At 43.8% G+C, this 140,750-nt stretch overlaps 26 protein-coding genes across 26 annotated transcripts; 12 read left to right on the forward strand and 14 right to left on the reverse strand.

Moving 5' to 3' along the window:
- Positions 1 to 2,614: 2,614 nt before the first annotated feature.
- On the reverse strand, positions 2,615 to 3,300 carry P153DRAFT_148928 (uncharacterized protein). The gene has a single exon (XM_033662188.1). The coding sequence runs from the start codon at positions 3,219 to 3,221 to the stop codon at positions 2,733 to 2,735; it is 489 nt and encodes a 162-aa protein (XP_033517962.1). The 5' UTR covers positions 3,222 to 3,300; the 3' UTR covers positions 2,615 to 2,732.
- A 1,248-nt stretch (positions 3,301 to 4,548) lies between these two features.
- On the forward strand, positions 4,549 to 5,835 carry P153DRAFT_391399 (uncharacterized protein; the record flags this gene model as incomplete). The annotated part of the gene is made up of 1 exon (XM_033671058.1): positions 4,549 to 5,835. One exon carries the CDS (start codon positions 4,549 to 4,551, stop codon positions 5,833 to 5,835), a length of 1,287 nt encoding a protein of 428 aa, XP_033517963.1.
- Positions 5,836 to 20,965: 15,130 nt separating this feature from the next.
- P153DRAFT_371550 (uncharacterized protein) lies at positions 20,966 to 22,505 on the forward strand. Its single transcript, XM_033669283.1, has one exon. It carries the CDS (start codon positions 21,067 to 21,069, stop codon positions 22,474 to 22,476), a length of 1,410 nt encoding a protein of 469 aa, XP_033517964.1. The 5' UTR covers positions 20,966 to 21,066; the 3' UTR covers positions 22,477 to 22,505.
- Positions 22,506 to 51,959: 29,454 nt separating this feature from the next.
- P153DRAFT_391406 (uncharacterized protein) lies at positions 51,960 to 52,439 on the reverse strand (the record flags this gene model as incomplete). The annotated part of the gene is made up of 1 exon (XM_033671059.1): positions 51,960 to 52,439. The coding sequence occupies one exon, from the start codon at positions 52,437 to 52,439 to the stop codon at positions 51,960 to 51,962; it is 480 nt and encodes a 159-aa protein (XP_033517965.1).
- A 3,901-nt stretch (positions 52,440 to 56,340) lies between these two features.
- On the reverse strand, positions 56,341 to 57,445 carry P153DRAFT_303612 (uncharacterized protein; the record flags this gene model as incomplete). Its single annotated transcript, XM_033664529.1, has 2 exons — positions 56,341 to 56,946; positions 57,005 to 57,445. The coding sequence occupies 2 exons, from the start codon at positions 57,443 to 57,445 to the stop codon at positions 56,341 to 56,343; spliced, it is 1,047 nt and encodes a 348-aa protein (XP_033517966.1).
- A 5,295-nt stretch (positions 57,446 to 62,740) lies between these two features.
- P153DRAFT_391410 (uncharacterized protein) lies at positions 62,741 to 65,360 on the reverse strand (the record flags this gene model as incomplete). Its single annotated transcript, XM_033671060.1, has 3 exons — positions 62,741 to 62,990; positions 64,327 to 65,146; positions 65,225 to 65,360. 3 exons carry the CDS (start codon positions 65,358 to 65,360, stop codon positions 62,741 to 62,743), a joined length of 1,206 nt encoding a protein of 401 aa, XP_033517967.1.
- A 2,618-nt stretch (positions 65,361 to 67,978) lies between these two features.
- Positions 67,979 to 69,486, forward strand: P153DRAFT_391411 (uncharacterized protein; the record flags this gene model as incomplete). Its single annotated transcript, XM_033671061.1, has 5 exons — positions 67,979 to 68,227; positions 68,283 to 68,504; positions 68,569 to 69,006; positions 69,054 to 69,183; positions 69,239 to 69,486. The coding sequence occupies 5 exons, from the start codon at positions 67,979 to 67,981 to the stop codon at positions 69,484 to 69,486; spliced, it is 1,287 nt and encodes a 428-aa protein (XP_033517968.1).
- A 1,901-nt stretch (positions 69,487 to 71,387) lies between these two features.
- P153DRAFT_412698 (uncharacterized protein) lies at positions 71,388 to 72,814 on the reverse strand (the record flags this gene model as incomplete). The annotated part of the gene is made up of 4 exons (XM_033672117.1): positions 72,420 to 72,814; positions 72,045 to 72,210; positions 71,773 to 71,888; positions 71,388 to 71,729 (listed from the first exon to the last, which is right to left on the reverse strand). The coding sequence occupies exons 1-4, from the start codon at positions 72,537 to 72,539 to the stop codon at positions 71,388 to 71,390; spliced, it is 744 nt and encodes a 247-aa protein (XP_033517969.1). The 5' UTR covers positions 72,540 to 72,814.
- Positions 72,815 to 74,916: 2,102 nt separating this feature from the next.
- P153DRAFT_391413 (uncharacterized protein) lies at positions 74,917 to 76,410 on the forward strand (the record flags this gene model as incomplete). Its single annotated transcript, XM_033671062.1, has 2 exons — positions 74,917 to 75,640; positions 75,710 to 76,410. 2 exons carry the CDS (start codon positions 74,917 to 74,919, stop codon positions 76,408 to 76,410), a joined length of 1,425 nt encoding a protein of 474 aa, XP_033517970.1.
- A 5,683-nt stretch (positions 76,411 to 82,093) lies between these two features.
- P153DRAFT_361906 (uncharacterized protein) lies at positions 82,094 to 83,519 on the reverse strand (the record flags this gene model as incomplete). The annotated part of the gene is made up of 2 exons (XM_033667037.1): positions 82,094 to 83,120; positions 83,170 to 83,519. The coding sequence occupies 2 exons, from the start codon at positions 83,517 to 83,519 to the stop codon at positions 82,094 to 82,096; spliced, it is 1,377 nt and encodes a 458-aa protein (XP_033517971.1).
- A 2,934-nt stretch (positions 83,520 to 86,453) lies between these two features.
- P153DRAFT_391415 (uncharacterized protein) lies at positions 86,454 to 89,221 on the reverse strand (the record flags this gene model as incomplete). The annotated part of the gene is made up of 2 exons (XM_033671063.1): positions 86,454 to 86,879; positions 89,126 to 89,221. 2 exons carry the CDS (start codon positions 89,219 to 89,221, stop codon positions 86,454 to 86,456), a joined length of 522 nt encoding a protein of 173 aa, XP_033517972.1.
- A 1,075-nt stretch (positions 89,222 to 90,296) lies between these two features.
- On the forward strand, positions 90,297 to 92,119 carry P153DRAFT_401825 (uncharacterized protein; the record flags this gene model as incomplete). The annotated part of the gene is made up of 3 exons (XM_033671944.1): positions 90,297 to 90,558; positions 90,681 to 91,391; positions 91,458 to 92,119. The coding sequence occupies 3 exons, from the start codon at positions 90,297 to 90,299 to the stop codon at positions 92,117 to 92,119; spliced, it is 1,635 nt and encodes a 544-aa protein (XP_033517973.1).
- Positions 92,120 to 92,644: 525 nt separating this feature from the next.
- P153DRAFT_391417 (uncharacterized protein) lies at positions 92,645 to 94,051 on the forward strand (the record flags this gene model as incomplete). The annotated part of the gene is made up of 1 exon (XM_033671064.1): positions 92,645 to 94,051. One exon carries the CDS (start codon positions 92,645 to 92,647, stop codon positions 94,049 to 94,051), a length of 1,407 nt encoding a protein of 468 aa, XP_033517974.1.
- A 237-nt stretch (positions 94,052 to 94,288) lies between these two features.
- Positions 94,289 to 95,104, reverse strand: P153DRAFT_371556 (uncharacterized protein). Its single transcript, XM_033669284.1, has one exon. It carries the CDS (start codon positions 94,968 to 94,970, stop codon positions 94,473 to 94,475), a length of 498 nt encoding a protein of 165 aa, XP_033517975.1. The 5' UTR covers positions 94,971 to 95,104; the 3' UTR covers positions 94,289 to 94,472.
- A 102-nt stretch (positions 95,105 to 95,206) lies between these two features.
- Positions 95,207 to 96,629, forward strand: P153DRAFT_401827 (uncharacterized protein). Its single transcript, XM_033671945.1, has 2 exons — positions 95,207 to 96,370; positions 96,434 to 96,629. Coding segments are annotated over exons 1-2 (1,032 nt in total). The 5' UTR covers positions 95,207 to 95,339; the 3' UTR covers positions 96,435 to 96,629.
- P153DRAFT_371558 (uncharacterized protein) lies at positions 96,435 to 97,518 on the reverse strand. Its single transcript, XM_033669285.1, has 3 exons — positions 97,497 to 97,518; positions 96,865 to 97,289; positions 96,435 to 96,773 (listed from the first exon to the last, which is right to left on the reverse strand). The coding sequence occupies exons 2-3, from the start codon at positions 97,106 to 97,108 to the stop codon at positions 96,499 to 96,501; spliced, it is 519 nt and encodes a 172-aa protein (XP_033517977.1). The 5' UTR covers positions 97,109 to 97,289; positions 97,497 to 97,518; the 3' UTR covers positions 96,435 to 96,498.
- Positions 97,519 to 99,069: 1,551 nt separating this feature from the next.
- P153DRAFT_361909 (uncharacterized protein) lies at positions 99,070 to 100,218 on the reverse strand (the record flags this gene model as incomplete). Its single annotated transcript, XM_033667038.1, has 1 exon — positions 99,070 to 100,218. The coding sequence occupies one exon, from the start codon at positions 100,216 to 100,218 to the stop codon at positions 99,070 to 99,072; it is 1,149 nt and encodes a 382-aa protein (XP_033517978.1).
- A 1,019-nt stretch (positions 100,219 to 101,237) lies between these two features.
- On the forward strand, positions 101,238 to 101,921 carry P153DRAFT_391422 (uncharacterized protein; the record flags this gene model as incomplete). The annotated part of the gene is made up of 2 exons (XM_033671065.1): positions 101,238 to 101,542; positions 101,597 to 101,921. 2 exons carry the CDS (start codon positions 101,238 to 101,240, stop codon positions 101,919 to 101,921), a joined length of 630 nt encoding a protein of 209 aa, XP_033517979.1.
- A 101-nt stretch (positions 101,922 to 102,022) lies between these two features.
- Positions 102,023 to 103,055, reverse strand: P153DRAFT_435829 (uncharacterized protein; the record flags this gene model as incomplete). Its single annotated transcript, XM_033673183.1, has 2 exons — positions 102,023 to 102,968; positions 103,003 to 103,055. The coding sequence occupies 2 exons, from the start codon at positions 103,053 to 103,055 to the stop codon at positions 102,023 to 102,025; spliced, it is 999 nt and encodes a 332-aa protein (XP_033517980.1).
- A 331-nt stretch (positions 103,056 to 103,386) lies between these two features.
- On the reverse strand, positions 103,387 to 104,782 carry P153DRAFT_371559 (uncharacterized protein). The gene is made up of 3 exons (XM_033669286.1): positions 104,567 to 104,782; positions 104,207 to 104,516; positions 103,387 to 104,164 (listed from the first exon to the last, which is right to left on the reverse strand). Exons 2-3 carry the CDS (start codon positions 104,514 to 104,516, stop codon positions 103,464 to 103,466), a joined length of 1,011 nt encoding a protein of 336 aa, XP_033517981.1. The 5' UTR covers positions 104,567 to 104,782; the 3' UTR covers positions 103,387 to 103,463.
- A 1,007-nt stretch (positions 104,783 to 105,789) lies between these two features.
- Positions 105,790 to 106,736, forward strand: P153DRAFT_391425 (uncharacterized protein; the record flags this gene model as incomplete). The annotated part of the gene is made up of 2 exons (XM_033671066.1): positions 105,790 to 105,798; positions 105,873 to 106,736. 2 exons carry the CDS (start codon positions 105,790 to 105,792, stop codon positions 106,734 to 106,736), a joined length of 873 nt encoding a protein of 290 aa, XP_033517982.1.
- Positions 106,737 to 107,322: 586 nt separating this feature from the next.
- On the forward strand, positions 107,323 to 108,721 carry P153DRAFT_361913 (P-loop containing nucleoside triphosphate hydrolase protein; the record flags this gene model as incomplete). Its single annotated transcript, XM_033667039.1, has 4 exons — positions 107,323 to 107,484; positions 107,536 to 107,833; positions 107,882 to 108,525; positions 108,578 to 108,721. 4 exons carry the CDS (start codon positions 107,323 to 107,325, stop codon positions 108,719 to 108,721), a joined length of 1,248 nt encoding a protein of 415 aa, XP_033517983.1.
- A 1,995-nt stretch (positions 108,722 to 110,716) lies between these two features.
- P153DRAFT_361914 (uncharacterized protein) lies at positions 110,717 to 111,961 on the reverse strand (the record flags this gene model as incomplete). Its single annotated transcript, XM_033667040.1, has 3 exons — positions 110,717 to 110,827; positions 111,257 to 111,729; positions 111,763 to 111,961. 3 exons carry the CDS (start codon positions 111,959 to 111,961, stop codon positions 110,717 to 110,719), a joined length of 783 nt encoding a protein of 260 aa, XP_033517984.1.
- A 2,159-nt stretch (positions 111,962 to 114,120) lies between these two features.
- P153DRAFT_361915 (uncharacterized protein) lies at positions 114,121 to 114,786 on the forward strand (the record flags this gene model as incomplete). The annotated part of the gene is made up of 2 exons (XM_033667041.1): positions 114,121 to 114,322; positions 114,494 to 114,786. The coding sequence occupies 2 exons, from the start codon at positions 114,121 to 114,123 to the stop codon at positions 114,784 to 114,786; spliced, it is 495 nt and encodes a 164-aa protein (XP_033517985.1).
- Positions 114,787 to 129,387: 14,601 nt separating this feature from the next.
- Positions 129,388 to 131,417, forward strand: P153DRAFT_371563 (uncharacterized protein). The gene is made up of 3 exons (XM_033669287.1): positions 129,388 to 129,886; positions 129,990 to 130,736; positions 130,792 to 131,417. The coding sequence occupies exons 1-3, from the start codon at positions 129,639 to 129,641 to the stop codon at positions 131,330 to 131,332; spliced, it is 1,536 nt and encodes a 511-aa protein (XP_033517986.1). The 5' UTR covers positions 129,388 to 129,638; the 3' UTR covers positions 131,333 to 131,417.
- Positions 131,418 to 132,919: 1,502 nt separating this feature from the next.
- Positions 132,920 to 135,631, reverse strand: P153DRAFT_401835 (uncharacterized protein; the record flags this gene model as incomplete). Its single annotated transcript, XM_033671946.1, has 3 exons — positions 132,920 to 133,067; positions 133,122 to 133,240; positions 134,228 to 135,631. 3 exons carry the CDS (start codon positions 135,629 to 135,631, stop codon positions 132,920 to 132,922), a joined length of 1,671 nt encoding a protein of 556 aa, XP_033517987.1.
- Positions 135,632 to 140,750: the final 5,119 nt, after the last annotated feature.

The following is a 140,750-nucleotide window of genomic DNA, read 5'->3' on the forward strand; positions in this document are numbered from 1 at the left end:
ATTGCCAACATTCCAGCAGTCGTGCCAGAACAAACTATGCATTCCTTGATATTCTCTTTGTTGGTATCATTGCTAGTCCGAAAAACAACGCTACAATCGAGCGTCAGTTATGGAAGCAATGAATAGCAGATGGGCGCATCTCAGGTGTGTTGGTAGGTGTGTTGGTAGGTGTATTGGTGGGTGTGTTAGTGAATAGTCTTGTTCGCCGCCACAGCTCAATTAACCAACTCGCGATGAACAAAGGGCAGATGAAATCCTCCAGGCGCAGGTAAGTTAGAAGCCAACTCGGCAGTCGGGCCGAACCAAGCCACGAGCCGACATGCAGATCGCGCAATGCATGATGGTTGAAATGACAGGGGAGCTGGTCCAAGTTCCTCGCTCTTGCAGCCCACTCAATAAGGTCGAGTCAATACGTCACAGTAAACGTTGGTGTCGGTTGCTATTTTCGAGGACAGCTTATAACAACAATTCGCAACAAAGTTGTGTTCCCTCCGAATCACACCTCCCGTTGCTGAAAAACCCGAGCACATCAACTGCATTTGTTCCATGAACCAGGTGTTTGGTTCGGGTTAGCGCATGGCGGGTGTGTGGGGTGGCTAGCGCGACCCTGAACTATGACGAAGCGCAACGGTCGCTCGACAAGACCGAGTATGCAACTCAGCAACCTTTAGTATCTCGGACTCGGACACGACGTAGAAAGCTTCGGAATGAGCTTGCACATCTATTGGTGCCTCGGCTTGACGCCTTGGCCCTCGTGGGTGTCGAGCGAGAGGTGTTCGCTGTAGGTCTCCTGTTGCGCACGTGTCCTTGCAGGTCCCAACTACCAAACCTGCTCACACAACACCAGCGCTGACCTTAGGCGCGGACAACACGCTATTCAAAAGCGAGGGTTGTGTTTACCTCTACGATAGTACAAATATACACATCTATGCATTGTCTAATGTCCTACGTCCACTACCCGCATTGACTGTATACTCCCCACTGCTCAACTATCATTTCGCATTGGATTCTCGTCTTGGAGAAAGAAAGAGGTCGCAGCAGGCTGACCGCTACAAGAGTCCTGTAGCCACTGGTCGTATCGCAAAACGTTGCAGTTCGAAAAGTAAGAATTAGCGAATATGACTGAAAGGAGATGCCCCAAATTGAAACCTTCGTTAAATGATAGCTAAGAGGAGGCCATATCAAAGGGGCAACTACGCATGATCTGCTCGTTCAATCTGCAATCTTTCCACGACCTGGCCCTATAGTCTAAGAGATAATGACTGAATTGATGGATGGTTCTTGCTTTTCCAGCCGAGGCTTACCCTCTTATATTGAATACTGGAGAGAGTATCTACTGGATCAAAATAGTCAAGACCACTACTTTGCACCCCTTGCCAGTATGCTACCTTGTGCCCAAGCCGGCCCTTCTCCCGCGCTTGCCATCGACGAAGCTCTGATAGTTTGGTAATCCTCGTGGGTAGATGGATATTCTCAATCTTGAACGACTTCTGGAACTACTTTACAACGCTTCTTCAGTAAACAGCGCTTTACAAGTCCAGTGTCATCAGTTGTCTGAGCCCCGATTCCGTCTTGGTCCAAGGTAATGAATGAAGCATTAACTTCTGCCGAGCTGCTTTAGACCGCCATCCTCAATCAGAATCTCGATGATAACTACCAGACCAACGCAAGAGAAATTTCAAGCTGCCATGGAGATGTTTACACAATGCGCAATCCTGAACTACCCAACTCCATGTTCCGATCTTTGATTGCGGACCCGAATCTACTCATGGAACTACTGCGCACAACACATCGCGCAAGTCATACGCAACATTGCTCAAGAAATGCTTCTAGAATCTCTGGGTCGGCTAGACTATAGTAGAAAGAATTTTCTTGTGTCGCAAATACTTGCCCTCGAGAAGTTCCTTTCTCGTTATTATTGTGATGAGCTCTGCTTAAGTTGCGGAAGTAATCAACTGTCAAATTTGTGCTTGTGAGCTCCGCGTATTTCAAAAGTGATTGCTCTCAACACACCGCCCGAAAATACCAGTTGTGCAGCAATGCTTATATGACAGACACGAGCGTTATAGCGTGGGAGGTTGGGTAAGGCCTCACAAGCAGCATGTCTAGGTAGCAGGAATACTCCCTTTTGATTCTCTCCTAAAGAATATAACTGTGGGCGGCTTACCAGGTCGTTCAATTGTAGATTCGATAGTATTTCGTATCTTTGGTTATTTGGAACAACTCATTTCTACACGCCTCTCAATGCGGTTCATCCACGTGAGCCTTTGCATTGTAACTAGACTTTGCATGGCCATCTACAACAAAGCTCCGTCTTCCAGTTGTGTAAGTGGTCAAGACTCTGCCTACACACATCGGTCCCGGAAGGCCATGTATCTCGACGATACACCTGAGATTGCGTGTAGAAAATCTGCAAGGATCTTCAGCCTCATCTGCAGCGGGTTATCATGTTTGGTCTTTTCAGGGGGTTGCGGATCACTTAGGCAATGTAATTTCCGCTTTGATTGCAACATAGTCATCCAAATACAGGTATTTGGATTAGAGCATCTTTTGGTTTTGGGTCGTTTCGTCATAATGACGGAAATCTGATATCAGTATTGCTCCGAGAATCATTGTTTGTCTTGATTTTGCTGAGACCTCGCACGTGTTTACTACATGCCATATCCTACTCTCTTCGCACAGATGCCTATGGCCAGCACATTGCCTGCCAGTGAAGATACGGAAGTCTTTGTCTAAGAACACAGTTGGTGAATTGAGCTACCTTGATATCGGTCCCCCCCTCGGCGGTTTCGCGAACACTTCGAACTATATCCCAATCCCACTCTTGAGTGCATACATTTGATGCGGTAAGTCTGTGTCGTCGTTATTCGGCACTCGAGAGCGGTCCGCGCGACTCCTATGATGACTTGCGTTCCCCCATGAATCTCGATCATCAAGTCAAGACGGCACTTGTAGCATAACGGACGGCGTCCGTTGATTGAAATATCGTGAACCAACTCAGGTGTAGCGAAAAGGTTGATCAAATCCTTGAGAAGTACCGTAGTACTGCTTCGTTCGATATCGCAAGCTGTTGACTCGAATCTATCCCAAAAGGGAGTGGGAAATTCCAGGGACCAGGTCGGAATGTAGAATGAACTACGTGGATATGCAAAGGCAGAGTGTATTTCCTCGAAGGCAGGAATACATCCAAACATCGAGCTCGGCACAAGTTCCGACAGCATGGTCCATCCAATTACACTCAAAGCCACGTAAATTCACAGGATAAAGTTGAAGTTGTCGAGGCTATGTACTCGAGCCAATGTATTAACGAAAGATTTTTGGACGTCGATGAGTACATGCCGGAGCAGGGGTTGCTTGGGATCTTCGTATGGGAAAGTTCGCGTAAGACATTGCCTAGCTGAGCGCCGATAACAGTGTAATCTCAAAGGGATGCGACGGCTCGAAAGGCGAGAAGGTCTTTTGCGGATGAGTGTTGGAACAGGAAGACGAGGAACGGGGTACCGCTTGGATTGGGGTTGAAGATGAAGTGATTGCGAATAGTCTGCGGTGGCAGCATACAATGTCAGGGCAGAGTAGTAGAAGCAAAGCCCTGATATCAAGCGATTCCGCATCGTGGATTCAGATACCATTTTAGTTTACACACAAATGTATCAACATATCTGCTTAAACCGCTATGACTATCACCGGGGTCAAGTGGTATATCTGAACTGGAGCGACTCGAATCATGCGAAAATGCTGTGTTGGGGGCATGTTCGGGAGCAATGGGCGCCCAGTTGGAAAGACCGAACGCAACAGAAGGTAGTATCCGATGTCCACTTCCTGATTTCCTTATCCCACCCTTATGTCTCGGATTCTGTACATCCTCATCCACGCCGGGTTCTGGACTAATCATTCCTCCGGAACTAGTCCTTCCTCAAAACTGTAATAACCATTGCGCCCTGGCAGCTCTGTACCGCATCCCACGCTTTCCATTCGTGATTGAGGTGTGGATGTGTGGGCATCTCAGACTTGGTTTGGTGGACTAGGTTCGAATGGATTGTGCGGTGGGATAGAGGCCAGAGTGAGCTCTTATTGTTGCGGCGGTCGAGAGTCTTGCGGTGCGACAACTTGAAAGGACTACATGTAGCCGTGGGTGTTAGTCACGATATCTGGGTCAGACATTGAGATGGAGTTGCGCGGTGTGCACGCGATGCGCAATGCGTGTGATAGGGAGGCAATTGACGTTCAGGTGTGTTGAACATGCAAAAGTAATTGACCTCTCCCCCAGCGCATTCATGAGATTGTATTCATTTCAATAACGTGAATCTGATAATAGATAACTATGGAGGATACATGGTTTTCGGTGAGGGCGCGTAGCGTTGATTTCCCGCTAGTAGCATCATGTGATCGCGTGGAACATCACGCTACTCCGATAACAATCGAATTTCCTCGCGCATGATTATTCATCAATCGCGCAATCCTATATACAGCTGCAACATCCGAAGTAATCCTGTCCTCTCTGGGCTCTCTACTCTTCCCTGGAAAATTACCTACACAAATCTGCTTGACATGGCTTCCCTTAGAAGCAAAACCACCGAGCACGGTACCGAGCAAGAGGTGAGAAACGCCGCCCTCAAAGGACACGGCACGACACGGGGCCAGTCATCAAATAGTCGTAAACGCGCCGCCCCCACCACACCAAACAATGGCAATGTTCATCCAGATGGACACATCCCAATTTCCAATTTGGACAAAGCATGGCGCGACTCAGAGGCTTGCTTCACAGACACCAGCCCAGAAGGATCGAAAATCACCGTACCGGAAACCGCGGGGCCTGACCGAGACTCACTTCTTCTCTTTCGACTTTTCGGACATGGTGTGGAAAAGGCTGATCTCACACTCGACCAATATCGGCTCCTCGTTGGCGCCCGCGCCGACTACCATGCAGGCATTTCCCTTCACGACATCAAAAGTCGTCGGATAGGCACCAAAGTTCGCGCCGTAGCCAGGCTTTCTACGAAAGACGACGTGGGAGGGGATCTGGCTGAGATCGATGCGGAGTGGGCAGCAGCCAATAGCGCTTTCTCGCCAATATTCCAGGAGCTCGAGAGCGTGCCGGTTTGGAACCAGACCCAGGAAGCGCGGCTGGCGGGGGAAGACAGACAGAATCTCCCATCTCTCCAACGAGTGCGCCGGGTCGTTCGCTGCGAATGTGTTGCCGACGAGTTGTGTGCAGATTGCGAGCAACGCACAGCTGAGTTTCACAATCGGTATCCAGATATTCCCAAATATTCAAATGATGACATCGGCGAGGTGTTGGATGAGGATGACTCGGGCCAGGATGACGAAAATTGCGATTTTGAGGAGGTTGTAAACCACAGCGAGGGAGAAGAGAGCGCCGCGATGTTCGAGGACGATACGGCAGAGGAGCCAGTAGTCAGCCTCGAAAGGATAATCGATCTTGAAGAGTCGTCATCTACAAACTCCGATATGGAAGAAAGAGCCCAACACCTCGATTCCGCACCAGCAATCATCAGCGATGGCACACTATCACGGAAGAGAGTACCCCGCCCAGAAGGCGCATATCATAACGTCAAGATCTGGTTGAGCGACGAGCAATGCGCAATATTAGTCACCGCCTTTTATCAAACCGGAGGAAAGGTGCCGGTACGTGTTCTGCAAGATACTGCTCTCACGGACATGCAAATGACTCGGTTTTGGTACCACCATCTGGCCGCCAACGGAGGCTGCAAATGTCATCAAAACAAGCGAGTAAGCGACAAGGCATACTGGGCAGAATATCTGGGCGGCGAAGAAGTTCTGCAGTTTCCGTCTTACGAAGAGAGTCTTGAGTAAGGTTGGAGGAAGTAAGGTAGAAAGAAGGTATCCAAGGATAGAGTCAAGATGAAAAATGAGTACCAGGAGATTTTGATCGATGCCTTTTGAATATCGCTGGGCACTTCCGTACCGATCAGGTTGCATTTGTTGTGGAAATTGTAGACGGAGCGTCAGTCAAGTCCGAGAGCGCGGCAAAGTTCTGTGACCTTTGGGAAAAGAGAAACCTAGGAAGACAGCGAGCAAGAGCGCTGAGTGTACAGGTTCGAGCAGAACCTGGACAGACACAACGTCCAGTTGAGACTCGGCGCTATCGGGAACGTTCATAATGAGCCTTCAAGTTGCACGTTGATTAATATCTCTGGTTCGTTTCCTTGAGCCGCTGCGCTCTCGCCTCCGTCTCCTGCCAATGCTCTGCTTCGGCCGACAGTCCTCCTTCCAACTCCTCTATGCCCTCGTTTAACCTGAGGCATATTTTCTGCAGCCAAATGATCCTCGCGCCGAAACTCATGTTCCTTCCAAGGGATTTGAACGGCATGAGGCACTCAACACCAACACCAACGCTGACATACGCTATCAACGTGCTCGCGTCCTCCTCGATCAGTACAACAGCCTCGAAGAATTTGCCGACGCCTTCAACTACCTGCATATCCTACTGGAACGATTGCGGGTGGTCTGTGAGAAGAGGTGCTCATCAGGCGGTACGCCCCTCCAGTGACAGAAAGAAGCAGCCTGGGTCTTTGAATTCTTTGAAGAAATCATCAACTGCAATGTGTAAAGACTCGCTAAGTTGGCAACTCTTTGCACGACTGGCATTGACCCAAATGGCTTTCCTTGCGAGGCGTCACTAGATGCACATCGACTAGCATCAAGAGAGCTAACAATATTATTAACATGTCAGATCGAATGTTGATACTGTTAAATTTTGAGTTGAAGAGAAATCGGGCATTCTTATAAGTAGTGGGACGGCTGTTTCTACGTTAAGCTTTATCTCGCTCGCAATGTGTATCACAGTGTGTTCAAACGCGAGTGCTGCTCCATGCATCAATTCGGCAGTCACGCTATGCAAAATTCAAGGCGTTGAACTGAATCACAACCCCTTGACATCATCTGTGCATCTTCGATAGAGTATGGTGCAGCGGCGCATGCGCCTTCAGAGCACAGTTTGCTGAAGGATGTGCCGATAGTACTTCGACTGACACAGCCACCTTAAAAGAGGCTTCTAGGTCCGGACGTATGCTATATAACACGATTTCACTGCTCTGATAAGCAACGTTGGCACCGCAGCTTGACCCAGCTCGAGGTTGCTTCCCAGAGAAAAGGAGTCCATTAAAATCTGCATCAGACATGTGGACCGGCATCTCCGGCTTGCCGCCGGGAAAGCCTGTCTTCATTTTCTTCTTCAGACGAATGATCACCGGCCTGATGAGTATCTCCATCGCGCCGCAAATTACATCGACTAAGCTCGAGGAAGGCTGTACGACAAAAAAGTGATGATCGAACGCCCCGAAACCCGGCTTTCGTTGAGTGAGCAGTGAGCAGTGTAGGGCAAAAAGGAGTGAGTTGAAAATTCAGACAATGGCTCTTTGACTACATCTCGAAGTCGTACGAACCGAAGCTAGGGTGACATGACAGGCTCGCCCGAACTGGAAACAGACGATGGGTCGGGATTCGGAAGGGCAGCATGGGCAGCTGGCCGCAGCCTTGCGCCCAGCGCAGAAGAACAATGACGCATTAGAGCAGCTTTGGCCGGAGATGTATGCTTGGAGAAACCAGCTTTTGAGTGTTTGTCAACGCTGCGAGGCTATGAGGGCTAGGCTGAGGAGCTTGAGATTCGAGGTGGACTCGTCGGAACAGCCAAGTGCCTAGAACGGACTGCTAAGAAGCGCAGTAGAAATGAGAAAAGCGAGTGGGTAGCGGTCGACAGGCTCGGCTTATAGATCTTTCCAATGCATCACATCTCCTTCCACCCGACGGTATTCGAAGGCTGGTAAAAACCACCTTCACAATAGCTTCTCCTCTGTCCGCCCATGCTCAAACCAGCTCCGCATGACACTATTTCGAGACCTTGCGCTAATGTGGCGCAAGGCATGCCCATTGTGTCTTCTTTCAGTTTCCCCACGTTAAATAATGACCCGGCCGACGATATCACCCGTCTCAACTCTCAGATTCAGTCTTGCCTCGTTGACCTTCCATTTTGCGCATCGAGTAATCAACTGGAACGTGCGCATCGCGATAACAATACAGTCGGTTTGGTGGTAGCACTTTCCGATTGCTTTATTCGTTTGATGCTTCTAGTAGTTGTGTGTGATCGTTCATCAAGTTCAACAATGCTCGATCTTCAGAGACAGCTAGTCTCATGGTAACATTATACATGCCATCTTTTGTCATCTGGTAATTTCAATGCATCCTGGCACTGCTATATAAGGAACCGTACATGCCACATCAGGTTCAAGAGTCTCAAGGAACACTGACGAAAGCAAGGGTAATCAAAACGCCGAATGGATCTGTGAATCCAAATACATTATGCACGCAGAAAGAGGCACAGTAGTAGCCAAGAGCTTACACTCGCTTGTACGTAAATATTTCTGCAAGTTGCTCGATAATGCGAGAGTTATAGGTGTTACAGTGACAAGAAGCCTTTAACGGAGGTAAATTCATAGGCATGTCTAACGTGATTTGCTGGATGGTCGCCCTGCACGTATTTGGATGTGGAGAGAGTTGTTGCTTCTTCTTGACCTCGGTGGCAATCAAAGGAGGTGGCGGAGGAGAGGGACTTGATGAGAATACAAAACAGGCGATACTATTGATTTATGAAATCCCTACGGCCTGCAATTCGCCCTTCTTGTTGGAACTGTAAACGCCTGCAGCCGTCAGAAGTGGACTAGGCAGTAGCCCTAGTTGGACAGGGTATTGCCGTTGACGAGGGAACTTGCTCTTGGAAGGGTGGAACTGAGGGCTTGGAGAGGGACAGCACACGCTTCCAATACGGGTCAATCATTTCCCATTCAGTGCGAGAGCTGAGGGGAGGTTAGACCTTTCGAGATAGTTCGACAGTGAGTGCGGAAAACGGCATGTCGAATATCGCAGGTCTTCTGTCATTTCAGCAATGGTTTATCATCAGGCGGCTTCGGCGCCATGTCTTCAGCATGAGCGTTCTCTGGACGCGCCTCGTTCATGGCAATACCAGCGCCCTCAATTCGATTGATTACCGCATCATCAACTGGTCTCGGCTTCTTCCGAGCTGGTGAGAAGTTGATGGCATTGCATGCTGCAATTGGATCTGCTGGTGCCCAGTCCTTGTACATAGACACTCCGAGGTCACGAGTCGTTGATCTCGGTCTCCGAGCCTGCTGCGTATTACGCAAGGTGATAACTACATTTTGATTAGGGATTTGATTTGCAGCTTTCGCTATGTCAGCAAGCGCGTCCACAACCTTGCGACGGGGGACTGTAGTTTTCTAGGCGCTTTGTTCAAGACGTAATCAGTCGCTACAGTTTCATCAGAGAGATGTATCTGAATAAAGAACAATCTTTGGTACACGATCAAAGATATGGTTCATTGCGGTGTAGGGCTAAACGGTCTGAAAGCCGCAATCCCATGCCTGACAAAATTGGTACGCCAGGTCCTCGAGCCATGCTGCGAGGCGCTCGAACTTATCAAGATTATCTTGAGATGAGGTGGTGATAATGTGGGATCTAGGTGCCATGTGCGAGAAGTGTAGTCTTATACACAGTCATGGTAGTTCATAACGGGCAATTGACGTGGTGGTGAGCGAATACTGAGGTGGATGATTGCAGATATGGCGGAAGCTATATGCTTGTCTGAGTTTACGCTGCAATGAATGCAAGATAAGGTAAAGACTTATGGCCCGAACAAACTGTGGTCGAGAGTTCAAGGAGAAGGTGCGTTGGCAAGATCCAAGCCGAACCTGCCAGAATGGGCTAGTGCCCAACACAACCAGGAACGTGATCGACGATTCCCCTATCAAGTTTCGCCGCCCAGCACTTCATTATTTCTGAGGCGGCTTCCAATGTAAGCGCATCTTCGCAGAATTTTACGCATAAACCCATCAGCTATCTCTATGTCTTCACTATATCCAATGCTGTATAGCTATGGTCATATCATTAGGTTGCCGAACTGCTCCAAGGAACACCATGACCTGACTACCCGCACTCGTCCATCTCCACCACACAACACGTCGCAAAGCTGCACATAAAATAAGCTGTCTCGCATGCCGGTCGCCAACCTCAATATTTGCCACACTTACCGTCGCGCCGTTCTCCATGGCGTTGTTGCACCTCGCGATATTCGCCACGATGAAGGGCTACAACAAAGATCCTCGAAGCCGCGACGCGTTGATGGAAAAGACACCTCGAGTTGGCGAGACTTCAAGAACTACGTGTTGCATAGTACAGCCTGGCTTGATACCAAGGGCATGCACGTCACTATTAGTCATTGTAAATTGCAGGAAACGAAGATCGTTGGTATCTACCAGAGCTGTGTTCTACAAGAACTTCCCCGTATTGTAAAAGGTAAGGGCACAGTACTCACAGCCGTTTTTGTTGATTGTTGGAAGACCGAAGACGCTATCAACGAAGGCTCATGTCCTTCCGAGAAGAAAAAGACCCCAAGTTCCTCGACGCACTCAATCCTGCTGCTATAGGGTAGACACCTCTTGCTATCGAGCCACCCGACCTTGCAATGTTATTGCCATTGCAACATTTCCGATCTACCGTATGTACCGCAGATCGAGGAGGACTAAGAACATCGCACGTGTTCGGAGCGGGAGGTCATACCAAAACCAAATGTACCGAGGAGTCTTTCATGTTAGAGAATGGAAGCAATCCTACTGAAACACTAGATGACAATCGTGTCATATGACTTGATAGCATCGTGAGGGGTTTACAGGTTCAGCTAGAAACTCGGGGGGAAAGCGAAATAGGATCCAAGAGGATGTACGTCTCCGAACGGCGAAGCAGAAGATATTGTATACTAAAACGCGTCTTGGTGGTGGTGGCTGCACAGATCCTCGTAAATATTCGAGGGCACAGTTGTCGCAATTCCACCCACTCCAACCGTCGCCGTGATCGTTACGAAAGGATGCTCAGAGAGCCTTCAAGAACCTTGTCTTAGGTCAAACAATTAGTCAAATATGCCATCAATTGAGGCCAGCCACGGTAGGACAGCAAGGTCTGTCCATCACTCCACCTCTTTGCAGTCCAAAGTCTTGAATTCTGGACGCGGACGATAGTCACACAGCCAAGTCCACCTCGCGTTGAGGTTTATAGAGCTTCGAACGTATCAGCGCTACTGGGCGCAGTCAAGGTAAAAGTCTACGCGCATACAGGTCTAGTGAACCCGTCAATGCTAATAACAGAGTTGAGGATATTCGCTGCCCTGCCGTTATAGTATACTACTCCAAGTGCGAGTTATGTTTCCACGCCGTAGAAGCAATGGTTCTCAATACGTGCAGACGTGGACGTCATTGAGACTGGTAGATGTCGGATCGCAGTGAAAATAAGTCAGTGAAGTATATCTCCATGGTAAATCTAGGGAGCGGCGCGTGTAGTCTAAAGTGTCTAAAATCAACCGAGGACGTGAGAGTTGGCATCATGAGATGTTTGTCGACCTATAAGGGCGCACATCCTGGGTGTGAGAGATCATTGGCCGAGGTTGATGAGAGCGGTGCTTGACACTGCCAGACTCATGCAGTGCAACGCCCAACGAGTCTTGGACGTTGGTGGGGATTCGTACAGACGAGCAACTGTCATTGGGTGCATGAGATGAGGCCAACGTACCATGTGGAGTATGTAAAATAGAGACAGAATCAGCACGCTCACACGAGACAGCTGTATGTGAAGGTTAAAAAGAATCTCATTAGCCCGATATTATGAGACCGTCTGACGATGAGAGGCGAGGGACCTCTTCGGGGACTTGAATACATGCATAGATAATGGCTATCCTCTCGGTAAAGGATACAGGCATTACGTGTTTCGGCTACTTCTAGTGCAATATCCCGTGTAGCTTGAAGGACTAGATATTTTGTATGCACTGATGTTTCCACGCGTACTTTTATAAACTCTTGGGCACTACAATAATATCAATGTTTTATCTTTATGTCCACCGATTGAAAGATTAACTCGGGGGATAGGCTGTGTATTTTCTTAGGGTGTTCCTGCATTAGATGACATTCTCTGTTGGTCTTAGACGCGGAGAACATCTTTATGCTTCTCTTGTGATCAAAGGTGATCCAATATAAAACGAGTAGGCTGAGATACTGGTGCTTAATTTCTATCCAGAAGTCAGGTTCCAGCATCTGGTTGTCTTAGACTTTCATGTTGAGAAAAGTACCGTGATCATCATGTAAGCTAAGTGCGTGTTATTGAGGTGCGACACCGTAGGCCTCTCCTCTGTCATACTTGACATGGAGAGATGGAGATTACACTACTAGTGCCGAAACCCTCTGAGTGCCCGGTGAAGATCGAGTTGCACTTGGAGGATTCCGTTCCCCTCAGCACCAAAGTCGAGCTCCAGAATTAGGGGAATAGGGAAGGTTAGTGTGATAGCATGAGTATGGATTGTAGTTTGAAAGCTTAAGGCAATCACTGAATTCGAAGTTGTAAACAGTCGTCATAACTGGACCACAAGGAGGTAATGCTATTTGATTCCTTCGTTGATCTCTTGACGATTGGTTGAAATACTTGAGTTGGTTTTCTGATCGAACAACAGTCTTCATCTTATTCCTGGTAGATATTAAGCTCGTACAAACATCGTACGCTTAATGATAAAGATAGGAGTCAGACATACCGCGAGGCTGACTCGCCAACGGAACTGCTAGCCGTTACTAAGTCCAGGATAGTGGCGATAACATTGTTATATAGCGTTGTTAAAGTGTGTTTCAGTTATTGAGTATTTCAATCATCCATCTAAGCAATGATATCGCAACAATTCGCGATTGGCTCGGTTGGGCATCGTGACCATTATAAGATACAGCCGGTCCATTGGCGTGGGACAGGGCATATCACATGCTTCCCGCTTCTCTGTTCTGAACCTAAATCATCCTGATCTCATTATCCATTCAACCGATCGCGAGCTGCTGTATTGAGCTTTTTGCCTCTTTCAACAAACTTGTGTACCTTTATCACCGTGTCACCAATGATGTGAGATAATTGCTTGTATCCTCCATTCTTTGCGTGCAATCGTGGTGTCGGCACACCAGACATAGCCAAAGACGTCGTTCTTGCACAACATATAGATACATTTCGTGAAGTGAGTACGGCTACATTTCATGGGATAGAAAACGTTGCCGGAAGTGTGGGTATAATGAAACGAGAAGCGACAAGGGCTAATCTTTGCACGTGTGCAACAAGCCGCGGGTTGCATATCAACACTATTAGACAGATGGAGGTCTCATTAGCGAAGACTTTAGAACGAAATACATATACATTGTGTAGGTGTCTTACTGGTCAAAAAATCTGTCCAAGCATTTATGGCTTACTCGAACTCATTGCTACCTAACGTTGGAAGGGAGTTCAAACAAGGTGGTCGTTGAAGATAAACTTTACAGGTGCCGAGAGTATGTAGTAAACTTATGCAAATACCAAACTAATCAGGAGACCTTTGTAACTTCGTAAGATCTATCACATTGGGAGTTACGTATTCTACTCATAACAAGCAATAGGGCTGAACCTCGATACTCATAGCTGATTTCGTAGCAGACGTGAGTCATGATAGGACGTCTCATTGTATTCGGGAAAGTACGCTACATAGGTCTTTATCAAGAGAGATGTCTTGCTTGGAATCCAGTCTGAATCTTCCCATACATACTGACCTCCAGCATAAGTCTTATCAACCGCCAAAATTCAAGCACAAGTTGAGGCCACTAAGAGTTTACGATCAGATGGGATTCCTATGGGTGAGGTGGGATGACTGTTAAACGGAATCTAGATGAGGTTTTATGTGTTAGCGTATGCTCCAAACGTACAGATTGAGAACGGTGTAGATGTGTAAGTATTAAATCAAGGGGCGATAAACTCAGACAAGGCTCATGTTTGTTGAGGTATAGTTTCGGACAATACTTGATTCGCAAAAGTCCAGTGCGAGTTACAGAAAACGTGGAATATCCAGGCAGTTATAAAAGCCCGGCAAACCGACTATGTAATGACCAGAGCATCTGAGATAATGCAATTGCACACTTTCTCAAAAGCTTAGTGGTTCTGTGGTTGAATGGCAATATCACATCAAGTTAGTCTGTTCGAACACTCAGGTCTTACTTTTCTTCACGTGTCTGAACTCCTTCCAATCCACCTTTTGGATCGCGATTGGCTTATGACGTGGTCAGTGTCCAACGATTGGTCACAAGACGCAACAGCTTAATTGCGTATCTACATATTAAATTTGAAGTGAGGGATATACTGTTATCCGTTCCGTCCCTTAATTGGACGTTGTTACCACCGCTCTCGCTGCTTCCAGAATCAGACGACTTTCAACGAGGCCATTGAAAACATCCATTACGAAAGGTTTCATCCTACTATCCTTTTCTTTACACGCCGAATCATCGTTCGCCGTCCGATATGGAGCGCACATGCAACGAACTGCTGGCGACACATGTAGCTTGATGAATCTCAATATCAGTTGCAAGGTTAAAAGTAATGATGTTTCTCACCCCGAAAAAGTGTGCAATATGCATTCAAATGGTTGGAGTATCGGCGACTTGTGTTGGACAGGATCGGCCGAACAGCATCAGCAAGTGGGGCATGGGGCTCACGTCTTAGAGCGACGATCCATTTCTTGCGCGTAATCAATGAATTCTTCTTCACCCTCGGTTGCTGCAGTTGGCACCTTGAATTCTCATTAGCTTTAACCTCCGACCTTTCAAAATCGATTACTACGGCGACATCGTGGTGTATGGCTTCCGCGAACGGATACTGTCTTCCTGTAAGGTCTATCCATCGTTTCACCCGTTTGAACGGCCTTTCTCATTTTCGCGATATGATGAAGTTGCAAGTACAGCGAAGTATGATATTGAGATAGAATGTGGCCAATCCCTGAAGGGCCCCTAACTGTGTCATTGTACACTTTGATACTGCTTTACCATGTCGATTTCACGTTGACGGGCGAGGGACACACTAGTAATGTAACGCTTATCTAAGTAGCCAACCTGAGCTTTGACGAGGCGCGGCTTGGACGGTGTTTTATTCAGCTGCTTGGCTTCTAATGCCTGTTACATTGTATTGGATTCTTGATTTCAGGTGCCTGTCAATTAAAACATCTCTAGTGCGGGCCGCTATTATATCACAGCAACAAACAAATCGTGTTATTCTACAAAAAAACAAGAGTAGTGTCGAAGTTGACATCGTAATAATGGTTGGACCGTAATCTGTATAGAAGGATAACATTGAGATGTGAGCACAAAGCTGCATGCCCAAGCCAAAGGCGAATTATAAATCCGACCTGAGACTATTATTGAAATACACAAAGTAAGAGTATGTTCTCCTAGACTCTTCAAAACTTTCAATGCTTCTGTCGGCAACTGAAAGATATATTTGGCTTTACATAGATCTCCTTTAAGGGCCGCGCGCTTGGAGAAACGTCATTCCAGTACGACAACATCATTGCAAACCGAGTACTCCAAGCCGACCAATAATACTTTCAGCCCACAGTCTCAGGTTCAATCATGCCAAATCCTGGTCCCGTGCCATGTCGGCGAATTGTTGTGTCTATACATGTGTTCGAAACTCGTGAGAGGCCTTGTGGCGCCGTTGGCAATGGGCTGCTTAAGTACTACACGTTACTTAGAGGTTATCCTATCGTTAAACCAGTTCTTTTGTAGCATTGCACTATTATACCAGTTCTTATATAGCAATGCAATCGTTGTTGTTTTCCATAATGACTTTAGGATAATAGCTTCCTGGATTTCATTTTTATAGTTGATCATTTTGCAGATTGGCGGCATTCATGCCACAAGTATCAGGAACTTTGGAAGGAATATGCATAATACTTCGAGGCTGTATTACTTTGATCAGCCAGTCCTGTGAAGGATTTGTCTCAACGTCCCCATTAGTTTCTAGTTCTTGTAAATAGTGTAACTCCGTTTCTGCACTCGAGGATACCAGCAATGTCGCCCTTCACATTGTCTATCAAAGTCAATATCAAGCCCTAACCAGATTAATTCCAAGAGCAATTAGAACAACGCACATTATCTGAAACTAACAGATAGCCGCTCAGAACGAACATTGACTTGTGCACATCTGTTATGTGTACTACCATGGATGCAACTAGTTTGAAAAGATAGAGCACGTTCTGTTTGGCTTGAACCTACCTGCCGAAGACTTTGGTTTGCATGACTACTTCTGAGAGGGTGAATGAACATCTAGGTGTGGACATGTCTACACGATAATCAATCACAACTTGCCTTTGTCTACCTTGGCTTGCGGGACAATTCAAGTTCGTGGTCTCACCAAATTTGCTGCAAGAATGTACTCAGTTGCCGCAGAGAGTGAGTGCGGAATATACTCATCATTTATTCGCCCTTAAGATCGAGACTGGAATCCCATACTTCCGCCAACATTCTATAGGTATATGCAATGTGGTCTGAACAACCTCTATAGTGAGCCCTCAACCCATGTTACTGGGAAGCGATCCTGGGACATATACAATTTGGTGGCGGCACACACAGGCCAAGCCCGGGTTCGCTACAGTGACGAAGCGAGACCGTTGAATATACCGTAGAACAGACCAAAGCATCCCGCGGGAGACAAGAGAATCATGTGTTAGTAGAAGCTGTGAGAGTTTACTGGTGGCCTTGGTGCAGCACTCCTCGGCAGTCTACTCGACTGACGCAATGCGAGAGGCGAGATTCTATGCATGTACTAGCACGTGAAAGTTATCAAAGACTAGTCAGTGCAAGTTCAACAAAGGGAGTATCTCGTTGATGCGAGGCAGAAAGGTCTTGGGAATAGTACTCGGGTGTAACAATCTCGAAGATCATTTAACTCCGCCAGAATTATGGAATCCGTTGCCTACAACCCGAGAACAATGAGAGTAAAGCGAAATGGTAGAGCTTTCACTAGATACTATAAGATGATATATGGCATGTTTAGGTGATATTCAAAACGCTACGAAGACAATGTAAACATTTGTTACCGCATGTCGGCCGGAGTTTAAAAGCCCTATTTCAGTTAAAAGAATTATTCTCAACTGACAGTTGAATTCGGGTCGTGAGTGGCGCTGTAAGTATTTCGTTACTACATAGCTCGAATCGCTGCTCTTTCAGCCACACTAGGGTCTTACAACAACGGGTTTGTTAAATACTAGTGGTAGAGAGCATTTACAGAATTGGTCCACGGCAATAGGCTCTACAGCACCGAGGACTTGAAACTCCGACCCTGGTAGAAAGTGGAGCGAGGAGATGATATGTCTGCGAGCTTATGACTGACCTGAAAACGGTCCAGAATAGACATAAATGAGAATCATTAGATGGAAGATGTGAGTAGGATTACTCAATAAGTCCAGGTCTATTTTCTTGATAGCGGTTTGTGTTTACGTATTGACACACTCGCGAGCCGATTGTAACATCAGATTGTTTCTGGTGGGAGTTCCACCCGATCTCACAATTTCATTAACGCTATAGTTGTCTTTTTTAGGCCACATTGCTTTGCAAGGCAGCTTACGGCTATGCTTCTGACGGCCTAGAGACCTGTTATTTTAATAGAAATAGAAGGAATCTCATTGATGGGCTGGTTGAACTTAGACACTGCTTCCCCAAACGTTCTCAGGTGAGGTGCCCGAAAGAATTTCTGGAAGATCTGATTATTCCTCGTATAGGTACATCTTGGGGGTTATCGAGAACTCTACTCTTTACAGGATTAAAGGCTTCCGGGTAATCTCAAGTTGATATAGTGTGTCAGGGATACATAATCACAGTCAGCTCAATTAGTCACAAATAGTACCTATAATAGGTATGCTTGATTTTCCGTGACTGAGCATGAAAATTTGAGAGCAACAAACTTTCGGTGCCAATATATCTATGTTTCGATTTCGATATAGAGCGCACCAACATCAACAAGATAATGTTTCGCATTATTAGATGTCCTATGTGAGAAAGGTTGTAAAACAAGCCCAACGTTTACAATAGTCGGCAGACCATGATACTATACACGCGCGCTTCTTGCGGCTAACTAAGTCGCTGATTCCGTTCTTCAAGAACGGCGCCGCGATAGTGTATCTTGAGACCACGACGTGGACGAAACGAAAGCACATGTCATTTGAGACCTGGCCAGATTTGAACAACTTGGCCTGGAAAAAGTCGCGGCAATGTTTGAGGTTTATGTCGATAAGTGGTAGAATCTAGCGTGCTCGTGGCGGCGCATTGCGGTTCGAGAAACCAACGGGCAAAAGAACTATACCCCTACCTTTACAAAACACAGAGAATAAATAACAATAGGCCCAACGACTTTTTTGTAAAGAATCTTATCAATCCGCACCTGTTACAACTGTATCTATCGACCATGCGACTCATTCAACCTCAAGCTTGTCCTCGCTTTGCCGGGAAGACCTTTCGCTAAGTGCGACTCTCCTGCACGATATCACCTATAATCAGAGCGATTACTACTGTTTGTGTTAGGAAGTTCCCGGCCAATGCTTCTCGATCTTTTGCCTACGCTTTCTGGATTTTGGATTTGCAATTATATACGTCTTGTCCAGAAGTACACATCCAACCCAAGCTTTGTTCTCCTTTTGACCAGCAAACCTTGTCAAAGCTGCCATCCTCCGCTCTATATGTCACCTCACATAGTCACCCTAGCATTCACGAGTCGTTGATGCTCTCCTCCCACGACCATCAGTCTTCCAGGGTCATGAAACCACGATGATTTGTTGTAGTCCATATCCGCGTCCATGCCCAGCGATATGGGCGGCAATCACAGCTTCAAACGAAAGCTTTGTGTATTGAGGCGCTCTTTCGTGAAGGCTCCCAAGGGATTTTGTTAGCTGAGTTGAGCGCCGTAAGAGACTTATGCTTACACTCAGCGAGGCCTTGGCAACGTGCGTCCTCTTGTGTAAGATTCTTCTTGCAATGATGAAGCGTCTGCTTGAGTAGGTCGCATGGCCCTAGGGAGTGTCTGGAGTGAGGTGGACAATTCTTGATGTGACCCTGATGCACAAGCGGTGCTATTATTATTCGTATGCCCCTTTCTCCTCACTGTATGATGGCAGGGATTACCATTGCTACATGCCTTCGACCGTCAATGAACTTCTGCCGAGAAAAGATCATGGAACGTGTTAGCCTACATCAGTGGATATTTATGATTTGTTCAGATCTCCGCTCGAGCTCCCGTGTGTTATGGCAGACAAGGCTAGACTGAGGTAGTTCTTGCGGTTGTATTACATGCATACTGCGCTGGTAAATATTCGTTATTAGTGTCAAAGCTTATGCATCGAGCGGTTCATAGGACAACTAGTCCATTTGGGATGCAAGATGGGCCAAGTATGAGCCTGGTGTATCCAAAGTGATCGTTATGCCTGTCGTCAGAACTACTAGAAACGGGAAGTCTTGGTAAAAGAAATATCCAATGGATATAAACTATATCTCACGACAGTTAAGCCAGATGATTCTTATCACTAGACTGGAAAGAAACAATGAAGAACTTCTGGGAACATCTACTAAGCCGGTAGACGCGGGGTTTGTGATGAGAGTAGTGTCCTGAACATGGGATACTTGTTAAACTGCTTCTATTCGTCAAGGTTTTGTAGCAAACCATCGTAGCAACCTATCCCGGCGACCCCTTTTTCTAAGGTTGTGTTCCGATGAAGTCTTGGCAGAAGATATCTTAACTCTATAATTCTTGAGCTTATCGTGCAATGGGATCGAGAAAAGGATGTCATTTGCAATATAGAAAAAGCTCATCATTAAAGTGCTTTGTGGACGCTTGGAATTCCCCTAAACCTCCATTGTTGTGTTTCATTATAGCGAATTTTGACTGGATTATCCAAGCTCGGGCAAAGACACCGGATCGGACTGAGCTTGAAAGAAGCGTGTTCACCTTTTATCAAAGGGACTGTCTGATCGAAGGAAAGACGACACAGCACTTCTTGAGCCTATGTTGATCTTCAACAACTGCGAGTGCACTGAGACTTTGATAATTGGGTTTCATGATTGCTCAGCCGCCGGTTTTACACAAGACCGAGGCACCTCAATGCCGACTCACTAAAGCGCAGTCGATGAAAATCGTTGCTCTCAGATCTCGGCGGTGTACTCAGCCGAGTAGTCATTGCCCAATCTATGTTCGAACTCAGCTGATCAACATATGGTTTGTAGATAGATCTCGTTAGTCGGACTTGCAAAACGGCCTTGACCACATCGCGATCATCGGCTCAACTGACAAGATTGATCTTTATGAACTGCCGTAAGCAGCCCACATACTGCCTTGCATTGAAGAACTTCATGTTTAAAAAGCATGGCTATTATTCACATCTCTATTCGATGTGACATGATTCTGTCGTGGATGGTTCTCGCCGCTTCCCACAGATTTTCTTACCTGAGCACGATACGAAAACCCAATGTTCTCTATCATCTTCATTTCGATATCTTTGTTATAGTTTAATAGCGACTCGGTATCCTGTGCTCAGCCTGTTACTTGCGCAAGAGCTAGAATTGAGGCTTCTCACAAGAACTCGTACTTGAAATTAAAGTTGGGCTCGAACATATGCTCAGACATTATCTCAGACTAGTCTTCGCAATTGACCCAAGACTTCAAGGCAAGCCATGCATTTTGGAGTGATATGAAAAGTTGTACATAATCGTGACTGACATTTCGGTGAACTCGACAATAGAGCTCATGAACGAACTTTCAGTGATTCACCTGCATTCGCCGCATCCGCAACAAGAGTTGCATTCCTACCATACAGGCTTGCATCAAAGTTTGATTCAGATAATAGTATTCATCTCTGATGGCAGTTCCGCTGCTGTGGATCTCTGTTCTATAAAAGATAGGATGGTCCTTCGTGACAGTGGCAGATGTTGCAGTTGTCATGCGATGACTGGTGGACAATGTGGTTCCTCACGTGATGAAATTGGAACAGGCTAGCGTGACAGGGAAAGGCTCCGAACCGCCCGCGTCATCCTTTCCCGCGCCTCGAACAATCATTCACGACGAAGCATTCACCCGTTATCCCACCACAGGTCCAAGCGCGCCCGTGCCCATATTTATGTCGCATTCTTCCCCACACCAGGCAATGACACGACAACCATGGCCTTCGTTCTACCGCCCCCGCCTCAACTAGAAGCCCCCGAACTGCCGCGGTCGCTTCCGATCATCTTCCGTCATCCTGGCTACGATGACACGGTCAATGTGCTCTTCATGCTCTACGCACCCGACGCCAAGGTGGACAGCGACGAGCAGAACAAAGACGCACCGCGGTGGCCAGCTCTCTACGCCCAAGTAGCGCTCGACGCCTGCGCCTTGGTGGCCGACAATCGCACGGGTGGCTGGTTGTCCCGCGTGCGCGACGCCGTTGCCGGCTCCGCTGCCCAGGTCGACCCCACCAGCATGCTGCACCAACGCGACTACTACTTCCATCTCAAGAGCAGCGACGGCAGCAGCGATCCATACCCCGTAGTCCCCAACTTCCGCGAGTGGAGCTTCCCGCATGACGCCGTGCCCGTCCATTGGCTGGCATCGACCAACAATAAAGCCCGCGTCGACAACAGCTACTCTTCCTCCAACCTCACCGTGGGCCTGAAGGTACGCGATGGCACGTGTCGCATGAGCGGGTGCCGAGAAGAGGCCCAAGTGTCTCACGTCGTGCCCGCGGCTGAGGAAGATTGGTGGAAGGGGAACTATATGGCTCAGTACGGCCTAGGCACATCGGCTGCCACGCCCCAGAACACGGCCAACGCCCTGCTCCTACGTGCCGACCTCCACCTCGCCTTCGACAAGCCTCGATTCGCCTTTGTGCCCAAGCCAGCGGGCGATAACAGCATGCGCATCGTCACCCATCTTCTCGAACCTTCGGCTGAGCTTCAACACTTGTACCATAATCGCGAGCTCCACCCATCGGCTGTTGGTGGCGAAATGCTGTTTGCGCGCTTTGCGTGGTCCATCTTTCCCCTGGTCAGCGAATTCCTCTGCCGGAACGTAGATCGACGCCTCGCCTTGCAGGCACGCCATGCCGACCTACTTGACGACCGTGGCTATGTCTCTGCCGCCAAATGCAAGACCTTCACTACTGCTGGAATTCGACAGGAAAAAGCCGATTCGAAGAAGCGTAAATCAAACCCAAACGTTGTGTCGGAGAGTGAGGACGCAGATCTCACCGAAGTGGAAGAGCAAGCTGAGCCACAAGACGGAGACGCCTTATGCTTGGCCCCGAAGCGTCGCCGGAGTGGGTCAGCAGCTTCGTTGTCTCCGTCTGGAACTCTCTCTCCCGAGTCATCACTTTCGACTGACGAACATCCTGTCCAAGTGGAGTCTACAGGTTCTACGCTGGCACAAGAGTGGCTGGACGTAGAACGCAAGCGCTCCGATCCATCTGGCTTATTTGAAAAAGAGCGCGAGTGGATTCAGGAAGTATGGAATGGCAAGAGTATGAGTGGGAATGAGGTTCTCCGGTTTCTGCAGGGTATTGGTCACGAGATAATAGATAATGAGGCGGACTGAGTAGACACTTGGGTAGAATACTAGCGCTCTAAAATACCCTTTCTATCGTCGCGTTATTATCTATCTGTTAGTGTAGATTACTAAATCTAAATGCTTGTAGAAGCTATTCTATAATTAGCTGCGAGATATCCTAAATCCTAGTCTAGAATTAAATAGAGATAATTAATTTTTTAAAAATTAAAGAACGCTTTTTAATAAATTAAAGTTGTATATTTTATAGAATTACATAAATTATTATAGTCTATAGTTATAAATAAGTAATAATTAATACTTTAACTTGTCTAATTATAAGGTAATATTGTGTAGTTTACATTATTATTTATTATAAAATTTAAGTTAAGATTTATATAATAATATATATTAATAGTATTAAGCTATAACATAAGTTTGTCTAGAGAAGCTATAACTAAGTATAAAAAGACTAATCTTCTAGAATAGACTAGGTTTTTTACTTAATTCTAAGTTACGTTTAAACTTTTAAAGTAAAGTAAGTAAATTAGTACTTTATCTTTATACTAGTAACAAATTAAATCTTATATATTATTAATACTTATATTCTTTACTTAAATACTAGAATAGTGCTTTATCTATAATAGTAAACTTAGATAAAGCTTAGACTTAGACCTAAGAAAGTTTTACTAGTAGTACTAATTTTAATCTATATTATAGTAGTTAAATTCTTACTATACTATTAGACTTAGTAATACTTCTATAAGTATAATATTATTTACTCTTACTTATTTAATATAGAAATACTATTTCTAAGTTTAGAAAGCTCTAGAAATATATATATAAAAAATAACACTTTTTACTTAATATAAGAAGTGTATAGGAAAGTAAAGAAAGAAGCTAAAGTAAGAACTTACTATACTTTAGTATAGTAAGTTCTTAATAATCTACTTTACTAGGAGTAATAATACAGTCTTTACAGTTAGTAGTAATAAGAAAAAAGAGCCTTAATAGAGAAATAGAAAGCTAGAAAAAGACTTAGTTATTAGAAAGATAATAAGTTATATTAGATATTAAGTATAGAGAAAAACTTTAATCTTAAAACTATTAAAAGTTTATTATAATATAAAAGAATACCTAAATAATATAGTTAATTATATTATAAGAAATCTTAAATACTAATTATTATAACCTAACTTTTTATTTATTCCTATTAGTTGGTATTAGTCCTTAGTAATATTAATAATAACTTATTTTAGTAATAAACCTATTCTTTAACTTACATAAGTACTTTTAATATTCCTAGATAGTAGAATAAGTCCTAGTTTAAATAGATAAATAGGTAATAGAGTTAATAACTTAGAAGCTTCTATAGTCTAGACTAGTGTAATTAAAAAAACCGTTTAAAGACCTCGTATCTATTACTATTATTACTTTATTAAGATAACCTTTTCTAGTAAGTTCTTACGTTATTTAAGTTCCTTTAGAAGAAGTATTCGTTTCTGATTTTAAATAATAAAATAAATCTAGATTACTAGAAGGTTTATTACTAATATTTTAGGTTAATATAAAGAGTTAGTCTAAGGAGTATAGCGTAATATCTAACTATTATAAATAAATATAATATTTAAATCTTTAATTAGCCTTTGTTTAGTAGATATAAAGTTTAAGCTTAAAGTATATAGTAGCTAAAACTTCTTATAGCTATATTTTAATAATTTATTCTAACCTCTATCTAAAAAGTAAATTATTAAATAACTTAGTTAAAAGTAATATATATCTTCTTTTTTAAAGAAGTTAGTTGTATAATCTTTTTTCTTTTATTTTAAATATAAATCTTAATATCTATAGAAAGTTATCTTTATACTTGTTATCAGCAAAGTAAATCTAAGGAATTACAATAAATTTTTTTTTCTAATACACTTATATTATAATAGATCTTTTAGTAGTTAATATTTTATAATTACTTCTTTACCTTATAGTCCTTATTACTCTAATAAATAGTTTTATTATAACTATAACTAAGCTTTGTATAGCTAGTTTAATATACTCTAAAGAAGCTCTATAATAAACCCTTGTACTGTTTTAAAAATTACTTTTTAGCTTAGCTTTTAATTAAAAATACTCTAAAATAATTAGTCTATTAGAGAATTAGTAAAAGTATTAAAAGCAAATCTATTCTATTACTCTAATTAAAGGTAATTTAGTTATAAAGTCTAAGTTCCTGAATTTATATTAATTTATAAAGACGTTATAAGAACAAAACTTTATTATAGAACTTTTAATCCTATAATCTTAGTTTCGACTATTAAAAAAGCTCTATATTATATGAACTAAGATTTCTATTAAATATAAAGGCAATTATAATTTTTTATACTTTAAATTTCTTTTCTGCTATATAACTCCTATTTTACAATTCTATTTTAATATCTAACACTACTATAATTATTATATAGATATATCTATTTAGTTATTTTAAGATTCTCTTAATTATATAAGTAGTAATAATTAAAGAATATTACTTAGAATCTAAGTATTATTTTAGGTTTATAGCGTATTTATGCTTGTAGTATAGGCAGATAGACGCAATACAGTAAGAATCTAATATAGTAACTTAGTATAAAAGCTAATACCTAGCCTCTTTTTACACAGTAAATATTAGTAGGAGTATATAGTAAAGGTAACAGAAAGCTAATTAGTATACTGTCTCTTAATAACTAGCTACTTAATATACTAATATAGATATATAGTTAAGAGCCTAGGTAGTAATTAAAGTTGAGTTTAGCTTTAGGTTATAAACTGTAGTTAAGTTAAAAAAACTCTTTAATTAACTAGTAATCTTAAATATATAACTAGGTACTAATAGTTTATATAGATAAGCTAGTACATAAATATCCTTTATACCTTAAGAGTTAAAATAAACCTTTATTTATCTATCTATCTATCTTATCTTATCTTTCTTTACTACTAAGATTATACCTAATTAATAATATAATTCTATTATTACAACCTAGGAGTTCCTACGCTATATCTTATAGTAAACTAATAATTAAAGAATTAACGTAAGTAATTACTAGTACTAGTATAGTACTTTAGATATCTCTAGTAAGATCTCTAAAGACCTAGTTAGGTAGTAGGAGGAAATAAAAAGTATTACTTAGTATAACAGTAATACCTTTTACCTAAAAGATAAAGATATCTTACAGCACTTTAAGGTTAATAAGAGACTTAGGGTATAGCTTTATAAAGTTAAAGTTTAGCTCTTTCTTATATAAGTTTATAAAACTAATAAGGCTTTCTTTAATATTTAGCTCTTTTAACTTAATAAGCTTGCTACTAAGTAGTGTAATAAAGCTACTCTAACTAAAAATAAAAGCTACTTTAAGTAAGCTTTTATAGATCCTAGGTACACTGCCTAGAAAAAGAGAATTATAGTAGTAATCTAAAAGGTATAATACCTTACTACAAAGCTATATAATTAATATAGAATAAGGACAAAGCTAGTTAATTTTAAAGTAGTAGTAATAGTAACAGTAACAGTAATAGTAATAGAAATAGAAAGTAGAGGGTTGCAACTAGGTTAAACTTTAGAATAAAAACTAATAAACAATTAAAATGCGTACACAAAAATACAATAATAAGATTACACATTAATCTCTGTCCTCTAGGGTAGAATCTAAGTATAAAAGCTATTATCTTACCTTAAAACCTAGTATAAGTATAAAGAAAGATAAACTTAGTAAGTTAGTACCTAGTTACTCTCACTATTTACTTTAAAGTTTTACTATAAGACTTTAAAATTCAAAATCTTTATATTTTAACTAAGCTTTAATTCTAATTTAACTTACGTTTTTGTTAGTAAGTTTAGAGCTAAAAAGATATTTTTTTTATAATTTAAACATCTATAGCTTATATAACTAGATTAATTTTAAAAGTAACTATAACTTTTTACTTTTAATTAGCTACGTTAGTTATATAGCTTTTTTAATTACTTAAGTATATTCTCTATTTACTACTAGTTTATATTAAACTTTAGCTAAAGAAGAAGTTTATTTATTCTAATACATTTAAGCAAGTATCTACAATAATAGACTAATAGGAAAAATAATTAATAACAGCTTCCTAGTATATTATAGCTTTCTTTTATTACTTTTAAAAGTTAATACTATATTTAGTTAGGCTAGAAATAAGCTTCTATACTTAAGCTCTATATAAAACTTATAAAAGATTAGATTAAATTTATCTTACTAAATACTTATAATTGCTAATACTAGAATATACTTATAACTTTTAAAGCTGTTATATATAGTTGTATAGTACGTTAAGAAATAATTAAATTGTAGATAAAGGTCTAGAGACTATATTTATATAAAAACTTAATTTTAGAAATTAATTATCTAGTAATAAAACTAATACTATACTTACTATACACTATAGAACTTAACAAAAAAGTAAATCCATATTAAATTATACTTATAGTCTATTAATATTATTATAGTAATTTATATACTAAATCTTTTTAGGTTTTACTCTCTTTGTAAGTTCTTACTCTAAGTTTTGTATCTTTATAGAGTCTAAATATCTATAATATTATATATTTAAGAAAAATAATTTTAAAGTTTTATAGAACTTTTTCTTATTTCTTATAGTTTAGTTTATTAATCTAAATCCCTATTAAGATTTAAGCTAAATTAGAAGAATATTAGTTAATAAAATTATTAAGGCAAGGTTTTTTACACTATTTAGATTAATTAACAAATAGTTTCAAGAATTTTAGGAACTATAGGAAACTTATATAATTTTTTCTCTAACATTATAAAAGATTAAGAGTTTTAAAATCCTAATTATTAAGATTTAAATTCTTAGGTTTAAAGTTTTGTATTACTTATAAAACAGAAGTTTAAAGTGTTTATTTACTTATTAAAGCTAAGTAAATACTATCTTAATATTAGGTTACCCTTACGAATCTTTACTATATTACGTCTATTCTCTATATTATAAGGTACTAAGACGTTATAAGTATAAATCAGGAAAATAGTCTCTATAAACTCTAGTAATATGCTATCTTAACTACTCAAAATCAATTATCTAGCTAATATTCTAGGGAAGTTAAATTTGCTTTTGTTCTAAAATCTTGCTCTAGTTTCTATATAATAGAAACTAATATAGATTATAATTTCCTTAACAGTTAGTTATTATAAGTATGTAATTTAAGGTTTTTAGGTATATCTTATAAAGAAACTACCTTAAACACATTAGTTGAATATAAACAAATAATATAATAAATTAAGTATTAATAACGTAATTATACTTGCTAATTATATAGATTTGCTTTGAGATATTTAAAAACTAGTAAATTCTAGAATAAAACTATTCTTAACAATTATAGTAATAGAAATAGTAAGAATAATAATAACTGTAAATATAACAAAGAAATTACAAGAAATAATATTATTTTACTACTTTAACTAGTAAAAAAATAAGTACTCACCTAAAAGTAAAATATCTATAATATTTAGTTTTAAAAGTACTTTAGTTTTATAAGATCTTATTTAAATAGCTTTAATAGTAATGGTAAAACTTTTATTATTATCTTCTACTATAAGTAAATTAGAACTATAACCTTACTTACGTATAGTCTCTAAACTAATATCTTATAAATCTAGTTAGTAAGACTAACTCTAAGTCTTATAAGAAGATCATTATTAAAGATGGTTTACTAGTAACTATTAATAAAAATATAATTTTTAGAAATCTATTATAAACTTACTATAGAGCAAAAGTTAAAAGTATAAATAGATAGAATTTTCAACGTAGCTACATTACTAATAGATAATCTATTATCCCTATAAACTTACTTAATAAAAATAGGTAACTTTTAATACTACAATTAAGTATCTTACTAAAAATCTAGAATTATATATAATACAAAACTGAACTAAAGTTAAGAGAAAGTTATTTATATTAGATATTTACTTAAGAATAATCTTACAAACTCTAGATTAGTTACTACTAGAGTAATAAAATTAAAATACACTGCATAAAGAGTACTAAAGGACTTAAAACTTAGTAAATAATAGAAATATGTTATTTTAACAAAGAATACTTAACTTAGTAGTTTTAATAGTTAAAGCAGTCTTAATAACTACTGTAGTACGAAGTTAATATTTAAAAAAAAACAGAGTCTATTATAACCCTAGTAGATAAAGACTATTCTTTATAGATAGTTTAAAACATAGGTAGTATTTTCAAGTTTTGAAAATTATAAAGTATATAATATATATATTAAAGTAAATTATTAATTATTTTTATTAAGTCTAGTAATAATGTAATAACTACTTTTTTCTTAAATTAGAAGTTGTTTTTGTTTAGCTCTAATACAAGCTATTGTAGTCTTTAATAAGCCTTTAGAATATAACGTATTCTAGGATTATAGCCTATTTATACTTGTCCTAAAAGCAGATAGACATAATATAGCAAGAATTTAATATTAAATATCTTTATAGTAGCTATTACTTGTCTAGCTTTAACATAGCCAAATTTTGCAAAAGTATATAGTAATAGAGGTAGAGAGCTAGTAGGCTTTCTTTAAAGAAATAGCTACTCTTTATACTAATACAGGTAGATCTTTTAAAACGTTAGTAGCTTTATAAATTAAAGAAGAGTTTAAATTTAGATTAAAATCTATAGTTAAGTTTTATAAAATCTTTAACACTAAATAAGTATAAGAAGATAGGTATTCTAGAGGTATATATTAATACTAACATATATATAATCTTGAACTATATACTTAAGGATCTTTAGAAGAAAGTAGGTAATAACAGATTAAATAAATAAGCAAGGAAGAAAGTATTACTAAGACGTAAGTAATTAAAATACAACTTACGTTTATAAATACATTGAACAATTATTATTTATATCGAAAACCTTTCCTACCCATAACTCTATTTAATTAGAACAGCTAAAAATAAAAATTAGTATTTAGTTTATAGAGTATGTAAACTTATAGTAAGAGTAGATAAGAGAAATATAGTAATAATAAAGTAAAGTAACTTACTATAAAGGCTAATATATTGCTTCTCTTTATATACTAAGAATAAACAAGTATATACTGTAATAGTAATATATTACTTATGTTTTGTGTTAAAAGAATTACCTACTTAATATACTAATTTAGGCACGTATTAAAGATCTTAGGTAGCTTTAAATATATATTAGCTTTGTATTATATTAGAAATAATTGTAAAAACACAAATCTTTTTAATAGATAAGTATTAATAAATACAGAACTGCTGTTAAGAAGTTTTAATACTACCTATTATTTAAGACTATTAAGAAGATTTTAAGTACAAGTCTTTACTACTGTTAGATTTAAATAATAAATAGTTATTAAAGATAATTGAAAATTTGTTAAGTAGAAAATATAAGAAAAAATTGTAATATTATATTAAAGTGCTAACTTTACGTATAAGATAAAGATATATAAAAATACTTAAAAGTAAATACAAGACTTAAAGAACAGCTTTATAAAGTTAAATTTTTAACTTTATATAAACTATACTTATAGAATTAATAAAGCTCTATTAAGTGCTTAGCTACTAATACTATATTAGCTTAGAATTAAGTAGTTTTAAAACACTACTTTAACTAAATATCAAAGTTGCCTAAAAGTAGGCTAATATAAGGTTTAAGTATATTACCTAGATTATTACTATTATAATAGTAACTTAATATAAAGAAAACTAAAATAAGAATTTATATAAATATTATAAAGTAAAGAAAACGCTAGTTTTACTTTAAGGTAGTAGTAACAGTAATAGTATTAGTAATATTAATAGTTATAGTAGTAGTAGTAATCATTATAACTGCGAAAGTAATAAGAAGTATAGAAGAATAAAAATTAGAATGTAAGTAAACTCTAACTATTAAAGCTAGTATAAATAAGTAAGAAAATAAAATTAGTACCAAGATACTAACAAAATTTTAGATATAATAGTAATATAGAATGTTTTGTTTATATCCTAGTAAGTTAATATAGAATATAAGATATAATTTAACCTAAGAGCAGCGTAATCTAACAAGATTTGAAAATTCCTAACTAATTAGTAAAGTTAAAATAATTATAAATTACTAAATACTAAATAATCCCTTTATTAAAACTACGCTCTATTACCTTCTTGAACTAGAGTACTTAAGGAAGTATATTATATTACTATTTTATTTAAGCTGCGTATGTATTAAAAAAGCTAAATAGATTTGTTTTTAGTAGGTTTATAATATTATTCTAGGGTTATAGCGTATTTATGCTTAAAATCTTGGCAGATCTATACAATATAGTAAGAATATAATATAGAAACTTAGTATAGAAGCTAATACTTAGCGATTTTTTATATAGTAAATATTAGTAAGAGTATAGAGTAATAGTAGTAAAGAACTAATTAGCTAATTCTTAATAACTAGCTACTTAATACACTAGTAGATATAAATATTTAAAGGTTTAGGTAGCTATTAGTTAAAGTATAGTTTAGTTATAAACCTTAGATTATATTACAAACTATAGCTATATTATAAGAAGCTTTTAATTAACTAGTAATTCTAAATATATAAGTAAACTAGTTATAGAGAGAGTTAATGTAATAATAGTTTTTATAAGTCAGCTAGTATATTAATATTTTGTATACCTTAAAAGTAAAAATGTTAATTTAACTATCTATTTATTTTTTTATCTTTATCTTATCTTATCTTTTTTTATAACTTATATTTATACTTAACTAATAGTATAATTTTATTAGCTTAGCTTAGAGGTCTTTGTACTATATCTTATAGTAGACTAATAATTAAAGGAATAAAGTAAGTAATTACTAGTTCTAGTATAATACTTAAGATATCTTTAGTAAGATCTTAAAGGACCTAGTAAAGTAGTAAAAGAAAATAAAGAAATTTACTTAGTTTAATAGTAACATATCTTACTTAGGTTATTTAGATATTAAGTAGTACTTTATACTTTTTAGAAGGCTAAGAGTAAAGCTTATTAAAGTTAGGGTTTAGCTCTTTCTTATATAAGTTTATAAAACTAAGAGGGCTTTGTATAATACTTAGCTTTTTTAACTTAACTAGCTTACTAATAAGTAGTAAAATAATACTGCTTTAACCCTAGATAATAGTAGCTTTAAGTAAGCTTTTATAGATTTTAAGTTATTTAATTCAAAGATAGGATTAGTAGAGGTAGTTAGGTAGGTACAGAACCTCTATACACTGCTAGCAGTATATAGACTTGTAAATGTTAGAGTAATAATAATTATAATAGTAATAGTATTAGTAATAGTAATTAAAGCAGAGAGCTAATAATATAGAAAGACTTTAAACAGGTTAAACTATAGATACTGTAGTTAGAGTAGATAAAAAGAACTAATAGGTAATTAAAACACGTAGAAAACTAATACAGAATAGTAATGTTATATATTATTACCTGTCTTTTAGAAAAGTTTTTAATTTATTTATTTATCTACTTAAGTTGTTAGGAAGACTAGTGAGTTTTTTAAAATATAGCTTTGTATAGAAGCTACTACTTTATATAATTTTAGAAGATAAGTTATTATATAATTTATTAGTTCTACTTATATAGAGTTTACTAGTATTTTATGTAAGCGTTTTTATTTCTATATTTATCTCTTTATTAGTATACTTTAAATACTAAGTAGTTATCTACTGTTTTAAGTTCTTTTAGGTATATAAAAAGCTTTAATATTTTTCCTTTTTTTTCCTTTATTACCTTAAATAGAAAATAATAGTAATCCTAGCTTTTAAATATACAACACTAGACTCTATAAATAAGAAAGATAGAATTAGACTTTTTACTTTAAAAAGCTTAACTTTAGTATATAAATTTCTTTTACATTACAACTAGTATAATATCTAACTACTTAGGCAACTCTTTTAGATTAAAAAATAGAGTCCTTTATTAGTTTTTCTTATAGGTAAATATCTCTATAGACAAATCTTAAATACTAGTTAAGAGAGATATATTTAATAATTTAGGTAAACTTTGCAGAATAAAGCAAAATTACAATATAAAACAATTAAGATAAGTTAGTTTATTAATTATATAGTAAGTATATCTACTAGTATTCTTAGCTCTTATAGCTAATAGTATCTAGTTTTTAAGAGTCTTAGTTCGCGATTCTGTGTAATGCTGAATAAATAATTATTAATCTTTAATTCCTTTGTCTAGGATAATTATTAAACTATAAAGAGAAAAGTAATATAGTATATTGAAACTAAAAAAAAAACTATCTTGAGTATAGTTAATTGCTTTAAACTAGAATCCTGTAAATAGCAGTAATAAGTAAGAACTTTAATAAGAACTAATAAATATTATATATTATTAAAAATAAGTTAGATTAAGTATATAGCTAGAGGTAGTAGTAACAAGAATTTAACAGAATGAGTTATTAGAATAAATTAAAAAAGGTTTAACTTTACTAGTTTTAGAGCCTCTTAACTAAGTTTTATAAGAAATACTAGTATATAAATAATTAACTGCCTTAGGATAAGGTAAATAAATTAATAAATTTTTATTCTCTTACTATTACCTAGAAGGCTGTAATAACTATAGCTTTTACTATAGTAGCTTAGGTTTTTAAAGGTTATAAACCTAAAATATCTAAAGTTTTTCTTTAATTCTTATAACTTAAAGTATTATAACGAAATCTAGTAAAACTAGTTAAAAATAAAAGTTTCTAAAATGTATTTTTCCAATTAATAATTACATCTATCTTCTTTTATTCGCGTTATAATCTAGATTGTTCAAAGACTACCTAATATAGCTACTAGTACAAAGAGATATAATATAATTATATTACTGTTTAAATTATAAGCTATATAGAATAGTGTAAGTCTTATAATAGCTTAACTATCTTTTTTTACCTTTTAAATAAATAAGCTAGCCTGTTTTACTATAGCTATTTACTTTTTAGTCTTAATAGGACAGAGGTTAATATCTTATAGTAGTACTTTACATCAGTTTTATATGCGCTTTAATTACTAATTAGTTCTTATGCTTTATAATAATTAGAGTAGCTAAAGTATTGCCTAGTTATAAGTTATTAAACCTCTGCTCTCTATTATTATAACTATAAATATTACTATTACGTCTACCTATAAGTTAGCTCTATTCTTATAATATATTTATTCCGTAGTCTACAGTAGAGTTTTATAAGTTTTAAATAACTTCTAGAAATTTTCTTTATTAGGTATAATACCTAAGGTCTCTAAAAGTTTACTTAATATACCTTTTTTTTATAGTTAAAACAATTCTATACGCTACTTAGTAGTAAAGCTATTTAGTTAGAAAACTCAGGTACTTAAGAAGCCTTATTAGTCTTAAAAACTTTTATAAAAAAGAACTAAAGTCTTACTTTAAAGAACTATACTTAAAATATATTATTAAACTTAAAGTACTATTAAGTATCTAAATTTGTATAAGTAAAAAGTATTACTATTATACTAAGTAGTACTCTCTATTTTCTTTTATTACTAAATAAAGTCTTAAAAATCTTATAAGAGATATTTAAAGGGTTATACTACTTCTAGTATTTTTTTAATTTATTTCTTTAATTATAAGTTTACTAATAGACACAGTTTAAAGACTTTTAGGCTATACTAATAAGATTACTTTATAAGCTTAGCAGATGCTTAGTAGTAAAGTAAATTAAAATAGATAGTTTAATAGGCAAAGATCTCTGCTATTAAAGTATAATAAATAGTCTTTTTTAGCCTTATCTATATAAACTACTATTACTTAAACAACCTCTAAAGCTAATATAGAGTATATATTTAAAATTACAAGTTAATTTAAAAGTTTTTATAACCTAGTAATAGTTAATAGTATAAATTAGATTTTTAAACTAAGCTAAACCTTAACTAAATACTAGCTAGGCTACTTAATATACGTCTTTATTAGTATACTATAGAAAGTTCTAGTAAAAGACTATTACCTTACTTTAAATAACTGTTATTATACAATTTTAATCATAATAACTATATATAAAGAGGCTAGGTAAAAGCTTCTATAGAATGTAATTAGACTAAAGATCTATAATATTATATAAATAGAATCGTAGAATAAGCCTAAATACACTATAACCCTAAAACTATCTACTTTTAATTTCTAAAGAACAAAGTTTAATATATCAGGTTATTATTATATTAATAGTAATATACGTGTCTTAAGTACTTAATACTTTTTATTAGAATTTATTTTAGGTTTATAGTATATTTATGCTTATAGTACAGGCAGATATAAATAATACAGTAAAAATCTAATATAGTAACTTAGTATAGAAGCTAATACCTAGCCCCTTTTTGTATAGTAAATATTAGTAAAACTATATAGTAAAGGTAATAAAGAGCTTATTAGCTATTTCTTAACAATTAGCTACTTAATATACTAATATAGATACGTATTTAAGAGCCTAAGTAGTAATTAAAGTTTAGTTTAGCTTTAGGGTATAAACTATAGTTAAGTTAAGAGAACTCTTTAATTAACTAGTAATTCTAAATATATAACTAAGTAATATTAGTTTATATAGATAAGCTAGTATATAGATATCCTTTATACGTTAGAAGTTTAATTCTAAATACTTTATCTATTTATATATATATGTTATTTTGTTTTTCTTTACTACTAAGATTATACTTAATTAATAATATAATTATATTAGTATAGCTTAGGAGTTCCTGTATTATATCTTATAATAAACTAATAATTAAAAGATTAATATAAGTAATTACTAGTACTTGTATAGTACTTTAGATATCTTTAGTAAGATCTCTAAAGACCTAGTTAGGTAATAAGAGAAATTAAAAAGAATTACTTACTATAATACTAATATATTTAACTAAAGTAATTTAAATTTTAAGTAGTACTTTATACTTACTAAAAGGCTTAAAGTAAAGTTTTATAAGATTAAAGTTTAGCTATTTTATAAATAAGTTTCTAAAGCTAATAAAGCTTTCTTTAATACTTAGCTTTTTTAACTTAATAGCTTTACTACTAAGTAGTATAATAATACTATTTTAACTAAAAGTAAAATGAAATTTAGATAAGCTTTTATAAGCCCTAAGTATATAACCTAAAAAAAAGACCTATAAAAGTAATTTAAAATTTACAAAACTTTACTATATAACTTTAAAATTAAAATAAAAAGAGGATAAAGTTAGCTAATCTTATTAAGAAGTAGTAGTAAAGGTAATAGTAATAGCAATAGTAAGAAGAAGTAGAAGGCTTATAACTTATAACTAGGTTTAACTTTAGCTACTATAGTTAGTATAAATATATAATAATAACTAATAAGTAATTAAAACGCGTGTGTAACTAAAATATAATAGTAATATAATATATTAGTCTCTGTCCTTTAGGGTAATATACTGGTATAAATATATTTCTTAAAGCCTATATAACTATTACTAAATATTTAGTTTAGTAAGAAACCCTAAATTATATAATAAACTTAAACTAAATAATAAAATCCCCTTAACTAAGTAGTAATTTTAAATATATAATTAGGGTAACTTTAGTAGAGTTATAGATAGTAGAAGTTTATATAAATAAGCTAGTATAGAAATATACTTTTTACTTAAGAAGTCTTTACTTATCTATCTTATCTTTCTCTCTAACTATAATTATAGCTTATTAAATATATAAATTTATTAGTATAGCCTACATATTTTTATACTATCTCTTATATTAATCTAATAAGTAAAGAATTAAGAAAAGTAATTTTGAGTACTAGAATATTACTATCAATATCTCTAAATATTATACTAGAAATTTAGTTATATAGTAGAAAGAAATAAGGAGTATTACTTAGTATAATAGTAATACCTTTTACTTAAAAAATAAAAACATCTTATAAAACCTTAAGCTTAGTAAAAAACTCTAAGTTTAGCTTTAAAAAATTAGAGTTTAGCTTTCTCTTATATAAGTTTATAAAACTACTAAGGCTTTTTATAATACTTAGCTTTTCTAACTTAATAAGCTTTCTACTAAGTAGTAAAATATTACTACTTTTACTATATATAAAAGCTACTATAAGTAAGCTTTTATAGATCCTAGGTATACTACCTAGAAAAAAAGAATTATAGAAGTAATCTAGGAAGGATAAAACCTTACTATAGAACTATAGTATTAATAAAAAATAAAAACGCAGCTAAAGGTAATAGTAATAGTAATAGTAATAGTAATAGTAATAGTAATAGTAATAGTAATAGTAATAGTAAAAGTAATAGTAATAGTAATAGTAATAAGAGGCAGAGGGTAATAATTGTATTACTAGGATAATCTTTAGCTAAAAAAAAACTAGTAAGTAATAAAAACACGTGCGTAACTAAAATATAATAATAATATAATATATTAATACCTGTCTTCTACAAAAAGATAGACTGTATAATAAAATGCTAGGTAGTACTATCTATATTTTAATACTAGATTAAGCCTTTGTTATATTATATAGATTTTAGTTAACAATTGCTAATAGGCTGTAAATAAAATATAAGAATTAATATTTAATAATTACGAAACTTAACTCTAATAATAAACTGCCTAGCTTCTTAAATATATATTTATACTAGTGTTTAAGGTAGATTAGTACTATAGTATAGCTATCTTACTTTCTACTACTATAATACTATATATTTACTAATTGCTTTAATATAAAACAGGCTAGGTATTAGCTTCTACCTTAAGGAACTATACTTTTATTTTACTATATTCTATATTTCTACTTATTATTTTTAGTTTATAGCGTAATTATACTTAAAGTATAAGTAGATAGACATAACATAGTATAAATCTAGTATAGTAACTTAGTATTATTTTAGGTTTATAGCGTATTTATGCTTATAGTATAGGCAGATAGATACAATATAGTAAGAATCTAATATAGTAACTTAGTATAGAAGCTAATACCTAGCCCTTTTTTATATAGTAAATATTAGTAGGAGTATATAGTAAAGGTAATAGAGAGCTAATAAGCTATTTCTTAATAACTAGCTACTTAATATACTAATACAGACGTATATTTAAGAGTCTAAGTAGCTATAAGTTAAAGTTTAGTTTAGTTATAAACCTTAGTTTATATTATAAACTATAGCTAAGTTATAAAGACTTTTTAATTAGCTAGTAATTTTAAATATATAATAAGCAGCTTAAGAGGAGGTCTAAGTAATAATAGTTTATATAAGTAAGCTAGTATATATAGATCTTTTATACCTTAAAGCCTTTTAACCTATTTTTTATTTTATCTTTAATCTTATTTTACTATAACTAAGATTATATACTTATAATATAATACTATTACTAAAGCCTAGACGTTTAAGTGCTGTATTTTATAGTACATTAGTAAGGTATAAATTACTATATATAATCTTTAATACTATTATAATACTTTAGATATCTATAGTAAGATTTCTAAAGACCTAACTAGATAGTAAGAAGAGATAGAGAGTATTACTTAGTATAATAGTAATATATTTTCTATAAAAGATCTAGATATCTAGTAGCACTTTTAAGTTAATAAAAGGCTTAGGGTAAAGCTTTATAAAGTTAGGGTTTAGCTCTTTCTTATATAAGTTTATAAGGCTAATAAGGCTTTTTTTAATACTTAGCTCTTTTAACTTAACTAGCTTACTACTAAGTAGTATAATAATACTACTCTAACTCTAGATAAGAGCTACTTTAAGTAAACTTTTATAAATTTTAAGTATTATAATTTAAAGATAAGATTAGTAGTAGTAATTAAGTAGGTATAGTACCTATATACACTGTTAGCAGCATAAGGACTAGTAACTATTAGGGCAATAGTAATAGTAACAGCAATAATAGTAATAGTAATAGCAATAGTAATAGCAATAGGAAGTAGAGGGCTAATAATATAGAAAGTTTGTAACTAGGTTAAACTTTAGCTGCTGTAGTTAGTGTAAATAATAAGAACTAATAAGTAATTAAAACGCGTGCGTAACTAAAATATAATAGTAACGTAACATATTAATCCCTGTCCTCTAGGGCTTAAGCCTTTTATTAAGTATAAAATACTACTTAATATCTAAATTACTTAAGTAAAATATATTACTATTATACTAAGTAATTCTTTTTTTTTTTTTACTACCTAATTAAGTGTTAAAGATCTTCCTAGAGATTTCTAATATATTATACTAGTACTAGTAATTACTTACTTTAACATTTTATTTATTAGCTTACTATAAAATATAATATAGAAACTTCTAGGCTGCGCTAATAAAATTATGTTATTAGTTAAATATAATCTTAATTATAAAGAAAGATAAGATAAATTAAATAAAATAATGAAATAAATAGATTAAGTATTTAAATCTTAACTTCTAAGGGGTATAGTATATTAATATACTAGCTTATTTATATAAACTAATATTACCTATACCTCCTCTAAAGCTGCTATAATAAAATATTTAAAATTACTAGTTAATTAAAGAGTTTTTCTAACCTAGCTATAGCTTATAATTTAATCTAAGGTTTATAAATAAACTTACCGTTTATTAATAGCTACTAGGCTTTTAAATATACGTCTGTACTAGTATATTAAGTAACTAGTTATAAAAGAAACAGTATTATAATCAGCTATTAATTCCTATTACTATATACTTTAACTAATATTTACTATTTAAAAAGGGGCTAGGTATTAGCTTCTATACTAAGTTACTATATTAGATTCCTACTATCTTATATCTATCTGCTTACACTAAAAGTATAAATACGCTATACACCTAAAATAATAAAGCTATACTAATAGAATTATATTTTTAGTAAAGTATAATCTTAGTTATAGAGAAGAATAAGATAAGATAGATAAGATAGATAAATAGATAGATAAAGTATTTAGTTCTTAACTTTTAAGGTATAAAGAATACTTATATATTAGCTTATCTAAATAAACTGTTATTCCCTATATCTTTTCTAGAGTTACCTTAGTTATATTATTAAGATTGCTAGTTTATTCAAAGGTTTTAATAACTTAGCTATAGTTTATAATATAATATAAAGTTTAATACTAAACTTAACTTTAACTTATAACTGCCTAAGCTCTTAAATATATTTCTATACTAGTATATTAAATAGCTAATTATTTACAGACAGCTAATTAGCTCTAAAAAACATTAGGTTTATAGTATATTTATACTTATAGTAAAAGTAGATAGATATAGTATTGAAATAATCTTCTAGTATAACTTAGAATAGAACCTAATATATAGCTCCTTATTACACAGTAAAAATTTGTAAGGGTATAGATTAATAGTAATAAAGAGCTAATTAGTAAACTATTTATATATAACTAACTAGTTAATAGACTAGTATAGATATATAATTAAGAACCTAGGTAGAAATTTGTTAAAGTATAGTCTAGTTATATACTCTATTTTATATTATAAATTATAGCTAAGTTAGATAAACTCTTTTTACCACTTAATAATTAATTTAGATAAAGAGTAGCTTTAGATAGCTATTATTAGAGAGTATAACCTAAGCTACTTTTACTAGGTCTTTTAACTTATTATTTAAGATCTTATAAGTTGCCTAAAAAACGAGATTCTTTATCTATAACTGTAATAATAGCTAGCTAGAGTATCGCTTATTATTAACGTTGCCTATAAAGTTAAACTTCTTGTGTAGGTGCTAGATTATATATATACTCTAGCTTAACACTTTAAAAACTATAGAGTACTGTATATTACTACTTATTTTTCTAAATACTTAATTTTTTTTATAGTATTTATATTATAGCTATAAGAGGATGTTTACTGTAGTTTTTATTAACTCTATAAAGCTACTACTAAAATTAAATAGAGTATAAAAAAAAGAAGGTATTTAGTAGAATAAAAATTAGTCCTTTACTTAAGAGAAACCTTTAATATATAATTAGATACTTAAATTTTAATTTTTCTATATTATTAAGTTTTTAAACCTCTTCTACTTTAGAAAATAGGTAATAATATATTAAAAGGTTTTTTAGTTTAGAAATCTAGATAATCTTAATACTTCTTAGATTATAAAATTATTACCTTAAATAATAGCTAATATTATTGTAGTTTTAGCGTTATTATTAGTCTTTTCTTTCTTAGTATATACTATTAATCTTACTATTGCTATTTCTAATTTAATAACTATTATACCTTCCTACCTTTAAGCTAGTATTAGAAAATTAAAAGTTCTAAATAAATTTAATACTAGAAAGTATTTTGATTTACTACGTAAAATAACCTTTTATAGGAAATACTAAGTTTTAGTAGCTATTACTTAAAGTTTTAGTAGTATAAGTTTACTACCTAGAGGCAAATAAGTAATTATTACTGCCTAGATATTAACTAAAGATTTATTATTTTAGTAACTTATAGAAAAAACTTAGAAGTTTTATTTTATTAGGCTTAACTTTAAGTAAGTAATTAATAATAAGATTTAAGATAATATTAACATTTTATATTAAGATTAAACTAGTATTTATCTAAGTTAAACTTTTTAATTTTTACTACTACCTTGGTACGTCCTAATAAATATTACTTAAAAAAATTTAAGAAATAGTTAGGTTAGAGTAGTATCTTATTTGATACGTTTACGTATTAATTTTCATTATTATTAAAAGTATAGATCCTTAAGATACACAAGTAGGATTATATTACTAGTAAGGAAAAGAAATAGTTAAAAGAAATATAAAATAAACAGAAATTTAAAAAAATCAAAACTCTTATAGTATTATATATTTATTAATCTTAGCTGATAAATATTAACTTAAATACATTATACTTAACTTAAACCTTGTCTAGTTAGCTCTTAAATTATAGCCTTCTATATAGAATTTTTCACTTTATAGCTAGAGTGTAACTTTATATTTAAAGGGTTAGAACTTCTAAAACACAATATAATTACTACTTAGAATGTTAACTAAATAGCTACAAGAGTATATTAGGGAATATACTACTATAATATTAGGTATCAAACTCTCGTCTAAATACTAAAAACTTATAATCTTATAAATATCTATTCTATACCTATAACGGTTAAGTTTTAGCTTAGATAGTAAAATTATATATAATACTCTTTTTAATGTCTATGTTTTTATTTTTACAATATATTTAAGAACACTATGGCCTTAATATAGGTAGTTAATCTAAACTTTTCTAGACAATACTAATAATAGTGTTAAAATTCTAAGTTTATTGAAATTTCTCTATATAGATTAGTTTAAAGTACTAAGGCTATTGTGCAAATGTATATTAATAGCTTGAATAATAGAATACGAAGATACGTTACTATACTAAGCTAAAAATAATAATTAAATTAATTTAACTAGAAAAGTTTAGATATACGTATTTATACAAAGCTAGTATTGCTAAGATATATACTGTTTTTACTAATCTACTATTTAGAACTACTTAAATAGAAGAGTAATAGATATAGTAAGTTTACTTAGTTTCCTTAGTTAAAATGTTCTCTTAAACTATTAGCTATACTAATATTCTATTTAGACTCTTAAGAGTTAATAAGAACTAGACTGTTTTAAAGATTAGTAGTTAGTAACTATAAACTAGCTATCTAGTCTTGTTACTATATCTTTCTACTATTAGTTAATTTATTTAATAAGTCTATGTAATACTTATTTAAATAAGATACAAAGTTAACACTTAACTATAAAACGCTTATATATAAGAATAAAATATAGAAGTATACTATAGACTTTAAGCTAAAGTTTTTTGTTTTTTTAAAAATAGCTATCTTTTAAATTATTTAATACTGCATAACATTATAAGTCTAAACTATTTAGAATATAAGTTTATTAGAAATTAGTTTTTCTTAATTACTATTATTTTTATAAACCATAGGTTAATTTTGCTTTAGTTAGTAAGACTAAACATTAAAATCTGTAGTGTTATAAGTATAAAGTTAGAAAGCATTAAGGTATTAGTTCCTTTACGCTTACTTTTGTAGTAGTCTTAATAGTAGAATATAACTAATATATCTTTTTTTTATACGCTTTTAGGTTTAATTAGAGTTTTTGATAAATCTAGTAGGTAGTAATAATGCAAAATTACTATCTTTACTAGTATAGTACTTTATGTATTTCTAGAAAGTCTTATAATTACAAAGTTATAGGATATTTCTTATTTTTCTACTAGCAGAGAAACAAAATATAACAAGAATAAAGTATAATAACTTAGTGTTAAAGCTAATAACTAGCTTTTTTAAGCACAGAAGGAAAAAGTAAGAATATATTAAATTAGCTTAGTAAGACATAGAAGAGCTTATAAAGTAGTTAAAAAGAATAAACTATAGATATTTAGAAAAAATAGTTGTCTAGTTTGTTAATATAATCTTTAATAAAGAATTACTTTTATGTTTTAAAGTAATAGCGTACTTGCACTTGTTTTATAAGTATAAAAACACAATATAGTAGGATTATAGTATAGTTACTTAGTAAAGAAGCTAATATATAGCTCTTTATTTCTTATAGATAACAAAGAAAGTATATAATTATAGTATTAAGAAGTAGAATAATTATCTGCTAGTTGTATATTACTTACTGTACTAATATAGACGTATATTTAAAAGCTTAGGTAGCTGTTAGTTTTAGGTAAATTTTATAACATAGCATAGTTTAGAATCCTAACTAAAACTAAAATATAAATGCTTAAAATAATCTTTTTTATTATAATTCTGTTATATATAGCTTTAAAGAGAGTATATGTATTAATAGTTTTACTACTTTTACTAGTTTCTTAGGGTTTATTATATAATAGGGACTAGATACTTTTAACTTTTCTTCTATTCTATTTTTTATATTATTCTACTATAAGTTTAAATATTTTCGTAAAAATTACGTTTTAACTAATACCTAGATAATTAGGAGTTATAGTTTATTCTACTTTATTAAAGTATAGATTACTAGATATAATCTTAACAACTATTTAGATACTATAGATATTTATAGTAAGATCTCTTAAGCTTAACAAGATAGTAAGAAAGATAGATAATAGGTTTTAGTAAAAAATAATATGCTTTATTTTAAAGATATAACTTTAAGCAGCGTTATAGAGTTATTAAAAGGCTTAAAGTAAAGCTTCTATAAAGATTAAGTTAATTATTTTTTAAGATTAGATTCTAAAGCTAACTTAACTATTTTTTATTCCTAGCTTCTGTAACTTAATTCGAATAGTACTAGTTTTATTAATAGAACTACTCTAACACTAAAGAAGAGCTACTTTAAGTAAGCTTTGTTAAGATTTAAGTATTTTGATTTAGGAGTATTAAAAGTAGAGGTAATTAGGGAGGTATAGAACGTATAAATACTATAAGTAGTATAAGAAGTAACTATTAGAGTAAGAGTAAGAGTTATAGTAATAGTAATAGCAGTAATACTAGGAAATTTAGAAAAATAAATAACTATATTAAACTTTAGCTCCTGTAGTAAGTATTAATATCAGGAACTAATAATAAACAAAATGTGTATAAAACTAAGATATATAAGTAATTAATTACATTATTTAATATTCTTTAGAAAAAGTAGCAGCTTATATTTTAGAGCTTTAATAGAGCTGTATATAGTAAAGATTAAGCTTCTATACCTACTACTAAATGTTAGGATTACTTTCCTTATTACATAATATTTATTATACTAAAATCTTTTTCTTACACTACGTAATAAGGAAAGGTATCCTATAACCTAGTATTATTATTTTAAGCTATACTAGCCTACTCTAATGCTGTATAATGTTATTTCCTAAAATTAAAATCAACGCTTCTCTATATAAGCTTTTACTTAGTTTTAGTAGTATTCTAAAAGAAATATTTAGTATTTGTAATCTAGTAAGGATAATATTAAAATAAAGTAGATATAGTAAAAGATCTAAGTATTATAATAGTAATAGTAATAGTAGTACAAGTAGTAATCAGAATAGCGTGTAACAAGGAGAAGGCAAAAAGAAGAAGATCTAATAGAGGTTAAGTAGTAAGATATTAGCTTTAATCGTTAGTGTAATATAGAAGATATAACTAGTAAATAGGTTATGTATAGAACTAAGATATAGTAGTAATACAAGTTATAGATCTCTATTCTTTTAAAAAAAAAATTTTCAAGTTAAATAACATCTTTCTATATATCTATTAAAAAGATAATAAGTAATAAGTACTACTTAAGAAGATATAAGTATTGTTAAAAATAAGTAGAAATACTAATATACAGGTAAATCTACTAGAAAATAGGTAGGTCTACTTAAATACAAGTAGATCTATCTAAATACAAGTAGATCTACTTAAATACAAGTAGATCTACTTAAATACAAGTAATTCTACTTAAATACAAGTAGGCCTACTTAAATATTAGTAGGTCTACTAGGATTTATATTACTTCTTTTAATTTTAAGAGATTAAATAAAATACAAGTAAGTTTACTATAATAGATGTAATATTGCTAATAGATAAGTAGGTTTAATATATTGCAAGTATAAAAACAAAATATACAGCATAAGGCCTACTTAGATAGATATAAATATACCTAATAATTAGTGATTAACTTGTTCTTAAAAAAGTCTACTTAAAAAAGAAAAGATTGGCTAAAATACTAGTAAGTAAACCAAGAATAAAATAATGTTTACTATTATATTAGTAAGCATAGTAGAATACACGTTAGTAAATTTATAGAAAATAAGATCTTCTACTAATTTAGATAATAAATAGGAATTAGACATATAATTAAGAACCAGAAAATTTAATTATTAATCTGTAGCAAAACTTATACATATAAGAAAACTTTCTAATTAAAACTTTATTTAAGGTTTCTAAAGTATTAAGAAGCCTATTTATATAAGCGTTATTATACTATACTTAATACCTATTATAGAGCAAATAATAGGTAATAAAACTAGATAGCAGATTTTAGTTACTACAGGCTTATTTATATTATTTTCGAATTCTGTGTATAAATAGCTATAAAGAAAGGAACTTGCTATACTATATTTAAATTTAAAAGTTAGACTTCCTTCGGTTATAACTAGGAGTTAGACCTACCTTCTAGTTTTAAATGTAATAATTAGTTTTACCTAACTATCTACGTTATGATAGATTAGCTTAGTAATAAATTTGTTAGGGAGACTCTAAAAGCAGAACAAGGGTTAATCCCTTATTAAGAAGAAGTGGATAAATATAGTTAATATATTAAAAAGATAGAAACAAGATAAATTAAGGTTTAGAAAGCGTAAAAGTATAAAGGGTATTTATTTAATAGTTAGCTATCTCTAACTTAAGTTTCTTATCCTATATTCAAGGTATTATTAGCTTAATAACTAAGAATATAGGCCTATTAGTAAGAGTTTCTTTATTAAGAATATATTTAATATAATTTAAGACCTATAATAGAACTACGCCTTGTTCTATAAGTTAGAAGTTTCTTTTTAGTCTATAATAGTGTTAGTTATAGGTTATTCTTTAGAAAGAGCTAATACTTATCTAGTTTCTTTTAATATAATCTTTATAGCTATTTACCTAAATTTAGTATATATATGATTTATTTTAAACTAGAAAACATTACTTAAGTTCTACTATATTAATTTTATACACTTAATTAATACCCTTAATTTAGCAATAATCTTATAGTATTTCCTTAAGAGATATAGCGTATTTATACTTATTATACAAGTATATAGATATAATATAATAGTACTATAGTATAGTAGTTTGTTATAGAAGCTAATACCTAGCTGTCTTATACAGAGTAGCAGTTAGTAATATTGTATAATTATAGTTATAAGAAGTAGATTTACGTTATAGAGCCTAAGTATCTATTTATTAATATTAAGTTAAGCTATTAACTCTAGTTAATATTGTAAACTATAGCTAAGTAATAGAAACTCTTAACTTAACTAGTATATCTAAATTTATAAAAGGTAGCTTAAGAATATATCTAAATATTTATTCTTATACGTAAGCTAGTATATAGAGTTTCTTAAGATTTTAAACCTTTCTTACTTATTTTTTATTCTATTTTTATTATAATCTTACAATTACTAAAATTATACACTAAGAATCTAACTTTAGTTGTAAAGCCTTACTACTTAAGTACTATATTTTATAGTACTTTACTAAAGTATAGCTTACTACACAAAACCTTAAATACAATTATAATATATTAGATATCTAATTTTAGATTACTAAAGACCTAACTAGATAGTAAGAAAAGATAGAAAGTATTACTTAGTATAATAGTAATTTATATCTTGTATAAAAGATTTAGAAATTAGGTAATACTCTAAAGTAAATATAAAGCTTAAAGTAGGGCTTTACAAATTAAAAATTTAGCTCTTGCTTATAGAAGTTTATATATATAGTAAGGCTTTCTTAATATATAGTAATTCTAACTAAATTAGCTTACTACTAAGTAGAATAATAGTCTAATTAAAGCTTTAATTAAGGATTACTTAAAGTTAGTATTTATAACTTTTTAAAATTACATATAACAAATAAGATAATTAAAAGTAATTTAGTAGGTATAGAACCTATATACTATTAGCAGTATTAGAACTAGTAACTATAAGAGTAATATAAGAGTAACAGTAATTAAAGTTTTAATAATATATAGTAGAGGGCTTAGAATATAGAAACTAAGTTATATATTTACTTTAGCTAATATTATAAGAACTTATATATACGCTAGTAAATAGGTTTAGGGTACCTAATAATAGGTTAGGGTTAGGTTAGAGTAGACTGTGTGTTAGGTTAAAGTTAGGTTAAAGTAGACTATATATTAGGTTAAGGTTAGGTAGGAGTTAGTAGGGGTATAGCTAGTTAGGTATATAATAATAAGCTGTAGTAAAGTTCTCTAACTAGCTAAAGCCTACCTAACCTTTACCTTAGGTCTGTGCAACTCTAACTCTACTCTAACCTAATACTAGTAGAAAAAACTTAGGTTAGGGTTAGGTTAGAGTAGACTGTGTATTAGGTATAGGTTAAGTTAGAGTTAGGTTATACTTATATTAGACCTAACCCCTACCTAACCTTAACCTATTTACTAGCGTACTTATATATAGTTAAGACGTGTATATAACTAGATTATTATAGTAACGTAATATCTTAATCTTAATCTCTTTAATTAGCAGATAGATATATCTAATAGTACTTAAAGTTTTATAAACATTTTAACGTATAGCTTTATAAACTATTAGTTTAGCTTTCTTTTTAATCGTTTCTAAAACTAATAAAGCTAAATTTTATACTTAGCATTTCTAGCTTAATATTACTACTACTAAGTTTTATAAAAAGACTATTCTAATTCTAAATATTCACTATTTAAGTAGGCTTTTTTAGACTCTCTGTATACTACTTATAAAGAAAGATCTATAAGAGTATTTTAGAAAGTACAAAAGCTAACTATAAGACTATAGGATTAATTTAGAACAGGGCTAAAACTAACTTATAGGTAGTTTTAGTTATTTATAGTTACTATAATAGTAATCAGAACTAGGCGGCTTAAACTAGATTAAACTTAAGAGAAATTATAACTAAAAAGTAATAAAACGCGTGTTTAACTAAATTATAACAGTAGTTTTATTTAATAATTTATCTTCGATAGGAACCTTATAGATAAAGACTTTTTTAAGTCTATAGCCTAAAGCTAAACTAAAACTTTAACTACTGTCTAGGCTAATAAATACGTATCTGTCTTAGTAAACTTAGTAGCTATTTGTAATTTAATATGTAATTAGCTCTTTAGATTTACTATTATATACTTTAACTAATTCTTTCTATGTATAAAGTAGCTAGGTATTAGCTATTTAAACTAAGTTACTATTTTAGATTCTTACTATAGAGTGTTTATCTCCTTGTATAACAAGTATAAACACGCTAAAAATATAGAATAATAAACTATTCTATATAGAAATAAGTATAAAGTTATATTAAAAAAACTTAAAAACTCTTAGTAGCTAAATATCTTATTACGTTTATATTTACCGTTGTTCTAAGTTACACTATTAGACTTATATATATATATATATAGTTCTTACTTAAATTTATATCTATCTATTAGTAGGCTTAGTAATAGTATTTCGTCTTATAGTATTTATTCTACTCTCTAGTAGTATAATTTTCGTTCTATATTAGTATAAGGGTCTATTTAAACTACTATACTACTCTATTTTAATATTCAGTCTATCTTACTACTTTATTAATAAGACTACTAGAAGCTTTACATAATTTAGAAATATTATTAGCTAGTAAATATTAAGATAATTAATTTAATATAAACTATCTTAATTTATAGTTTCTAGAGTTGAAATTTAATCTAGTTAAATCCTTAACTATATATAACCAGTACTATTTAATAAGGAAGTTATATTTTTTAGACATATAGTCTTTAAAATTAGATTAAAGTAACTTTAAAATATATTCTAAATAATTCTTACCCTAGAGGACAGGGATTATTATATTACGTTACTATTATGTCTTAGTTTTATTTATATTTTACTTGCTTATTAGTTCTTATTATATTAGATAAAGTTTAACCTAGTTATAATCCTCTACTTTCTATTACTATTACTATTATTATTGCTATTATTGCTATTACTATTACTTTAGCCCTAACAGTTATTAGTTTTCATACTACTTATAGTATATATAGGTTCTATACCTACTTAATTACTACTACTAATCTTACTTACTAATTATAATACTTAGAATTTATAAAAGCTTACTTAAAGTAGCTCTTATTCAAGGTAAAAGTAGTATTATTATACTACTTAGTATTTACCTTATTAAGTTAAAAAAGTAAGGTATTAAAAAAAGCTTTATTAGCTTTATAAATTTCTATAATAAAGAGCTAAACTTTAACTTTATAAAGCTTTACTTTAAGCCTTTTATTAACCTTAAGGTACTACTAGATATTTAAATCTTTTATATAGTATATATTACTATTATACTAAGTAATACTCTTTATCTTTTTTTATTTTCTAGTTAGGTCTTTAGAAATCTTACTTTAAATATTTAAAGTACTATAATAGTATTAGAAATTATATATAGTAATCTTTACCTTACTAAGGTACTATAAAATCTAGTACTTAAATATCTAGGCTATAGTAATAGTATTATATTATAAGTATATAATCTTAGTTATAGTAAAATAAGATTTAAGATAGAATAAAAGATAGGTTAAAAAGCCTTAAAGTATAAAGAATCTTTATATACTAGCTTACTTACATAAACTATTATTACTTAAACTCTGTTTAAAGCTACTTATTATATATTTAGAATTACTAGTTAATTAAAGGGTTTTTATAACTTAGCTATAGTTTATAATATAAACTAAAGTTTATAACTAAACTAAACTTTAACTAATAGCTACTTAAGCTCTTAAATATATATCTATATTAGTATACTAAGCTACTAGTTATTAAGAGATAGCTAATTAGCTCTTTATTACTTTAACTATATACTTTAACTAATATTTACTATATAAAAAGAGGCTAGGTATTAGCTTTTATATTAAGATACTATATTAGATTCTTACAGTATTATATTTATCTGCCTATACTATAAGTATAAATATGCTATAAACTTAAAATAATAAATAACTCTTAGTAACAATTATTTCTACTTTTGAATATATATATAGTTACTATAGTTTTTCTACCTCCTTTTTATAAGAGCTAAACTCTCTAGTAAATATTAAAAAAATTAATAAACTATCTTTACTAATAATAAAAAGTTTAAGAATTAAATACTGTAAACAAGAATTTTAAAAGACTTTCTAGTATATATCTAATTTTATTACTAGTTCTAATCTATCGTTTATTATATAAACCTAGATAATACATCTATATTTTAGATAAGAGAGTATATAGTCTTTATTTATTTTATATATATATGCATTACTTTATGCGTATATATTTTTATAAGTAAAATAGAACTAAAAGTCTATTTAAAGTTTAAATTTTTACTATTACTCTAATTAAAATACAAGATGTAATTTCTAGTTTTAGCTATTTTTTAACTATAACTTATATTATTATAAGTATTATTAATCTTATAGATATATTATAGACAAAAGTAATAAAACAATTTAATAATTTAGTATATTAAAACTTAGTCTATTAAGGTTTTTTTCTAGTTAATTCTTAATATTCTATATAGTATATATAATAAATTTTGTTTTTTAGCAGTTTAATAAGGCTTATAGTAATATGCGCTAGTAGCTTTATATATAACTCTTGGTTGTTTGTATTATTTACTTAGGCAAACTTAATTAAGACTACCCAGCTAGTTCTCTGCTAGTAGATGCTTTTATACTTTCTGTCTCGAATCTTAATAGAAGCATAGCTGCCAATCCAGAAATGCGAGGTTAGTACACGGCTGCGGAGCATAGAGATAGAAACCCTGTTCTAAGGGATCATAGCGATAATCAACGCACGAATCCCAACGTGAGGAAAGGTTGAACTAAAATGATAGGCACCGTAACCCTATTATCCTTCCTCCCAAGTTGCTCCTCTCTCCCAATCCGATCTATCAGTCTATCAAGGTGTATTTCTGCTAAACTAGCCATTCCTTATTCTCAAGCACCAGTAGTCATGTCAGTAAACCTATTTATCACGATCCCTAGCCTAGACAAGCTTCTAGACAATCGTTGTCTTCTTTGTGCCTAGCGCAACGCTGCTTTGCACTCAGTCTGAATTTACTATACTCGCCCGCCCACCTCATTTGCGTCCAATATGCTTGCGCAAAGATCAACGCTCAATACAGATCGGTCTTTACAGTTGAAGTTCAACGACAGGGATGCGGAGATGCATAGGACGTGGCAGAAGAGACATCATGGGGGAGTAAAGGAACGGAGAGCAGCATGGGATCGGACCAGCGGCAGTGGGAGCGGGACAGGATATGGGGCCAATACATCATGAGCAGTAGAAAAGGAGGTCGGAGGTACATATAGCCCATCTCGTCTAACAGCAATGGTAGCCCTTGGTCCTATGCACAGGGTGTGAGTGCTGATTGTACTGTACAGCTAGTCTGTCTACTGGGCTGCACACAGATTGTGAAATGCCGGCGGCTTCCTATCGAAATACTGCTGCTTCAAGTGCAGCGGTTTGTGTGCCGCGACATCATCACGCTGCGTGCCGATAGCTACATCCTGCTCAGCGCATACCCAACTCCCAGGCATAACCCCCATCTTCCCATCATTTTGAACATATCTCGCGCCGCCCGAACCATCAGTCTCGCTTCCTTGCCGCCGCACCAACAACATCGAATGGTAGGACAGGAAAGGGTTTTCATCATCGAGATACCGGACGTTGTACGACGTGCAAGATGACGGAAAAGTAGACTTCGACACCGTCGACAATTTTATGCAACAATCAGACCAATGCATGCTGCAGCGCGACAAAGGTGCTATGACAATCTTCGTCCACATTACGCGAAACTCGAAATCACTCCCCATGATCCGTACCTCGACACGGTACGCCTATTCTGGTACTCATTGCAGCAAAACTAGGAGTTTTGTATGGCCATAGATCAGCTTCACCGTGAGCGTGGGCGGTTCAGACGTGTATCGCGCGCGGAAGCGACTTTGAGGGCAAGTGATGAGGAAGTGTCGCGTCGGCGTTGGCGTGGACGCGAGAAGATCGGGAAGATGTATGTAGATGGCGTGATATTGCTGTCGCGGGGCTTCATGAGTGAGCGACGCCTCGGAGTCTCGATTTGAAACGATTCTGTTGACGTGAGTCGCGATTCTGAGATGGGTGATGGAAAGGGAAGGGAGAGAGGAAGTGGTTGGAGGGAGGGAGTAGCAGACTGAAAAGAGGCGCTGCTGCTGTTGTTGAATTATGGGGGGGAAGCGGCCATTCATTGCGTTGATTTGACATTTTGTTGCTGCGAAGAACGCGTGATAGATTGCGAGGTTGATTAAACGAGCGAAGAAGGTATCAAGCACAGCTTCCTGAAGAAATACGGCCATTACATTCCGTGTTTTCATGTCACGTTCATGTCACGTTCATGTCACGATCGCGACGTTACACAGCAGCGCCATGTCGACGCGCTTTGTCCCCCCTGTCTTGGAGTGGTGGGGTTCCGCCGCTCCTCAAAGTCATACGTCTCTCTTGCTTTCTTGAAGTCTTTTACAGCCGGATTCACAAGGTCTATCCCCACACTAACCTGCATTTCGGCCAGCTCTTTGACATCTGATATTGCTTTCAAATCTTCATTAGTCTCTCAGGTGCGCATTCGGCAATCCCGCAGTTCGCTTAGCTTCACGGAATCTCGCTCACCTTTCCCAACATTCCTGCACCTCCCGCATCTTTCCTGGGCCTAACCATCGCCTGCACTCTGAACTGCCAGGTATATCAGTCAGTTCTCCGTCCTATCGTTCAGAATTCGTTCTTTACCACACATCCAGCGGTCTGCCAACGCACCAGTTCACTTATCTACGAATTTCTACACCGGTGCATCTACCCACACCATGACGAGACCTTGCATCGACTTCGACCGCGATCCCCAATTTTCGCCCGTCTACTTCTGGGGACTCTCTACTCTCACACTTTCGATTCACGGGGTTGAGCTCGACCTGCAAGACTATTCTCAGCCTCGTCCTCGCCCTCCTTACCCCCATCCATCAGCGCCTACTTCGTCCTAATAATCCCATCTTCAAAAGTCCTTCGCATTTCCTTGGTCATTATCTAAGCACTTCTTCCCGGCTTCCTTCGAACAAATCAGACGCCCTGCTGCACTTCCAGTCTGTAACACCCAGTTAGCTTTCTATCTCCGCTCATAACCCTTCAGTGCTACATAACACCGCGCCGCAACACCTTCTCGTTCTCAGACTTCCTCCCGCACTGCTGCCTCTCCGCTCTAGTACCATGAACAGTCTCTACGTCAGGAGGGCTTTTGAGGACTGGCCCTTGTTGAGTTTGACCTGTACATGGTCTTGAGTAAGATGTATCTTCCGGGCGTCGCGGAAGTGAGGAGTTGGGAGGGAATGCAAGTTCACAGCAAGCCAGATAAAGAGGTAGTAATGCGTTGGTCAAGATAGGCCGCCAAATGGCTGCGGTGCGTGGCAAGGTGCTGCATGAAGCTGTTGGTGTTTGGGGAGTGTACTGGATACCGGGAAGTGATAGGGTTTTGGGTGAAACTGGTGCAAGTGGGTAATTGATGCTGACTATTTATGAGCAAAGGGGTGGATTGCCTCTGTGTGATTATAATGACGTGTTTCCCTTATGTGGATATAGACGCCGCTTGCAATGGGTCTTCTCTGCACAACCATGTTTCCGGTTTCCGTGTATCTTTTCCGGCCTTGGTTCAGAAACTTCGACATTACCATGGCTGCAAATCAGATCTGGGATTGTGTTGACCTCTCTCGTCTTTGTTATTTAGCCCACGAAATCTATGCTCCACACAAGATGATGTGAATCCCACAGCGGAGGCTCAAAGACCGCTCAACGATCCTAGGTGTACCTGATGCTATGTTGGTAGACTCCCCATCTTGTCTATATGATGATAGCCGTGAGATATCGTTGTTCAGACATGTATAACGCTTATGAGTCCATCACCGCAATTAATATCTCGCATTACATTCCATCTGCGTCAACACTGCTCGTTATGCATTCATCAAATGCACAACGGCTCTAGCGAGTCGACTCTCTGGTCTGGTCGCTCGCTATCGAGACATCCATCGCTTGTAGGTATCGAATACGAACAATGAAGAACGTGAAGGCACCGACAATTTTCTAGACAAGTATCGAATGGCCATATATTAGGTTTTTATATTCGGCCTGGCACTCTTTGTAACTTCCTGTCTTAGTACATAGTGTATGACCTCTGTTCCCAACCCAATATTCAAGCTGGGCAGTACAGAAGGTCTTGCGCATGGCCTTCACACGTCGGAAGAGACCACATCTGGAATGCAACCACAGTTCATGTGCAGGGCCCTTGGTTACAATGAAGAAGCAAAAGTGAAGTGTATTTCAAAATGTCAACGATATTGCGGATGTCGAGCTCTTGTTTGTCAGCAGGTTCCAAGCAGCCTGAATCCCCGAGACTCTGCGAAATGGTGAACCACCAATTGCGGCATGATTCTGTGCAGAGATCAGATCGCCAATCGTGCTGAGACCCTTTGTCTCGACCATTAAGAAAGTCAATTGAATAGCCGTAGGAGCGACGTGTAGAATACTTGATATTAACGCGGATGTCTGATGGTCGAGCACGCGCCCTTAATGGAATTTAGAAGACGCGTCATAAATAAGACCATCCATTTTGTTTGACTTCGGCGTCAAGATGTATTGTATTTACGGCCTCTACGCAGTTGGTTGGGATTATAATGGTGATGATGGAAAGGGCTTGGCAAATTCAGCGGCAGCGGCGTTTGAAAAGAAATCGGAGACGGCGGATTATATCGTTAAGAAGCGGGGATTAAATACTCTGCTAGCGATTCTGACGATCAGTTTCTTATGTGTTTATGTCCTGGGCTTGAGACGAGGTTCTAGCCTGAAGTTAGCAAAGCACGTTAAACTTACTTTGGTTAAACATTTGGTTTCTGAGTCGCTCCTGGTGGTGATCTTGAAAATTCCTAATGAGATGGTGCAGACCAACTTGCTAGCCACCCTTAAGAAAGCATTGGCGTGTGTCTTTACGACTGTTTCCGAAACGCTCATGTCTTCCACGAGACCTATATAGCTCTCCCAGGATGCTATATCTACTATCCGTTGTACATAGGCAACGACTTGGGAAAGAAGGCCGGCGAGCTCGTCGACGAATACTCCCGCTTGGTACATGTTGTGGATATACTATGTTTGCGGTGACGGTCGTTCGTCTGGGTTAGACGTGTGCGACATAGACGTGTGTCAAGGTATCAACGTGCTACATTATCCGCGAATGGTTGAGGTTGCGCTTTGAGGCTTCGGGGATGCTGCCATCATGTCCAAATCGCAAGCAGCTGGGAATGCCTCATGCCAGTCCTGGATCAATCAGTTAAGTTCGCTAAGCCGTTTTGAAGAAAAAGTCGTCTACTTTGGGGGGATTTTGTGGCCATACGCGTAAACTCCAACAAGCTTCTACCTCACATCAGCTCTTATACTCACTCTGTGCCCCATATATCGAGCCATAAAAGGTTTGATTCTCGATGCTCTCGCTCGTACCACGAAACACGAAGGTGAATTATCATCCAAAGCTGTTCTGACCGTTTCAAAGACCTATGCCGTCGAGGTGAATGTACCTATCAGACTCATCACGAACAAGACATACCGGGGAGTATAGTCCACACATTGAGACTGTGGCTTGAGTAGTCGATAGTTGCGGTCGTAAACCTGCCGATATTCGGAAGAAGAAAGCAGAGTACCCCAATCTGACTCCGTCCATTCTGTATGTTCTCGACCGGGCTAACACCCAAAGTCAGAGCAGCGACGAGAGGCGATATATCGAGTCGTTAGAAGGGACTGCCACTAGCGTGTCCATAGTTACTCTATCATAATATTGATATCGGTCAGAAATCCAAAACATCTGAATCAGAGGTCGTAAAAGTACGAATTTCAATGTTGTCGGGAGGCACTCAGACCATGATGTGACAACCTTAAGTCCTTTGATAGTGCCGTTTAGTTGACTTCTATGCCTCAAGATCATTTTATTTGCTGCTTTGGACGTCATGCACACGACTACGCATGAAAACAGCCAAGGAAAGCGCATAACATTTCTACAATGTAGTACACAAGAAGAAGATCGGAAATCAGTTATTTCGCATGCTAGGGTTCCCCGTGCTGTCATCTCGCATGTGGGAAAAGGAAAGGGAAGGGGTATTGAAAAATCAAAGTCGCTGATCATGACGCCATGGCCTGTTCTCCACCGCTAAATATCTGCAATTGTCATGCTCTTCAGTCGAGCTGCTGTTGGTTTGTTGATCCGATTTTCGGACGCTTCGAGCTTTGCGGTGACGACTCTTCGGACAATGCTCTCGAATTGCTGCCACGTCCCTGGTTTGACGTCTGCTGAGAAGCCTTACGCGCAGCTGCTGGAATGGCACGCTTCAGCTTCTTCGCCTCGTTGACCTCATATTGTGGGATAGCCGCCTTCAGATTGTGTAGGCGTTGACCGAGGGCCCAGTTGAGGATGTTACGTAGCTGACTTCGGAAGCCTTCCATAGCCTTGTTGTTCACATCTTTGGCGGAACGCAGGAACTGTTGATCGACCAACGTCATGTGATGCTCTACAATCTGTTCCTCCTTGTTGAAGTTGCGCCAGTGAACCCAAAGCATGGCCGAGTGCATGTCGCATGTTACAGACCAATGGCAGGTATCCACGGCAGAAGGTTCATGAGCGGCCCTGGTGTAGAAATCATGCAGGTAGTTTACTATAGCGGTGCCATCGCGAGCAGACTGATTCTGGGCATGAGACATGGTTCCGCCAGTGCCTGTCGCACTCTTCCATTGGCAGGTCAAAAAAGGAAAGTGAATCATCGACACCAGAGCGTCTGGCGTTATCTTGGGACGTGTAAGTCTATGGGGACCGGAACACAAATGAGCTGCAGATCTCACTTACCACTAATTCTTCTTTCCGGGTTAACGGTGCGACTGCACGGTCCTTGGAGTCTTTCGAAGATATATAGCCGATAGCCGTGTCCGCAATAGGCTGCGTTAAGACTTTGCCGTGCTGTTTCTCCACAAGAGCTGAAGGCGCCGTGGGAAGGTGTGCGGTTCGCAAGTAGGCTTCGGCAACGCGGCAAATGTGGTCTTCGCCACCATGGACCTCATCTCGGAAGAGGAGGTCATCTGCCAGGATGTCGATGCCGCTTCGCTCATTGGCATTTCGGGCGGATGGTTGATTGCGATACAAGTTCGTGGCGGCAGGTGACCAGACCTTTCGAGGAGCTTCGATCTCCTTCTGAATATACTCTCGGAGGTCCACCGGTAGTGTAGCCATGGAATTGACGTAGATGTTGAAAGCCTCGAGCTTATCCGTTTCATCGACGGGGTTACCCATGTCGCTTCCGGAGGCAAGAGATGCAGTCAATACAGAGGGAGTGCGTACAGATGTGGAGGCGGTAGACCGAGAGTCCTGTCCAGACTGCAGGTCCCAGAGCTCGAGGTTGTCGTGCGAAAGAGGAGATACCAAGGACTGTGAGGATGATTGCGCGGCTGACGGGGTGTGGTCCTTGAGCGGACGGGGAGACTCCGGGTCAGATGCTTCCGAAAGAGAGCGTTTATGCGGCATGGTGGGCAGGTAGACGCTGGGTGAGAGATAGCGGTGAGATGAGGTAACTTCGAGGTCGACGTGACGCTGAGTGCAAACGCGGGCGCAGGTCACGCTAGCGCGACTTTTGTGAACATTTATCGATAAGTCTATCTGTGATACACGCTGATTGGCCGAAGCGTCCGCAACCACAGAATCAAGAGCGAAGTTGAAAGTAGGCGAGACAAGCAACTGCGTGGTGCAGCAAGGAGATACGAACTTTTCTGTTGGTTGGGCATATATAATATACTTCAACAATCTCGACAGCCCCCAGAAGTCAAAGAAGGGATGTACGTCGCGCTCTCATGTGACTTGGCGTTTCGTTATGATAGGCTTACGGTATCGGAGCTCGCAGCAGTAGATGACGTCGAGCAACCAAATCGGGTTGTAGATTTAAAGACAGACTTGCTAAAGTCTTAGCGCAGGGTTGGATACTGATATGAGCAGCTAAAGAGCTAGATAGTGTCGATTCGCGCAGTAGGTCAACTTCCGCTGTTTACACTCAATACATCCAAAGCCGTATCGACTAAACTTTGCTCAGCAACCAAATCCAGCTGTACCCAGCTTATCTAGCATCATTCTCTCTTCTCAGATCAACATTGCTGCAGCAAAAAAATTGCCATGAAGCTGTCTATCCTCCCCTTTAATCAACATTTCGAATCGAAGAGATCCTTTTACACCGACTCATGGGCGCTTTCCATGATCTGATAAGAAATCCTTACCTTCTGCCTCGGGCGTAGGATATAATAAGCTATCTTCAAGTGGACTCACACGGTGAAAGTGTAAAACGTGATTACTCGAGCCTCCTCACTGCCACCAATTCCTCGATGAGTGTCATTACATATCGTTGATTACGCGCACAACTGCATCTTTCGATCTTCCTCTGTACAAATATTGATCTACGCATGTTACTTCGAACGCGTCTGTGGAATTGGTTTAGCCCCCGTTGCATGCTCACCATGATTGCGACTGCCCGCCGCGATGACACTCGAGGGTACCTCGATACGCAATAATCAATGACTATGGCAGGCCGGAGCAAGGCATTTGCTATCGTGACAGCCGGATACATTTGTGGAAAATAGCGTCGAGACCGACAACCTGTGTCGGTTAGGAAAGCAAGGGAGTGGGTCACGATATTGCTCGGGGGTCGGGGCCGGGCCGGGAATGGAGATACGAGAACAAGTTGTGCGCGCTATCCAGAGGAGAGCTTGAATAAAGAACAATGAAGTCGTTGCTGATTTGGTCTTCTCTAGTCGTCGTCGTGGAGTAAGAATACTGAGCACCCGATGACTCCAGAAGTTCTTATCATGCGTACCGCACAGCCGACAACTACTTCAACGACCTGCGTACGCTCATGCCCGTCCAAGACCTTACGTATCTCATATCTGTGATGACGCTCGGCTAGACAGAAGAAAGGGAAGATAGGGGAAGGACTCGTGAGGAGCGACATCGGAATAAAAAAGACATTAAAGTCAAGTAGACTAGAAAGCAGTTGGCAATGAGGACAGGTATACAGGGTTTAATAATTGGAGAAAAGTAAGTAATTTACGGTCGGGAGTAGAGTTTTCCAACAAGCCTGTTCCACGTCAGGTCACGTTCTTTGTCCAGCAACTCTTGCACGTCGGCATTGTGAACCGAGTGAATCAGTCACAATCAGTCAACCAATTCCACATTATGGTTGACACTCCTCGAACATATCTTTTACTCCAACAAGCATTCCTTCGTTCAATGTACTTCGATACTCTCTAGTTGGGAAAATATTCTTCCAGCATTGCCGGTCGCATACACGCGTGTTCCAACTATACAGAGTAGATATATGTGGGACATAGAGAGATATAGCCAGGTTACAATACCAACGTGTCGCAATCTCAGCAAAATCTGATATGCAGCACAGGATACCGAGCTTCTTTTATGCAGTATGCCTCTCTTGTCTATCTCTTTAGTACCCGTCCCTGGAATACTCACTACTGTCTCAAGGTCCTCAGTGTCTTTCACGTATTGTCCTCAAGGTTAGGCATCTTGGGACTTCTATGAAAGACTCTACCACGACTCGAGCACGGCTCCAATTTCTACTCCAACTATCACACCACTCTTGATATCGTCGTCAGCTGACTCACCCAGAAGCTTTATCACCTCGTCTATGTAAGCCCCGGTTTAAGCTCTCAAACTCTCACAGCGCCGACGATAATACAATTTGCAGACATACGTTCTTATATGTTCATAATGGCGCCTCATGACATGACTACTGCCATTGAGAACAAACATTCCACCACAATTCATGCCCTTCAGATGGCGCCCGAGATGGCTCACTACACCCTCCCTGCCAGATCTCGGTGTACAACGGTAGCAATGCCATTCCAATGACCAAGGTTTCCACTTTCGTATGAAACAGTTATTCTGCCCTCTCCTCGACCCCATCATCTATAGTAGCACATTCAAGTCTTCGTCCTCTTGCTAAATTTGCAACACAGGGTTCCCTGCCAGAACCAGAACCCAGCAACCCATATAGGCACAACAAATCTCGCCTATCCTCATCCGGATCGAAGCCGTGAAACCCATCAGCATCGACGTTGTCCCTGGATGACGTAGTGCTGGGAATCCAGGAAAACTCATTCCAGGAAGGAGATGGATTATGGAATCGGGGACGCTTCACGATGCTCCACTCTTAGTGGGTAAAAGAGGAGGTCCATGGGTATTTCGAGGCCCGAGGTTCCGAGCACGCAGTCAGCGGTTCGAGAGATTTCTGGGAAGGACTGGAGGGACAAGAAAACAGCGGGTAAGGGGGTTATGCATACTCTGCGCCTTAATGGTGGTTTTGCAGGAGAAACTTGAGTACCACAGATCATCACCGGTGATATCCTTTCAGGTTGTCCGTCGACTGATCTCAGTCTCATCCTTTAGCTCTTTGTATTTATCTTTCACTGAATCATCATAGTTTACAAAACATAGCTTGTCTCGAAGTGCCTTCTGCAAAGTCTCGATTGAAGCTCCAAGCCGCTGAAGCACCTTAATTCCTTTCGAGGATGCTCCCAGAATTCGAAATTCGCTTGCGAGACTTTTCTTTGCTGGTTCTGGAACCTAAACCAAATGGCCATTGCGAGCGATAGACTGTCTGTCAGCAATAAGAACTGGGAGCGGAAGCTCGCAGCGGTGGCAATTGTCATTCTGAAACGCTCCGGTATTCTCGACGAGGCGGAAAAATGATCAACGAAGATGCCGGAGGTAGCGGCTCAGGATTGGTGTAAGAAACACTGAGTCTTCAACCACCTCAACTACGATACCTCAGAATTGAACATGGGGACGCTCATCCACATCATCCTGGCGCACGCCTCTCGTCGACAATGAATGCATACCAACCGCCCCGACTAGGTCCCCCGAGCTCGGCTCACCAGACACTACCTTTATGCTTTCCCAGACGTACTTCACAAGCTCGAGGAAAGACAACACGGCGAGCTTATCGCCCACGACGCAGCCTAAGACCAGCACCGGCTTCAACGAAGGGGCGGAGGGCGGTCTCAACAAACTCCACGGTGACGGCTGACGGCACTGTCCCGCGGCCGGCACACATATGTCGTGCGTCTTTGCGAAAGCCGATGGTCAGATCCCTGCGTATCGTGAGATCGAGCGGGGCTGGACGTCTTCTTCCGAGCTGAGGGCGTATCATCACAGCCTGCTCTACGCCCACTCAGCTTCTGTAGAGGCACCTCGCCTTGACTTCCACTCGCGAAACCAACACGACCTTGCAACAAAGGACATCTTAATGGAGGTCGCAGCGAATGTACTGTGCGAGAAAAGAAACCAGCTGCAGTTCCAACATTCACCAGCGTTCGATGTGCCGAGCATTTTCTTGGAGTGAGAATAAGGTATATCTCTTCGAACTTGCATGCCCGTTCACTCGCCAAGCTCTTCTATCTGCGCATTGAGCGTTACCACAAATCCTCTATCTCATTTCATCCCTCAATCTGCCTACGAACATACCACTCCGCATTCCTGTTCACTGTGCAGTTCGGAGCTACAGCAAATTCATCGACAACGCTATTCTCTGGGGTGTAAGCTTGTTCATGATGCTTGGCGCGTGAAAAGCTGATTGACTGTTTGTACTGGCGTCGGCGTTCGTTTTGGAAGGCACGGAAGGGGTTTGTTGTTATATGTAGTGGGATAGAAGGAGGTAATAGTAGAGGAGATGCCGGGAGTATCGGCGATGACAAGCAAGATGGGCGAAGTGGAGATGGTGAACACGAGGGAAGTGGCTACATCGGACAGACATGACGTGCCAGTGTCGGCGTGGGAGACATTGGCGACGAATAATAACCATACCACGACTGTGGCCTCGCGAATGAGACGTAGATGACGGCGGACTAGTCATGCATACGAGCATGTTCCTGGCCAGCTTTGCCAATTGCTTGATTTCCATCTCTTGCCATTTGATCGTGTTGGTCAAATACCCTGCAACCGGATATTTAGCATGCGCGCTGTCTCATCTCCCTGGGTGTGTGGGCTGTCTACGGCGATTTCAACGAGATTGAGCTTCTTACAGAGAGTCTTGATGTTGTTGCGTATCGACTGCTTGTCGAGCGAGGCGGCAGTGTCGGATTGCATAGCTTCGAGGAAGTCGGTGGTGAGGCCGACGGCGATGGACGTCTTGAGGTCGGAGGAGATAGCGACTCGTAGATGCTTTGCAATACTCTCCTCCAGATCAGCAACGGTGCCCACTCCCGCCTTTCATATCCCACGAACCGTATGCACCGCCTTATGCGCCAGCACCCCAGCTCACATACGTTTGACATGAACGCCGCCGCATCCAGATAACAACATGCACAGAATGACGTTGCGGCATTGCATAACCCACCTCTGCTACCTTTCCCGCGCACGTGCAACAACTCAACCCCCCACCAACCGTAGCGAATTTTGTATCCTGGCCGCCGCACGATTGATGAGCAATGCACCAAGAGTATCGGCGCGCACATGCGCCAGCAGAGCGAAAAGATCTCTTGCTGTTGCCAGGGTCGACGCGAGGCATGCGGCGCGGTGCGGTTTGTGGCTATATCAGAGCTGTGTTGCCGTGGCTGTCGTGGCTGACGTGCGGAATTGCGAGATCAGAACCTCCCTGTTGCTTTCGTCACTGTTCGTGTTGGAGTGAATGACGAGCGGCGCCTTTTTGCAGCGGACGGGCTGCTCGGCATCGTAGTCTGTGTCTTGCTCCTGGCGCGCGTAGAATCTGTTTGATACGTTGTACGCGCCGCTTGGATATGACTCTCTTCTGGCAGCGGGTGCTGGATTTGGAGATTCCCTAGCACTGCGAGTGGCTCGTTATCGTTTCGAGGGTCGTTGTGGGTTTGCGGGGTGCCATATCGCCGTGTAGGCTGTTGTGGATCAGAAAGATGAGCTGCGCAGTTATGCGTATTCGTCTTCTTTGCTGGCTTGATCGTAAACATTCAGAAGCGTCCTGACCAATTCGCGGAGGGGGGATTCATTGTGTGTAGTGATGGCAGGCGCGAGACATGTGCACATCAGCGTCATCGTGGAAGCACTGCGCCAAAGACGAAAGAATACGCAACTCGCTATACACAGTCAGTTTCATTCATCGCGTTAGTCGTTCACACGAGGTCACGAGTAGATGGACTTACAGGCTACACGATGCCAGTACATGTTCATCACCATACCAAACAGCCTCAGAGAACTCGCCACGACCTCTCATTTCTGTTCGGGTAATGATGGGTTTGCGAAGTCATGCACTTCACTACCTCTTTTATGTCGTAGAAAGGGTATAATCTCATAGGCAAACTGTGCCAATGAAAAACTCCGAGATCCAGGCTACGACGTGCTCGGGGCCATGTCCATCGCCGTTGTCAGAAGCTATGCCATGCCCGGACTCGTTGAACCCCGCAGATGACGTAGTTTGATTGGCTTATCATGAATTCGAAATGCGCAGGTTCTGTGCTGAAACTCACTTCCACTTCGTTATCAATGTTATGTACGCTCGTCTCCGTAACGGTATGTCCTACACTCCCGACTGGCAATTTCAACGGCCTCCTGATCAATCGTATGCAAGAAGTTTATTGATGGTAGTCAGCTGTTCACCACGGCTGCGATTTTAGAGACTATCCTCATGAAATACCCTTCTTGGGGTATTTCCTTCACATGCGCACACATAGCTCGCCCTTTCTTCCCGCTTGCCGAACCCGACCGGACATTGAAATTCGCATTGACATTGGTGTCAGTCGAAGGCAAGACCACATCCATAAACCCGGTCGCTCAAGTGTTCAAGGAGCGAGACTTTGTACCGACGAGTTTGAGAGCGGGTGCTGCATAACATGCCCGTATTCTGTATGAATGGGTTGCTTGTATGAGATGAGCTCAAGCAAGCTGATCTATCGAGTATAAAGGAAGGCTTCATCTCTTTCGCGCCAAAGTCCGTCTTTTTCCTTGTTGAGAAGTTCAAGCAGTAAGAAAGATGCCATATCAGCTCGTCAAGAAACAAATGGAAGAAGTGTAGGAAAATCAAACGTAGTAATCATACAGACTATATAATACTCTGCTCAGACCCAGTGCAAAGATGCACAGCTAGGCTGAGTTTTAGTCATGACAAAACACATCGGCAACAAGGCGGTCCCATGTCCTGGTGGAACTACAAATTGCCATCCAGATCCTCATCATTCACGATCTCACCATCCAGCTCCATACCACCTCCAACGACGTCCTCGACGTCAGTCTCATCTCCATCCTCAAGGTTCATATCCTCAACATCACTATCCTCACCTTGGGCAACCTCTCCATCAGTGTCCACACTCTCAGTAGCGTCTCCATCAGAATCCTCCCCCTCCACCCGAGCGATCAGACACTCCCTGAAGCTATCCATCGTGAACTCCGACTCGTCCACATCCTGCCCGGTCGTTGCCAGATCGTCCCAGGCGCGGTTGTACTCCCCATGCAAACCAACCGCCTCTTGCCATCTTCCAAGAAACGGCGCAAGTACCGGGGCAATGTCAGGAACGGTGTCCGGTCTCGAATAGCCAGGTTGGTTCTGGAAATGCTTTCCCCAGGATAGTTGGATGGTGTTGATGAAGGTGATGTCTGCTACGATGCAGTCCAACTTCTTGGCAAGGTCGCGATCGTTGCTGTCGTAGTCTTGGAACAGGGTCCTGATCCGAGCCATGACATGGGCGAGATCGCGTTTCGCTTCGTCGAACTTTTCGTTGCGGGTGCTGAGCTGTGAATGCTGGAGCTTGAGGCCTCTGTACACCTCCTTGCGCGCCATGTTGAGGTTCTTGCGGGCGGCTGTGAGGTTGCGTATGCGACGGTAGTCGAGGGCTTGGAGACGAGACATGTTTGCGGTGTTGAAGTTGAGGCTGCGAGCACGGTGTTGGACGTTGTGTATGGATGGGTGGTGTGGCTTGTACTTACGGTGGAATGGCTTGTAGTTACAGTGGAATGGTTTGACCCGTCTTTCAACTGGCACGATCGGACTTTGAACATGACAATGTGTTAGCCATATTCATCTGCTTCAGGCGGGGAGAGAGCAGTACTTACTGCAGAGTGAAGGCGTCCACGTCCGAGGAATATCGCTGGTAACTGAAGAACTGGGAGCAGCTGCCAGGTGCAAGTCTATCATATACATCGTCCAGAGGGGTGTGTTGATGCCAGTACCCGTCAATGCCTCAGACATGACAGCGCGCTGGTTCAGACCGCAAACATAACATCTCTTTCAAAGCTGCAGGGGTGGCGATCAGAGTGTAGGAGGAGAAGACATTGTCTGTTCTCCAACAACGACTGACTTCAATGGCTGAAGTTGTGCCAGCCCGGTCTGAGATCTATGCGGCGCGAGTGTAGGCAAAGTCAGGAACGCCATTGAGCGACTTCAACCGTGCGTCATAAGGCGGAGTGATGGTGCAAGACATGGTTCGAGCGGCGGGAAGCGTACAGCGGTGTTGAGGTTGTCAGTAGGCGGCATCGAGGTGGCGTTGTAACAACAGCCTACGCGTAGGCACGTGATAATGCTAAGCGAGTAGAGAGACTCCATGGTGAGGACCCCACGGCCACCAGCGAACATGACAAAAATTCCAATGATTAGACAATGATGGCATTCTCTGCAAGCCATCAGCGTCTTCCTGTCTGACGTCAAAGCGGGCACAACAAACGATCACCCCTTGCATGCACACGCGAGAGGGGCCCCTTGCGTTGAGATGCGGCAGATGCCGAGAATTTGCTGCATCCGAATCCACCATGATTTCATTGGTCGCCCAAAAAACAGCTTGTCACATGCTAGCCGACTGCTCGTTTCCCTAATGCATTAGGTCTCGCCGTGACATGACATCCCGTCGGCCCGAGCCAGTAGCGTCAATGCAGCAAATCGGCAGGGAAGTCTGGATTGACCGGCCGGTCGGCTGCGTTCTCCTGATACTTCCGATCACAATGAAAGAAAACAGGCTATTGATGTGGGTCGTCCGTGTGGAGTGGGTCTCTGGACAAACATGAGCGGAATTTCACAGCGCTCAACTCCGCCACTGCCTGTGCTCAAGCATGCAAGCTTTCTGAAAGGGTTGCATTGCTGGTTTCAGACCGATAAGATGCATCACCTGCCTGTCCAGCCTTGTTGTGCATCGTTCCGACAGGTGCGGTGAGGAGTAAGACAGGGCTTGTGGGGTGGCATGACGGGGAGCGTCTCGGGGCGTGATTTCTGGTTCAAGGTGCGTATGGTTGTTTGCATGTTGGTGAAATGAAGGGGGCTGTATACGAGTGTTGTGCGACGAGGAGGTTCTGAGTTTTTCGCGGCGTTGGCGCTCCGGATCCCGCGGCAATTTCCGCTGCCGGGATCTGATTGCTTCCATTCGATTCTCCGTTCAGTCTCCGAACCTTCACCGCCCCCACCAATAACTCACGACAACTGCTCCGCAGCGATATTTTTTGTACAGCGTCATAGAATATCAAACTAATTTACCACTTTTGTGAGAGCCTGTTATGATGGTGTTTTACGGCTGCAGGCCTAAAAGTCGCGATGAAAGAGCAATTCATGCGGAAAGAGATGTGGACCCGCATACTCCACATGCTAGCGGGTAGGAACGGCGACGCTAAGCTGGTTGCGATAAGCATGTCCTGATTTCGGAAACATGCCTTGTACGATTTGTGGAGATGCGGGGACAGGGGTGCGTGCATCTTGTTGCAGCGTCTTGTCTACCCGAGTCTAAATTGGGAAACTCAGGCAGGAAAACTCAGGCAGGGAAACTCACGCAGGGAACTATGCGTAGTGAGGAAGAGTCTCTGTCTTCCTGTTTCGTCATTCTTCTCTGCACCACAATCGCTGTCTCTAGCCTTGGCCCAAGACTATCTTTTTGCAGCTGCTGTGATGACGACGTTCAAGCCACATGTATGGTCAGGGCTGTGGCTTGTGGGCTCATTCACTCCCTCCCCAAAGTTCCGTTTGTGGCGATACACAGGACTATCCCAATGCTGTGTTTCCTTGCATCGTTGTCCGAGTCCAACAACCAGCCTCTCTCATTCTTCGCAGTCACTTATTGATCTTTTATTATATCTGTTGTAATCTTCTCTCACACAAGCAATGGCCTGTTCTGCAAACATCTCTCTTTGGTGCGCATGCTCCCCATGGCCAACCTCTTTCCTTGCTTCCAGGGCAATCATCTAAAGTCGCCCAACAAATAACCTTCTGCTCGACAGATACTCGCCCAAAGCTCATCTTGACGTGTTTTTCATCAAATTTCGAACACCCAAACCTTCACCACCGAATTTCCACCCGCGGCAAGAAAGTTCGTTTGCATCCACAACATGCATCCCTCCTTCACCTCGACCGTTTGCTCAAGGACGCGGCCCACCTCCACGTACCGCCACTGATCTGAGCACTTCCTACTCGAGATTCGAGTTGTCGCATGCAACGGATCGAACCAAGGCGCAACTTGCTCAAGCCATGGCCTTTGCGACGTTGTCATGGCCGTTCACCAGAAAGCATCATGTCCATCCACGTCGGCCTCTTGCGCAAGGATTTTGCCCAAGGAGATAGCCACCTTCACTCTCGCACACTGCGCAACGCGCTTGACCCGGCCCTGCGATTGACTCAACTTGGTTATGACGTCCTTGGCGTCGCGCAACAGGCAAGATTTGACCAGTTTCGACGCTCTCCTTCACTTCACCGCGGTTTTGCTGATACACTGATCCACCGAGGCGAACAGGCGCTGACTTCTCCTCCGCTTCCCCGCACACACACGCTCTGGTTGCGCACCATCTCGCGAACTTTGACGCGCATCATCCCTGTTCTACGACTCTTGAGCACCCATGCCTGAGCCTCTTCCCTCGTCAAGCTTTCGGCGACGGAGCATGATGAAGCGATTTGATGGCAGATACACGCGCACGGCGGGCGACATGACAGATTTGCCAACACTGGACAGCATCTCCAGACAGGACATCAACCCCACAGCTCCCGACAGCCATTGCGCCGTTCACCACGCTGAGGAACCGCGACACTCGGACGAGTTGGCGACACTGCCCACGGCAAGCAGTCGACGTCCTTCATCTCCGAGTACGGTGAGTCAATGGGCCCAGATCGCGATGAGAAGGTCCACCGCTGACCATTTCCCAGACCGTGAGCCTGGGGTTCCGTACCGACGAATACCTCGACGACGACGAGACTACCAGAGTTGCCATGGGTATGCCGCCGCTGAGGAGGGTGACTGGCCAACAAGTTCGGGCTCTAGAGACAACCGCCAGCGCGCGCGCGTCCATCAAGTCGTCGAGCACAGGAGATACGCTGGATCTGAGCGATCATCGCAGCTCGATTGGAAGTGCCGTCGAGCAGCGCCAGGTGAGTAGTTGCGAAGCCGAATGAATGCCTTGACGTCGACGGCCATGAGCTTACACAACCGCAGAACACGCAACGACCATACTCCGCCCCAGAAATCGCATCCCCATCCATGCTCGACGCCGGCGCACCGCAGTCAACCTACGACATCCCTCCGACCCCCGCGCGACGCAACAACGACCAAAAGACCGTGATATGTCCCGTCTGCATCCACCACTTCCACCAATCCCCTGCGACAATCCTTATCGACGACGACTGCTGCCTGATCTGCGAGGAGCCCGTCCCGCTCCTTTCCCGGCGATCCGTCTCGTGTGATGAAAACCATCTTGTCTGTCGATCCTGTGTAGCCACCACCGCCTCCAAGCTCGCGTCCACGCCGCACCTCCTCCCCGTTCGCTCACACGACTGGCACCCCCCAACCTGCCGTGGCGCATACCGGTGTTTTCGGTGCGGCGAAGCATTTGCGCAGAATGCAGTCGTATACGTCACAGCTGAATGTCGAGCTGTATGCACTCCCTCTTCATTACGAGGCTCTTGACTAACATTGCTTAGACGTTTGGCCAATGCTGTGTCGGCTCCCAGACCGCGATACGCTGCCCCTTCCACTTTTCGCTGGGCGAACAGATGCTTCATGATATGGGCAAGGCGTCTACCGCGCTTCCTCGCGTCACAAATGTCTGCGGTGAGTTCCTGTCCTGAGTCGTTGTTGCCGGCCCGCTGAGAACTGACATGGATAGTCAACGTGACATGCGCCCCGCATTTGACTGGGGTTGAGAATCAAGATGCGACGCCGCTTGAGGATCCTCATGCTGATGCCATGCGCGAAGTGCCAAGGAAGGAGAGGGGGCGGCTACGGGAGGTGTTGAGGAGGGGGCTTGGTCGGTGTAAGGCGGTTTTGGGGAGGAAAAGCAGCGGTGACAGTGACGGTGCCGCTGCCGCTGCCGCTCCCGCCGCTCCTGAGGATGGGCGGTCGGAATGGGTATGAGCGTTTGGTTTGCGATGCTGGGCGGATACCGTGGCTTCTGGGTATGTAGACCTGGCGCTAGTCCACGGCATGGGATGCCGTGTACGACTTTGGAGATAGGTTAGTCGGTCTGTGACTTTGGCGATGATGATGTCCGTCTGATCCTGCGCTTAGCTTCAGTAGGCACTTACATGTATAGCAATGATACCCCATAATTCCTGCGTCTATGTCTTCTAACCCGCCATTTTCGGTTCTCGTACCAATTCGATCCGTTCTCGAAGGTCTGCTCGAGGCGAATCTGACGAAAGAGCTTACCAGTTCGAGATGTATCGGTCTTGTGATACGATGTGGAATTGGTGGTTGCATTAATGACTCTCCATGAAGCCTCAGGCCCGAAGGTCTTGCAGGTCTTGAAGAGCTTCAGCACGCAAGCCTTCCCAATCTGCCATTCCGAAAGACCTTGCAGCTCTACGGGCAATAACCCGGTTCGGCGTATATCTTTTACAATGTGTAGTCTTCAGGAGGAAAGAGTCGTTCGTCTAGAGGCCTGTCAGGAACGCGGTGCTGCAGCTGTCTTCAAACATGTACTCCAGAGTGTCCATATTCAAGCTCTTAGCGATATCTCGACCGCGAGAACGGCGTTGGACTGGGGATAGGTGGCTGACATGAGTTCATTCAAATCGATCTTGTTGCCGAAAGACCGGCTGTGTAGCTCAACTGACGTTCCCTCAGCCACGTCGATGGGTTCGGTGAACGTCGAGCGGCTGAAAGTGGTGGACCTTTTGCCTGAATGAGAGCTCGAGGATATTTGTACAAGACTCCGGAGACGTAAGTTGCGTCACCGGAGCGTCCATCGCGAGAGCGTCCGAGCAACCACTGGCGCCGCAGATGCAGTTGTGGACATGATAGGTCTTCCACACCCACCTATCTTATCTGTTGTAACACGCTACGTAGAGTCAGATATTTTTTCCACGACTGCCCGTGTCGCCATCGCGCCGAGAACGAGAACGAGAACGAAAATACCGACGACATGACTGTGATCCTGGACATGGGCAGCTCGACTAGGCTGAAATTGCAAATGGACTGATACGGCGCACCCCAACTTCATTAACAGTAGATGAGAACGGGACTATGCAGCCTTGCTAGTTCCAGGTCTTGAACAGGTTTATCTTGAGTTGGCGAAGTTTGTTGTGAACTTGGCGCTGACATCGTCCGTCAAGATAGTGAGGGCATGGACACCGCTCAAGTCTGAGTCTGATGCTGGATACGAACTTGCCTCCTTGATGAAACATGTATTCGATGCTACGATAGGAATCATTAGCGTATTCGGGAGTCGTGTGAAGGCGGGCTCTGCGATACGATCATTCGTTGCAACCGTGTAGCAGACTGTATTCGTCATCCGGTCTGGGAGTCACCTACAAGCTCCTGTTCCATCGCAATGCTGCTTGGATCGAAGTGTAACCTCTTATTGTCTGCGAGCTTGTGATCTCGTCTTACAATCGACTGATTCGACCAAGATTCATCCAGTGACTGAGCTCTTGCCGATATTGGCAGGTCATGATGCGAAGGTAAACGACGACGTCGACGGAATTGCCAGCCCCATGCATCTTGAACATGGGCAATTCCCTACCTCAATACTTGTTAACGGCGACCTTGAGAGTTTCTCCCATGAACGACCAGATCGCCGAGCTGTATAGCCTCGCCGACGAGCTCTTCTGCGCCTCCGAATCCTCCTCACTAACCGCCCGCGTTCTGCAGATCCGGAATAATGCACCGCGTTGCATGAGCTAGCTACCTTTGACTCGAGTAACCAGGCGCATGCCGAAGACGCTCTAAGATGTGGTCTGGAGAGGAAGTCTCGGTTTGTATTTCTCAAAGGCCCGGTACACAATCGTAAATGAAGTTCTGGAGAACGTCATTGATTAGTCGAAAGACGACGTTACATATCCAAGCAATCTGTTCGGAGCACGAGCATAATCATAATTCACCCCCTGACCACGTTCCAAGGGAAGAAGTTGTATATCCATTGCGGTCTTCGCTGTGCGCGAGTTCAAAATCCCAATGGTTATAACTCCAAAGCACATGCAGGATTGAACAGAGCTTGCATCATTGCTTGCGCGCACTTTAGCTTCATAGTTGACTTCGTGGGCATGCTCGTTACATGTCATTTCCTGACGAATAATCGGGGTGCAATGGTCAAAGCCTGGCTTGCTCGCGACATCGACTATGCCCTGATTGGTGAGCTCCATCATGTATGCCATGCGCTGAAGTGGATTGTCGGTCTTGACGCGAATCTTACTTGCTTACCCGTGTCGTTGAGGAGTTCAATAGGAAGGTGACCGCGATATTTTCTGCCTTATTGAGCGTTGGGGTTTGCATCTCCTCGTTCATCGGCCCGATTCGGGCGGCATGTACAATCAGATCTGCGAGTGGCTTTGTATTCTGACTCCGGTTAACATGTTGAATTGTTGCATGTTGAGCTACCCGTGCGTCGCGTTCAACGCGTTTCATCTGCGGTCCCTTTCATCAGTGTGCCATCATTGAAGCTGTGTTCCAAGGTGTCTATCCCGGATGATTACTTTCGACATCGATGACCAGCCTAAGATCGGTCTGAGTGGATTGCAGCTTCAACCTCAGCGGCTCAGGATTCTGATGAAGTGGTACTGGACTGTGGTCGCTTGCTCGTGTGAATTGTCCAGAAGTATGCCTACTTTCGTAGACCTTGACGGAGCTCGCACTCCCTACCTTCTCATAGTCATGTGGGTCATTTGTTCGTCGAATCCGCTCGTGTGTGCCTGGTTATACGAGCCGTTCTCGCAGTTGTGGAAGCTGTACTGCTAGCCGCTAGTGCCCTTGGTAGAGTCAATGCAACGTTTTCCAGCGGCACTTTGCTCGCGAATCTTGGCCTTGAGGTTAACCGTAAGCTGCAATGCCGCCACAATTCTCAGACTGACTCTATGACCCCGCTGCTTCGGTGGAGCCGTGTTTTTGGTCATGTTGGAAGCGGCAGCGGCCTGCGGACGCTGCGTCCCTGGCTCGTCAACATCGTCTGGTTGCTCCTCCTCCGCGTTCATTTGATCATGAATGCGGTCCTCCTAGGAGGACGTGTGCCTGTGGCGTGCCTGAAAGTGAGGAAATCACGATTAGCAATAGGGTGACGCACTCAGTGGGCATATGCTAGGAACTGCAGTGCTCGGCATATAAGTTCGATGGCGCCCGGAGTTGTGGCTGCCAGAAGCGAATACGATTGGTGTTACGGTAATCAGAGACAAATTGCTAGACGTTGACGGGAATACTTGGTCGTGATCAACATAGAGGGGGACGCCATCATACCTGCCCTCCCAAATACGCTTCCATGATCATGGCATTGTGGCCTCTCCGCCATTATATCCACTCACCTCACGATCATTATGTTATAGTTCAATCTCTCAAATGAAGATGAAACAGTATTTGTGTCTGCAGTGATGTCTAGGTTGGAGTTCATGATATTGTCGGTAATGGGCTTCCAAGTGTGATACATGAACCTGTAGAGGGTCAGTAGCTTTCTGCATTAACTATCATCATGAAACATTACCTGAAAATTCTCGAGACTTTCGTAGATCCGGTGTTACACCCGCAAACTGGGCGTGACCAAGCCTCCAAATTCATGGGACGTCAAGCGGCAAGACGACGCCGCCATGCCCGTCGTCCTGAACTCACAAAATGCTTCTCAGAAGTCAGCCGGTTGCGACAATCTTGTCGTACTACATCCGAATGGAAGCCTAGCTGCTCAAGGTGACCGAGTAGGATTTTGAGGTTTGGTTGTGAAGTACGTTTTGTTCTGAATTCAAAGTACAGATTGTGACAGAACCATGGAGAAATATGTAACACCACATCAGATTAGCATACCATCCCTTTCGAGATGAAGAAGGTAGTGAGAGACAATATCTCAATTAAGCCAACCCCATGGTAGAATGCGTTTGGGACTCAAGTAATGCGGCTAAACTGAACACAAGGGGAGTCATTATTAACAGAGCGAAAAAAGATAAGCTCAACAAGACATACAGATATTGCTGGAGACATGTGTGCACGTTCTCCAATGCGTATATTGCCGAGGGGAGGACCAATGAAGCACATCTGCGCCGCCCTGTGTAGTCCGCGGCAGCAGATTCCTGCGCACTATGGTGGCTTCCGAAGAATGTCATGACGTCGCTGTATTGCCGCAAGAACAGGTCTCATATAGTTATTAACGATTGGGTTTTGTAGTCGACGATTCTCATTTGTGCGGAGCCTATTAACACAGCATCTCTTTTTACTCCAGTACACATGCAATTAGCCTCTGTCAACGGTGTTTGATGGAGGGGCGACATGATATTCTTGTTGAACGGGTGCGTCTTCAACCTCGTGATCATTGATGGGCACAAGAACTCCATCTACATTGCGAAGCTCTGCGACGAGAGTATTGCTACGAGATCCAGGATTTCAACGGAGGCTTTCACCATGCACGAGCCCATGAAAATGGCAAGGTTGGAAGTTTTGTGTAGTGACACTGCTGTGATCGTGGTGGAGAAGTAAGCGTAGTATCCGAGAGCAATGCGTTTAAGTACATGTATCAGGGATCAATGGATACCTTGCAGACAAACATAATGATGTATATCAAAACGTAAACTTATCCAGGACGTTGTTGATATTCTGTGCGCGAATTAATTCCATTGTTGAGAGGAATGTCTTTCGGAGCCCAGCGCCGATGAGCCCAACTAAGAGTGGGATGTGATTTGTCAGCTGTCATGAGCCTGTCATGAGCCTGTCATGAGTTTGTCATGAGCTGTCATGAGCTGTCATGAGCTTGTGTTGTCATGAGCCCGAGCGAGATTAGGCGAGGCTCGTGCATCTCTAGCGTGATTCGCTGTTAGCTCCCGACGCGACGTGTAAACGCGCGCATCAACAACAACACGACACCGACTGTAAACAACTCGAGATGCAATGAGCTCCCACAACAGAAATTCAGACGATGCTCTAGCATCTGCTACCCAGAAGCGAAAGCTGGAACACATCACAAGAGTGGAGAGTAGGAATAACAACATATGCATCGAAAACGGATGTCGCCAGCCTGTCACCACGTGCGACACGAATCTACAAAGAACGTTTCGACGATGCAGTTTTCACCTGGATAAAAATAGGAATTACACTGCAGACAGAAGAAAAAGAAAACACAAAACAGCATCTCAAAAACTATTAGTCTCCCCAGACGAGACCACGCACAATTCTTCTGACGAGACTGTTGGTCACTACAATCCATCCGTTTATAAGCACAGTACGTCAGGATTTGATGAAAGATCTCTCAGACCATACTCTTCGCCGTACATGCCGCCAGGACACCATGCATCAGGTAACCTCGTGCCTTTGTCACAAGCAACGTTACACCGGAGCGTAGCGGCTTCTTCTCAACCTTTATTAGAAAATCCCGGGCGGATGACGGCTTCAATACCCAATTCTGGGTCAAGCTCTCCATCACATTCAATCACAGCATCAAGTCTACTTCCTCGTACGCCAGAAGAGTGCTTGACACCAAGGTCTCTGGGGCCAGCTACCGACAACCCAGCGCTTGTTTTTCCGACTGGATTCCCGCTGGACCTGAAATGCCTGCTAGAAGGGGTGTCAGAGAACGAGGGTTCCGGGACTATGAATTCGCTCAGCGGATTTCGATCTGTGATGAGGGGAGGTTGTGTAGTGAAGACTGTTGACCGGTCTGAAGAACGACGACTTGGAGACCTAGGAAGCAAGTGCAAGCAATATGCGGATGTCCCTCTACACTATACTACGAAAGATCATCTCACCCTTCCCCAACACAAGTCTTTAGCGAACGACGAAGCTCGAAGATGCATTCACAAGATAGTTCTCGACGACTTCCTTAACAGCACACCCACTCTCCATTTGTCTAGTCGGGAAGATGGCGACGGTGCTCGGATGACCAAAAGGTCCACCCAGTATGCCGAGATAATTTCACAATGGCAGTTCCCCGATCGCAACCGACAAGATCTCCTGTATGCCTCTAATATACTTGGCACATCTCCAGATCTCCAGATTCAAATCCCACTGCTACCCCGCGAAGCGCGACACTTTGACGAAGACAGCATTCAAGGCTTCTACAACTCCAATATGACTCCAGAGGGCACTCTTGTTGATATACATCAAGGTGTGTTCCTTCTGGACCTAAGTTTCCTACTTAATGGCTCTTTTTAGTGGCTGACCGATATCATTGTAGACAACCTTGACGTGCTCTCGATTTGTACCGACTGGAAGATGTGGGTGTTTTTCCCCACCACACCCTCCAACATGAATCTCTTCCGGAGAGAGCAGATGTCCAAATCCTTCAAGTTAAACAAACTACGACATGATCTTGAGCATGGACAGTACGCTATCACGGCTGAACACGATTCTATATACATCCCTACCGGCTGGCTTCACGCTACGTACGCCCTACGAAACAGCTTGACTATCGGGACTGTCTGGAGTTCTGCTGAGGGTCTTGCCAACACAACTGATCGGTTGATTGCGGAGCTCAACCCACCGGAAGTCGCAGAATTTGTCATCAGTTCACTAAGCGAATTACGGCCTTTCCTTGAATGCCTCAAACAGGCTTTCCAACACAAGATGTTTGCAGAATGTCGTTCGGCCCTTCAGCGGATTTGTTTCCACACTCGAGTTGAGCAGAGATTACGGGTACCGCTGTTCAGTTTACGATTCGAAAACAGCAGAAAGAAAGACAACAAGAAGATCATTGAGGAGTTCGATAAATACTTTGAGTGTTTCAGAGTTTCTATCAATCACAGTGGCGAGAGTGAAGAGTACTGGAAATGTACAGTGGATGAGTGCCATTGCGGACTTTTGGGACATGTCAAAGAAGAACGGGTAGGGCAAGGCAAGGATGTCCAAAATGCGACACAAGACCGACGCAGACCCTGAGTCTCGGCGAAATATGAACCGCTGTCAAGAACTGCACAAGTAAAGACTTCTCATGTAGCAACCCAAAATGGATACGGTTATACATATCTTTTATCTGTGTGCTGATCTTAGCGTCCAGTGTCGTAAGTCGCTGTAAGGATTTTGTACTTTCGAGGGTACGTTTGATGACGAGTACTTGGGTGACTCTGCTGAACAGACACGAGGTGATGACAGTCATGACTTACCCACTTCTAAGAAGATGGCGCAAGAGGATAATACCATGTCGGAAAACACAATCAAGCCCGAACTTCTCATCAAGTCCAGTACCTATCCCGATAGCATACAATCGAACTTACCAAGGCCAGTAAAGTCCCACACGGTCAGAGAAATGGGCAGCAGCCGGTAAACGAGCCCAAGCTTCAATGCATTCGGGAGTATGAGGGTTGAGTAGATCAGGAAATGGGCGTTATGCACGTGCCAGCTTGAGCCCGGACAATGTCTTGGATGCCGAATAAATTTTAGTTCAGGACCAAGATCACGCACTCTTGACGGCCATCGGATGAGGTCGGTTGTTACGAATGTGGCGGTCGTGGACGTCGACAGGCTCATAGTGGAGAGGACGTGGGCGGGCAACAATGTCATCTGTTCCTAGTGGTCGAGTTTGCGGGTGTGGTATTGCTTTGGGCTATAGAGTTATTTTTGGTCGCCGGTAAGTGCAGTAGGCGTGGAGTTACGATTGGGGGTTTCACATGCTCGCTGGGTGTGACGTAGATAAGGAGCATGAGTTGTAGTCAAAGTCGATGTCTAGTGACTCGGCCTTTATGATGGATCAACGACAGGAAGCTTTCATGCTTGGCTTCGCGGACGCGTATGTAACAACATTGATTGATAGAATTCTTTTCCAGCAGACTCTTCTGGCTGATTTATCTTGTTGATGTGCGGACCTGACGTGTCGATCACAGTAATGCCGATGGATCATTGACAGGCATCAACAAGCTGTGCTTGATTGAGATAATCTATCCAGTCCACGGAGGTGCGCTTGAATGCACATAGCATTTCGCAGAATGTGGCAATCAAGTTCGAAGGTTACCAAGACGCGGATGTTAGACTCGAATTTACGACGGACCGGTGTACTGGTCCGTGAGGATCGGAGTCACTGGCTGAGACGGAGTGACTAGGCCTAAATAAGCAGAGGGCGAATGAAGTGGAGAATTTGACGTTGAGAGATGTGTAGCTGCTCCTCAACGTTATGTCTTTGTGAGTTAGGGTGTGGACGAACGTTGATGTGTTAAAAGTGGACCACATCGAGAACGGGTTGGCCGAGGACCTCGGGATTGATCTCAACTGTAGAATCTATGCTGGCCGGGGCGCCTTCCACAAGGAGCGCACCAATAACCTCCCCCTTTGGCGAAAGTTCCAGTGCGCGGGGGGTATCTCAGACTGGATGATCATTGTGTCATGACACTGGAGCAAAGTCGACAATATAAACATCTGGATAAATACGAACTTCTATCAGGAGCAACAATGAAGTCAATCCACTCAAGATGACCAGAAGGACCATGGAAACCGCATCTTGAAGCCTAAATGTTACTGGGTGTAACCCTGTAGATAATTTAATGATATGCAGACCACTACGGTCCTGTACAACATGATGAGTACCTCCTTTCGTATGGACTCAGCAGTAGCCGAGTAGGCTCAGGCGGATATGAGCGTAGCAGTGAAACAGCAATGAGTTTCGGCGTCGGCGCGGGCTGCTTCCACGCCACTAGCAAGATGAATGCCAAGAACCTTCTCTACAACGTCACAAGTCCGGACACTAGCATGTGCGGCTCACGCCGGGGTAAAACCAAAACTAATTCGATCAGCTTGGAAACATGAATCGAGCTCACAGCTTGCCCTACTGCGAGGGTAGGTCCGAGGGGATGATCTGGTTGACGAATATGGTCTTGAGTATGCCAAGCTTATACGCTACGGGACGGCCATGTTACTGTTCTGTATTTCGCACCACACTTGACTCGTTAACACACGTCTATACTCGGGACCTGGCTCCTTCGACTGGGAGTTCGTGCACGAAGACGCCCAAGCTACGAGGCCAAGGCCCGCACAGGTACATGCACCCGATCATATATGTGCTTAGCAAGCTGGTCGTGTATTTGGATCCGACAAGTCGACATAGGTAAAGGTCAGGCGGGCGCTGAGCGATGTAGCTATGTGTGCGGCAAGCTTCTCAGCATGATCGTGTCGCCCTTCCGGTCATCGATTATGCTATTGACTTGATGCATACTGAGCTTCACAGCATAGCACCAAATCGCCGATTATGTCGTATTGTGCTTGAGAGGAAGCAGTCATAGGATTTCAAGACGGCGACGCAAACAAAAACAATTGGTTGTCTTCGCCCTATCGAAGCGCATGGTGCCGTCGCTCACATTCATGATCGAGTCTGCTTTGCAAGAACCAACTCTACCTTTCTGCTTTTGGATCAGTATGACTTGTCGCATCCTCTTGGCATCTTCACCAATTTGCGGACTCAAGGTGGCCATGCTGGGCAGGGCCGGGTTGAGGGTAAAACGTTGAGTTCCAGATATAGCCTCGGCCGAAAAGACTGTGATGCAACACGTTTGGTGATGGACGCACATCAGTGATGCGATGAAATCTGATATGCCAGCTGCGTGTGGCCACGCAACTCCATCCAATCTCTTCGTCAATGACTCTTGTCCCTACCATCCAAGCACATCCGCGTTTGAGAGTTCAAGTTGAGTTGTGAGCCTATCAGCGTGACTAAACAGTTCCCTGCTCCTTGACGATTTCCCAATCTCGGACTTCGCAATACCCAGAAATCGGGTTTTGCACACGCGACACCCCATGTCTTGGCGGTCAGTACTGCACACGTTGAGACTTCACTCCACGACATGGCTGGCGGATACGTCCTGGAGCATAAAATTGGCTTTGGGATGAGCTTCACAATCGAAGACCTTGTTTCATGTCATAATTTGAGCCTGCTTGCTACTCCCAAAAACTGGATGACGACAAGCATCATCCTTGCCTCGATTCAGCTGCACGCCTTCGAAAGCGGGTAATCCATGTATATGAACGATAATAATGCGGCCAGCTCATCCTTTGGTCGCGCAGCAAACGTCTTTAGTGGGGTTTACCAATTTGACCAAGGCGGCGAGGACCATAGCGCCTGAGAGAGCGGTTCTATCGACCGTTCACGACTACGAGCGCCAACTCACTACTAACGGTGTCATTATACCAGTCCGATACACCAATGATATGTTGCAGTTAATTGGGTGCAAGCATACCCTCGTGTTATCACTGGCAAGCTTAAGTCGGCCTTACACTCTCGTCGACTTAATTAATTCTATAAACAAACACGTTTTCGAGAAGAATCACACAGCATGGGCGGCGGATGCTCGCATGAAGGAACCTTGTCGTGTCCAGGTGGTGAATGCGCGAGGAATCCATGAGCAATTTTGACCGTACAAACCTATTGTTGACATTGCGCATGCGAGGAAAAGCAGATGTTAACTCTGCTTGAAAACGAGATTACGACCATTGTCGGTTCCTCAGATGCGTCTACGTTGCCATTGTAGATCTCCCGGCACACGTCGATAATCTTATGATCGTTGACTATAGTCATGAAGTATTGCAGCGCAACATCCACTCTCCGGGCGCGTGTCTAAGGCGACTTTCGATCGAGTGGCAACGACTTCGCAAGCTTGATCATCAATGAGTGCGGGCATCCCAATGCGCTCAACCGCTTTTGACGGCGAAGTGAAGAACAGTTGAATGGATGCCCCGTGGTACGTCCTCGTATTCCATGACTCAATAACAGCGTTGTTGTGCTCTCATCAGAGATACCCAGTCTTGTAGGTGTTGTTGTCGAACACTTATGCAGTCGTCCTGAGGCCCCTTCGAAGATCGTTGTCCGATCTGGGGTTGATTACTTTAAGAGTTGTAATGAGTGTGCCAGGTTCCAGGGCCCGAAGTAGTCGTAGGAAACTCGCCTTCACGAATAGAGAGTTCAGAAATGCGAGGGCGGTGAAATTCCGACGACGAGCGCGATCTTTCATATTCTGGACTTTCGGTCGTTGTTCCAATCCTATTGAGCGTCCCACTCACATTTGGATGCTCGTATACAGGCTTACATACTCTGCGTGATCTGACGGACGTCTCATTCAACCTGTTGAACGCAACGTAACCACACACCGGAATCTGAAACAATGTGACATTCGCCAACCCACTCATGGACCGGTGATGTTTGCTCCTCTCGCTACTCCACGAGTCACTTCTACGTCCGCGTCTGTTGGTTGGGATGATCCTCTCGGAATACACTCACGCGGCTCGGTGTCGACAGATTTTCGCGATGATGGGGGAGTGCGACTGCGCCGTGGGTTGATAAACGCGAAGCCACGTGCCGATGATCTTCTGCATCGTATTTAGGATCGCATGTTCTTGTAGGAGTAGAAGATTGTAATCATAGACGTTAGCGAGGGACCTCCACTACGGCGATCTATCCTCGATGTACAATTGTAGTTGCGATGGCTTGCTCGAGTTTGTCAATGACGCGGATGTAGAACAACATTTATGCATCGCGATTATGGCGAAAACGGTACGCTTCGAGGTGCGATGTGAGCGGATCGCGAGGAAGTGACATGGACGTCGCAGTGGCCGCAGCTATCATGCTTCCACCGTCCCCATGGATTTCTGGTATGTCACCTTCGTCGTAAAGCTCTCATGTGTCGTCATGTGTCGCTACGTATCATGATGTAACCAACCATATCAAGGCGCGATAAGGAAAGTGTAGATGCAGTAGGACTGTTACTGTCGAGGTTTTGGAAGCCGTGGCTATTGCGTGTATTGGCGAACACGGGCGCGGAGATGTCACAGAACCGCGCATGCAGACCTGTAGTTGCGTGGGTGTATAATGATTCTGACAGTCGCGCTAGAATATGGCGATAGACATACAAGTCCTACGGGTAGAAACAACGAGCGTACCAGGGGACGCGGTCAAGGAGAGCCGCGCTCAATCTCGGAAGCAGGAGGTTGCGACAATGGTGCGTGCTGCGGAGGCTTAGTCAGACCATGCAGGGTATTTCGCGTTGTCGATGGCATAGTCATGGGCCGCACCGGAGAATCGGAAAAATTGGCACGAGGAAATACCTCGTTTTACGTTGGGATGTTGAGAGATTGTATTGTGAACCTGGCAGGGTTGGGGAGTCTGATTGTTCACGGAATCGGTCTACTATTCCTCCGTGTGCGCGACGATTATCTAGCCGTGGATCCGGCTCATCGGTAGGTCAGCTTGAACCTCATCTATGATACTCAAATTGGAATTGGAGTTAGAGGAGCGGATGTCATAGGTGGATGACAAAGCTAAGCGGGTTACTCGTCTCATGCGAAAGTGAATGCGTGTTTGCGTGATCGGGCAGAGCACATCAACAGTCATCTCCATTCAATTCGAAAGAAAGAACATAAACATGTATTGCTACTGCTAGGAAGAAAATTTGAGAAATGTGATCTCGCATCACTCTCATCGGGCTGGTGCTCATTATCATCGTTTTCGAAGAGGTTTCGCCCGTGATACAAAATGACCGAGAAAGTGGAAATTCCGCTGTACATACAGTGCGTGAGGGCACAACCATTGCATAAGAATCTATCTCTCACTGCAACATATCAACCAAACCAGCAACATTGCCCTGCCCTACTCATGCTCCCAAGCAAGAGAATGCGCCCAGGGATTGGTATCCGTGTACCTGCCCTGGCCCATGTGTCCAGGCCGAGGAGCGAAAGCGTCTTTCAAGCTAGCACCTCGATGTTCAGGGCCTAACGTCGGATGCGGATAGACAGAATGCTTGCCATGCATATTGGGTTTGGCAGGGGGACTGAAGGCCTTCGTATGCAATTGCGGGGACATGACATGTCCAGTCGGAACGAACGTGCGGGAGCGCGAGGACACTGTCGTTGGCGGCTCAAATCCATCCAAGAAGCCCTCGCTGTAAGTACGTGCTGGAGTCGAAGAGCGAATGCGGGACGAGTCCACTACCCGGGTAAGAAGACCAGTCTGCAGATCGATTTGCTTTTGCTGATCTCTTACTCTTGCCGTAAGCTCGCCCACAGATTCTTCTAGCCAAGTGATTGTTTTGTTGTCGCGATTCTCCATCTTATGGATTAGATTGGCTTGTTTTCCGAGTTGCGTATGCTGATCGTCGAGCTGCTGCGTCTGGCGGGCGATAGTGGAGGTCTGGTTGTCGATCTGTGAGGTGTGCTGTTGAATCTTTCCTTCTAAGAGCGCGATGGTTTGGCATAACTTCTGGACAGTGAGCTTGAACGTATTGCTATCTTTCTGAATCTGTTCGAGTACCGGTGCTGAAGTGGGTGGTTGTTGGGGGAGCACTACACTCAACGCGGAACGAGATGGTGACCGGGATTCTCCAAATTCGGGCATTGAGTGGCCATGTGAGTTGTGAACTGGGTAACCACGACCGCCGTGTACGACTTCGGGTTTGGTGTGCATATGGCTGGATGAAGATGATGCTCTGCGGGAACGGTAAGTCGGGTACTCGTTGTTCGATCCGGTACGGAGTAGATCTTGCTCCCGACCTGGCGGGGAGTGATTGCCGTATTCTGCGGGCGTCTGGTTGTAGCTCTCGTATACGGCGGTTGGCTGAGCATGCAATCCGAGATGGTCACGACAAGGGGAGTTCAAGCCATGGGTAGAGTGGTCAGGCCTGTTGCCGTTATTGACAATCTCACATCATTCTGCAGAAACAAGCTTACATGTCAACTTGCGTGCTCACAGTATCGTACCAGTCAGGATGGCGCTCTCTCTCAGCCATCTCGATATCTTCACCTGCGAAGCGCACCGCTCTCTTCTGTTCGTCCACTGACAGATCCCTTAGGATCGAGCGTGGGGATCGATCAAGCGTGCTTTCTCTGTCAAAGGCGTGGCGAGATTTGTTCATATTGGAGGCACCGTTGCCGTGAGTCTGGGCAGAGATATGCGGGGGAAATCGGTCTGGATCAGAGTGTTGCTTGCAGCGGACTACTCCCGGCTCTTTCGGGATGCGAGAGCAGCGTTGCTTGTAATTGGAAGATAGCGTGCCGGCAATGCACAGTTGTCGCTGCATAAGGGGTATGAAAAATAGTACGACAGGTGGAATTCTATCAGATGACAGAACTGGAATTGCAGTCGTTATGCATAGGGGAAGACAGAATGATAGGAAGTGGCAGATGATCCCGCAGTACGACCTCTTAAGGGCACGACGCTCAAGTCGCCGTGATTATTGCGCCAGCCTGTATTGGTATGTTCTTGAGCAAACTGATCGAAGAGGGTAATTTTTGCATGCCTCACCGGTGGTGGAAGTGCTGTGTTGTCTCGCATCCCTTTCAGGGCTTTCGCACGCTCTGATCCCCGTTTGGATCTGGAACAGTTTCACACAGTCTGCTGATCTTTTCAAACAAACTCATCCCTTCGGTATTCTGCGTCTAGGAGATCGAGACATAGCTTCCTTGAGACAGCTGGGTTACCGTGTCTGTAACATGGCAGTCAACATATCGACTGTTGTCGACACAACAGGAGAAACGCAAACACGCCCGGCCATTCGTAAGATGTTTCGATCGCGCGAAGCGAGATCAAGCCTGCAAAGTCAATCATAGCGTTCAACTGATGGGGATGTGCCGCTGTTGCAGTGATGTCAGTGTGTTTGGAGGGTGAATCATTTTTGAAGTTCGTGCTGGATTTGGGGTTGACAGGGGCCATACCGCGCTAGAATGACAAGCGTCTTGGCAACGCCAACACGGAAGGAGACATTCCGCATGAGTCAGAGCGCTCAATAACACGTACTCCAGTATTGCATCGCGCCCAGCTTAACGTCGCCTACCAACTCGAAAATGAGGGGAATACCCATATCGCTGATGAGCTTCTTGTTTCTAAAGATTGAAGTAGAGTTGTCGTCACATCCAAGCTATTGAATACGGTGACGTATAGATCGACAGGCACAAGCGGGGCACCATCAAACCAGCCACCGCGCATCGCCAGCCCAACACGTCTCCCACCTCCACATCACCACATCCGCGTTTCAAATCTCCCCTTCGCCCCTCCCAAAGCTTTTCTACTGCTTCCTTGGCGATTTCTTTTCCAGCTACTGTTGCGCTACCTCTGCACCCCCTCTATCGCTTCCTTTGCTTGCACGATCAGAGCAGGGCTCAAGGAAGCTAAAGGAGCGCATTAACCGTTGCGAGGTTTTTCGCCCAGTTAGAATGAGAAATGTCAAGTTGAGTCAACGTTAGCATGTCCAAAGTGCTAGAGAATCTGTGTCTTCACAGCCAAGTGAGCCGTTTTCGTTTTCGCCCGTCCTGAGCTCACAGCCACACAGACTCACTGGACAACTTGCAAGATCCCTTTGGATTCATATGTGAGCAATAATGAGCCTGCTATGGGGTAAATTTAGCTCGGAGCGTTGGAACATGCCGTGATTCTAGCACAGATTCGAAAGATACTGATTCGAAGATCGTCTGGCTAGATTACACTACAGTCCACAAAGCCATCTATGCGTTCCGTCCATGCTTGTAAGTACTATGGCCATGCATTTACTAGACCTATTGCATGTTCACGCCTCACTGAACTCCCGTGTCAACTCACGTGGGACCACTTTGAGTTGGGTATATAGCGTCTGCCGAAAGCCTCCTTAAATTTCCTCCCATGATCACAGCTCAACTCGACATGGCGAAAAGGTCACCAAGAGTACGTCCTGGCATTTGACGATATGAACAGATCAATGGAAGGGCATTGTCAAAAATCCACTATTGCATCATGCCTGTTGCATATTCCAGAGATCGATGCAACACAATAACCAATCACAGATGAGTCCACGAAACCAGTGAGGCATATTTTACAGTAATATCGGAATCCTGGTAAAAGCTTGAGTGAAATTTATATCGATCCGACCATGCCGAGTTCAAGATCGCAAGGCGTGGACAAGAAACATATTCTGTGTAAGCTTGTCGAACGAATTTTTGCTATTGTAGTCATTGGTTCGGTGATTCAAGGGCAGATAGTCCGGGTGTGTACTCTTTCCGCAGTTCAATTGCCCTGATATCGACAGCAACGAAACTGACAGCTACTCGAGCCACTTGGCCGCCACCCGGTACGTGTGACAAGAACGAAAACAGCAACTCAAGCTAGATCACTATAATATTCAGCGGTCGTAAGCATGATTGCGGCAAGTACGCTAGGTCAACTTAAGCTTGTTCGACTTTTTGAGGTAGAAGCCTAGTATCCTAACGCATCCCACTAGGAGAATTTCACCGTCCGAAAGTGGTACGTCGCCAATGTACATTCGGAAAACGATGTTTGTATCCGAACCCGTTACTTGGACTCTGAAATGTATGCATAGGAACGTCCTTGGTTTGACTGTTGAACATTCCATGGCGCGGCGGCAATTGCATGTGTGCGAATACCATTACTAAGATTCAGCACGAAATCGTGCTCCGACTCGGACTCTGGAGCGCGTAAGGCTACGCGAGCTAATGTATCCAGGGAGATGAAAGTCTTGGTCAATTACCCAAGCTCCTATCAGTTCTTAGATGTAGACTATTCTGGGATTAGATTTGTATGCGTTTGTGAGAAGACCAAAACGGCAAACGGAGTAATTGGATGTATATTAATGCCCTGCAAATGTACATTCTCCCATGATTCATCGGTCTCCAGTCTGGCAGTGGCATCCCAAAAGCTCAAGATGGTGTCGAAGTTACACGATATGTCTCGAACACAGCACGCCTGTCTCGAGGTTGAGAAGCGCAACGAGCCCGTTAATGGGAGGGATGCGGAGTTGATTGACGAAGTGGGAAGATCTCCCTCTACTTTGTAGTTGGGACAGCATCGGAAAGATACAAGCGTGTGCTTGATGACGTGGAGGGATATTTGCATTTTCGCGAATCGGCATTCATGTCCGAGATTCACCGTATCGGTATATTTGCATTGATCGCCTGATAAATGATGTGTTTAGACTCTGATCAACCGTTGAAGCCGCTTGCATGGGTTTTGGCCTTGAGAGCTGCGCTCACACAATTGAAGACATGGCCATGCTGAACCGAGAGATCCATCTCGTTGGGATGCACCAAGCCGAGAATGGAATACTTGACGTCGAACTCGGCTGCGTTATCAGGTAGTCCCAGGCCGACGCCAATAGGGCTGTCGAGCTCATCGGATCTCGTTCGCGAAGTTTGGTGGGTGGTCTCCTGTGCTTCATGATGAACGCTTCAACGCGAAGTGAGGTCTCTTCGATCCAGTACATGTTCCACTTGTCGCGGCTTGAGACACCCCTACGAGAAGGGTACAGCTGCATTGTAATGTCGAGGTACGAAGCATCAGAGATGCATTGCTGGTTATTGGATTGGATCAGTAGGGAACGAGACGGCCTCTCAAGTATGGGTCGGTATTCGGTGCCTCCTGCTGGATAAGCGTCCCGAACGGAGACAGGATGACGCTGAAGCAATTAAATATTCATGGATCGAATGACGAACATACTACACATGCTCTTGAGTAGACCTGAACCTAAGGCAATATAGAAGCGATGTGTGGCAGTAATCGAAGTTGATGGTCGACTGGCATGTTTGTTATCTGTGGTCGTCACCGGACGTAAACTTGTCTGGATTCTCCTAGACATAACTTCGATAGACAACCGTTCGCATCCTTCGACGGTGCAGAACCAATGTATCTGAACTGGTCATTTCTTGCAGTCAGACGTTCACTTCACATAGGCGTAAGTCATTGTGCGTCTCTAGTTTCCAGCATCCTGTTTTAGGCTTTCCATCGCTATCTCAATGACGCATAATCTCAGGGTGGAAGAGAATATAGAATACACACATCATGGTTCTCATTGTAAAAGAGCAAGACTAGCTCCTACTTTACATAATCACAGATGACGCCCGTTGTTTGGTTGACTGAGTTCTCACTTGGTTAGTCTCTCTTGGATTATATACCCTATGTTCACAAGATGGCAGATATAATTTCACTGAATTTAATAGATGGAGGGTATGCTATCAAATGTTAAACGAATGGATGGAAGCCACATCTCAAATGCCGATGAGGGAGGCTCTTAACAGGATATTCCATTGAGTGACAGAGTTAGTCATTTGCGTTCATGCTCTCTCTTGTATGCTAAGAAATGCAGAGTGGAAGAGTGGCGACGAATTGGACGACCGAGGGTCATTCAGTAAGGCAGGCCTAGTGCGCCAGAAAACTTATTGGCTAGACAAATGAGAAGTGAGACTTGGACGCACAAGCTATCAAAAAGGACAGCTATACACACAACTATGCCACATTTACTCGTTGTAGGTAGCTTGCTGTAAATTTTCCAATATGGTGGGCTGACTATCCGAAACCAAGCACAAAGTCCATAAGAAGGCGCAGTGTGAGAGCGTGATATTGGTCAACTGATAACAAGATACTGTAGAGCGATCACGGCATCTACAAGCAGGACATGGCTTGCATGAATGATATGTCCCATGAGCAATTGCCGGAAGTTTTCGAAGTTTGCCTGTATGCTCGCTGGAAGAGGTGCATCAGAATAGAAGGCAATCGAAGTCCTCGGTGGCGGAGAGTGAAGGTCAATGAACGCAGTTGTGGGTAGATGAGTGTATATACGTTGCGCTCACGTACGTTGTACCACGCACTTGCCGTGCTCCTTATCTCGTGCCCTGTCATCTAACTTGGTTCGAAATAACACTCTACATATCATCCAGCCTCAACGTCGAAGGAAAGTGCGCATTCACCTCCCCGTCATGATGCCTCACAGTTGTACTCGATGATCTGCAGCATTAAGATGCACATCCTGGGTGAGGTGTTCACGCTAGGTGTCAAGTGCTGGACTTCGTTTGGCACGCCATGTTATATCAAGGTTATATTTTCCCATGAGGGCGCTGGAGTCGGAACATATACCTGGACTTTTTCTGTGGTAACCCATATTGATTTGATCTCTGAATCCATCGTGTTGTCTCCAGGCGCTTTGACGAGTTCCACAAATAGACATCACAGTAGGTCCAAGTGACGTAGACGAGTTTCCCAAGGAGATCGTTCTGGTGCTACATCATATTACCGGTCGAGACTCACACAGTTTGATGGTTGTCGCGATCAACCAATACGTGTTATTCAGGTCATACCCACAGTCAGCTACGCAACCCCCCTAAGCTGTCACGGATGTATAACGGGAATGCAAAGTTTCTAGGCGCGTAGTGGTTCGTCTTCCGTGATCATCCACGATGGGGCACATAGATCTCGGACAGTCGTGCAGAAAAAACACAATGGACATTATCGCGACTACGTAACGATTGCAATCCTGCATATTCCCCAAGCCCCCATGATCCTCCACCATCTTGCACTGATTCTCCCCGACCTGCACATCCATCTCGCGCTCCCGACCAAGGCGTCCCTTGATCGAGAACCCCAGACTCGAGAAAGGCGTCCCTTTCTCAAGACTGGTGCGTACGAAGTGGATGTAGTGGGAGAAATCAAGCAGAGTGAAACTATCAAAACGAGACGAGAATAATAAAACAAATGACACGACTGCGCACACTCTCCTTCTTCAGTTGTGTAGTATATCCACGCCCAATTCTGTATGCCATGTGCCGTTTGCGAGGAAAGAGATGAGGAATGCTTTGATTGGACGACTTGTGTATGTTGTTGCGTTAAGCATAATTGGATATTCATGATGGGAATCGAGCTGATGCGTACAAAGGCGTGGACGTTGAGGTATCCAGAGTTAGGTGGAACGTGATGTGGTGTATACGCAAATGTGTCGGCAAAACACCCCCGTGATGAAGAAGACATAATGATAGCGATGTAGAGCTCTCAGGTTCACAGCTGCGAACGACGCAAATAGGCGCTCTGAATGACGAGTATGGATGGAGGTTTCGGGATCTGTTGAGCCACGCTTTATGACAGTTGTTGGTCGCAGCCAGGGAAATCATAGATCGGTTGATTGTGGTTGTGTTCATGGCAGCAGAACATGAAGGGAGGCGTAAGGTATTCAGGGGGTGGTATCTGGGTGGCGACGATTGAAGGAACGACATCAGAGAACGAAGCTCGCTCGCATGCGACACTCGCTGGCTGATTTGGAAGAGGCGTTGCGAAGGTGAAACTTGATACCGCCATAAGAATATATGAGTTCAGTCTGTGAACAGAAACAAGGTAGCAACGATGACAAAGAAGACGTTTGGAAAACCCAACAATCTTCTACTCAGCAAGATCCTCAAGCGTACAAAGTCCTGGGCCCAGGATCATTGCACGCTCTCAGATCTACCCGCAACGTAAGCGTGCACTCTTGCGATTGGGCTTGCTGGACAAGAAAGATTGTTTGGTAGTTTGGAAGAGATGCAAGAAGTTGTATAAGTGACAGCATGGTAGGTAGAGCTAGGAAGAACAGACACAAGCTTTTATGGTACGAAGAATACAAATAAAATACATATTGAGATCTGCCAGCGACACGAGAACGTTGTCTGAGATACCTGAGTACAGAATGGTCGGATTACTCTACTTTGCATGTGTGTCAAGACATCCTACATTGAGAGATTGTGGATGTGATTTCCGAATCGGGATGTATTCGCCACAAGTAGTTAGCGTCATGCACTTCCATTCTAGATCGCCACGCGCCGTTGGCTAAGACAACTACAAACTTTTTGAGCATGACACTTCTCTTTGTGTGTCGACACTCCTCCCACGTTAGTTGCACACATCTTGCTGTAGAGAAACCCTCTATCTATTTGCCCCGGGCGAAAGGTACATGTGCTCATTTTCGTAGGCGCACGAAACACGACGGTAACTTTTACTGGGAGCCCCCCCCTCCCCCCCAACGCAGCTAGCTCTTCTCCTTTCCCCTACACGACGAAACCCTCCAACTCACATCATGCCGCCGTTGTTGAAGCACATCGACGAGGAACTTGAGGCTCTTGATCACAGGGCCATCAAAGAACGATACAATTACTCGGATGATAGGTATGATGAGATGCGACGACGAACACCATGGGTACTCGTCTGTGATCAAGAGAATCTACTTGCAGAGATTGAGGAAGAAAAGGACCAGGAAGGCTACGCCACTGAAGTGTCAAGCGAAAATTCGACTGAGGACGATTCAAGCGCTTCAACACAGGGTAACTCCGAGCAAAATGGTAATGTTGATCCACTACCTCATGCCATGCACACCATAAGATCCCAAAAGCTGCGTTCTTACCTTTATGTTATTCAACGCTTAAGTCGTTGAATTGCCCAAAGACTGACGAACGTGACCCAGAGCAACTACGAACCGTAATCCAGGCACCATCGATTCCCGTCGTCTCCTACCCCAGCGACCCTGTCTTGGAGGTACTACCTACGGTAGCGTTGTCCTATGCACCCCTTTCCGTTACCCACAATGTCGCGCCAGATGTACCACGTGGTCAATCTTTGTCTCGCAGAGAGGCCTTTTCCATCTGCAACATCGATCCTGAAGTTCTTCATAGCCCATCTTTATCACACACACAGGCCTTCTGCGTCTACGACACTCCACCTACAACGTTTCACAACCCAGCATTGAATTGTTCTATGATTTCTCACGTGGATACTGTACCCAATGTGCCTCGTGGCCAAGCATTGACATACATCGAGGTCGTATGCATCTACGATGCTCCGCCTACGACGCTGCATAACCAGGCATTGGCATTCTCACCAACTTCCTTCATCGATATCGAACCTATGATGCCTTTATACCAGGACGCCATGGAACAAGAGATCATTAAGCAAAAACATCTCCTAAAGAGAGCAGAAGAACGTGCTCATGAACACGAACGTCAGGCTAAGGCAGCAAAAGAAAGAGCAGAAGACGCAATACAGAAAGAACGACAGACAAGCGAGCGATTAGTCGCTTTGGAACTAGAGACTAAAGAGAATGCTCGAGCATGTGACCTTCGGGTTCAAGAAGCAGACAAAAGGGCGAGCAAGGCTAATCAGAGGAAAGACGAAGCAGGTAAGAAGCTGCATAATCATGTGGAATGAACAGCCATGGGCCATGGCAATCTAACAATGGATGTAGACGCGCATGCCCAGGACTGCACAAGTCGAGCTCAGATGGCAGAACAGAGGGCTCAATCAGAGATGGAAGCGCAACGCGCCCGCGCGGACAAAGCGGAGTCAGACATGGCTGCAGAACGGATCCTCGCAGAAGCTGCAGCCAAATCGCACCAGACAGACATGCACCAAGCAAAATCTGCAGCAGATACCCTGCGGGAGCAGGACATGGGAAGGGAACATGTGCTTATCGCAATGAGCGAGCGTATCAGCGAGCTGGATGAGTTCCTGAGACTCGCCAAGTTGGAGAATGAGCAATTGGAAAAGAGGTGCAAGTGGGCCGAGACTGATGCTCCCACTGATGTTTCCCACGACCAACAAGGAGAAGCCGTCAAATCGTTGGCTCACTTGACTCGGTACCATGCCGACCCCTCCACCGTCGAATTGAAGCTGGAGCATGATTTCTATCCAAACATCACACACAACATGGACGCCCTCAGCTGCATGATGCACGAAGTCCGAATGCGTCGCAATCCTTTGCAGGCAGCAAGGGAACTGCGTGCGTGTGTCATACTCGCCATCAACTATCTTAATATCTGGAACTGTGGGGCGTGTGGCAATGCCGAACAGCGTGCCAAAAAAGCCGAGTTGCAAGCCGAGGCGGCGAAGTGGAATTTTGAGTTGTAGGGCAGGTTTTTGTGGCTTGACATTTCCATTCGCGTTTACCGTCTTCACCACAGATTATGTGATCGGCTTCGCGACCTCCCTAAGTGGCAGTTGTTGCTGTCTGATTTCAAACTATTCAAAGGACATAATAATGCAACTTCTCCTTGACCTAGAAACAAGTTGATGGTGTCTTCGCAGAAAGCAAGCACCAAATAATTGGGGTGATATTTGTTGTTTCTCAACCAAAGCGCTTCCACCATTGCTAGTTGTTGTTTGGATCTCTTTCTTTGTTCCATTCTCAACGATTGCTCCGCCAATACATTTGCGGGCGATGCTTACCACTGCAAAGGCTTTGCGTTGCTCTTGTGAGTTTGCCAACCGTTATCGTACAAGTTGATAAGTAATTGAGACACACTCATCAACTCACATCTCATCTTGCACACCTTACGAAGAACAATTGATTGGTCTAGTCGAGACCCTTCGCCTGGTAAGAGTCAGGACAAGCATCTCTGGTTGCTCTACCTAACATCCATTCTACAGAACGTCATGGGTAAGTCTCATTCGCATCGGAACTCGCACAACCGAAAGAGCCCAGACAACCAGAAACCTTCATCAGCGTCCGAGACTTCCTCGACTGAATCCGAATCCTACCAACACCCGATTTCTCCTAGCAGCCCTCGTCCGGCAAAGCCTACCCTGACGACCAACCCTCATGTCATGAAGATTGGGCAACAGCTGCATCTCTATTCTACCTTGCACAAGATCCGAAAGCAAGAATACATTGATGCTCTCGCCAAGTTCCGAGCCTGGTACCCACCCCACAAGAAACTCGTCTCGGACCCCGACCTTCATAATGAATGGGCCAACTCGTCAAACCGTAACCGGGCTTTTGCGCAACTCATCCGTGGCATGGAAGATGCCGAGACGCGAGCCATTGCGTACAATGAGGCATTGGCTGATGCGGAGCGGAGCACCGTTGGCAGAGGTTCAACTCGAAGCCGGTTCGAAAGCTTGGCGAGAAGCGACGCGGGAGGTTCGATACAAAGCCATGGCATGAGAGCGCTGACCAAGAGGGACAAAAGGTTTCGCCGAACTCGACCTCAGCCTGTGGAAGATCGGAACCCAACTACCCCAACACCTCTCAGATCTGGAGACCGATACACAGCCCTGGATGATGATGACGATTATGATGACAAGCCACGTCAGGCGAACAGAAAGCAACATGTCTCAAAGAAACAAGCGGGGTCTGGGAAGACTGGCCGAGCTATATACCGGAACCCAATGTCCTCGCAAAGCTCAGAGCAATCATCAGACACTGCAAGATACCAGGGCCCATCACGATCATCTTCTCGAAACCACAACAGTAAAACCATACCCACCTCCGTCCCAACATCTCCGCTAGATGCTTCACCTCAGACCGACACCGGGCTTCCCTCCTCGTCATCGGCTCCAGTCTCCACACCCGCTGCCACATCTGCTCCAGATTCTGATCTCGCCGGCGTCCCTCCAGGTCCCATCGCATACGCCTTGGACAAGCTGTTCAACCTGAGTCGTGCCACTACACGTCCGGTACCTCCCCCAACACGGAGCATGAAGTTCGAAGTTCGGGGCCAGGAATACTCGTACACGGGACCAGTCATCCGGATGGAAACGAATGGGAGTGGCAGGAACACAGACGATGGACTTTCAGGCATGGGTATGGCTAACATGATGATGGGTGTTGTCGGAATGAACATGCCTGGCATGGGACCACAGCAGATGCCAGGTGTGGGTTTCGGTATCAGTAATCACCGTCAAGAGGGTGTTGGTCAGGTAACGCAGCAGCCTCAGGGTCGGCGAAGGTTGGTGGAGTTGAAGAACGGCCGCGCGAAGAAGAGAACTCTGACCGATACTGAGAGTGACTCGGATGAGCGGCAACAAAAGAAGAAGAAGGGAAGAAGGTCGGAGAAGTAGGGGGTACTGTGGTCGTGGCGAGCGTTGTGGAACGAAGTGTTAGAAAGACTAGAGGAACTGGGTTTGGGACAAGGGTTAGACTTTTGCTTTCGTTATAGAATCTGGACTTTCAATTCATTGTATTGCAACTGATACATCCCATTGTATGTTTTCATGGTGAGCTTGTTGCTTAGCATATCCACAAAATAATCGCAGCCATGAGTTTCCATTGTCGTTCACTTTCCAACAAACTGGCTCAAGCCTCGAGGCATGATGTAATGAAATGGTCGGGCGGTGCGAGTGATCGGCGGTACGGGGGTCGTGAGTGACCAGCGAGTATGCTCAAGATTCATGGTCAGCTAATCCCACTCAGCACCGCTTATGTAGGTTCTGAACTTACCGTGATATTCCACCTTCACCCTTCTGCTTCCTTTGACACGTATCACCATGTCGAAATCGTTGGTTCGTGCTTTGTCAACGACATGACTGTCCTTGTGGAGTACTTGGGCGTAGTTACCGTCCAGTCCTGCCTGGGCACCCATGTTGTATGTTCTCCTGCATCTTCGACGACTCGATATCCGTACACACCGCCGTAATGCATCAAGAGTCGATAACCGCCGTGTACAAAGGGCGCAACGCAAAGGATGAGGAATAGATATAGAAGGTGCGGCTGGTCGGCTTTAGAGGCAATAACGACGAAAACTATGGCCAGAGAGATGCACGTGGCGTAGGTGTGTGCGATACCCATTTCAACGTAGGCTGTGACGATGATGTAGATGCCTGACATGATGAGCGCCCAGATAACGGCCAGGAGGGAGAGTTCGCCTTTGTTAGTGGCATTGCCCAGGTAGAAACTGGAAATGATGAGAATGCAGAAGAGCCAGCTGCAACCGACTATGTTGTATACATCTGTCTCGGCAGTAGTGTGGTGGACATCCATGTGTGCGATGACACGTAGTGGAATGGGAACCCGATTTTGGGCCTCGACGGTAGGTAGAAGACGTTTTGATGGCGAAGAAGACAGTTTGTGGGTTGGCTGGCTTGACAGTTCTGTCACAGAGTTGGTGTTGTGCGGGAAGCGTCATGTTCTCGCTGCCTGGTGCGCGGTGTAGTGCCAAGTTTGTCGGTGGTACAAGCCATACAGCGCGCTCCATCCCAACAATTCCACCCCAACTCGCCGCCTTCCATAGCTCTATCTTCATACGACAGTTCACTTTTCAGAGGTAGTCGAGCGTCTGATATCTGTCGTGAGAGACCCGTGCAACGTACCTTTACAACACCCTCCAACAGACCATTGCACGAATTCGACATGCCGATCCCTGAGCGGTGGCATATGACACCTACGCCGTGGTATCAGAGATACGCAAAAGCATTCTTCTCACTTCTCCTCGCTGTCATACTCAGCCTAGCCCTGGAACGTCAAGCACGTCCGTACGCTGTTCCTGACATCGATCACACGCTCGCTGGATTGCCACTCAGCTTCACTGCTCCTAGGGTAACAGCAATTCCACTCAACGTCTTGGACGAACAACTCGGCTCTCACGTGCAGAACCTCATCGCATCAGCAGCCTCGGTTCACGACTTCGCTACGGAAACATCATGGAGGAAGGTCAGCGACAAGGACTTTACCGTGCAAGTCCCCAATACCGACTGCGAACTTCTTGTTAGTGAAAGCGCAAAGAACATCGCCCTTGTGCGAGCTGTCGACGCAGCCGTTGCAACTTTCCTCAATCGGAACACACACTACCAACTACGAGCCGTCTCTGAGACCTTGAACGATTGCGAGCGTAGCGTGACGGCAGCTATGTACCCACCCTCTAGGCCTGTATGGTCGTCCAAACGCCCCTTGGTTCAACATGGCGAAACCGCACTTGCCCGCTGCTACAAAACACTCTATTCGCTTGTCAGGAGCGTTGATGCTGCGCCAGCTCGAGTATTCGAAGCCGCTGAGGCCCTTTTGGCTCATAGCAAGACTTCCATGCATGTCGCGAACCACGGCATATTCGACCGGCCGTACCCTTGCCCTGACACAAGAGTTCATAACGTATGTAAGCTTGCCGACGTTGCAATCGAGAAAAAAGAGGCATTTCGTGATTTCGCACGGAATCTGTCAAAGATCGAGGACACCAGCATGGAACTCGAAAAGATGATGACTCAGTACATTAGTATGTGGCAGCACCCTCTTGACTATCTGAGTGCACAGATGTGGGGGCAGGAACATCACATTGCTGGCCAATATAGAGATGACGATCCGCATAGATGGACGCATGAAGTGTTGCCACCAAGGGAGGCTGTGCGGCGGCTACAATATATATTTGCCGCATCTGTGCAGATGAAGTAGTAAGTTTCCATGTATACTTACAGCAAGTGTCTAGCATAACTGACGACTGTGTCTTTTCCCAGAACAGATACCGGTAGGGACATGGGGAGTGAACTTTTTCCTACCACAATTACCACAACCAGAGTCTCTACGCAGGTGGAAATGTTTTCTCCAACTCGTCCCATGCCTCTATTCTCAGATGTTCCCGTATATCAGGCCCGTCCCTAGATCTCTGAATGATCCTGTTTACTTCTGCAAGAATAGATTCGTAAACATCCTTTATCTCGCCACGCGAACATATATCCATGTGCTTTTTCATTGCTTCGCGACCTAGGTTGAGTTTAAGCTGATCGCGTGTCTGCTCGCGGGAGCGAACGAGGTCTTTGACAAACACGAAGATAGTTCTGGCGACTTCCGATTGCACTGGGTGAACGGTATGTGTTAGCTCTTGTTTTATCGTGACGGTGGCATGCAGGAATAGGACGTGGGAGAATTCAGCGCAGGGTTGACTTGCATGAAATTGATTGGTCTTCCAATTTCATTTTCTCAACCTGTGCCCGGAGCAGACCAAGTTGGTCTCTGGTTGACATCTTTCCGATCTCATAGTTCTCCAACCTTTCCTCCAGTTCTTTATTCCTGTTGCTCAGATCATTGCAATCCCTCCTGAACTGGTCCCGTTCGTTGCGGAGTTTCACGTACCAGCCGTGAAGATGGCTATCTATCTCGGGCGTGAACTCGTTCAATTCCTGTGGAGACATGATGTGGTGTAAGGCAGTTCAAGATTAAGAAGTTCAGGACGTCTGATAACCGAAGCTTGATCGAGAAAAGGCTGCCAGGGTTTCCGAGTATATGGGGAGCAATGTTGGATGTTTTCGAGTCATCGATGATTACAAAACGCAACAAGCAGGGATAACAAATCCGGCAACAATTCTCGAGAGCCTATGTGTGTGTGAGTAAATAACCGCATGCGTTGAAGGATGAGCGCATGCTTCTTTGTTGCTTAACGCATGCAGAATGTCAAAGGAGAAGCGGTGAGCCTTTTTGCAAGGGTTTTGTTCAATGCTACACAAACACGATGCAACACACAGCTCACTATAGTGCCTGGCATAAGTAGTGTAGAATAGAGACAGTGTCGAAATGGCTTACAGGGTGACAAGCACGGGTTGGTACAGGCATTGCTGTTAGTCAAAGGGCATGCGCGCCCCCACTATGTATTACCGAGCACACAGACCACTATCCCCACTATACACTACTCAAGCCGGGTACCCTAGCACATGCTTGCGATGAGGGAAACCCACTAGCAAGGAGCCAGGAACACAGCATAATCCTTGACAGCCGAGATCGAAAGGTTGTTGAACAAATTGCTTATTGCACGTCAAGATGGTCATTGTTTGCAGGGTTGTGTAGATGCTTACAGAGAGTTTTGCATCACGGTATCAACGCCACAAACACATCCTGCTATGCAAGATATCTCTCTGGAATCGCCTGATGGTAACCATCTCTGTACTACACGACCAGGTTAGACGCATGCAGGGTGATGTTGTGGGCTGAAGATGATTGTTGAGAAATCGAACACCAAGCAGAAATGCCGTGTAACATGCAGGGCGGGAGGTGACATGATTCAAATCAATCACGCTAGGTTGATGTTTGTGTACGTTTGGAGGGTGTGCCAGTTGCGTTCAGCAATCGTTTCTTTATGAAGCCGCAGGGGTCGACATATCGCGGTTGCACCCCCAATGTTGAAGACATGTCACTGAGACTTAGGCAAGAACATACGTCTCTATGTCAGCTCTACAAGCTGTTGTACAGCGAAGAGTTCATCTGTTCCATCGCGGTAGTCTATCTTTGAACCAAGCTCTAACCATCGTTATTGGTACTTTGAACCGGCGGTTTCTGGAATTGCACTAGCAGGGGACAAGCGAGGCAGTTCCAGGTGTATCCAATCAACCGAGTTCCCATGATATCCAGCCGCCACCCTTTGCTAGCGTTGATTTAAAAAGGCAGAGTCATGCAGAACCCACTATCGATGCCTGGAGCCAATCATGGGCAAGCGCACATTGGCGTGGTCGCAAGCGTCTGCTAAGTGTAGTGTTGGCGCCAGTAGGGATCAACGTCCTCAGCACCCGCCACACTAATGTTCACGATATCGGCATTGATGAGTTGACAAGGATTGCACAAGAGGCACGTGAGAAACGAGGGAATGCCTTAACAAAATAAGTGTGACGGGTTGAGGTTCGATCGAGGTTGCCGCTGTCTCCAGAGTTTGACGACAACGAGCTGAGCGTCTCTTCGGATCGTAGGGGAAAATCTATCATCTACAATCAATCAGGTGATTCGTTGCTCTATCAAATGCAGGATCCTGTCATGACGATAGTAGAGAGTCTCCAACGCACTATTCATGCCCAATCCCACGTGGCCATGATCGTTGAGATGATTATAGACGGGCCTAGTGGTATCCCCTGGCTTCACTCGATTGAAAACATAGAACAAAATACGGCCTTTTGGAGCTGCACATTATTCATAGGTTCATGAAGATGGGTAGAATATCATATGACGTGCGACAGCCGCCCTGACGGAGCTCTCAACATAGGTTGAAAAGGCACCAGTATACATATCTAGTCACCAGCTTTTCCCCAGCACACCGTGAAGCTATATTGCACGATTTCAATGACCCAATAGCCCTTCTCTTATGCCTCTCCCCGGACATTCAGTACAATGATCAGTCCATTTGAGGAAAACCGAGGTCTACCAATTCCGCATCAGTCGGGTAGAATTCAGAGATATCCAACAGTTCTTCCGCTTGGGCTGTTTTGGAATAACGCGCAAGGGGAGATTCAGGGTCCGAAGGCAAAGTGAACAGAAACACTGGCCGCTTTGGAAGAGTCGCCGAAGGCACATGTGTGAAAAGTGGACCGAAAAGTGTGGTGTTCATGGGAGCAGATGATGTTTCGCCTCTGAAATTAGGTATAGTTTCGTGTTCTTCGTAAGGATCTTCTGATTCATTTGATGGTACCACTGAAGAGTTTGTACTTGCCCCCTTGTCGGCGGACCTCTGATCCAACGGCAAATGCACGGAATTGCTGCCATGAGGGAATTCCGAGGTCGTGTCACTTGTCCTTCTAGTCTTCTGTTCCAACTGCAGACGCAACCCCATGTTTTGCCTCTTCAGCTCTTTCTCTACTTTCTGCGACTGTTTAAGCTTTCTTTGTGTCTTCTCGAGCTGATCCCGAAGCTGCTGAATCTCACTCTCAAGATCTCCCATCCTTGTTTCGGGTGGGTCGAGCCTTTGCAAACCCTTTGGGCCGGCTGTCTGGTTGTTCCACTTGCTCGAGCGTCGTTGCTGACGAGAACGACCTTTTGGGGTAGAAAGGCATACAGTCGTGGACTTCGTGCGTTTGTTTGATTTGGGTGTCGCGAGTACATCGCTGGCTATACGCTTGAGGCTGGCCGAGTCTCCAGGAGTAGTGACTTTTGGGTCTTCGCCGTCTACTTGTTGGGTCATCAGACGCTCCCCGAGGAAGACTTGTCCTTGCCAATCAAGATGTTGAGGTGTCGGAGCGATGGATCTACTGTTGGCATCCAATGCATCACTGAACATATCATACGATGATGACGGTACGGCCAGATACCCATCGTAGTCGGGGGGCGCATCAGCACCACCCATGGGGTGTATCGAATTGAGAAAGTCGTCTAGATTGATGTTCGGAAACGTGGAGAAACTCGACATATCCATCGCTCTCTGAGTGGCGTGTTGCTGATCTTTCGGAAGATCTTGGAACTGAGTAACTGCGTGAATAGTTTTGGAGCGAAGGACTGGAACTAACAGATCGCAAACGCCATCAATGAAATGCGGACATAGAACCGGCATGTACTGTCTGCTGAGATCAATCTTATGTTTAGGAAGGAGATATGCAAATTGTAAGGTTGGGTCACGGCGGTCTGGCTTAACCCTGGTCAATCCCTGGGCACTAGCAATCTACTACCAAGCATCAACAGTATCTGTCCATAATAGTACGGGTTTTTAATGGCTGGATCATGCTGCTGGGGCGTTGAGATCATCGCAAAGACAGGTCTGTGTTGTTAGAACGTGGTGAATCATACAATGCCAGCTGGATCGTTTGTCTTAGCAGTGAAACAGACTATAGTGAGTAGTTCACCAGGACCTTTGTAGTCCATCCTTAGCCCGCTACCGGGCAGTTACCGTTCTCCAAGCAGTGGTGAATGTCCACGCCAGACATTGTACAAGGATCAAGCCGGACACCATCATGGAATAAGCACAACATGAAATTATTGCAAAGCATCATTGCGATCGCTGTAATTACATGGTCTACATATCAAACCTTCATTCGTGCTGGCTATGTCAAACTAGGCTAAAAAGACCTGAGTGGACTTTGTTAGCTGTACAAACAACGGCAAGCTTGCATCTAGTAGACAAGATGATTCTCAAGACTCTGCTAGAGTTAACCGTTGCTTTGATTCACGACCAAGACGGTGCTCTTCATGCTTTCAGTTTGACCATGATTCAAGCTTTTGATACCACTGAGTGCTAGATTATCTTGATCTAGCTTTTCCGGTCAGAACGAAGTGAGACATCGGAAGACAGGTTTCAAATTAGGGAAAGGTTTCACCTAATCTGCGGTTAACACATTTTGGAACTGAACAGAAACCGCGATCCATCCGTAGTAGGTAATAGAGATGTGTAACGCCCCAAAAAGGAAGTCATCCTGAATTGGACGCGTCAGTTGTCTTTTTCAGGTTGCAAGAAAATCCATACAAGGCCTAATTCAGTCCGACCAATTTCGAACTATCTCTACGCTCTACTGCGTACGCCCTTTCCTATCTCTTTGCAGGTTTCCTCTCATTCACCGTTCTGTGTGTCTACATACCATGTCCCCATCTCAGCGTTGTAGTGCCGCTACTACAAAGGGACTCCAGTGCGATAGAAATGCGAGCAACCGCCACCTCATCCGCCACCGATGCTGGCAGCATCAAGATCAGCGCCTTGTTCCAACATTCCGCGAAGCAGGCAAGTCTGTCCAGAGGACCAGCAGTAAGCCTGAGACTCGAGATGGAGCCAGAAGCCGGAGTAGGAGTGCTAGTAGGCCTAGAGTGCAAATCAGCCCAGATGTTGATGTCGTATACTTTGAGAGAGAAGGAAGTGTTGACACGCTAGATGTGGGTCGCAAAAAGAGGTATGTATGTCCCTGTCAGACCTTTCCGCACACTTTCGTTGACGTTTCGCGCAGGCCGACCTCGTTTGGCCGTTCACGCCGCAATTCCGCAACGTCCGAGGATTTCTTTACTCTGAAACGCGACGTGGGTGACAAGCTATCGTCGATGAAAAGCATCATTCACGACAAGTTCTCGGCTATGAAGCGCGATACGTCAGATGAGCTCAAGGCTTTGCAACAACATATGGACCAGTCGATCGATCATCTCGGCAAATTGATGGCCAGACTGACCCGCGAGGTTCACACTGCAACGCCTTCTACTTCAGACAGGCGTAATTCGACCTCAAGGAGGATCCGACGATCTTTCCACGATCATGCGGTGGTTCCATCTGTGGAATGAGTAGGACGTGCAGGACAAGATTGCTATGATTGGTTTCTTTCGATACAAGGCTTACATGGCAGTGCTATTGGACAACTAAGTAGCACTTAGATTCTTGCTAATCACATGCGTCTTGCCCCATATTTCAGAACATCTACAACCTGTCTCAACCATGCTCTCTCCTCTCCAGCATCAAACCCCACCCCGCCACCAAACTTCCAGTTGACGATCCCATGCTCTTCTCCATCCTCATCCGTCATTGTCATGTCTTCCCCATTCAGCACCCTCAATACCAGCTGTCTCAGCATCCATGTAACCGCCACTCCACAATTTGTTCCCTCATGGGTTTGTGGAATAGTCTCTTCACTGACGCCAGTGAATCCATGTACATTCCACCCATAGATGGTCCTCATGCGGAGCATTATGGCTCTTGCCTCATCTCTGTTGTGATGGTGCAAGGGATCATAGTGCCGGACTGTAACCTCATGGTCGCTGTCTGGAGGAGGAAGTAGAACATGAACAAGTGACCAGTGGGTTCCACCAACGGACATTCGGTCGCTCATTTTGGAGACCTCCGTATTGATTGGAAGGAATATGTGCGGAGCATACTGGATGGGCGGAAAGACACCTTGCGCCATTGCGCTGTCGAAGTCTTCATCGGGAATATCCTTGATGAGCTGTGACAATCCGGTAGGTGCGATGAACACTGAACCAGGGAAGGAGGGAAGGAGGTATTTGTTGAGATAGTCAGAGTGTAGGTCGATGTTAACGTCGTGAAGCCAATGTCCATCCCGAAGATTGTCGCGATCTTGGAGGCGGTAGTTTTCGCGTGCTGAAGAACCGAATTGAAAGACCACTGGGTTGGTTTCGTCCATCTCCCGTTTCCACTGTGCGGAAGCTAAGCTGTCGGGCTGTCGGTGGTTTGACATAGTCCAGCGATCGGCAAATCGCCCTCGTCTTGTTTGGTTTTGGTTCACGAATGTTGATCTTCTGGTGCTGGACAATGCTGTGGAGTTGCAATCTATCGACTGGTCAATATCGAGGTAATTTTTCGAGTGATTACAAAGGCTTTGTCAACTTCGTTGTTTGATAGGTCACATACCTTGCTGCCGTTGTACGGACAGTAAAATGTCGGGCCACTTCACGCACACTCATGCAAATGAGGATTTTAAGATTTTCTATCGTAAACCCTTATATGATAGGAGTAAGGGGGTAGGACAAGGACTAGCAGAGTGTTAAACGCCATTTCCATGTCTCGATGTTGCACAAGGCGCCCTCGTTATTTTGTGTAACTGCTATTATCTCACTTGTACCCCCCGACGTATGTATGCCACCTCCACCTGGAAGCAAGCATGCCTCAATTCTGGTATCACGAGCAGGACCTGGAACGTAAGAGTTGTGCGTCATAGTTATTAAATGGAAACTAGATGGGCGAGAGAACGCATAAAAACAATGTTCCAGGCAGTCAACGTCAAGGTCTGAGATACCAACTATTACCATCAAGATATATACATGCCTCCCTTGCTGTCTTCATTATATTCCTACTCAGATCTACAGAGAAGCTTATTTTGTCAGATCTCTAGGTTCTGCACCAGATGGAGAACGTGCTTCAACCTCATAGACCTGTTCCTTGTCTTCAACTTTCACCTCCACCTCCATCGAACCTCGGAATGTGTTCCTCAGCAAACTATCTATAGCCGGACCAACTGGAGTTCGCGGTCGATTGTGCAATATATGCCGATCGCTCAGTCTCTCCCTTGCCTGCTGTTCCGACCCTTCGCCCTGGCCATCCTGCAAATATCTTATCTGCCGTTCAAGTCGATGCTGATCTTCCAGCAGTCTGGCAGTCCACTCGCATAACATGCTGATGGCTTCATCTGCTTGCGTGCTTCGGTCCAATACCTCCAACATTGTTCTGTTGTACTCCTGAAATGCGTTGCGAGGATGTTCTTGGGTGTAGTCGCGAGCGGAGACCAGGGGACCGGTGTTTTGTCGCAGTTCTTCAGCGACCAGCAAGCCCTTCATATAGGCCTCGGTATTTGGAACACCAAGAAGTACCAACCTGAGTGTAGTGTCGGTGTTGTACGGGCTACTCCCGACTGGGTTCGAGGTCAAGTAGCCGTGCTTCTGAGTCTCTTCGTGGCTGAGCTTCGGTGGGAAGCCATACATTCGGCGAAACTTCTCGTCAATATCGTCTCCGGACTCGTATTTCAGTTCAGGCTGTGAAGTTGCTGTCACGCTTACATGAGAAGAATCTATAGTATCTGGCACATCAGCGCCATCATTCTGCGTGGCGTGATACATACCATGAGTCGAACTCTCGTTTGCAGTTCTCGAGAAATTTTGACGAACGTCAGAAGATCCAAGGTTGGCCTCTTTAGCACTCGCAGTACGCGGTTGTTCACTCCCTGCCCGTCTACGGGTTGAGGACAGGGTCAACGAGCCTACTGATTCTGACCCTGATGAGATCAAGCCGATATGCAATTGCTCGCGGCGAAACTGCATAAGGTGCTGAACGCATAGGATGTCATCACCACCAGGCTTTTCTGGGAGTACTGCCTGGCGGGTACATCGCTTGCCATCCTCGATGACAAAACACATCCACTCATTGGTCATCTGAAATGTCAGCATTGCGAATGGTGATAGAAGGTGTGCTATGACCCTACACTTTGGAGATATAGCAGTGCTTCTTGGACGAGGTGGATAGGTAGATAGTCTGAGCAAGATCACTTTGGGCAGCTGGTTTCTGCTAAAGCTTGACGGGCACTGTTGATATCTGCCCCAATCGAAACCATGATGATTGAGCTCATTTGTGACTTGCATTAAGCGCCAAGAATAACGCTTAAACTTTCCGCTCTACAATATCAGAAACGTAGAGTATTCGCACTCAGAGCGAGCAAGGTCCATCACCGTGTGGAACGTCACGCAAAAGGCGGCTGGTCCGTGCGGCACCTCGCCTGAACTGAGTCGCACATCTCCCGATCAGTCCCTGTAACCTGCCGACAAAGAACATTTTCCAGGGCGGTGTGTATTGCGATCCACATCAGCGCAGGTGGCGGTTATGCAGCGCACCCAACACTTTCCATAGTGGTCTGACCTGAAATGAGGCAAAGCCCAGATGTCTTGGTAGGGCGAAATAGATTGCGTCGGAAGATACCTTGGCATACCGGCACACGGGCCTCACAACGCCGGAAGACAGATAGAGGAAAAGTCGACATGACCTATGACATCACAGAAGCCCCAGAAAGATTCCCACCATTCTTGTTTGCCTGGAAAATATGATACAGCTGCTGGTATTTGGTGTGTTTTGCCTAAGGCTTACTTCAATCACTGAGGGTAGAAGTATTTCGATTAGCTCCGTGCAATTGAACAAAGCACTTGGGGGACAGTGCGTAAGCGAGTGCCTCTAACCGCCGTGATGGGCACATACAGTCTTACTTCTGTTACAGCCCACCGGCACGATCAAACACCCAGTTCTTTCCCGAAGCGGAAAGTGTACGAATCTCATCCCGAAGTAGCGGTGGATTTTGTGGTTTGATATGTTTGCGTCTTGTTCCCAATAATCTACACCACGATGCACCTGATCAAGGTCTTGCATGGGTTAGACAATCTGCTCTAAGCAGTAGTTTTGGTTCTTTCTAATGAAGCTCATGTTTGTCGCGCATCTTTCTGTGTTGGGAAACTTTGCGAGGTAGTGCCTCCAATCTATCAAGACATTCCTGAGTCTACTGTGTCCAGAGGCTTTACGGTAACATATATCTAAAAGTTCTCAATCCTGCTCATCGTCCTGCCACTTCCTACCCTCAAGGTATCGACCATACTTCCTGCCTATCGTTGGGGGTCCTATTCGGCCTTCTAGTTACCCCCACTCCAGCCGATATCCAGTATCATGGCCAAGGTAAGCCATCGAATCCCGTCCTTGCGCTGGGCCATGTTGTGGACAGTCTGCGCGAGATTTGCTGACAACTCAAGCGTGCCCGAAAGTGCAAAGCTGCGGCCGTTTCCCAGGGAGGCCGTCGTTGCCGCAATGACGCGAAACATCCACGCCCACACAACCTCCACGGCAAGCTTGCACGCTGCAAGATGCACCAGTCCGACAAGCCCGACTGGAACCAGAACCTGAACATTGACTACCGCACTGTGAATCCGCCGTTCGTTCGCGATTCTAACAGCGATCAAGACTACGACGATAACTTTGAGGTCACGGACGAGGATGTATCTGAAGATGAGTCTGACGACACAGATCACAACGACAAACGTTCTCGCTATGGGAAATCTCCCCTTCTGGATCGTTTCAGCCCCGATCGGCGTAGCACTGCTGCGAGATCGCCTCGCGCTTCATCTCTACGAACGCGAACGCCTACCCCATCGCGCCGTGTCCGCTCGCACTCTCGGTCGCGCGGCTCAGTTACACCTGACCGTCTCTTCAAAGTCCGCTCGACTGAAAACCTGGACGCCATTTCGCAGGTCCTCGGTGTAGACCTTGCACAGCAGATGCTCTCGTCAAACGCCGATGCTATTCGCCAACACGATGAAGTTGCTCGTCTCCAGCAAGGATACGATGCCGATAGGGAAGACGAATTTGCGACGACAACTCTTGACAGTATATCTACCCTGTTCGATCAAGTCGCTTCTCTCAACCACTCAATCGCCACGATGTCAATCGTCAGTGCAGGGATGGCTGATGGGGTGGATTCCAAACACGGAGTTGAGAGTCAGGAACGAGATGGGGTGAGCATGAGGCAAGAGACGCGGACACGTAAGGGGAAGAGTAAGATGACGGGAAGAGTGGTGGACAGCAGGAACGGTCGTGGTGATCGCTACACACCTTTCTGAAGGGGCTTTGGACGACTTCGACAGAAATCAGGATATTCGATGCGCTGGAAGATGATACAATGGCGTCTTTTCATGTTTTTCCTTTGTACTTAGATTTCCTTAGACACACATAGACATGCCTCTCTATACTATATTTGCTTGTTTCAATCAGTCAGTGTCGATGGCAGTGCAAGTGTGTCGCTTTTGCAAAATTGCTTAGTGCATTGTGCCACTTATGCTTCGCCTGCTTCTGGAAAGACAAGTCAGGATACAACATGCCTTGGAATACCCCTACCAGGTACAATCTCTCTATGCGTGGATACCATCACAGTCTTTCTGATACATCGAGCACTGATGTCTTCCCTTACGCATGAACAAGATAAAGAAGGAATGAGACAAAGTACATGTGAAACTATGTTGAGGCTCAGGTAAAATGCGATAGACTTCATAGATTAACCTCTTTCGATCTTCCGATGGTCTCACACTCAAACCATGTCTCTCATCCATACATGATCAGCTGTTATGTGCTTGCTTCCTCTTATATCTACCTGAGCTCTTGTTGATTTTGACGCCGCAAGATATTTGGCTCGATAACTGATCTTCCAGTATGGTTGACACACGGCTTGACATGCTTGTTGATCGTTTGGAAGCCGCTCGTATGAAGCTTTCCAATCTCAACTTGGCGAGGGAAGATGGCGCCGCTCTCGACGATCCAGTGTATCGTGACCTCATCGGCGAGCTCAGCAGTGTTCAAAAAGACTATTTCAAGGTACAACTTCAGTTTGCGCAGAGAGAGGACGGAATTTGCTAATACATCAAGTTTATCGAGCAAGACGACCAAGAGAGACTTGCCGTTGCGGAGATGCAAGTATCTTATCAGAAGAAACAAGAAGCGGAAGAGAACCACAAGACTATACAACTTCTGCGGGAAGAACAGCTCGCACGCGGTAGTTGTGTGCGGGCCGTTGTAGTTTTCAAACCGAGCTCTCCAAACGCGAATCCAACCCTTCACATTGAGGACAACAATACCATAGCACTGGGAAGCGAATCATATACCTTTGACCGCATCTTCAATCCTGGCTTCAAGATCAATGACATATCGCAATATCTGGAACATAGTAAGTCTATCGAAGAAGCCTTGGACTGCCGGAACTTGGTCGTCCTAGCATGCGGTCCGAGCGGGACCGGGAAAACTCGACTCATGATCCGCGGTGAGGATGAGGGGGTTGCTACATCTTTGGTGTGCAATATGGTCAATCGTTATACATCCAATGCGAGCATCAAATATCAAGGGACATGGTCAGCGAAGGGATCTGTCACTTTGAAAGTAATCGAGGTGTATAACAACCGGCTATCAGACTTCCTCGTACAAACGATTCCGGGGTCAAAGGATTCGAATTCAGGAGTCAAAATCCTAGGTTCCAGTTTCTACAAAGATGAGGCTGGATCTCACCCAATTACAGAGAGGAATGTCAAACAACCACAAGATCTTCAATCGACGTTGACCGAGATCAACAAGTTTCGGGCCTCCAAACCGACAAGACAGAACCCTACAGGCTCGTCAAGGTCACATCTCCTACTCATATTCACTTTGAATCTGGAACATCGATCTTCTGGGCTCGTTTTCGTTGATCTCGCCGGCACCGAAGCAGTTGATGCAGCGCCGAGTGACGGAAAAGGTCAATCAAGCGGTCAGGAATCGAAGAAAATAAACCAAGAGGGCAGTCATATCCGTGACGATCTGTATCAATTACGAGCTGTCATTCGCACTTTGAACAAGAAAGCACCCTACAACGATGGGAACAGAAAAGTCAGTTACTTGTTGCATCTCGATAAAGACCTTAGCTAATACATTACCGTAGTTGTTGGCTGCACTTAAGCCCTATCTCCAATCTACTCATGTCACGTACGTTGTTACTGCGGCTCTCGACGGTCAAGTCAAACCTCTGCAGGAGACGCTTAAGCATGCCGTAGAAGCCATGAGAGTGAAAGCCAAGGAGACGTAAGACCAGCTCTCAATGATGTCGTAGGTATCGCGCGGGGACCGGGAATTTGCAAGCTGGCTGGTGTCTGTCTTCTATGAAACTTTGGCAAATTTACCCTCTAATCTTTTGTTGGCTCGGAGTTCTGGAGTTTGAGAGGCTGGTTTCATTTACACATAGATTGAAATGTTGCTTGATGACTTGATCGCACTTATTCGATGACTATCCAACGTGATGTGAACGGAGCCTTCGGAATTTGATCCGGGTACATAGCAACCTTGGCTGGACATGCTGCTCTTACGATCTTGAGACTTCGGAGTGCATACTTACAATACCAGAGGATGACATTTCAAGGCTAGCTCCGCTTCTGTTGCAGGTTGTCGCGATTACCTCAGCGTCTTGACCGTATGCGTGCAAGACTTCGAGTCGATTGTTATCTCGCGATCCACCCGGCACCGGCATCTTCAGACCCTGCAAAAGACCCCCAGCAAGGGAAAAGAAGCATCGGTTTACGGAGAAAGGCCGCGCAGTCGACGCCCGTCCCAAAAAGATGGAGAATCGTAAGGATGCCGCAGTGTGTTCTCTGAAACCATAATTGTCCTCGGGTGGCGATGGAGCCAACTCGCGTGTGGACGACGGCCCGACATCCAAGAGCCAGAACTTTTTGCGTATTGAGAAGATCACACCCTCCCTTGTGTATTGAAGACAGAGAGTTGAACGCGGATGGCATGGTGAAGGACGAGAAACCAACGGAAGCGATAGATGGACATGGGCGTGCCAAGTGGCATGCTAATCTAGCGTCGCGCTAAACCAAATGCCTTTTGGTAGAAAAAGTTTAGTCTGGCCGACGATGTCCGGCGAAGCGATCCAAGCTGGATTATGGGCGGGGAAGATATTTCTGGTGACTCATTCATCTAACGCCTGCGATCACTGGTATTCAATCATCGATGCTGAGGTAAGCTAACTCAGCAGGCTGAACGAGATTGCGCGAGACTGAGATGCGTTCATCGCGAGTAAGGAACACGATCACTACTACAACGTTGACGCTCCTTTTTGTTTTTGTTCTCTCCTTGATATGAAGATTGGTATGTTCAAACAACCGTCTTGTTTGAACAACACCATCGAGTTCACACATCTACTCACTGCCATGCATCCTTCACAAGCTGCAAATCGAGCGCATCTACTACTCTTCTTGCGCAGATCGCACGGCACAGAATCAACTGTCTTCACGAGATGGTGAGTATACTCAGACTACCGCGTGTGTGCCGACCTTGCGGAGATTCGAACGGCAACTGCATTCTTCATTGAAGAATGATGGAAAACTTGGGGAACACGACATCTGCACTCAATTTCGAAATTGCCTTGCCGCCGTCTACATACATCTAGTTACGATATGCACGAGTGCATGCCTGGATCGACGACGCAAGAACGCAACGTCGACCAGAAGGCACATGCTCATGACCAGCGGTCTTAGGATACATTTTCGACAGGCCCAGAGATACTCTTCAGTACATCGAACTACAATACGCTCACTAAACCTCTACTATTAGTTCGACTGACTTCGGAACTCAAAATTGTATCGTGGTCATTGATTTCCCAAAGGTCAAAATTTTGAACAAAAGGTGAATTGCTATCTTGTTCTTTGGCGTTTGGTAAATGTCGTATATTGAGGCCCTCCATGCATTTCTCCGTTTCCATTCTTCCTTTCGAGCTCTACTCTGTTGGTATACGTTCCCAGTTAATCCAGGGCGGTAGATCTATGAAGACATATATGTATCCGGCACTTCACGAGCACATGATCCCGGCCAGAGACGAAGACTGGCTCCAAGGGTGTAGAGACCGATACTGGCTGGCAACAACTCTCATCCCATGATATCCCATGAGCGCGACGAGCACATCACCCCCGCCAATGCTCTTTCTAGATCAGGACAAGCTTACAAGACCGTTTATTATGAGTGGAGATGCCGTCCTGCGCCGCCCACGAATCACTGCGGCCAATAATGCACTTCCGATTGACCTTTACGCGCATGCAACTGGATAAAGTCCAGAGATGGTAGTCAGTTCCCGCGGAAGACGGACGGATAGAACGGCCCGTACATTGATATCTCTGGGCAGAGGTGAAGACTGGCTCTGCACACAAGTAGATGCATTCATCGACGCAAAAGTCGTTCTGTCTCCATAGTTGCGACAAGCTCATTATACAGTCTATTTATATCGAAGATGGACTCTCAGTGTACGACGTAACCTATAATCCGCTAACTAAGAACCCCAGATTTCCGCCCAGCTAATGGCCAGTTAGATCGTGCCGGCAAATCGGTGTTATGCGCCATGTTGGAGTTTTCTTGGTGTAGAATTTCGAATTTGAAGTTCCTCGAACTTGTGCTACACGATCTTATTGGCCGAGATCCGCGGGTCTTAGGTCGCGGATCATAGAATACCCGTAACAGCCGGTGACTAGCTTCGGGCAACCCCTGCTCGCTCACGTGCTCTGGGAAGATGGAACGACGCCGCGTTGTAGTTTGGGTTTCTTCGTCGTCAAGCGATTCGCTGGTTTCATACCTGCGAAGGAGACGTACCTGACAGATCTTGGGTAATTTTCCTCGTCTCAATACATGATCCTGAAAAGTTGATGTAAGAAACGTCATGTGACGCGGATCCCTGCGATTCGTTTGGTCTGGGGCTGGCTCGGCTCAACGCATCATCGCCATAGACGGTCGCGAGAGCACTGTTCCGCATCATCGCGACCGTCGCATTACTGCAATCGCTTGTTGGAATCACACCTGAAACAGCATCGCCTACTGCTCTGTCGTTTCCAAGCGGCCATTCTTGGTGCACCTTGGGTTTCGTTCCAGGCATGGCTGCTTCGTCGCGGCGGCGTCCAATGCGCTCCGGAACCGCTCTGCGCATTCGTCTGCGCGCCTTCACCTGTCCGGCTGAGCAAAAAGCAACGCGTTCTTCTGGCACTCCATTGATGTCATCCGGTCGCTTTGTGATGATACTGGCTTTGGTGTGTGCTTTGACGCCCTTGTGTACTGATGTTCCGTAGGCTCATCCACAGCGCGAACGCAGTGCGCATTGTAGACCGAGGACAGCATGGTAATTGCCATGGCAGACGACGGCACGTCTGCATAAACCGACTTCGAGACCTCTGCGGCTATGGCCACGGCCGCGACCACGACCACGGCCACGACTATGCCCGCGCCCAGATGCACATCTCACCGTCGCTGTCATGGTGTTCGCGAGCAGCGAACGACCGTCAGGCATTGTAGCTCGCGCCCGGCCCAACCTGACCATTCTACTGCGTCGCTCGCAAGGCCGGTGGACAACACGATACCTTTAAAGCGACCTCGCATCCTTTGGCGTGGAGCCTATGCGCCTTAACGCTGTCAGGTCGGGCTTTCTCGCCGCTGCAATGGCGCGCGCACAACTCAACGAGCGCTGACGAAATAGGATATGTGCAGAGTGTGCACGAGGGATATACTGCTTCTGGGGTCGTGGAGTATGAGATAGACGTGAGTGGATGGTCTCCGGACTAGCCGTCAACCTGCCTGGGGCGCAGAACCCACCTCCTTGAGCAGCCGAAGCGCAATCTCAGAAGTGCCGTGGCTACTGCTGATTCCGGAGGCACATGATGGGACAAATTCCTGGAAGATGACATGGCTCGGATCTACATGGTCAGCCTGCCTGGATCTTCTCGTATGTCTGGAGGCGCCCTCCAGCACTTGTCGCGAACGGCTTGATGATACACAGACACCGCGGTGTTGCGCTTTGTAACGCTACCCATAGGGTCATCGTCGTCACCTCAAAAGTCAGTGCCGCTGCTATTATGGTATGGCTTCGTTATACTACACCAATAGTACCTGCTATCTTCCACGTGTTCATTTGATCCACTGCGAAAGTGACGTTGATCCGCCGCTCCAGCGCAACGGTGAAGACGTCCTGGTTCATCTAACTGGAGCACTCTGTACCGCCGATATCCATGGTCATGACGTTTGAGATACACGACTATCCAAGAGAATCAACTTCTTACAAGCCGTTCTGCTATAATAGCATATATTGCGAGCGTCAAACGATCTGTAAGAATTACTTTCCTTCAATTGAGAGAACTGTGCACCTATCATAGAAAGCATTAACATCACCTTGTCGCGACCCATCTCAAGACTTACACCCACTCGACTGGAAGTTCCCCTCCTGCCGAACAATATCCATCTTCCGCATCTTCCCGGATTGTGGTGCTCGACTTTGGACTTACCAAGTCAAGCAGGACCACGAGCTCAGCTACAGAAGGAGTCCGTACAACTTTGACACAGCGACCGGCTTACAATTAGACAGTCTGACAAGGTCTCGACCAGGCGACGCTCGAGTCACAGGATCACACTATGGGGCGCCGACAAATGTGATGATTGAGAGGTCCATATACCTTACAATTCCGCTGTCACACTGCCGCACGATTATATCATGCATCCTGAACACAACATGCATAACACCTTCCAACATGGGGAGCTCCGGACTAGACACATGATGGGGTAGAGAACAGTGTGTACTATATCCTTCGAAGTTGCATTGCAAGATCGTAGGCTGACGCCAACTACTAGGTGCAAACCCCTTCTTTCGTGACCCCTCCTGTACACCGGTTTTCATCGAGCGTGACTTGAACTCAGACGTTGGCCTAGCAAATGAGAGTACGACTGCAACCGATCTCATCGGCAGAATATCGGTCAGCAATGAGCTGAGCTGTAGTAGCACTTATAAATGACTGCCCGATCATGTGCTATAGAACGACTTTGGTTCCTAGGATTAACGACGGAAGTACTACGAGACTCACAATGGACACATGACAGATAACAGGTGCAGCGCAGAGATGGAGTTGCTTCCTCATCGCTCCCTTTACACTGCTGTGCGCCTGGATGTACCGTCACGAGCACGACATCACGACACTTCCCGTCTCCAGAGCCCCGGATTCGTTGGACGAGCAGACCTTGAGCGACTTGATCGAGACTAGTACGCCGTGGGAAAAGCGACTAGAGCGAACGCGGGCTTGAGGCGGCCCACTACCGTACCGCCATGAAGAGGACGCTCGTCTGTTAGCCTGTTACATTCGATTTGCAAGAAAAAGGGCATCCAAGTCCTTGTCAACTCCGATTGGTCAGTCATTCGATGTGTCCGAGGCGTTTGAGTGGAGATTCACATCTCAGTTCTACGGGGAGTGAGATGGGCGAATCATAAATCGCCGAGATGAATTATTTCCCCACAGCCATCATGGAACGCACCACTTCCACCCGGATGTATCGTTCAGGTAGATGAACGGTATTTACGCTTTTGTGCCGAACTCATCTTTGAGACGATAATCGGCACTTCGGTCATTGCGTGGAAACCTTCATCTCGGCAGCGCGGTGACGGAAACAGCGGTATAAACCAACTTGATGGCCCAAATGCGGCTGTGTCAAAACCGTCGACGCATATCCTATTACAGCGATTGGAGCGCACATCAAGCGAGGGTATTGAGACTGCAAGTTACTGCTCCCGCAAGATCAATGCGTGAACTTGGCCGCCGTGGACGGTCATCGAGCGACAACAAAGAGAACAATGCACACAACTCAAAAGATGCACTGACTCTTATTCAAGGTACACCTCGAGACACTCTGTGAGCACATTGTCCACAACTAATACCCCTGGTATCGCCAGCCGGTCATCATTGCGGGTTTCCGCCGTAGATCCATCGGTCCTCCGCGACGGCTCCTCATGAATCGCCGCGAGAAAACGTAGCTTATTCCCAAATGGCTGTTCACTTTATAGGCCGCCTGGTACCATCATCTAGCGGTACGAGATCCGAGTGCCGATATCTCAATGCGCGTAATCTCATCCACGCACTGCGAGTCATGCGCCAGAACTGCAAACTATGTCGTTTGCCTCAGTATAGAAAAAAGCCCTCGGGCCAGTTCCCACGGCAGAATTTTGCCGTGAACTATGTTCCTAACGGTATTGAGAGGATCAATGAAGCGAGCTGTTCAGACACCACATCCGTCACGAACAAATCTGAACGAGCCAACGACGGCAACGACACCCACGATTACGATATACAGACATGACGATGCGGTCTCTCACCAATGCAACACTGATGACCTTCAAAGAATGTGATTCAAGGCGCGCGAGGGGAGGCGGTCTTAAGCGGCTTGTCAGATTGGAGCGCAGCGCGGCATCGCGAGACTCAATACACAATGGAAAAGGGCTACTTGGAAGATGATAGGCAACTTGTGGAGCCTCCAGCTTTGAACAATCCTTTACGAAAGACTTGCTCGGCCCCCAACGATTTTGCGGAATAGTATGAAGAGATGGGCCGTCTTCCGACTTTCTAGTAGAAACCGTTGAAGCCGAGTATTCAGTGCTGCAGGAGTCGGTCAACAGACCGTTGAAGTCATGCAACTACAATTCACCCAGAAGACGCAGTGGTAGTTTAAAGCCCCAGTAATACGTTGATGTAGCTCTTTAACCTAATTTGGTGTAGTGCATGGCCTTGTTATGGCAGCAAAGAACTCTACTAAGAAGACAGTGAGGGCGTAGGGCAGTTGGCTTCAAGAGATGCAATGTCCCCACAAGATCTCCTTGGCCATATCCTTGACAATCTTTTTCATCAGGATGGAGACGATTGTCAGAAGTTCGCATAAGATTCAGGTTGAGGTTAGCACGTCTGTTCAACTTTCTGTTTATACAGAGCCAACCTTGCACTACCACTCCCACAATGACACTGCTTTTCCATTCCTGGTTTCAAAGCCGTGCGAGAACGAAAGTCCTTGGTTCGTTGCATTACCCTCCTCATCTCGCCTCGCAAATTCTCCGGAGATTGACTGATCGATGCTTGCTCACCTTACTCGCCTCACTCACCTCATCCGCCTCATCCGTTATTTCGCTCTCATGCGTTCCTGTCGGCTGATCCAGATGCGCTCTCAATCAATGCTAAAAGTTCCTGCTCCTTTGCTCGTTGATGTTATTGATATCCGTCCTAACAATGAGACATCCCTTCCCCGATGCATCCCAGTCGGCCAGCGTCTGATATGAGGAGGGCTCAGCTTTCTTTTCCTGCCTGTTCTGAAGAGAATATTCACCGATCTACAATGCTTTGGTGCTTGGGAAACTACGTCTAGTGAGCACGAGCATGAGCAAGCTGAAACCCAAAGATTGTCAACGAGCGGACGTCGAGTAAGCAAAGTGGAACCTCTTGATTCGGTTGGCCGTGCTAGTCGGGCTGAGGAGATTACGCGAGATTCAGGACACTTGATATCCTACAATGGGGGGTTCGCGATTCTAGGATGACTAGGAATACAAAAAATCATCGCATCTCTCTATCAACATGCCAATGTGTTTGCACGACGTCGCGTTGTTTGAACATAGGAACTCATGGGGCAAGTGAAAGAAGATCAAGTCAGATTTGAAGCAGACTCGTTTTGATCCGTAGTCGCTTCTGTGATAGGACATTCGACAAAGATATGAGATGGGCCAATTATAACAAGCGCTGGAAGGCATTCGTAGACTCAATCAATGTGGATATAGTATCAGACCATCGACTACCGGCCCATCCATGACAACGTTCTGCTCGATATCACCGAGCCTCTAAAAATCTTGTTTGTTACCCCAAGCTCCCTCGTCATTGCCGAAGATGTGCCCGTCCAACAACCTGCGCTGTTTTCGGCATTTGAACTGGGTCCGTACTGTGGGAATTAAAATTTGAGGAAGCACATGTCTTCGATGTGTCTAGCTGTATTCAACACTTGTCTCGTTTACATGCATAGTGTTGTGCACAGTCGTTGTGGTGGAAATGTTGCCGACCTTCACAGCACCGTCCGTTGATAATCTGGAAAGCTTCCTCAATGGTTCTGGGAAATTTGAACATCGTTTCTCTCAAGGATGGGGATCCAGCGCATTGAAGATACGTTGGTTTGATCGCTGTAGTCGTGGAGTGCAATGCTGAGATGGCGTCGTCAAGATTTGTCGCGGGGCCGATCATGTGTAACAGTTCTTCCATAGCTCACACGACTCATTCCTCACTGCTTGAACGCTCCCGCTGAGCGCTCGTACTTGAGCTCGTATCCGCGATTAGGCGAACCGACTGACATGCGATATTAGTTGTTGAGCAGTCGTATACTGTTCAACCGCCATCTTCGTTGCGGTTGATCTGGGCGCCATGAGAAGGAAAGGGCGTCATTGTCGAGGAATGGAATCTGATAGATCTTGGCCGTCTTGGCCAGCTCGTCAGCGAACGTTAGCCCAAGAGTCATCCGGCCCCCAATGCATTCGATTCTTGTAGGTCGATGTCGTTGTCTTGCATGGTATAATCTTGCAACAGCTCGGATTGACATGATGAACGTCTCGCGTAAGAACAGGACATGAACAAATATGCACCCGGGTCCGGTATGATCTTCCATGTGACGCTGGGCCCGTATCCGCGGCCGAGCAAACAGCTCAACATACAACGTTGGTTGTATCTATGGTATATACGCGTCAAGATGCTCAAGCGACGCCCCATCCACCACGTTGCTTCTCAATCGATATGCCCAGAGGGGGAACGGATAGTGTATGTCGAGGAAGACCGGGGCGCATAGATCCTGGTCGCCCCGATAGTTCATAGGAGGTTGTGCGAGCAGGAAGTGGATGTTCCCGGATATGGAAGCCACGAATGTACGGCGCCACGCTATCGTGGTCAGGGGCGTGATCGGGACCGTGATCGCGCAGAATGCCTCAGGGAAGCCGTCCAGGATATTGTGGGCTTAGGGCTTGTGGACATAGCTAGGCTGACTCCGCTGTGTTAGCTTGTGTCGTACCATTGTCATGGGGGACGGGCTGCTGGCGCAAATGAAGGCACCATGTTCTCCTCGCCACAGACTGAGATTATCCCACCAATCTGCGTCCACGACGCTCTATCAGTCACTGAGAGGCAATGGGTAGGACACAGATTGTATGAAGCACAAGCACACGGCATATGTGGAGGCCTCCGTTGTGTAGGAGTTCGCATTCATGGCCGCTTGTGAACCCTGCTGCTCATCTGCACCATAATCCCGGGGCTCGCGAAAAGAGTAGCGACTCTGGAACTCTTCCCAACACAAAGATGATCCCGGACCCTGAGTTGTACGCGCCATATGAGCTTCAATAGAGAAGACAGCAATGGAATTATCAGGGCGTGTTGTTCAAGTCATGCAACACGCGAGTGGGCATGTGATAGGTTGTAGACGGCGAACATACAAGTACGCGGGAGAGGGCTGGTGGGCAATTCGATACCGGTCGCTTGCACAAGGGTAACCAGCTCGTAGAGCTGTCCAGAGCGAAGATCAATGCGAGTTCTATCCCAGGATGACATCTTTGGCTGTGCGGCGGTGCGGCGTCACGGTGGTGTGAGCTCGAAAATACGAAGGGCGACCTGGAGCGTCATCGCATGTGAGCGGCAAGCTCAGGGATGCTATCGCTGAGTTATGTGACCGATTGTATCAGGAGTCGTAATGCGGCAACGAAGTGGTGTGACAGTGCGAGCTGGGGCGTCATCATATCTGAGGGAGTTCGTGGTCTCCGACAGTGCTCGAGGTGAGCGGGGGTGGGCCCGACTAAAACATCAGCTTTCCGCTCGTCATTCTCCACTTTGATCGCCAATCAGCAGAGGAAAGTCTAAGCGAGCAAACCCCCGTGACTAGCGCGCTCGTCAACACCTTCTGATATCAACGCCAGCAAAACCACAAAGTCGCTATTACCTTGGACTTCTGGTCGCAACCGAGCTAGGAATTTATTTTGGGGATTTGCTCGAGCTCTGGGATATGCTCGACGTATGATCTCGGCTCGGGGCTATCGTGAGCTTGATTAATCTCTTCTTGCCTGTTTCTGCCAAGTCGGTATCGTCAACAGAAACATGAGATGACCACCACTTATACTTAGATATTAAGCTTGCATCAATCTATCTGACTTTCGTCAGTACTTAAGTACAATCATAAACATTGATCTCGGTTCAGGCCTAATCTGAAAATGTCGAACCTTCGGCTACGTGGTGATTGGCTTGCTTGGTTTTTCCAAGCTCAAATCATCCTTGAGAGCAGAGCATCAGACACGATAATAGAGCCTCCAATCCTGCTCTCAAGTCTGTTCGTGGCGTCGATTTACGACCTGATCTCGGCTTGGACCTTCAATGTTGGGGTTCAGCTGAGGCTCGCGCTCGCGTCCAGCTCGATTTTCTCAAATTTTGTCGGGGGTTCAATTCGGACTTTCACTTTACCTTACGACTCCATCTCATCATGCTCTCGCGAGGTAGTTGTTCTCAGCTGGGTCTGCTTCTCTTGTCGCATTGTGTTTGCTCTTTGTCTCATGCTCTTTCATTGCTGTGATCCGGACTTCCAGTTCGCCAGATCTCATCAGTCCACCGAATCCATCTGAGAGGGTTCCGGGGACCAGATAAGTCTCTCGTGGAATGAGCGGCCAACAGTAAAGAAGTCTTGTTCTTGCGCCACTCAAATCCAAGGGCATGATTAGTTGCGACATTTCTCCCAAGCAAAAGCATAAGTGGTTTAGTAACCCTTCTACGCCGAACCCGGTAACACTATGGAATGACGAGTGGAAGCTCACATATCCAAAGGGATCTCGTAAAACCTACAGACCCTGTCGAGTGTATAGGAGCTCGCATCTCCTGGTAGAGGCGCAGGCAGAAGACATGATTGTATGGGAGCTCGATCGCTCAGACTCAAGTCATCACTAGCACATTTGACGCCCGTTCTCAAGACATTGAGGGTTTTCTATCGTGGGGCATTCGAGAACTTTCATGACTCCATCCTTTCTGTTGAATATTGTTTTTACGGTCGTGAAAGTCGCGGACAGAACTACACATCTCTTGTCGACCTATGTAGAACGTTGTCCGTTTCAGAACGCGTAGCAAGCATCGTATCAAGTATAAGTCGCATAGCAAGACTAGGCTTGGGAAAGGTTTCGTCCAACTCAAAGATGTACAACAGTTCACCTCTAGAGGCAATCAGTCTACATAGTGAGAGGGATAGCTCTCGTGGCTGTACCAAATGCTCCACATGAGACGAGGGACCCTTCTCACAGCCTCTTTAATACCCCGAATGTATTTCAGCACGAACAAGTCGTTGAACAGAAACTTCATATTTCTTAGATGATGGTAGTTCCCATATTCGGCCGTAAGTACACTAGATAAACCTGACAAACTTGGAATCTGTGTGGAAATTGCATGTACGCAAAGACCAGCATAATGTAGATTGTGCTGACGTCGAAAGAAGACTTCCACAAGCGGCTGCTATCAATTGCTCTGGAAAAGGGATGTTCTCAAGTCTTACCAGGTGTATCCTGCGCGGGCAATGTGCGACGACAAGGCTTTCCGGAGCTGCACATCTGTGAACGGTTTTATGAGTATCTTACAAACTGTGTCTTGCTGATCTCCAGAAAAATTTGATATAAGTGTATTCGGTACGAGACTTTTCCGTGCTTGTTCTCGGTGCCCGATTACGGACCAGTAAAAGAATGGGTTTAAGGACTATTACAAGGTGTTTGTTTTACTTAAAGATCTGCCATACCGGCCTAGTTCAGTGGTCCTATCTATATTTTACATCCCGAATTCAAGACGTGGCTCAACAAGAACAGGCTCCGCCATGCCGCAGAAAGAATCCTATGTCGAAACGGTAGTCCAAGGTTAGTGTGAACAGCTTGATAAAAAAACTGTCCCAGATAACAAAGTCAACGTCAACGCATCAGTTGGCCCAGATGGCTGGAATCTTTGCAAGTTTATGGAGATGAAATCAACGTGTGGGGCAGCCGCATGGGCCGGGCCGCACGCTCGGGTCGCATGACGTTTTTCACTTTCACATGTAACCGGCAGTACCAGCACGTCATAGGCTGGTGCCGAGATAGCGATAAGCAAAACTCCAAACTACCGGTAGGTCCGTGTCTGTGCGCGTGAATGGCTTTGGGCGCTACATCCACCTCCAACGCTACATGACCGTGGTCACGAAGAGCTGCGACACTTCATGAGTATCGTTGCTGCCGTTAGCTCGCAGCGCCGTCTTGATCTCGGGCCCAAACCGCGGTGATGCAATGTGCTCGCTTCCACTGCATGCCCCTGCAGGCCATCGACGCCGATGCAGTGATAGACAGAAGTAGAAGCCATGTTCTTGTCTGTGCACTGACATTCACGTGTTCTTTCCAGTTAGGCATTGGCTGCCTTTCAGTCACAATGACAATGATCACTATTAGCTTACATCATCGCCTTGATCTCGGCTCCCAATCCTCGGCGACGCGATCCGAACGCGCATCGCTAAGAATCCTGATGTGCGACGTTTTGTTACCACACACGTCCTCTCTTCCCAACCGCGCTGTCCCATATTATGCCCGAGAGTACTCGAAACTCGACCCACATCCATGAGGGAACAGCTATGTCCACTTGCTCACTGTTGAGAGATCCAACTGACCGTGTTATTGTCACTCACAGACTTTCTCGTCGCCTACGAACCAACACCTGCACCGCAGCAACCACCCTTACGTTTCGAGCTTCTCGACCATGCAATTACTAGGTGAGAATGCGACGATGTCGCCTACCTACGAAGCGGTGAGGTATACCGGCTCCTGCATATCCAGGCTGCGGATCATGGTCAGGCCACCTTCCTGCAACCACACGAACAGCCTTGCAATCTAGGGCAATACGATACTACGACGCATTGTCATGATCCGGACTCGTACCGAGTCTAGGTCGTGATATATGTGTCCATATTCGTAGTGAACGCCTGGCTTCAGATACAACACGCCCTCCATGCCGATACATCTCCACACTTGTTCATTCGATCTACTTGTCGGCCCTCGGCTGCGCTCTGGTCAAGTTTCCTCAAGACATCAAATCCCTGACACGGTTGACATCACATCAATTGCTCGGTGCCCGGGCACTGGGCTTTGAGGTTGTACTTGAATCGTGGACGGAAAATCGCATCGTGATAACGCACATGGTCTACACCTTTATACCTTCAACAGATCAGTACCTAATCCCATAGCATTCTACTATACGCCTGTTCAGCTGGTCAAACCTATGCGCGGCAACCCTATGCCTATTAACTGGCCCCAGCAAGCTTCACGACTCGCTAGCATCTATCCTCACGACACAATTCCTGCACTGAGTTTAACTTGCAGAGGAACGCCCTTCGGCTCCAGCGGATGTGCAATTCACGACGAGAATGGGCGTCTGGGGCAACGAGCTATCTGTAACTGAAACATTCTGACGAACATGCAACCAGCAAGGCATGCATCTACAAACAAGACTCTACAATTATGAGACTTGAAGAGGCGAGGTTGTTGCTGCTATGTCCTAGCTGACCGGACCCTTTTGGTTTTCTATATTTGCACAACATTCGTTCTTGCTCTACTTTACGGCTTGTGTATTCATGTTGGGAATCTCAACATTTATTATCTATATACCTTGACGGTTAGTTACAATAAATGTGGAGTCTTTTCGCGACCTGGCTAATACTTTGAATGATGCCCTATATCCCATGAATGTGGCGCTTCATGGACGAAGACTACGAAGTTGTTGAAATATACCTCCCAGGCGGCTTTTTCAAACATCGGGACTACTAAGTCTGGGGTACATGTCTGAGCAGTATCTACGAACTTCTACTCTACGCTATTTTACCTAAAAGCGACTTGCTGTTTAAAGCAAAGGGGCTTCTCTGTTAAGTAACGCGCTAAGCCCTGGAAAGAATCGTATACCTTGCGAAATAACCGCTCAATTTACTATCGAGGCGACTTCGTTATCTCCAGCGAGTGATGTGCCTCCAACATATTGAATACTGCGTCTGCCTACTGGAGCAACAATCAAAACTGACGACTTTCCAATGCGGCTTTGTTCTTTTGGGGAAAGCGGGGCTGTGGGCTCCTTATGCTCCAACAGATACATCGCCACAACCAAAGTCTCAGCGTTTTATCAACAGCCATCGTTCGTTCGAGCACAAACATCAGTGTCAGGTGTCATCCGGAATCAGCGCCTGCGCTCAAGATTCAAAGAGAAAGCCATGATCATCAGCGGCTATGGAGAAATCCGGACACCGTAGGATCCCTGTCCGAAATGGCGCAGGCATTATTGGACAATCGGACTTCAACGTCAGAGACTCAGAAGCCTGTATCGGTGAGGACCTTCTATAAGATTGTGATTCGGTTCGGTCCATCGGGTGTATGACTTTGCCATGATACGGGACTTAACACCGCATAGCGGCGATTGTCCTGCCAAGATGGACCAGCGGCTTCGGGAGACTTGGGGTTATCGGTTGTCCGCCTGTCTCGCGCTTGATTAAAGGAGCCGCCAATGCTGAAGGATGCCTTGGAGAACTCTGATCTCCCCTTCTGGGATGATGGAATCGACAGTATGCTTGGTAAGAAGGGCCCGATCTTGATGGACGTCACTGTAGAGGACAGATCCATGGGGCATGCTATGACGGACACCAAAGTGTACCCCGTTTACCGCGTTGTAGTTTAAGATCTCAAAACAGTACCGATGTCACAATCCAACCCTACAGCTGCACGCAGTAGCTGTTTTATTAGCGATGTTCATGGAGAGCATTGGCCGGTAGCTATTCGCCTGGTAAACTATAATCCTTTTTGATCGATCTCGACCTCAAGAGTGGCACAAGAATAATCATCTCGAAGTATTCTCTTCCCACTCTCCCTTATAAAGCTTGCCGCAGCTCTTGGCTCTTCCTGTTTCGACTTTGGTACATGATGGTGTATCGAGTATTCCTGCTACCGATCTTTCCGTCGGTTTGATGATCTCCTTCGACAATTATCAAAGCGGGTGATCATTACGGCATACCGTCGCCGCGATGATCAAATCCAGCTTCGAGTTCAACGCGGCATTTTACACGAACAGAGGCGAAACAGCGTCCTCATATTTGACCTAGATAATAGTCCCTGGTACCTCACGCCGGCGTGTTAAGGTCTCCCCGCTCTCTTCGTGCTGTGATAGCTCTTCGTGCTTGTTGCTACTTCTCTGCATTAATCTCCTCAGTCAGGGGTTTTCTACGCTTCATGGTTGTTCTCCTCTTGGGTCAGCGACATCTTCGTCGTCAAAGTATTCATGCCACTTGTTCGTCTCTGTCACGATGTGGAATTGCGAATATGATTGAAAGTTTCTTTGGCAAGGGAGTGTAACGATCCATAACATGTATTCGATATTGATCGGTGAAAAGCCTAGCTAAGTAGCTCATGCCACATATACATGCGAAGACCTGTGACAGGAACTGTCGCATTTTCTGATGGCTTTCAAACTGAGACTGTGATCGATTCCTGTTTGAACTATCTGTAGGCCCTAAATCTTACTTACGGGCTAGGCCTTACAAGTGTTTTCGTGACTATCACAGCTTCACCCATCTTTTCCCACAACGAGATTTCGGAGCTATCTGCGTTTCTCTGTTCTTCATCACCCATCAAGTCGAATAGGAGAATTCCATCGTCCTCTCCACCGCGCCCCCAGTACCTCGTTCCTTGGATACTTGGGTCCTGTCCCTGTCCCTGTCCCTGTCCCTGCCCCAATTTCATTCTTCCGCCATACGAGCTTCTAGAAAATATATCTGCAATTTGATGAAGATTTCGAAGAGGGCTGGCAAAGATCTTTAAAGATGGTTGTGAACCTCATTCATCAAAGCCTTGACATAAGATCGTTAAAGCTTCCAACATAATATCTAACCTGATTGAGGGCATAAAGTCAATGCCGCCTTGAAACCTCAGCTTGAATATTACCGGCGGAATCGAAGAAGGGGTGTTGCTATAAATGAAAACATGACTACACGCAACCTAAACATCGATCGCCGATAAATCATGCAAATCATGCTAATGCATTTCAGTCTGTCAACATTCTTACTCAGTCAGTAATTTCGTCCCACGCCAGTCGTAGCAGTGGAAGAGACACATGGGAAGTGTGACATTTCCGAGAGACGATAGAACACCCACTGCAGACACGAGTGTTGAATGTAGAACCAATTTGGTCACGGTCGTTGATACTATAACTGTCATTCCTAGGCGAAGATAAATCTGTTTTCAATGGTTTGGTTGTAAATACTCGCTGTAAAACAATTCTGTTCCGAAATATCCTCCACCTTGGCCATCTCGTCAAAGGACTCAAGGCAAGCGCAAATGAATGTCTACAAGAAACATCTTGCTTGCCCACCACTCTTACGATTCTTGGCTAATTGGTGGCAGACTTCGTTCTCGGTACGTGCGAGCATTGATTACGCATGAGGAGCATTCCTACATGTAACAAACCATCTACCCGACGAAGAACGCCACAGTAGCATGTTTTTGTCAAACGCCTGGTTCCGCTCCACCAAACAGACCCATAGGAAACTCCTCAATGCATGACCTCGCCTTGGAAATCAATATTTGTGCCCAGTAGCGCTAAGTCAAAGATGGATGCGCGGACCAAAACACTGCGGCTTTGATCCGGTTTCGAATGTTCACTCAACACCAACTCATGAACGCGCAACTGAATACGCGCGCTTCGATCCTGCCCTGGTTTGATTACTCCACGGATTCTTGCACCATGTGCTTGATATATCATTCGAAAGGTTTGCGTGGCTGAACACTCACCATTAGCATGAACCAACCCCTTTACGGTAGCCGTCGCCATTCGTGAATTTTTGAGCCGAGATCATTGCTGATAAATAAAAATGCGGTCAATATATTGACTAGACAACTGGAAGCGAGACGTTGTTCTTCATTTTAGGGCGGCTTGAGGCTCTGGACTTGACAAACTTGACCCACAGCTCGGATATCACGGCGGTCGTCTGCTGGGACCGGTGATAGGCTGTCTTCTCAATGGTTCGAGTTGTGGGACTCGAAGTGTTCTGCGCCAGTCTACTTACTGTTCTGCACCTCGGACTCACCCGAGAAGGATTGTGAGTATATCGGTTCCGAGACTGGGGCTGGTTCTAGATATCTTCATGACCGACCCCACATTAGTGGGTGAGCCGAAGACGAGAGTGTTTTGTACTTGCGAGCAAGGGACACTACGGTGCAGTTCTTGCCTGTTGAGATGAAGGGCCTGTGATCAAGACCTTGGCCTTGACCATGTCAGGGCTCATGGTCTACCTATCCATTGCGGGCCCGAGCAAAGAGACACCGGGAACATGGCTTGAAACATACTTCTAATCTGGCTCGTGAACTCATGCTCCTATCTCTGCGCTTGACAGGGACCGGTTCTACGATTGAGCCTTCCCTCACCCACTAACACGAGATCGATGTTTCATTCTAGCTAACAATGAATATGTGTAATTACAGGACCAATCTCATTGAAATGTTCACTTTCGCGGCCCCTATCGCTAGCATGAATCTGTTCGGGCCCAGCCTCAACAATTCAGTTATTGTGCTCACAATATATCTTGAGGCGCTTTTGTTCCACCGGGATAGTATCTGATAGGTACTCCATGGCCATGCCCCTGTATCTCATCCGAATCTCTCTATCGCGATGGCCGTCCTGATGGGGATTTCCTCAATCATTTTCTACTAATTGAGTAGTTCCTTTCCTTTTCTATCCACAATCGACATAATGTGGATCCTGTAGCCTGTATGCGCAGTTTATTGATGTAGGGTGGGGTAGATCAACGTACCATTCGACGCACAGTTACATCCATGATCTTTTAGACGACTATCAACTGTCAGCGATAGAACCTTTTCAGAACTCACTCATATCTCCAGCTCTTGTTTGCAATGTGGTATGACTGCTTTCGTCCATTGTCTACCAGATGTGCCGCTTCTACCATCCCAAGATGTAGAAACAACAGCTAGTATGGACGTCTATAAGATGTGTACATCCGTCTGCTCTCAGCTAACATACTAACCTCCAATTGAAAGCAAGATGAGGCTCTGATGGCGGCGGTCTCTGCGTCTATGAATTCGGCTCAATCTATCCCTGGCGAAAACTCTCAGGCATAGTTCGGCAATGAACTTGGCCTTTAGTAGGGGATCATCGTTGCCGATGAGAGCCAAGTTTTGGGACCTTTACAACGCCCCCAAGTCGTGACCGACAAACGATAACCACAGATCAGAACAGGGGTAGCTGCTTAGAAGTTAGTTATCAGAGTATTTTCCGAAAACTTTAATTTCATGGAGCATGAAACGTATGTTTAGAGATTTGTTAATATGATAGCTATCGCGCACCGAGTTATCAGACGGTTGGCGAGGCCAAATTATTTGACAATACCAATCTCATCAAGGTGCGACTGCGCGGAAAGATGTTTGGTTTAATTCAACCATGAGCGTCAAGGTGGAAAAGGTGGCAGGCAAAGCTCAGAAACAGAAACGAGGAAAGGCAGGGACACATGTAGATAGGAATTTATGTACAGGATTGTTGAGTGTACTCCGGGCTTGAAGTGTTCAAGGTTGAGGTATACTCCGTGCGAAGGCTGACGCTCGGCGAACACTCCGGGATACCCCAAAGAGGCCTAGCGCCATGCACCCCGCAATCTCCATGTGCGCCGATCTTCTAGCGCCAAGGCAGCACGGCTAATCCCGTAATGTGTGCAAACTCTTTCCCCTGATTCCGCCATCTCATCCACAAGCGCCTCATCGCGCCCTCTAGTCATGCCACGGCGCGACGTCATCAACGAGGCCGCCCTCGATGGGAAGTCTAAGCACTCCAACCACGCCACTGAACGAGCAGCGCTCAATGCGCTTGCCCGCATCGCCGACAATTGTTGAAACCACGAATACACACTTGGAGCATCTTGCGAGCTTACCAACAGCAGGACAATGACGCACACGTTCGCGGTTTCCTTCGACTCGGCCCATATCGTATCATCCTCGCTTGCTATATCACCTGCCTTGCGTCGCGCACTATGACCACTCGTAGAGAGTCAACGGACGTGTTGCTCGAACACCGTGACCGTCGTATCGCTATACCAGGCTGGCTGAAGCCACGGGCATATGGCACGACATACACCGAGTTGTTGGGATATGGTGGTATGACGTATACGTTCTACCCGGCAGCCACTGCGAGATTGGGACAGATACACGAGGATGGTGGGCATGGCTGGCATCGAGATCAGCATTCGTAGCGCTTTCGGCCTCGACAAAGCTCGTTACCCTTCGGCTTCGACATATGCAGGAAAGGCTGAGGTATGGCAGCGCGCTGGGTGTAGTGTGCAGAGTGCGATCTGGGAAGATGGATAATCGTGATGCCGGCGGCTATCGCTCGTCTATACTAGAGCATTATGCGTGGACTTCGATTATTAGTCGTTTTTGCACAGCGGTTTCGTTGTTGCTTCTGTAAAGGTTCGTTCTGCGAGTTCGGTTTTGTCATGTACATCGCCAGTAGTATTCATAACGAGCGTGCTCTTTATTGTAGAACAGTTTTTTGCAAACAGCACTCTTCTCTGTCGTGAAGGTTGCGATTGTAATACATATGCAGGTGACGTACCGCGCTCTCTTGAGCACTCGCTGGGTTTCGTTTTCAGTCCTGGTTCCTCCTACAATATGTAGCATTTCCTTTTGTTTCTTCCTTCCACACCCTTGAATGTTGTATATGTTAACACCATTCTTTGACTTCATTGTAAACAAACTGGTCTAATGCTAACTGTGCACTACCTGATGCTCCGAGTACGCACGCAAGGTTACAGATTATCTTTTCCGTTCTCAACTCTGCATTGCATGGCCGATGAGATCCGGACCCAATTGGGCAGCGGGGTTGGTAAATTCAACGCAGCGGAACGTTTGAGAGACTCCATGAACGAGGGAGGACGAACGTTGTGTGACGAGATCACACGCTCTATTAGTGAATATGTGGGTTCTATAGCTCCGGTAAGCTTTTTATAGCCAAAACAGCTGAAGGGTATGTGGTTGTGTTACTTGGGAAACTTGAATCTACTCGGTAATAAGATTGGCAAGAACGATTGGGTCAGTGTACGAGTTCTACCATGGGGAGACATGTGAACCTAGATAGATCATGATGATGCTTGTCCATATTCAGACTTGGCTGCGTGGAACTCCTGGCTGTGAAGAGCACATTCACCAAACTCGCGATGGCGGACTTATAAACCCCAACGCTGCTAACGATTAAGTGGAAACAGATGCAAGAACGACAATTACCCTGCACAGCTTCTCTTGACTTTCCGACACATGTGCAGAAGCGGTCAGTCCAACGTGGATCTCTGATTCGAAGTGCTGGTCCGAGGTTTCGGGAGTGTTCTTTGGTAAAGTAGGCGTTCGTTCCTGTCGCCTTTAGCGAGACGAAATGTCGCGATTTGACAGCGCCCAAAATCGAAAATAGTATGGCGCATGAGCTAGAACGTAAGCAGGGTCCTTTGGTGCATGGGCTAACGTTGCTTGTTCTAGTCGGAAACGACATGGAAGGTATTCGTGATCACGCCCGGTGTCGCGCGACCTCCGTGTTGGAGAAAGCGGGTAAGAGCGTAGGTGAATTTAAGCCTCTATAAACGGTTCCAGGCCGAGATTATCTGCGTATTGTTTTTCTCTCACTTGGTTTGCTTGTTTCCGAGAGCACCGGAGATAGGTCATTGTTGCTGATGATGATATTACCATGCGCTGTTGTCGTCGTGATGCAGGATCATGACCGAACGCCGAAGATCTCAGCGCTAGGGGTTCCTAGCATGATATCCACAAACCATTAATATATGCCCGTCGTTTCAAGAGCTGGCGTTCACTTCACCTTCTCCATGCTTCAACCAGATCCCTCAGGTCGCAGCTCGCACCATGATGGTGAAAATCACGTGCGCTCAAGCCCGCTTTACTGTTTCGGGACGCGTGCCTCCGCTCCCGTTGGTTTCACCGCAAACAACAATACCACAACAACAGTCGCGATGCAACCCGAGCAACATGCGCGCCAGCCTCCGCCGTAATTGTTGTTTCTGAAGTGCACTTGTTGATTGCGTCCGGCGTTCGTCTCCTGCGCGTGGCCTGCATCGACGTGGGCATGCCACCCACGACTAAGAGCGACATCGACCGCCTCCTCCCCACGCCAACCAACGGTCGCCGCAACGAGCTCGTTGCAGCCTTCTCTTCCCAATTTGCGACTCTTGCTAGCGACATCCTCGCCATCGAACAAACGCGCACCCGCAACGAGCTGCTCGACTATCTCTGGCTACCTGCCGTTTGGCTCAGCATTCACTTGTGCCAAGACCCAGACCGTGACCTCTCGTCGTTTGCGACTGAACACAGCGCGTAAGCATACTCCTAATCTGTGAATGTGCTATGATCGGGATTCAATCTCATGCCCTATCTTAATTGCCCACTTCCATTCAGACATTGCCTGACCTGCGTCCAGACCGCTCTCAGTCTTCACGGAATCTGTCAGAGGAGCTGGAGGCCCGCTCTACAACGTGCACCGCATCATCCACCATTGGGGCCAAGATTTCCACGCACGTCTACATAACAAGCACAACATCGAGTTACCACTCCGGCCCAGTCACCATCTTTTGGAGCGACTGGCTGCGGTAGCACGGAGGGCACCAAACATCAACACTTTCGCCGAGCAATTTGTCTCGTTTCTCCCAGTCCATTTCGCTACTCTCATCAAGCGGGATCATGAAACAGCTCTGTTCAATTCTGGCCACCGAGTAGTGCGCACGGGTGATATCGCTGCTTTCTACGACGACTTCTTTGTGACTTCGAAAGCTCCCACTACACCGCCTATCGTCCGCATGCCCACCAAGAGAGGTCCAACCAGTCCGCTACTACGTACCCGTAGTCAGAAAAGACTGGCTGTGGGTAAGAGTCAGACCAACATCACACCGACACCCAGTCGTCACAGAAACTCTGACATAGCTACCCCCGAGATTGGCCGGAGAGATTCCACTGCCGACCTGTCACTCAACTTCACTACCGACTCCCTGCTACGCGGTTCTCAACCACCCTCATCTCCAAATCTCCGCATCGAAGACAGCGTTCTCATCGACCAAAACGATACCACGAACTTTGACACAACAAATTTCGAACTACCCGACATCACCCTTGGCGAGATTGACGGGACATCTCAGTCTGAGACGATGAACTGCGAAATGCTAGCATTGCTGTACGTAGCTCTCAACCCGCAATGGTATTGGCTTGGCTAACTTCGCAATCGACAGCACAAAGCTGCAACCGGGTCTAGCCGAAGAACTCGAGAAGAACCGCACTCTCCAGACCCAGGCCGTCAAGACCACGCGGGATGCAGAGGCAGCTCGGGATAGCGCTGTCAAAGCAGTCGAAGCTCTACGAGACAGCATCGGCACAGAACTGCAATTCAAGCAAGGCGCCATGGTCAACATGGCCAATCTTCGCTTGGTCGGGGCGCAGATGGAACGCGAACTCACCGAGGTCGCTGCCCTGAGAGACCTCTACGTGTCTTCCGAAAGCGACGACGATGACGACAATGTACTTGTGCCGTCCTTGGGAAGCAAACAAGCAATGCTGCAAGCCGCAGAAAAGCAGGTCTCTCTTGCTGAAGGTCGTGTGAACAAGGTTCAACTGGCCTTGGAGAGGGTGGGCGCTGCGGAGAAAAAGCTGGCGCAGAAGTGGACGGAGGTATCAGCGGCGAAGCAGGCGGAGAAGAGCAGCAAGGCGCCTATGCTGGCGTTGGCGCAGTTCTGCTCTGGTGTTGGCGCAGATGGCACGTTTCCCGGTCTCTGAATGTGGAGGTCAAGCTCAGGTTGAGCTGTTTTGGAAACGAATGTAATAAGCCAAGCGATGATCGGTACTAAAATCCAAATAAAACCATAACATATCTTCCAAACTTCTATTTCAGTTCCTGATCTCGGGCTACAAATGACGTGATGGCTGTGTTCTGGGAATGCGGATCTCGTGTAGGCCGATACTCCTATGACGAGATAGGTGTCGCATCACCACTTCTGTCGCAGCTAGCACTGTGTTGAAGCTGTGGCAACAGCCGAACCTGAAATATTTCAAGACGCATGCAGCCAGTATTATGCCTCATCAGGAACTGCCGAGCAGAGGTATGGATATCTTTTGTAATCCCAGAAACTCACAACAACAGCAAGCAACAACTGTACTGCTGTTGTATAACGTTCCTCTCAATGCAAAGTACACTTGGGTCTTCTAATTTCCGCGTAGCACGTTCAATGCTTTTGTGACTTGTGTTGATATCCATCGACTGTCAATTCTCCCGGAAGAATCACGGAGGCTTCCCGCGCGCTCTCCTGAAAGGATGCCCCGTGCCCAATTCCAAAGCATCTAAGTATAGAATTGAAAGTTTATTAAAGTCAGATTGGATATGTTAGTAATGAACCATTTTCATAACTTTCGGCCGTGATAGACGCGTTCCTGGTCATTAGCACTGAACTAAAACTCCTCACAAGCTCTACTCTTTTCATGCTCTGTTTAGACCCGAGATCAGGCGCTTAAAGATCGAGAAAGATCATATTAACCTCTGTAATACCTCTTGGGGCTGGGCCTTTGGCTTTGAAGTCACTTGTGTAATTTCTCGTAATCCTGCGTCGTCTTGGTATTTGTTAATAGAGGCGAAGAAAACTCACGATCTATCCACTTATAAGCCGGTTCCAAGCTGAGATCGCGCTACTACACAAGAGTTTAAGGATTAAACAGTGCATAAGTCACTAAAGATACCGTATCTTAAGAACTACCTTTGAAGGGATAACCTACTCAAGGTTCCTTACATGCAGGAGGTCTCGAATCTATCACAACAGCAATACCATCTACTCTTTCCATGGTCTATGCCGAGATCAATAATCTTATATACCTGGAAGGCTACGAAGAACGTTCTCTTGTGCCAACAAGTATATACGAACACGAATACCCGTGCTAGGTTGTATCAGAACATCCTATTGCACTCTGTCTACATGCAGTGATTAACCATCTTGCAAGATGTTCCAAGCCGAGATCAGCCCTTATATTGAAGCAAACTAGCCATCCGGCTTTTTGTGTTGTTGAGAACCTCTGTGTTGGGGACTGTTCCGATAGAAGGGACAAAGTATATCCTTACTAACACATTACGAGCCAGCCTAAATACCTCCACTCATCTCGTAACCACCGCGTAAACACTCTCCGCACATTGCGAAACCCCTCGCTCACGCTTAGGCCCAAAAAAACCAAACAATCCCTACCGCCCATCCATCTTCTTCATCTCTGCCCGCCCCATATCTCCAGCTTTCTCCTCACGCCCAACCCCTCGCCAAAAGCAGATATCCTCCTTTCTGGCCCAAAGGCAGACCGTGTCAGCAACTCAGGTAGCAGCGACATCTACGCCTGCCGTTGCATTAGCCATATGCCCAGCGTACTACCCGGGCGGCAGCGGGAGGGTGTCTCAGGCGGGACGTCTTCTTCGTCTGGCTTCGACACTGCACATTGCGTAACCATGAACATCTTCCTTGAAATTACACCTCTGCGCCTGTGCGCGATCATTTTATCCGTACAACTTATTGTCTTGATCATGGTAGCTCACTTCTGCAGCCAGAAACCTGGCGGCTTTGGCGGGAAGAGCGGGCGTGTGGGTTCTAATGCGAGGACGAGGATTCTGCTGCGGTTGGCGAGGAAGGGCGCGAGCGTTGGGCGGTGCGCTCGCTGAGCGTGGTTTGTGGGTTGTGGTTGGGGGTAATGGGGGTGGCGCGGTGGCAGGGAGTGGTGAAGGGCATTTTGTGGGGGGAGGGGCGAGGAGGGCGGTCTGGAGAAACTCGTTGCTGGAAGGTTGCCCAGGAGCAGGAAGGGAAAAAGCCTTGCACGTACATGTCACGATGGATAACGATGGATAATCAAACGTGTGATAGCGAGAGAAGGGAGATAACATAATTTACATTGCTACTTTGGCTCCACGTTGACTTCAACACCTTGCTGAAGACAAGTTCAGAGCGGGGGAGAACGAGCGATTCTCCTGTGCAAATTCTGTCTCCTTTCATCCTCTTCCCAAAAGCGTCAATGCTGCGATATTCCCCAGGGTCGAGAGGGTACAATATCTCGTAGCACACTACCCCTCGTACATAATTCCTTACACTCCATCCCGAAGCTCATACCGAATTCATACCAAGTTCTGTCGTCGCCGTTTTCAAGCCCTGCGAGTTGGGATTCGAGGCCGCGGCAAGTAGTTATTACCACACGATGCGCAGAGGATTGCGGGTTAGATTGTGCCATCGTGGTTCTTGTCAATTTCCTTGACGTGGTAGATGCTTGAGGCGCGGCTGCAACTCGTGGTTTATTTCAACCCAGCTGTGTCCTGACCCCTCTCCCTCTGGTTTCCTTCTCCTCGCGCTTTGAATCCCTGGTTGAGCCTCAAGTGCGTCGGTTATTTCATCTCAGCCAGCGTTGATCAACTTCTCTCAGTGGGCTGCTAGGCATCTTGGATGACTTGGTGAATCCAGCGGAGTCATTCAAGGCAGCCCTCTGAAGCCCTGCCAGTGCAAGATTACCCGTCTGAGCAGCTTTTGAAGGCGACGTAGGATGTCAGAGTTGACGTCGAACTTCCTGAACATGACTAACCTCGTCCACCACAGCGTGTTTCATTTCAAACTCGTCTCCAGCGAGGCGTCGCATTGATCATACCCCATCGACACGCACCTTCTTGGCCCTCCGCGACAGCGACATGCGAGGTTCCAACACCGCCACCGGCTTGCCATCGAACGAGCTCCCCTCAGGTGTATCCGGCTCGGTATCATGTTCAGACTGTGTGGAGGCGCTGCGCTTGTTGTGCCGGTATTGCAGCACATCGGGGCTGGGCATGTCGTCGTCGTCGGATGTACCCAGGTCTGCAGCAGGCTTGTCGTCCAGCGTCTTGTTTGCTGCGTCTTCAGCCATGGCGAGGACGTCGGCAAGTTCTTGATGTGTGATGTTGATGGTGGGAGACGGAGATGCCGGGTCATCGCTCTTCTTGCGAGGGCAGAAGTCGCGAAGCGGGAAGGAGACGGTTGCAGTTGGGTCGACGACACCCTCGTTGTTATGGAACTCCACGCCGTCCTCGTCGCGCCGGGCGACGGTCACGCCTGTGTTGATGTAGCTGTCGCCTTGGCGCGTTCGCTGTGTTTGGAACTCCCAGACGTATATCCGCGCGCGTCGCGGAAGCTCTCGCGCATGGGGTTGCCTGGGTGCATGGTATTCGATGTCGACACCCAGAAATGTGCGTATCTTCCCGCCAGTGCCGAGCAGGTACTCCTCAGCGATGGCGGCAAAGTCGGCTGTCCCGTCCTGCGCCACAGCAACTTCAGCCACGAAGGGCGGGCGGCCGCTGCGGGCATGCGCGTGCAAGAACGACACGTCCGGCGCGCGCTGATTGCCGTCGCCGAGCTTCATGTTCGGACTCCCTCCCAGGCTGATGGCATGCAGCAGGGCGCGCTCCTTTTCCGAGACACGTGCCTGGTCGCGCAATGCCGTCAACTTGCGCATCAACAAGGCCTCCAGCTCCCTGACGAACTTCTCGTGCAGCGGCCCCGCCATGCGCAGGGTGAGCTCTGCCGTGTGCGCGTTGTAAGCCCAGTGTAGTTTGTCACGTGCCCAGTTGCCGAGTCGGTGGTCGCTAAAGACGGCATCTTGGAGCGCCGCGAAATGGCGCGACGAGAGGCGGAAGCGTTGCTCGGTCGGAGCGCGCCCGTGGTGGAGTCGGCGGATGGCTTGGAGCACCCTTCGCACGTCGCGATGGAGTTTGGCGCTCGAGAGTGTGGCCGCACTGCTTCCGGGGCTTCGAGGCGGAGACGGGGGGAGGAGTCGTTGCGAGGTCGAGTCGTGATTTGGACGCGGGGCCGCGGGCTTCGGGCTGCGCGGAGGAGTGGTAGCTGCGGCGGCAGAGGGAAGAGGAGAGACTGGGCTCATGGCAGTGGGTGGTATCGCAGAAGGCATGTCATTGTCGTGGTTGTGGCTGCCATGGCTTGCTGAGTCGACGTGCTGTCTTGGTCTGGTTGCGAGGCCCGTCATGGAGCCGCGCCAGGGTTCTGGCCAATCACACCGTCGATCGTCACGGGATTTTGACATCACGTGCTGTGAATCAATCTCCCTCATCAAAGACAATCAAAATCACTGGTTACGAATTCCATGGTCTTCACGCTCAGATGGCATTGGGAAGGTGTTCCAATCAGCAACTGTCCATGCAAGACTGTTTATTGGCCCAATACGGCTTGGCGCAACGTAATCAGGGCGCGAGGGGTTTCTCGAAACACCCTCAGGAATTTCATTCATCTATCGTTGCTTGTAAGTGCAGCCGTATCTCGCCCTACTGCTAACTTCCCAAACGCTCCGCACTCTTGAAACAATTTCGATTTTCCCAGTGCCCGAGCGAAGAGTCCAATTCCCGTTGTATTACAGTCACGATATAATGCAAACCCATCAACTATATCAAGTTGGGTCAATATCTACTATTCCTACAATTACCACACTTACAGCAAGAGCATTCGATAGGGCAAATTCGGTTCCTTGCTCATATAACCTGCAGAGTTTAACTATGTCCACTGCACCAAGCTATCAAATCTTACCGTACTCGAGATCGAAACGAACTGTCTCCGCCGAGTCTACGCTTACTATGTCGTCCAAGGTCGAGCGTATCTGAGAATGCGACTATTAGCACCTCATCTCCATAACGAACTGGTATTATGAAAGCACTTCTCTTCCCGATGACATTGTTCGATCAAATACACAACAACCTCGCCTCTCGCTGTGGCATCGTCGTACTTCGGTAATGTTGCCATTGTCATCTCACAGTGATATTGTAGTGGAGGCTGGAGACCATAACATATATATTTTCCGTCAGCCGATGTTCTTGTCGTGCAACTTCTCTCATCATTCAACTCTATACTCTCACGACCTACTTCTAATCTACCATCATCGACTCCACAATCTATCTGGCCCAGACACCTAATTAGATCGCCTACTTACAGCCCGGCACCGCAATGTCACGTCAGGAACCTCATCCTGACAGTGCCAGACTAGCTCCTCTGCTGGACAGAGAAGCAATCCAGCGCACATTCGGGTACTCGGACGAAAAATACGAGAGCGCGCTCCAGAGAACGCCTAACTTACTTCATGCGATGGACCTGCATATTGAAAGGGAAGACGCTGTTCGGCTAAGCCAGGATAATAAGCGATTGGACACGCAGAGCTCAGATGCTGCTAAGACTGCCAGCTCCCGAATCGAAGATCTCGAGCACCTTTTAGGTATTCGAGAAGAGGAAAACCGGAAAATAACACAAGAACTACAAGAAAGCAAGGGTATACTGAAAAGCGCCGACAGAACTTGCCGTGAAATGGTGGGTCGTTATCGAACTCTCAAATCGGACAAGTCACAAGTTGACACTGCATATAACAACTCTATTATTGAGTGCAACGCTCTCAAACTCAAGCATAGCCAACTCCAGAGTCAGCATACTGCCCTTGAGGCTAATCGCGACCATCTTCAGACTAAACTCACAGCCGCAGAGACGAAATGCGAAGATCTCCAGTCTAAGAACACAAAGCTCCAGACCGAGATCAGCAACCTCCAAAGCAGATACAATCAGCTCCAAGTTTGCAACGACGAGCTGGTTGGCATCAACAAGCAAGTCGAAACCAAGAACCAAGAACTTCAAGATAAAGTCAATGATTATAAAGAGCTTGCCGACAAACTTTTAGACCTTAGCGAGCGATGCGAAGTCGAGAACCGAAAGCTCCAGACCAAAATTTGCGAGCGATGCGAAGTCGAGAACCGAAAGCTCCAGACCAAAATTTGCAAATTCGAAAGCAAACACAATGAGCTCCAAGCGAGCAACGACGATTTGATTAGCATGAACAAGCATGTCGAAGCTGAAAACCACGAGCTTCAAGATAGATTCAACGAGTGTAAAGTAGACAACACCGTCCTAGAAGACTCGAGCAAGCAACTCAAATCTCAGATGCAAACCCTTCAATCACGCAACGACGTTCTTGAAGACACCAACAAGCGGTCGCAGGCCTACAGTGACGCCCTGATTAAGGCGCTCAGCGACCTCGAAATTCGCAACAATGACGTTGAACGAGAGAACGGTCAGCTACGATCTCAGAAGCAAGAGCTTCATGAGATCATTGAGCGATCTATGACTTAGTGAGCCTCTTCCTTTGGAGTACTTTATTAAAGTTGAACTTTCTGCTCTTGGAAGCCGACTATACCGCTTGTCTTGCTGTTAGTAGCGTCGATAGTGATGATTATATTCATTTCCTGTCGTCGCTGACTCTCCAATCCACCGAAACCGATGAAAATTACGCGAGCAATGATGAGAACATCGGCTCGAATAGTAACAGGGATCCGCTGAATTATAATATAAGCTTTCGTCTGCACAGCAGCCGAGGGACGGTTGCGGTGCTAGGAATCTGTGGGCTGACTTTGCTGATGAGGTATTTGGTACAGGACAGCAGGAGTATGGCGGATATCCATGTGATCAGGTAAAGCTTACTGAGCTACGATGTTTGCGTTCAGTAAGGGTAGCCCTTTGACTTCTGAATTAGAACATTTCATTTAGCAATGCTATGATCCCTTCGTAATATTACTCACCTTGCCTCCCGCTCTCTTTTACAATCATGCTTGCCTGTAGCGTTCCATCCGATAGAAATCAAATTCGATTACTTCTTCTCATTCGCTATTGTGGAGCACCAGCGCCAATTACCTGTTGTGCCAGGCCAGGAAATGGGTTGTCACATTCGATGTAAATATAAGTAACACCACTCTGAAAGTATAACCGCTTCTGGTGAGATGGCTATCGATCTGCCACCGATATCCAAGTCCAGCAAAGCCCAATGAATAAACATCTCGCCCTTAGACAGAAGTCTGGTCATGGCATACAGCTTCAGCACCCTGTCACAAACTATAAATAGTAACACCACTGCTTCAGTGCATCTAAGTTCGTCGAACCGAACATCTCTTACTACACGACCCATAGCCTTCAAGTTCATAGTAGCAAAATCAGCTGGTGAGAGCATCGACTACGGTGGGAGAAATTTATGCCCGTGTCCAGGCCGGGTGCCCGTGAAACGAGCTTACTGTCCTCGTCCAACTTCTGAACCTACAACCTAGCCGTAGGTAAGAAAGACGTGTGTAATCGAAGTTTGTAGCATATGGGAGAGATGGCGAGACAAGCAGTAGTCAGATAGGTGAGCGTATTGTGTATGCGTAGCAACTTCTATAACGTGTATGAACCTAATAAAGTATTGATCTCGACTTCGTAAATGTCCATATGGCTTATCGGTATGATGAATTCTGATCCATTGAGTTGCTAGGTGGGTATCAATGCAGCGGAACGGTTGCCACCATAATGGCTGATAGGTGAGGCTGCTTATGCCCAAGGATAGAAAGGCAGAAAGAAACAGGTACTCCGAGCTCGAGATGATGATGAACGCCTGGGTCATGTGGGAGATAGGTCGATGGGCGAGCAACATCCACAGTCAATTGCTGTAACAAATCTACGAAAGGATTTTGTGGTTGAGAATGGCGAACTTCGCAATGTTTGTTATTCTCATTCAATGACGGGTTGTGCCTTCAGTGGTAGATTAGCAACATTGTGCATTTTGAGCGAGAGACTTGAAAATTCTGTTCGAGCCAGCGGAGAGTCCTCTCTACTGCTCCATGCTCAGCCCCGGGATGTGCTATTTGTCATGGAACATAGCCTATGTGCAGAGTCTTCCAAGACAATCGTCGATATGCGCAAAGTCAGTCTTTCGAATTACCCGATATTCGGCGATATGAATCGACTTCATTTTTCCAGCCGTGTAGTCTAGACCAGCGATTTTGATGGCGATAATCCAGTGCAGGATGAGGCTGGCTCCGATCTCTATGGCGATTTCCTTCTCTAGAGCAACTTGATCTATAGCTGAACATCCTGATGTGAGGATGATAGTGTGATTGCCAACAAATGACTGATGTCAGATGCAAGCAATGAGAAAGTGGATTGAGGCAAGTGTTCGAAGCATATCGTCATGCGCAGACTGTCAAGGTTGTGAACAATGACTTGGAAGAAGAGTCATATTGACGACAGATGGAGAGGCATTGAGAATAAACTGCGGCAGACCGCAGCCTCCTGCGACATGCATCCCCAGGGTGTAAAACTCATTTTATCCCCGCAGACGGCTACAGGTTACCATCGGCCAAGCTGTTGTTCGAGCATTCATCATTCACGACTTTGTGTCGGCCCCTGCTTCAAGCACTATGTTGGGAGGATGAGCAAGGCGACACGATGATGAGAACTGACGGGGTTGGATCAGGTCGAATGGTGGCGGAAGATTCACAACTCACATGGGGAGTCCGCACAAGTTTTCCGTCACGACTACGAGTGGGCAGTGACATGTGTTTGCAGTTGATGAGATTTCTTTCAACATGGTCTTTTCTACACATCACGTTGGGTATCATTGTGAATAAAAGTCCAGTACTGCTTGGCTCGCTCGACTCTCGTCGCAGTTGTAGTCTCTGAGAAAGAGAGAGTTAGAGAAAGCGGAGTCTTGAAATGTAAGATGTAGGAACCGCCCATGAGATGCGACGAGGACTGTCAAGGTCCTATCTGCCATCCCTTCGCCACGTTATTTTCAAGTTTGACTAGCATGCTTACTATGGTAGTCACTTAATGTTCTCACCTCCGCGTTCTGATCGGCGACCTCGCTCATTGTGACCCCTGTCTGTTGTCACCTATCTTGGCATGGAAACGGACAATCTCCTCAATGAGCAAGCTCTCAGCAAGCTCACTGGCGCATCTCAGGACAATGGGCCGAATCGCTTCAGCTGGATGGTTTTGTTTGAAGTTGACTTCGAATGCCAACAGCGAACGCTGCCATGCTCTCTCCCAGTGGAAACTTCAAATGTCCGAGTGTGTTGTGGCCAGAATTCCAACGCGATCTCGTCGTAAATTCCTGACAGCATCAATTTGTCTATCAAGGAAGCAGTTGCAAGTCCAGCCGACTCTTGTTCTAATATTACTGTGGAGTTTTATGAGGTTTTCAGCCCGGGCTGAGCATGCACTCAGGTCAATTGACGCACTCGTTCAGCAGGTCAGTGCTTTGGTTGAGACGAACCTTTTGATGTTCAGCGACGACGGCCTCTACAAAAGACTCGCCTGTCCACCCCTATACGTGAGAAAAATATCGAAGATCTCCTATACCCAGG

The sequence above is a fragment of the Dothidotthia symphoricarpi genome (assembly GCF_010015815.1).
Source record: "Dothidotthia symphoricarpi CBS 119687 unplaced genomic scaffold P153scaffold_29, whole genome shotgun sequence".
Classification (NCBI taxonomy): Eukaryota; Fungi; Ascomycota; class Dothideomycetes; order Pleosporales; family Dothidotthiaceae; genus Dothidotthia; species Dothidotthia symphoricarpi.

Excerpts from the sequence above, each read along its gene's own strand:
- P153DRAFT_148928 (XM_033662188.1), bottom strand. The coding sequence starts at position 3,221 with ATGCTGTCGGAACTTGTGCCGAGCTCGATGTTTGGATGTATTCCTGCC.
- P153DRAFT_371550 (XM_033669283.1), top strand. The coding sequence starts at position 21,067 with ATGGCCTTCGTTCTACCGCCCCCGCCTCAACTAGAAGCCCCCGAACTG.
- P153DRAFT_371556 (XM_033669284.1), bottom strand. The coding sequence starts at position 94,970 with ATGGATGTCCACCACACTACTGCCGAGACAGATGTATACAACATAGTC.
- P153DRAFT_401827 (XM_033671945.1), top strand. The coding sequence starts at position 95,340 with ATGCCGATCCCTGAGCGGTGGCATATGACACCTACGCCGTGGTATCAG.
- P153DRAFT_371558 (XM_033669285.1), bottom strand. The coding sequence starts at position 97,108 with ATGTCTCCACAGGAATTGAACGAGTTCACGCCCGAGATAGATAGCCAT. Across the intron at positions 96,774-96,864 it reads GGAAGACCAATCAATTTCAT|TGCAATCGGAAGTCGCCAGA; the intron begins GCAAGTCAACCC and ends CCGTTCACCCAG.
- P153DRAFT_371559 (XM_033669286.1), bottom strand. The coding sequence starts at position 104,516 with ATGACCAATGAGTGGATGTGTTTTGTCATCGAGGATGGCAAGCGATGT. Across the intron at positions 104,165-104,206 it reads AAACGAGAGTTCGACTCATG|ATACTATAGATTCTTCTCAT; the intron begins GTATGTATCACG and ends CTGATGTGCCAG.
- P153DRAFT_371563 (XM_033669287.1), top strand. The coding sequence starts at position 129,639 with ATGCCACCCACGACTAAGAGCGACATCGACCGCCTCCTCCCCACGCCA. Across the intron at positions 129,887-129,989 it reads TTTGCGACTGAACACAGCGC|ACCGCTCTCAGTCTTCACGG; the intron begins GTAAGCATACTC and ends ACCTGCGTCCAG. Across the intron at positions 130,737-130,791 it reads TGCGAAATGCTAGCATTGCT|CACAAAGCTGCAACCGGGTC; the intron begins GTACGTAGCTCT and ends CGCAATCGACAG.